Genomic DNA, 144,179 nt, shown 5'->3' on the forward strand with positions numbered 1-144,179 from the left:
TGACAGTGTGGGCAGAGTAGTGTAATGTTTTGCCAGATATTCAACTTGGTTTTAGAATGGGGCACGGGACAATTAAGCAGAACCTGAATTTATATTTATTGATTAATAAATATACTAAAGCCAAAAAAGGAACTATCCATTCGGCCTTCATGGACCTCAGTGCGGCCTTTGATATGGTGTACAGAACAAAGCTTTGGACTGTGCTGGAATCCATGGGGGTCGAAAATGCCCTTGTCACTTTTCTGCATGATTTGCACAAGGGGCTCATGGTTTCTATAAGAATTGGCCCTAACAGGGAGTGCTTGTCACACTTCAAGCTGCCAGGGGAGTTAGACAGGGCTGTATATTAGTGCCTTTCTTTTTCATTCTTTATATTAATTAGCTAGAGCCCTTTTTATTGGAACAGTGCATGGATGTCCGCAAGGCTGGAGACATACCTGTACCAGACTTGTTATACTCAGACGATACAGTTCTTATTGTGCACATGGGCAATGGTCTTCAGCACCTGTTAGATCAATTAATCACATTTATGGGTGGTTTGAGTATGAAAACTAATTTTCTAGAGTCAACAAATTTCACTACCTGAGCATTTTATTAGACACCCAGTTGAACTGGCACTCTTTGATTAACAATCATGTCCAGTCTTTTAATAGAGTTGCTCACAGTGCAGATAATTTTTCTAGGCAGCTTGGTTTAACTCATACCAAGTCGACTATTGAAGTCTATAAAGCTAAATGTATTCCAACTGTGATTTTTAGCCGCAAGATTTGGGGCTATAAGGCTTGCAGCTTAATTCAAGTAACAGAAAATACATTTCTGAGAAGGTTTTTAAAGTTACCTCACAGCGTCTCATCTGAGATTTTCCACAAGGAACTGGGTGTAGGTTATATTTTAGACCACATTCAAATGCGCCCTTTGTTACTGTTGCTCTCAGTGTGGCTGAAAGGTGAATTCACTTTTACTAGAAGGATCTTAAGAGAATGCCCAGGTATAGAATATTGGCATTGTATTGGCTGCCCAAATCTCTAAAGCGGATATTTTGTGAGTCAAACAAGTATTTTTTTCTAAATTTCATGAAAAACGGGCTGTGATTCATTAACCAAATGTTCACTTGCTCATTATTTTATGGTCATATCCTCGTTTAAGATTGAATTGTACTTGACGATTGACATGCCCTCTCACCATAGATGACTCTTTCGACTGAATGTATTCCCCCTGCTTATGTTTGTTTGGCATAAGCCCTGTAAGCTCTCAATTTGCACGTGATTAGCTGCTACATTGGACACTTTGCACATTGTTCTTATCTGCCATACATTTTCTAGGTTACATTATAATTTTATTCGTCCTCTTTCATTGCCAATGAATTTTACTCAAGCAAGACCAGGTTCATTGTATCTGCAATTTTGATCTACTCTTAATGTCTTTTTAGGTCGAGCCTAGAGTCAGAGCGCAAGGGCTGCTCTAGGGAAGATCTGGGGTAGTTCAGTATGTGAGGGAAGCCCCGCCCACTCCCGCCCATATTTTTCATTGGCTTGTGTCTTTGTCCTTCCTATATGTTGCCTTCCAATTGGTTCATAGGCTTGTTAGTCCCTCCTTATGACTGCCATGTCGTCATTCGTATCCTTCCATGGCTACTGGCCCCTTTACTTCAAGTGTTGCACGGTCGGTATGTGTTGTTTAGATTGTGAGCACTATTATTCGTAATGAGGTTATTTTAATATTTTGAACAGTACTCCACACAGCGCCACACTTCCTCTGTTCTTTGATGGTGCTGCTCTCTCTCCTCCCCCTGCTCTCGCCGGCTCCCTTGGTACTGCTCCTCACTGCTCCTCACACACTTACCTTGTGCTGTAGCTGCCTCCTTCTGCTTGTCAGGCTCTTTTCTCCCCTGCAGCCCGTACAGCACTGATGATTCACCATCCCCTCCTCTTGTTCTTATTCTTTCTGCCTCTCCCATCAATGTCTTTTAAGGTTCCCGTACTATCATTCTTTCACCCAGCCCTTCGCCGTCCTTGGCACCGTTCAGTTTCAGTTTTAGTTAATTGAATGTCACAAGATATTCGAGTTCTTTTTTATGCGCTGTGTAGTCACTACATTGGAAGCAAAATGCAATGTTTCAAAGGTAATTTATAAGTTCTCTGCTTAAAATTAAACGTTTCTGGTTGTAACCTTTACAGGTCTTTCTTCTGTTTCAATTAACTGCTTGTAACCTAGTTTGTCCACCTTGAGTATCTACGTTTCATTTAGTAAAGTACTGTATGTGTTGACGTCATATTTTCGCGGTGGCTTGCGGAATTATTTACCAGCATGACTTCCTAATTCTTGGATTTTAATTTGTGTGGGCTTGTGTCAAGTCCTAACGGTGGCCCCGATCTGATCCTTGGGGTGGAACCTGGTATGGAGGAAGCTGATCGGCTCCTGGTGACTATCCATGGCTGTACAGTGACCCTATGCAAGTTTAGTGGTTCATTAAATTTCTGATGCTTAGTGATGTTAATTATATGCAGTACCAAAGAGATAATGCATACTTGGGTTGATTGCGTATAGCATGTTGTGGGTGCAGCACGACTTTTGTTTCTGTTGAGTTAGCGCTTAAAACCTTGCACTTGTAGCATTGCACCTGCACCATCAGAGTAGTGTCTCTATGTGTAAATAAGATGAACAGACGTCCCTGATTCCCGGGAGAGGCGACTCAGTGCATCAGTAGAGTTAATATATAATTTTTGTGATTCAGTAAGTCTCGGTGGAAATGTGAGCATGCATGTTTTAACTAATGTGCCTGCTTACATTTCCACTGACAATATCTTGCACAATCACAGTGTAGATTGAAGTGAACCCTGCGGATGCACAAACTCCCCTGATTATGGAAAGCAACAATATTTAGGAGGAGTGAAAGAATGTAGATGGACTTTCAGACAAAACCCAGGCTCAGGAGCCTTTCTCTGTGCTTCATCACAGCATGAGAGGTGCTATTTAAACGTAAAACAATATATTTTTTGTGTTTTAATCTTAAGCATGCTTTGCACAATCTCAATAGCACAGCGGATACCAAAAAAGGTGCGTTTTCTTTTGATATGGGTTAGGGAATTAAAATAATTAAAATTTCTGATTTACATGCATCTCAACACCACTGACGCCCCACAGAAATATATAGGTTTGCTTATCCAGTTCACAGGTTTGTCACTGTCATACCACATATTTCCACTACACAACTTCACACAACAATTCCGATCCACCACATCCCTCCCTTGCACTTCCACAAACCGTCAACTCTCCCCCACAATCCCACTTCCCCTCATCTCTCAATCCCACTTCCCACTCTCATTCCTCCCTCACACTACCTATTTCCTCTCTATGCTGCCTGCTCACATATACTAAGCACAATTTCTTTCCCGTGCATTTTCATGGTTTCCATCCCTCAAAAGCACGTTCTCCCTCCTCTTCTTAGTGTGTCTTCTGCATACACAGGTCCACCCTCTCTATGCATCTGTGGCCTGCTCTCCCTTTCTTTCTCACACACTCTTTCTCCTTCTCTATCTTGAGTTCATTCACCACTTTCTGCACAAACTACCTATCCCTCTCTATCTTCCTTTATATCTATTCTGTGCAGCTCGAACCCCTCTCTATTCACTATGCCACATAATTCCACTACACAAAAACACTCCAGACAAAAGAATTCCACCCCACACTATTACACAACTAACAATTCCAATACAACTGACATAATTCAACTCCACACCACATACATCCACTACACTTTAAACCAAAACATAGATAAAAGACATTGTCATTTACAACACCAATAGCTAAGTCTCACAAATGCGAGACCTGTTGTATTGCAAATGCTTGTTTTATATAATGGTTCTTAGCTGGTGTGTTACACTCTAAAATCTGAGACGTTTGGATTATGATGGACTATTTTTATTGTTTATCTGTCAGTTGTAATGAATTGTTTGTTTTTATGTACTTTTATGATTTGTATTGTTCAAATCGAATAAAGTTATTACTGACTGATTGAAAGTACTCTATGCCCTGCAGGCACATAAAACCGGTGCTCGACTCTGTGGTGCTCCAGCAAAGCCCATCATGATACAGCCCCATTTGTTTAAAGTGAATTTGGGGCCATGTTATCAAGCAACGGCGATAACATTATCGCCGCTTTAGCAGCAGGAAACTGCCACTAAAGCGGCGATAATGGGCTTGATAATATGCCCTTGTGAATTCCAATAGAAGCCCAGGTTCACACCAGAACCTGGGCTTCTATGGGAATACACAAGGGCATATTATCAAGCCCATTATCGCCGCTTTAGTGGCAGTTTCCTGCCGCTAAAGCAGCGATAATGTTAGCACCGTTCCTTGATAATATGGCCCTAAGTTTTTCAGAGAACCACTCATTGATCACTCACTTAGCAGAGTTTATTTTCTTTTTTATTAGTGCTATTATTGAAAGGATGGATCACACCTTTGTTTATAAGGGATACAGTGTCTGAACAGAAACCGTCTTGATGTTAGTTGTGACTGAGCACTTACATTGAATGATACACAAAAGAAAATAGGCTTCACTATGGATAGTCTTGTCTCTCCTTTAGTAGCTTGGTGTGAGCAGAAAGAAAATATTCCATGGAAAATGTGTGTAACAAACTAACCAAACAAAAATGTAGTTTAAGTTTGAATGTTTATGTCAACTTGAGCTAAAAATATAAAATGTAATTAGAAAATTGTTGCCAGGGTGATTAAAAATAAATCATAGTGAATGATTCAACTTGTTTTAATGAAATTCAAAAAACCCCATAGGACATAATTAAATCAAAACTTCCAGTGGTGATTAATAAGACAGTAAGACAGAAATAAAATATAATGGCAAAGTAACTGAATGGAAGTCTAAAGACCACATTAGGCAGAAGGCAGGTTGATTCGCATGCTTGGGGGCACGTTAAAAGCAGGGTTAGAGTAAGAGGAGGTTTTAACTCACTTAGAAGAAGTTTGAAGTAAAATCGATCCTAGCTAGCAGCAGTAGAAGTAGTACCCATTAAGCCAATGTTGTTCCTGTATTCGGGTGACTCAAAACTTCAGTGACCAATAAGCGCAGACAGGTCGGAGAGCCTGATGGCTGAAGCTCTGTGCAAGATCTACTTAAATGAGCCTGGTGTCCTATTGGTAAATTCTTAATCTTAGAATTTTTCAGAACTGTTTAACTTCCATGAATAATGCCCCAATACAATGTTCAACAAGACAGCTTCAAACTCAGATGTGCCCATTTTAAAGAGACAGAGAACTACATGAGGCTGCAAACAGGAATATTTTTGCTCGAAGTGGGTTCAATCAGTGCTTTGCAAATCTTCCTCAAATTTGATTCTAGAGATGCATTAATTTGAAGATTATGGATGAGCAATGTAGCATGTTTTATCCCTTTTGTAGAATACATAATTTTAGGGTTATCTATGGGTTTCACCTGTGCTACTCGTGGGTGGCCATTTGTGTTAAAATAACACATGCGATAAGCACTCACATACAAGGGGCTCACTTGATACCAGCTCTAATGTGTGTCCGACCAGTCGTTAATACGTTCTGCACTGAATGTGGCAAATATTTCACTGTTACCATGAGACATTTTTACTCAAACCATGTTTTCGGCAAGATAAATCTTTGAAGACAGTTTAAGCCTAAAGAAATAGGTGAGCTGTAGAGAACCCACAAATTGAATCTATACAAGATTAATCCGAAATAACTAAGCACAGGCCTTTCAAATATATGATCAGGAAAAGACAGTTTTACAAAAACTCAGGGTTTCAGTAGAAAGTTGCTATTGTGTACTACTGGCTTAGTACAGTTAGAAAAATATTTAAATGCTCAGTATCTCCGAATGGTTGACGGACATTCTTTGCTTGTATTCATACTTTACAAGGCAAGTCTCCGATCAGTCAAGCAGGCTGACAAACTCTAGCTCCTCGGTGCCCATGGCTTAATCAGGAACGTTCTAGAAGAAGGACTTGTAGCAGGTATTCAGGTATGAGGTGGAACAAGTCTGTCATTTTCAAGAAGACAGGCAATTCTTTTTTGTAGCAATTGGCATGGAAGTCTCCCTCAATACCTTTTCCAGGTTTATTCTCTTGGCTCAATGGACTATGATTCATTTGCTATAGGGCAAAACGTGGGTACCATTGGCATATACTCTGTTTCTAACAGATTGTATTGAGTGATTAAAAAGATTCACCATTATTCGTGACAGCAAACAGAAATGTACAGGATAATGGCACACCGTGACATAAAAAAAGGTCTAGGGTACATGTAGCAAAATATGAACATCCCGGTGGAGACAATACAATGTTATAAGCGCCTAGATAGAGACATTGCCACCAGAATAGTAACGTAAGATGTAGTTGCTATTAGATTTGTCTGTGATTATTGCGTCAGCAGATAAGAGTGGAGTGGTCCCCAGTAGTCTTTGGGTATTAATTTGGGATAAAGTCTCTCTGCATAGGTGTCTAATTGGCTTCTTTATTGAGTCATGTCTTATATCTGATTGGTTTTTTTTTGTGATCGATCCACTCATCTAGAACATCGCTACCCACCTTTTGGCAATGCTAACAAATCATCTCAACGAAGCAGCTATCTTGTCTGTGTCTCTGGGTATTGCCAACTGCTGGTCCAGTGCAAAAGGAATGCTAATTATTGATTGTAACATTGCAAATAGTTGTACCCCCTAAGAGGATAATTTAGCGCAGGACCATGCCATATGCATGAAGCCAAAGACACACATATGATAGATGGAATGTGGAACAAATCAAACATACACCCTCAGTCAAGAGATCTAGGTTAAATCCATTGTTCTTTTGCTCACCATGCCACCCCAGTTTAGACCCATCCATCTGCAAATCAGTCTTGACCCTGCTCCTCATGGGAACATTCCAGCCTGAACTGCTAAGCCAGGTCCTCCCTGGACCAGAAAGAAGCATCCTGCAACCGGTTTCCGGGTATCTCCCCTCATCAGCCAGGCTAGCTTGAATCCAGTGGCACAGTGAGCCTGGGACCCACGTCCGGGCATACCCGGGGCACTTAGGGCGAGAAAGCAAAAGACACACAAATAATGGACTGAATGCGGAACAAATCAAACATTCACACCCAGTCAGAGATCTGGGTTAAATTCAGACTACATTTATCTGAGCACATTTTGATAAGCAATGTGTGGGAGTTACTGTCTGAATTTAAACAGTGCTTGTTAAACATGTGTTCAACAGTATTTAATCCATACTTTGTCCGAGAGCGAGGATCCACGCTCCTATTCCCACTCCTGCCGGACAGCCAACGGTGCAGGGAGTCTACCCATCATGATTTCTGAATATAGAAAGGAAATGGATTTGCCAGTGTCTGCCCTCTGTATATGTTTAGTGAGGACCGTAAATTCTTTCAGAGACCGATGGCACTTCGAGAATGCCACCTTTGTCACTGAGCGCAGCCGGCAGTTGCGCAGGACAGCTAGAGGGGAGCCTCTCTCTCACTATATTCCTAAAGGGACAAAAACACTCTTGGGGAACAGGTTACCTAGCACTCTTACCCCTACAGTAGTCAAAAACATCTCAGCCCTAGGTTTCATCATCAGAGGGATAATGGGTTATGGATAGTGGGTTGCAATGGAGAATATGGGAGTTCACAGTGGAAGTGAAACTCTATATCCCACCAAGCTCTGCATGTCATGACTACTCCACTGATGTTGTCTCCAAGAGATGTAGGCCTGCAACATATAATGGATAGCATGGAGGCTGGGTGCACCAAGGCGCATTCTGTACACATGTTCATAATTGGTGGTTCTGGCTATAACCAATAATTTGCGTAGTGGGATTGTGCCACCAGATAGTAACTGAAGGGGTTAGGGATCAGCAGGACCCCATCTTTTAATGGACCAGTAAGTACGGAGCATTGTATATGTGGTTGACCTGCCCCAGATCAGACGCATTAGCATTTATTGCAGTTGATGAAAAAAGTCCATTGAAGTTGAATAGGAATATTTGCAAAGAGATATAAATCTTTGGTATAATTACCATTTTGATCAGGGAAATATGTCCACACATGTAAATGGGCAAATACAACCAGTGTTCCACAGGCGTTTTGAAATGTTCTAACACAACCCCAAGATTATACTCGTATCAATTCAGGGATATCCATTGTTATTTAAATACCTAGATATTTAACTACTCTGTCATTTCATTTGAAAGGGTATTCTATTGAGACTGTTGTGGTGGCATCTGTTAAGGAAAACAGTTTGGAATTGTTTCAGTTGATCCATTCCCTGGAGAACCCACTGAATTTATCATTTCCATTGCTTAGAGGTTACATAGATCTCCTGAATGTATAGGATTATGTTGTCTGCATATAGAGACAGTTTCTGCGATCAGTCATCGACCCATAGACCCCACTGTGAGTTAAACTCCGGTAGGAAGTAGGCCACAAGCTCCACCACAAGTGAAAAGATCAGTGCTGACAAGGGGCACTCGTGCCTTGTGTATCTCCCAATAGATATCAATCCAGAGTATTGCCTATTAACTTTGACTCTGAGCATAAGGACAGTGTACAATAGGGCCACCATTTTCAGAAACTGGGCCCCCAGTTCCAGACGAAGAAGGACCTTGTGCATAAAAGGGCACCCCAAGGCATCAAATGCCCTTTCAGCATCTAGGAGCAAGATCATGGCTAACAGATGCCAGTTCACTCTTCCGAGAACAGCCATCAGAGTACATAAATTGAAATTTGTGGATCTGGCACAGTCCCTGCCTACCCAATCCAGGCCAGTACACACCAAACAGCTGTACTTCAGGTTCATGATCAATGCCATTGTATATTGTGGCATCTGTGGGTGGAGAAATTGAAGCGTTCACAGCTCAATACAAGATACACACACTACTTTAGCTGTTCGGGATGGCAGAGCACACAGAAGCTTGGCTCTCTGGTGCTTACCCTTTGGAAAATACTCTTAATCAAATCCTACACTAGTTCATACATTGGCCACTGTCTATGTCCTAATGTTGTGATGTAGAAGAGCTCTTGTGAGAATTGACTTCTGACATTTGATTTACTCTGATAGAGCTTCTATGAGCATTACCAATGATTCTCTCTTGTCAGGTAAGAGCAACTCAAATGGCTTGAACCGTCTCTGGCAATTATGTGAGACCTGCAGAAGACAAGCACCTTTTATTTCACTTCTGATTGGTAGGAGATCTGCACAGTCCGTTCCTCACTCTGGACATCTAGGGGGTTGGTATCTTTTTATGACAACCCATGTCTCCACTCAGGTCCTTTGGTACCCATCTTTATTAAACAAGGCTTGGAAGACTAGAGAATAATATTTATTGCTCCGTCCTTACTTAGGATAGAGTCTAAGGAGCTTAATCCACTCAACTTGAGATCTCATGGTCAAGCATTCAGGTCAGTCACCATAGATGTACACCTAGACTACATGAGAGACATTTGACTTTAAGAATAAATCATGCTACATCACATCCACAATCACATAGCACAACACACACACAGTGAGTCAGACTGATCTGTAGTGCTGTATCTAGCATATCATTTGATAATTATTAGTTATGTTATGTTATGTTAGTGGCATTTGTAAAGCGCAACTGTCACCCAAGGGTATCCTGGCGCTATCTACAGTCCTCAAGATGAAGCGTACATAGGAGACCAGGGTTATACATCAAAAAGCCAGGTTTTTAAGACTCTCCTGAATGCCAGTAGATCAGTACTGTTTCTAAGGTGGAAAGGGAGGTCGTTCCAGGCCCTAGTTGCCCCAGCCACAAAACTCCTGCCTCCCCAGCTGGCTTTTTTTGAAGTAGGAACTACTACCAACTTTGCTCCAAGGGAGCAAAGTAGTCTATTGGAGACATACCACTGAAACTACCGCTTCATGTGGTCTGGACCTATACCCTGAAGGACCCTGTGATTTAAACTGCACCAGTTTCTTTTTTTTTTTTTGTGGCATTTTTTCTTTCCTTTTTTTTTTTATTGGCATTTTGTAAATAACAAAACATGGTATTATAGATCTGGTTGACATGTGTGCATATTTCCTGTTTCTGTACAGTACATTTCAGCCCAGTGCAGTCAATACAATAAATACAGTATACAGTGAATATTCCTGGATGACAGCAGGAGGTCTCACCCCCTGTATATACATTTTGAGACTACTTCAGTCACATGTCTCCGAGTGTGTGTCTGATCGTGGGGGTTCACAGATATAGCCATGGTAAGCATTCCACTTGCCCCATATTGATGTCCATTTTTGGGGCACCCTCTGTGGATGTACACAGATTTTTCAACAATTATTATACTGTCCATGTCACAACACCACTGTAAAAGGGTAGGGGTCTGTTGGGATCCCCAGTGTTGCGCTATGTTTCGCTTCGCCACCATAATACCAAGCGTCACCCATTCCTGAGTAGCGCGGCTGAGGTCTGTGGGTTCCCAAATGTTGAGAATGCATCTCTTTGGTTACGGAAGAGTTGTGACATCTGTAACTTGTGAGATCATATGCATAACCGCCTCCCAATACCTTGCTATCCTCGGGCAGTACCAGATCGTATGTAAAAATGTGCCTGTTTCGCCACATTGATGGAGGCAGAGTGGCGTATCGCAGCTACCAATCTTATGTAGAAGTGTGCGCGTGTAGTATGTACGATGTAACATTTTCAATTGTACTAATTTAAATTTGGAGGATACCGCCACCTCTTTGGGGGATGCAAGCGCCTTCTGCCAGTCCAAATCATCTAAGTCGCCTAGCTCCGATTCCCACTTTGTCCTTAGGGCTGTGACGGTGTCTGGTTTATTATTAATTATTTTACGGTAGGTGAGGGAGATGGCCTTCTTTGCCAAATGGTCCGTTAGGAGTCTATCCTTCAATGGTGATGCCTCTGCTAGCTGTGTGCCTAGTGTGACTTTCTCAGTGAGTGCATGTCTAATCTGCATATGATGGAACATTTCCGTATGCACTAGATTGTAAGTGCGCTGCAATTGGTCACATGGAATCACTGCGTCCTTTTTCCATAGGTCTCCCACTTTAGAGATGCCTATCAGATCCCACTGTGTAAAACCTTTAGTGTTTCGTAGCATGCCTAGCTTCTTTACATCCCATAGTGGTGTGGCTTGTGTGATGACCCCCTCCCATCCCAGTGCCCTCCAAGCCTCGAACCACACCTGTACCATGTGCGCCATTGGGCCCATGAGAGTGGATCGCTTAGTCTTATTATAGAGTGTTCCCATGATCCCAGCGGACTCCAACATGTGTCTATCCATGCAGTAAGCGGGATCGTCTTGGGGTGCATGAAGCCATTGATTAATGACTGTCAGTTGGGAGGCCCAATAGTAGATTTTTATATTGGGGAGGGCGATACCTCCACCATACCAACTCTGCACTAGTTTGTTCGTCGCAATCCGGGTCGCCTTTCCGTCCCATAGTAGAGCAGTCACTTCCGCGTTTATTGCCGTGAAGTAGGGCAAGGGGACCGGGAATGGTGTATTCTGGAGAGCGTAGAGGAATCTGGGGAGCGCCATCATTTTGAAGAGGGCCGCTCTTCTCAGCAATGTAAGTGGGAGGGAGCGCCAGTATTTGACATCACTTTTTAATCGCAATAGTGGCTGTGTGAGATTCTCAGCTGTGAATTGTGTAGTGTCATGTGTTATGTAAATTCCCAAGTATTTAAAGCCTGTGCTTGTAATTTGAATGTCGCAGCCCCGTGGTAGCCGTGGTGAGGGACCGTGTAATATATAGAGGATGGACTTCCCCCAGTTTATAGTGTATCCAGATACTCGCCCATATGAGGTAAAAATATCTAGTCAGCAATTAATGGAGCGCGCTGGAGATATGATATATAACAATATATCATCTGCATAGAGGGAGATGCGGTCCTCCCAACCATGCGTTCATTTCATGACACGAATAACTAGATCCTGGCGTACCCACACCGTAAATGGTTCCAGCACTAGCGCAAAAAGGAGCGGGGACAAGTGGCAACCCTGTCTAGTTCCTCTGCCCAGCGGAAAATCAGTTGAGATATGGCCGTTTACAGCAACATGTGCCAAGGGTTGTGTGTATAGTAGCTGTACCCAAGCACAAACTTGGGACCAAAATCCATGCATTGGAGGACTACAAATAGGAATGGCCATTCGACAAGGTCGAACGCCATGCGCGCGTCTAGTGATAGGATGACTGTGTCTTCCTCAATCATGGGCTTGCGCGCGATTACACTATGCAGTCTCCTTAAATTAAGTGCGGTGTTACGGTTAGGCATAAAGCAAGACTGGTCTGGATGAACCAATGTAGTGAGATAAGGTTGCAGTCTCATGGCCAAAAGCTTCCCAAGTATTTTAGGTTCTTCATTTAAGAGAGAGATTGGCCTGTAGGACATACAGTCCTGCGGTGGCTTGCCTGCCTTGTGAATCGTCACTATAGACGCTAGGCGTTGGTCCCTCGGTAGGATCCCTTTCTCCAGGCTCTTAGTGTACATGTTGAGCAAATGGGGCACCAACTGGGATGAGACCTTCTTAAACAATTCCACCGGGATCCCATTTGGTCCTAAAGCCCTGCCTGTGCGAAGTCCGACGATCGCTAGAGCTATCTCGTCGGGAGACAGGTCACTGTCAAGAGTTTCAGATTGAGCCGGGGTCAATGCAGGCATCTTTATATCTCTAAGGAAGTCAAGATTCTCTATTACAGTGTTGGTGTCCGTAGGCGTGTACACTCTTTTGTAGTGGGCTGCAAATGCCTCTGCTATTTGATGGGTGCTCCCACGTAGTGGTACCATCTTCTAATTGGATCTGCGCCACCCATTTACTAGCCCGCTCCCGTTTATCGAGCCATGCTAGGAGCTTGCCCGCCTTGTCACCTAATTCATAAACCATGTGTTGTGTTTTGGTTAGTTTCGTTTTAGCCTCCTGCCATGTGTAAAACTTGTATTCTTGTTGTGCTACGTATGCTTTGTGTTGTGATTCCTCATTTGCATCTGCAGCGTGAGCAGCTTCTGCCGAGGCCACCCCCTGTTCTAAGCTGTCAACCTCTTGTCGCTGAGTATGCTTATGTCCCGTAATTAGGGAAATTGCCTGTCCACGCAGCACAGTTTTATACGCTTCTCATAGCGTCGAGGGAGAAGAAACTGAGTGGTGATTATCAGCAAAATAGTGCTCTGTCTCCCGCAGAAGGCCTCCTCCGACCATTCGGTGCTTAATGTAGCCAGGATAAATCGGGAAGAGAAGGCATCTAGCCGGGAGGGTGGATGTGTATGTAAGGAGCACCGGAGAGTGATCTGAGATGCCCCTGGGCAGATGGGAAATTACTGAGATTCGTGTCAAACCGTCCGTCAGTGTGAACATGTAGTCGAATCTCGAGAGACTATTATGGACACCTGAGTGAAATGTGAATTGTCAGTCTGTTGGGTTCCTAGTCCGCCATATGTCTACGAGGCACAGGACTTCGGTGAATTCCACTAATCTAAGATGTGCACTATTGGGGTCTCTGGGTGGATTTCTATCTATGGATGGGTCCATTGTGGCATTGAAATCTCCCCCTATGATTAGGTTACCTTGCGGAAGTGTTTCCCAGAGCTGGAAGGCTCGTTTGATGTAGTGCTGGACGGATGTAGACTGTCACTAGAATGTAAGGTCGCCCTTCCCACTGACACGCAACAGCAGCAAATCGTCCGAGGTCATCTGTCCAGGATCCGGTTATTATCAGTGGGAATCGCTTATTGACTAAAATCCCCACCCTACGGGACCCGGATGTGTAGGCAGAGTGCATAGCCATTTTGAAGCCCCATCTATTTAGGGCCTTACATGTCGAACCCATCAGGTGTGTTTGCTGCAGCAATACTACGGCGGGACCTTTTCTCTTGAGGTATTGTAGAACCAAACCTCGCTTTATTTTGTCACCAAGACAATTCACGTTCCAGGACAAAACCCCAAAGGTAAGATTGGACGAGAGGGCCGTCATCGTCTGTGTCTCTAAGATGTCAGGTGGCAAGTCAATGCTAAGCGGTGTGTTTTCCATCTACATTAGGGTGAAAAATTGTCTGTAACGCACCCAGGAAATCAGTGTCGTGTTTGTACTGAGACAGTGTATAATAGATCAATACCAAACCGAATAACAACCCGTAAAACTGTTCCCATCCTCCCACCCCCCATCCTGCCTCCCTGCACTGCAGATTTAAAATTACCCGCCACCCCAACTTAGCAGAGTACTTTTTCCCCATTAACTTGTACTTGCGTAAGGAGGGGAGTTGCTCAGCATCCTTCATAGGAACCCCCACTAGGCATAGTCCACTGCGATCTTATTGCCTCACTCAGTGTCCGGTAGAGTATAGTTGAAAGCTGTACCAGCACACGGCAGGTGCTTCCACGTGGATTGCTGCAAGTCTCATAAATCATGGCTGCTCGCTTCAATCCGTGCTTTCCTGGCGTTCTGTAACTGGCAGTTGTTATCGTTGCACAGATCCCTGTCTCTTTTGGCCTCCGGCGGGTCGCCAGCCCTCCAGCCAGTCAGCCGCTTCCGTTGGTGTCGCAAAAAACCAAGTCTTACCCTCCGCTTCCACTCGCAACTTTGCAGGGTATAGCATTGCATATTTAAGTTCTCTATTTCTTAGCTCCTTTTTGATGTCCAGGAAACTGTGGCATTGTTTGGTCACTGTTGCTGTGTAATCTGGAAATATGGACACCGTACTGTTGTCCACCTGTAGAGGGGGTGCTATACGTGCTGCTTGTAAGATAGTGTCCCGGTCTCGGAAATTAAACATGTGTGCCAATATTGGTCTGGGGGGGCCCCCGGCCGGGGTTTACCTCCCAGCACTCGGTGAGCTCGCTCTATGGAAAAGGTGCTGGAGAGTCCACGCGGCTGGAGTTGAGTTTTAACAAGTTCTTCTACAAAGAGGTCCAGGGCCGGTCCTCTGATGCTTTCCGGAACTCCAACCAGGCGTATGTTATTCCACCGTGAGCGTCCTTCCTGATCATCTAGTTTCTCTGCCATCTGCTTCTGTGCCAGTTCCAGCTTCTGGATTTGTTTCTGCATAACCGCCGTATCTGTGGAGAGCGCATTCGTTGTAGTTTCAACTACGCGTGCTTATTATGGAGACGTCTGCTCTTAGTAGCGTGATTGCACCAGTTTCTTAACGGGTAGCCAGTGAAGTCTTCTAATATCCCCCGAGACTAAAGCAAATTTGGCAGTCTCGCTAAGCAGTCTGGCGGCCGCGTTCTGTAAGAGTTGCAGCCTAAGCAGAAACCGCTCCTGTATGTTAAGGTATAGACTATTACAATAGTCCAGCCTTGACATTATTAATGCAGTGATTACTATACGTTTACTATCCTTAGGTAGAAAAGGCAGTATGTTTTTTACATGTTCTAAGAACAAATGACGTGGCTGAGGCTACTGCATTAACTTGGTCACCAAAATTGAGTTTATCGTCGATCAAAACTCCCAGGTTTGTTACTTTCCTAGTGGGGGTCGGGAGAGAACCCAAGGAATCTGACCACCAGGTGGGGGCCCAAATCTTGGGGTCATTTCCAAACAGGATAACCTCCGTTTTGCTGGAGTTAAGTTTTAGACAATTTTGGGACATCCATTTGCCCACCACTTCCATACAATCATAGTCTTAGTGGTTTAACTTTCCTCTGTGCTAAGGCCAAGCGCATCTCTCATCAAAAGAAATTATATTTACCTGGCACACATAGTGTTTGAGGTCTGTTGAGTACGTCTAAAGCCACAATAGAAGTATAAAAAACTTCAGAGTGGAAAAAGCAAAGAAAATCTGGAAACTCCATGTACGGCTAGCTTGAATACAAATATCATGCAATATCTACAGTCTCTGAATAGGTTGAGGATCCATCCCATTCCTTAAGTAGCTTAGAACCCAAATGGAAAAACAAAAGGAAGAGGTTATACTCTCAGACTTCTCTAAACATTGTTTTAGCTGACTTAAGTTTATTTGCAAACAAGACTTACATTTCTTGGACTAATTCTTTGAGTTCAGCTTCACCTTGCTTTAAAACCTTCAAATAAACAATGCATTTCCAGGGCTTTAAAAAAAGATTTCTGGTACCAGGAGCCTAACTCTAGCAATGACTAGCAAGAGTGTTCTTTACCACGTAAAATTTGAACTCAGTATCTTCAAGATGGCCTCCTCTGTTTTATAAATGCGTGCGAGTTCTACTCTCATTTGCTTGACGAGTACAGAGAGATAAACTTGCATCCTAGACACAGATCACGAAAGCCTGGTATTGACTCAGCTGGATGTAGCAGATAAGGGTAATGTGGATGCATAAGGAAGGCTGTGGCTCAAATATAGGAACATTTGACATCAGGGAACAAAAGTGTTCTAAACTGTAGCCAGGTTTGTGAATGAGACAGTACCAGCTGTCTGAATCTTAGCTTGCCAAGCCACTCATCATTTCTCACACATAGACGTTTGACAAGTCATTCCATCACATATTTTAAGGGCTTGTACAATAACTCATGTAACTCCACACATGTGATAGGGATCAGGAAAGCAAACAAACAGTAATGAGTTGAATGCTTGAATTAATATCAGCCTCTGGCAAGTGCTCCTAGTACCACTCCAGACACTTATGCAAACCAGTCTCGGTCCTGCTCTGATAGGAACTGTCCTGTCAAAAGTGACAGGCCATATTCTCTCTGGATGATAACGAAAGCAACCTGAGTCCAGTTTTAATATTTTGGGACTCATCAGTGAGTTGCAGTTTGAGTGTATTTTACATAAACTGCCTTCAAAGGAGACCATATGGGTCTCAAAGAGGTGAGATGCTTGTGGGGTCGACAAAGAAGTAAATAGGTTCCTACAAGACATCCCCATCTAGTTCTTCTGCTACATCATGAAGTTAGATCAAGCATTCCATTTTGGGTGGAGTTCCAGATAGAAGGAGTGGATGTTTGAGACTGACACATAGTGCTGTTCAGGTGGAATTGAAATGTAAGGGAATCGATGACAGAAAACTTCTTCAGCGTTGTCTTTTTAGTGAAATACATAGGGCTGGGAAAGTAATGGAGAAAGAGTTTCGCCAGGACTGGGTATTGTAATGATGCTGGCTCAGAAGGGTAAACTTAGGCTTTCATATTGGTGTGTGATTGGTTAGATTACTAGATGAGCTGTATTTAGGCGATGAATAGTGTGTGGTAGATAGAAGAAGGTGACTGTTGCCTAGGCGGTAGCATTCCCAAGGGGGAGTCACAATGAATCTAATCCTGTCACATATCACTATGGTCTTTGGTAGCCAAGTTCAAAATGTAGTAGTCCCTTTTCACTGTTCATGATTACTCTTTTCCAGATCCGAGGATGGCAGGGATCTTGGCCTTAGGTAAATTGGCTTCTCCCAGGGCCTCCACTCTAGAGTCAAGCTTTATCCTCAGGATCTGGCATAATTTTATGCAGCAGCAAGCTAAACGATTAGACTGTTCTGAGGAGTATAAATGGAGTGACAGAGCATAGTATACATAGTATACATTAGGATATCACTTGCTGTCCCTGGTCACTGACAGAGAAGGACAGTGTGAGGGTTGCACTATTAAGCATACGGGGAGAATGCAGACCTGCCCCACAGGATGATTAGGTGTGTTTAGTGACTGGCAGAGTGCACATCTTTTCTAGGAATGAGAGAATACTGCAAATTGGGTCGATGAAGGGGCACAGGAGTGTCAATCCAGGCAAGGAGGGGCTGTAATTTTGCATTTTCACCTGAAGGCCCCATTACATTTATCAATAACTACTCACATGCTGTGGATTAACAGCTGTGCGAACTAGACATAAATGCACTCAGTATTATCACATGGGGTTGTGGGCAAAGGCAGAGCCCAGCACCTGCAAACACAAAAGGAGGAGCAGAGTCTCTGTCTTCTGACACCTTCCTGACCTCCTGACACACATAACCCACATTAGCACCCCAAGCCGAAAAGTCGTCAGAATGGGGCATTACTGAGCAGATAACTGCCCTGTAATCTCAGATTTGCATGTCTAGTCCCCATTTTGGAGACTCAATTTATAATTGCACTGTGGAGGAGTACCATTCCCGTCCACAATCAGTGATTGCCGTCCTAGTAATTTAATCACACTGGACCGTCAATTGATAATTGGCCTAGAATACATTTTTCCAAAAGCATTTTAAGCCAATAAAATCCCTTCAGAAGTCAGACAATGGAGAGACTTTGCTAGTTTTTCTTTTGTTTAAAGATCTTGTAGCAAGTACACAAAGGTTTCTTCACACATGTGGTCTGAATATCAAGCACTATATTAACAAATTGTTAAGAAATCCAGAGCACTACACAAGTATTGTATTTTTGATCTGCCAGTAAAACAGATCCGACTTTACATTTTCAAAGAATCCAAAATCTGTTGACATGTATGTCAGCATCAGATGAAAGACACACAGCTGACACGTGTTTTGTCGAAAAGATTACTTTTTAAAGGCTGTTAATTTAAAAAGGAATCATTACATGTTTGTGTAAACACCTCAGGAAACTACTTTTTTACATTATCATAAAAAGCATACAGCGCTTATAGCCCAAAGAGTGCATGATGAGACATATTCCAACATGCTTGTAAAAGTTTTTTCCTCGTGCCGATACATGAGCATCATGTCTTAGTTATGCTACAGAGAAACTTGCTAAAGAGTAAACAGGAAAAAAGAAAAAATCACAAGAAGAAAAAGATAAATAGTAACTGAAGAGAAGGAGACCCAAAACCAAACAAGAAAAGAATGATCGTTTCTGATCGTGATAGGAGAGCATCTAATATCCTACCATCATTAAGCGTCTAAAGGAAGAAAACAACCAAATAGATATACCGGAGCCATAAACACCTTTCTGTGATATAGATCGTGCTGCCAAAAAATAAGTATTACCTCTTAAGTCTTCTGAGATGAGGTAAATTGATTTAACTACGCCTCATGTAAGAGTGCCTCAAAAAGTCCTTGGAGCCCCAAGGAGTAGATACGTTTAGACGAATAGGTCGTAGTATCTAACAACCTCTGGATAATGTTATATTGTAAACAGTAAGAGCATTGGATCAGAGGAAAAATGTCATGTTTTAAAAAAGACAGAAACTAAATTATGAAGAAATTAAACCTATAAATAACTTTGTGGGGATCAGAACCAATATATTAAAATGTTGATAATTTAGTATCCTAATGTTAATAGTTTTTCAGAGCGTACCATATAGGAACAACAAGTCCTATAACTCAATTTCAAGAGTCATTAGCAAAATGAGTAAAAGAGACAACATTTTATTTGTAGAAAAAACGGCACGTACTAAACACAATGTCTTGGGTAACTAATGCAACACAAAGTTTAATGTTAAGTGGTATAACTACAAAGGCACGCTCTGAAGTCATGTCGGCATAGAGCGAAGATGATACTCGTTACGTACCTTGAATAGTAGGTAGCGTTTCCTCAATAGGTAAAATGAAGACTAAGTACAAGCGGGGGCTAAAGTCGGCCCATTGTGGAGATGTGTGCCTGCAATATACATCGCAGACCACAGTTGAAAATTTATCAGTGAGGAGTATCGAACTTACAATAAAGAAAACACAACCTTGAACGTGGCTCAAACAGAACCACACAATACAGAACTCACCCGTAGCAGCTTTTGTGGTCTCCCAACATGTATGAGTCTTCTATATCGCGGGAATTCATCTATTATAAAATTGAAGCATAAAACGTGGGTAGGTGAACATAGAGAACAATCTGCATCAAGCAGCCGGATCCCCCACCAGGTGTTTACACAAATATGTAATGATTGCTTTTTAAATTAGCAGACTTGAAAAATTGTCTTTTCGAACAAACACGTGTCGGCTGTTTGTCTTTCATCTGATACTTACCTGTGTGTCAACAGATTTTGGATTATTTGAAAATTAAAAGCCGAATCTGTTTTACTGGCAGACCAAAAATAAACTTGTGAGATGCTCTGGATTTCTTAACAATTTGCCAATATATGGATTTTCTGTTTTTTCATATATTTATGTACACTATTGAGGTGGAATAGTGTTGGTGCATTATAGCACACATTACAACTGTGTTATTTCGACTTGCCATTGATTGATAGTGGATGTGCAAGCAGTCTGTTATTACCACCATCTCTTTTCCTAGAAGAATTTCAAGCGCCACTGAAATTTAAATGAAGAAAATCCGTGATATCTCTTTAGAAGGTTACTCAGGAAAGGTTTACCTCAATGTTAAAAGTAAGAGTACAAGCATACAACTTGCACGGCAAATGAGATTGCTAGTAATAACATCGTTTTCCCTGCATTCCAAACTGGGAATCTCTGTGGTAAGACTCTTTCCACGAGCAGCGTGAATTGGTCACACTTAGCTAACAATAAGAGAGGCAAAGGATTGACGAAATTTGATCACACTTCAGGACAGCAGAATATATGAAGCTACGCTTCATTGCAGATATTTATGCTAAATAAATCATATCAATATTAAACTGTTTGAAGGGCCAAGTAGTGCAAAATTAATTTGCCGTAAAAGTGACATAGATGAGTTTGTGTCAACCGCAGTAGTTCTCATAGCTACTACATTGGTTTATGTATGAAACATATGGAATGTGTCTTAATGCATAACGCAAATAAGTTACATTTTACTGTGCACATTAATGGTTCATGTGCAAATGCATACATAAACTATGGTGCATATAAAGGGCGCTTTATTTTGTATGAAAACCTTATGTTGCGTTTACAATCCACACCCCTTAACACTCAGTTAATGGTCCCAATATAAATGTTTATATTGATAGAATAGCACAGAATGGAAGGTAGACGTTTGCAGGTATACTCCTTGGTTTGTCCTCGTAATGCACTGTTTCTTATGTATACCACTCTGGTTTTCATGCAAAGTTTAGTGCTCCACATGCATAACACACTGAAGTAGATGTGCACCATGCTGGCTTGTGTTAAGCAGCAGTTTTTAGTTTTCCTACATTAGTGCGTTAAATGTGCAGAGAAGTGCACTGTTGATTTATTAACGTGAGGAACATATAGCCTGTGAAAAATAATCATACACTTTAAACTGTATGGTTTTTAATGTAAACTAATGTGAGGAATATGTGTATCAATAGTATACATACACATTGACAAAGATATTGCTGCCACAAGTGTTATGAGGTACAAACCAGTAAAGTGCATGGAAACCACAATTACTTGTGTGACCCGAGCAGTATGCACAAAAGCACGTGCACTATGTTTGATGCAGAATGTAGTTCCATTGTGAACCCCTCTGTATGTGATGTAGGAGGTGGATGGATTTTGGCATGTTTGGCCCCTCATAAAAGGTGTCTTTCGCCAAAATCTGATGCATTTAAACTTCCCTTCCCTGCAACTGAACATAATATTGCGGGAGTTGTTTGTGAATTTATCAGTGCCCATAAAGTGGGGGTGCTCTCATTTGCAGGAGAGTCATTTCCAAATGCACAACTTTGTTCTGAAATATTCAGGAACAGCATATGAGGAGGCGCACAGCGGCTAATGGGCGCTCTCCTATGCAAGCCTTGGGCATTATGTCTGTGATCCGGTGTGAACGCCCCAGGCAGAGGAGAAGCTCCGCACCTGCCTTCACTTGATCCGAAATGGGCCAATCTACTGGACAGATGGCGCCCAGCGCCCCTCCATCTCCGGAAACACATGAAGGCTCGCGCCGCGATGAGCTTTGGAGCGCTTTGTGGATTTTTGGTAAGCATTTGAAGCTACTGCTGAATATGCACTTTTGATTCTTTAGCTCACTGACCGTCGGTACTGTAGCAAACTGTTTGAGATTAAACGACTTCGAGTGAAAATAAAAAGTGTTAAGGGAGGGTAAACATTTTCTAAGAGTGATGGCGAGGAGCTAAACCACATTAGTTAACATATTTTGATCTCAGAACAGTCGCTGTCATGAATGTTGAAGTGATAGCAATCAAGAGGGGAATCGCTTGTTTCAGTACATTTCTAAGTGCAATTGTGCTTCTTTAGTTTGGTTTCTCGAGCACTGAAATTAGAAAGGCTGTATAAAAACTACTTTGAAACTAAACACTGAATAAACGCCCTACTAACTTTTCACATCCAAAACCACCAAATAACGGACATAGTTGTTGTATGGCACATCTAGATCCAGATGTAATGGAGCCCGGATAATTTAACAAGCAATGGCAAAGCAATTAGGTGTCGGCTGTAAACAGCCGAGCTATTGACTTTGCCACTGCTTTTATGATTGCCATAAGCTCGCACATGAATGCATGCCTCCTGACGCATGTGCACTTGTGCATTATGATGCCTGCGCTCCTGTGCATCATGAAGCATTTGTCCACATGTTTTGAGATGCAAGATAGCCATTTTTTATGTTATGGCAGATGGTAAAAATAAATGGCCTTATTTATGAAGCCCTGCGTCACATTTAAGCCTTCGTTGTGTCACTTTTTGTGACGCTGCGGTGGTGTAAATAAAGCGCCACGTAGCACCATATTTACAAAGTGACACATCTTGACAGATGCATCACTTCATAGGCCCCTGTTCTACATTAAACCTGTGTCAGGTGTACTGTATGCAGGGTGGGCGTTCCCCCGCATTAAAGCCTTGTAGAAGTGGCGCATTGAAATGTATAAGATTTCAGTGCACCACTTCTAGGATGCCATTGCGCCAAAACTTTATGCCTGGCTCATGGCAGGTGTAAGGGTGACGCAGGCCCTTTTTGCTGCATGTAAAAGAACATATTGCTGGAGTTGCATCTGTTTTTAGACACCCCAGCAATGCGTCACTTTTGCGCCTATAGATACATCAGTAATACTAACATATCTGTGCCTTCTTGCGACATGATGCACCATACTGTAAATACTATGCATGCATGGTGTCGCAAGGAGGGCGCACCGAGAAGTGTTGCATTGCTTCTTTGTCGCAGCGATGTGACACTTCTCATAAATAAGGCCCAAAGTGTGCAACATCAACCAGCTCAGTAGCACTTTGCAGCTGCCTAGCCCTCATAAAATAATCCCCCAAAATATATGAATTGCTGTGTGAGATGAAGAGTGGAACAGGGGATGGAATGGTATTGGGCAGGGAGTAATAAAAGAACATTTAGGGGAGAGTAGAAGAACAAGTGGGGAAAACTGCAGGGAAACGCATGCAGCAGGAAATGCAGTAATAACATCTTTTTAAATAGAAGGATACATTCTTATAGAATTATCCGATTTTCAGAGGCACCTACAACAAAATCAAGTTTAACCTAAAAAATCAATGCTCCACAAGAGAAAGTGAATATGAAAATTCCACAAAATAAGAATAGAAAAAAGGAATGGCACCATAAAGAAGTGGCTAGAACAACACAATTCATTTATCTGGTTGCAGTTTACCTGGTTGTTGAATTAGAATGTGTGCGCTTATGGCATAGTTGTCCAACTCTTGTGCAGAATGTTTAGAGGAGAGGAGGTTATGAACTCCCAGAGGAGCAAGAGCTTACTTCCCACAGCGAGTAACTGGGTATAGCTTTGGTGCTGGGTAGCTGAGCCCCCTAGTGACACGGTAGGGATTGGGTAAAGAGTTAGAAGATGATGTAAGTGTAGTAACCAGTGTGAACGAAGTGGCAAAGGTTAAAATCTCCATAAAAGTGTGGCTAGTGGCAAGTGAGGAGTATTACACTTGAAAATAGTGCCAATGTTTATGAGTAAAAGACGTTAAAAAAGCACAAGTGGTGGAGGAATTTTGTCCATATCTGAGCATTTTCAACGAGTTGCCATGGGATGACTTCATTTTTTTGGGACGTTGATCTTGGTGGCACACGTTTGGTTTGTGAGAGTATATTAACATTGGTTCATGAAGGGCAACCTGAAATGAATGTGTCCTAACTGCAAATTGGGGCTGACGTTTTGGTGGCTGGTTCAATATCTTAAGATATCGGAAGATTGATAGGTGCCAGGATTCTCTTCCTTTTTTTTTTTAAAATAAATTCTTTATTTGACATTTTCTTGCATACATTTCGCAAAACAAAGCGATGAGGCCTCTCACCCTGCCTGAATTAACCTATCCCCCTCTCCACCCTTGATCCAAATTAAAATTGAAGTTGAAGCCGTTTTTTTTACAACATACAACTTTGGCAAAAACATACATACACATACAATGTGATTTATTAATAGTAAAAACAGAGAAACAAAAAGATGACAGGAAACCCCCATCCTCCTTATCCCGAAATGTGTTCAATAGCTTCCTCAATCTCGTTAATCCACAGTCTAATGGGGGCCCAGATTTCTGAGCCTCTTTTCCAGGCTGTATGTCCCCTTTGTTCATAAACCGCCATCTTCCATCGGTATACCGCTAAAAGTCTGCCCAACCATTGGTGCCCAGATGGTGGCTCAGGGTCTAGCGAGAATGTAGCCAAACAGAGTCTTAGTATAGTCATAGCCATGAATAAGAATATCTGGGTCGGCCAGGGCATTTCCAAATCGCTCACACCTAATACTATCAACTGGTAGGTCAGATGAATCGCAAATCCCAACTGTTCACCCAGACATTTAGCAACCTCCACTTTTAGAATATTAGGCTTGGGGGGGGCGTGGCTTGGCGCCCGGAGAACATGGAGGCGTCCGGGTGATGCTCAGCGGTGCGACTTGGTGGTCCCGCACTTCACGGCTGCCGTTTTTTCAATGATGGGAAGCAGCGGATGTTGGAGCATTTGGTGAGCGCCCTGTGCCCTTCCTTGGTGTAGACGCGGCATGGAAGCACACCGAAAATTGGTAGGCACCTTCTCTTCAGTGAGAAGCGACATCGCGGTAACGGCCGCCACTTTGGAATCTGCATATTTACCGGCGAGTGCACCGTTTGAGGCGACTTTCATCTACAATTAATCTGCACCCCTTCTGCCCGCCTGTTTCACATTGTCCCAAAGTCTATAAGTACCGCTATGAGCCCACATTTTCAGGTACTCTCCTTCTTGGATAAGTAATCTCCTCAGCGGCCATTTTGTGATCCCAGGAGATCTTTATTTTATTGAATTTAATTGATGGCATTTTTCTTTTCTCAACATTCTCGTTTCTCCTACTAATATTTGGGCAGAATGCTTGTTTTTTTTTCCTTTTTTGGGTTGTGTTGCCTCATAGTGGAGCTTTACCACCTCAAAGTAACTGCTGACTGCATAACTGGGACAGGCATATTTTGGATTTCTGCTTTTTCATATAGACTTTTCCCTCTTATTTCACGGCAATTGGTCTTAATTGACTGTGATTTGGCGCGTGAGGTAGTTTTTTGACTTACGGGCAGATTGAATGGTGCATTTTCCAAGCCACAAAATCCAAAACACGTCTTTATCAAAAATTCAAAACTTTTCACTGCATTTTCCAGATTCGAACACTCTCTGTTATCTTCGTCCCAGACTGCTTTGACAAACAGGGATCTTCCTGCGGCATCCTCTGGCAAATCTGTTACTAAGCGTCTGAAACAACATCCGGCCTCTCCTCCTAAATCGTCTTCACCTGTTTCTTTGGAGTTGTTGTTGGAAGAAATTAGAGCCCTTCGACCCTTTATGTAGGAAACTAATACCAAGTTACAAATTCTCGCAGACAATTGGTCACAACTTGACACAAGAGTCACCGCAGTTGAGCAAAGTATCTCCTCCTTTAGCGATATGAGTACGAATGTCTCTCAGCTCCAATCTCAGGTCTCTGTGCTCCAACGACAGCTCGAGGATCTTGAAAATCGCAATAGGAGGAATAATCTACGTATTTACGGCCTGGCGGAAGGAAGTGAAGGGTCTGATCCTCTCACCTTTTTAAAATCTTTCCTTCCCAAATTGTTGCATATGGCTGATGGCATGGCTCTCAACATACAGAGAGCTCATAGACTGGGTAGGCCTTTTTCAAGTACCTCACCCATGCAATGACCAAGAGGAGTAATTTTATACTTTCTGGAATATACTGATCTGCTAAAGGTTTTGTCGGCCGTCAGATCATCTCAACTTATCACTTGGTCTGGTACAACCTTATTTTTCGCACAAGACTACGCTAAAGCCACTGCTAATAGACGCAAGGCGTTTCTTGATATGAGACCAGTTTTGAGATCGATGGGTGCCCGCTATGGTCTTTTCCATCCCTGTCTCTTTAAAGTTACCTACAACAACAGAACAAAATCCTATGATGATCCTGCACGGCTACAGAGCTTCATTAAATCCTGCGGACCGAGTGCTATGGACTCTGCTGGATCCTCATCTTCGAATATCACGCGACTTTTCACATCTGCTGTATCTGCAATTTCCTCTATTTTTTTTTTGGTCCTATGATTGCTTAACCTTTCTTGTTCTTATTATGCATTGCTCACCTGTTTTTTAAATGCACCATTTGCTAGTTTTATAGTTTTTGTTCTTTTTACTCTTCCACGTTTTATAATGCTTAATAACCTAGATACTCCTGTTGCTTCTCTCGTATTTATTATTATACGTTTGCTCGTTGGTCATGTTACTCATGGTTTTATGTTTTCATGGCATGTTCTTTCGTTGGCTAACTTCTTGTTACCCTCCGTTTTCACAGATACTTCACTTTTTTGGCGTGGCTACCCCTGGTCCTCCGTTGACTGATCCCGGATGTCCCGTATGTTCCATGTGGTTCCATCACCCGTGTTACTTCCCTGATTCTCCTTTGTGTAGGTATGTTACTCCTAGACATCTCCTTTTTCTTCTTATCTTTTCTATTTTTTCTCTTTTCTTCCTATCTCGGTATTTTTATCCATCCATTCTTGGATGTTGTCTTCATTTTTCCTCTGCCTTACTCATGTCGTATTTCTTTCCGTGTCTTCACGTCCCTCTTTCATCTATTTAATTGGTTCCTTTGTTATAACATAGCTGTCTCTGACCTTTGTTTTTGGTCTTTGTTTTTCGACTTTTTCATCTTTCTCTATTCTATTTCTGAGCCAATTCTCTTCCTCATTCTTATTTCTTCTCATGTACTTTATTGCTACCATAATTATTTGGACTCTTGTTTTTCATTTTTTGCTTACGTTGCATCTCATACTTTATGTCATTGAAATTAATTACATGGAATGTTAGGGGATTAAATTCTTCCATCAAACGACAAAGAGTTTTATCTCACCTAGCCAAATTAGATGCCGATATTGCTTTTTTGCAAGAAACGCATCTCTCGGATGTTGATTCCTTAAAATTAAAAAGAGGGTGGATGGGTGAGGTTTTTTATTCCCCGGGTGATGGTAGATGCAATGATGTAATGAAACTTTGTCGCAAGTCCCTTTCGTTTACATTATTATCCCAAGAGTCAGACGATAATGGTAGGTGGCTGAATGTTAAACTTTCACTGAAGGGTGTTCCAGTCTCTCTTCTTGATGTTTATGCCCCCACCTGTGGAGATTCCTCCTTTTGGCCTAAGTTTGCTCGGCAAATTTCTCACTGCATAGAAGATAACTTCATTTTGGCTGGTGACTGTAATCAGGTTTTTGATCCATTTATGGTTAGAAATTCTACTGCCTCCTTTGTTCCTAATAAACCCCAAAAGTCCTTTGTTCACTCTGCTGTTTCTCAACATAAACTCCTTGATGCTTGGCGTCTTTGCCACCCGACTACTAGAGAGTACACTTTTTATTCCCCCTCTCATCATACCCAATCAAGAATTGATTACATATTTGTCTCTCATGCCATTTCACAAACTCTCACTCACGCAGAGATTGGTCCCATTTTATTATCAGACCATGCCCTGTCTCGATTGGCTTGGACATTGTACCTAAATTTATGGGTTCTAGAAGGTGGCGCTTTAATAGTGCCCTCCTCTTGGATCCCAAATTTACTGCCTCCTTCCTTACATTTTTTGACAAATTTTTCGAGATAAATCAGACTCCTTCCATGCCTTTCTCAACTATATGTGATGCTTTTAAAGCTTCTGCAAGAGATTTTATAATTGGGTTTGTGGCCAAAAAACTGAAAAATGCTCGTAAATTTACTAAGGACCTCCTTCAGGACATTAAGAGACTAGAGCACTCTTATTATACTTCTCATTCAAAAGATTGTTTGACAGCTCTCATCAATGCCAAATTGCAATTTATTAAGAATTCTACTGAAGATGCCTCATTGTACTAGCAAAAATCTAGAGCAAATTTTTATGGGGGTAAGAATAAAGCGGGGAACATTTTGGCTAATTACTTAAAAGTTAGGCATAACAATTTAAACATTGAATCAATTTATGATGCACAATCGAATTTAAAATTCAAAGATGTAGAAATTTTTGACGAATTCTCCTCCTTTTATGCGTCATTATACAGCTCTGAAACGCAAACCACTGATCATTCCTTGTCACAATTTTTCTCCAACATCCAAAAAGCTCAACAGACCCTTCCAGACCTGTCCTCCTTCGAGTCAGACTTATCACAGCAAGAATTATTAGATGCCCTTCAACACCTTAAAAAAGACAAAGCACCGGGACCGGATGGATTTACAGTTGAGTTTTATCTCCATTTCTCTAAATATCTGATGCCCAAACTATACTCCCTTATACGTTCTTTTAACTTATTAAGTAGTTCCTCGGGCTCCTTTTCTGATGTACACATTTGTTTCATCCCTAAGGAAGGGAAGGACTCTAAATATTGTAAGAATTATAGGCCTATATCCCTGGTTAACATTGATTATAACATTTTCTCTAAAGCTTTGGCTATACGGCTAGACTCCTATTTACCGGACTTGTTGGGAAAAGAACAATCTGGATTTGTTAAAGGTCGATTTATAACTGACAACACACGGCTTCTCTTCAATGTTCTGTCTAAATCCTCTCACTCAAAGCAATCACTTGCGGCGATAGCATTGGATGCCGAAAAGGCATTTGATAGGGTTGAGTGGACCTACTTATTTTACACCCTCAAGTGGTTTGGTTTCGGCCCCAAATTTACTTCCCTGATTTCCCTGCTTTACTCAAACCCTTGCGCAGCCGTATGTGCCAATGGTTTAATTTCCCCATTCTTTGATTTGGGTAGAGGTGTTCGCCAGGGTTGCCCCCTCTCTCCTTTCCTTTTCAATTTGGCTTTGGAGCCCTTCCTCTCTAAGTTACGTCAAAATCCCAATTTATATGGTTTTCAGTCATCACACTCCCATATTAAACTTGCAGCTTATGCGGATGATATTCTGCTTTTTACGTCGCAACCAAATGACTCAATCCCTGCCTTTTTAGCAGAAGTGCGAGCTTATTCTTCGATCTCTGGCTATAAATTGAATAATGACAAATGCAAGATTTTGCTCCTAACTAAGTTTACTTTTAAGGCCGACTTTAGCGCTTCTAATTTTACATGGAAACCTGACCACATTAAATATCTAGGATTATATATTACCCCCTTGATTTCGGACACGGTTACCCTCTGTATGAATAAATGTTCTCAAAGAATTTCAGATCTATCCACTAAATGGCATCCCTTATATTTATCCTGGTGGGGTCGTTTGGATACTATAAAGATGATGTTGTCTCCCATAATTCTTTACACCATTTTTAATATCCCAGTTTCTATTCCTGCTAAGTTTTTCAAGAAAATCAATTAGGTCCTCTCCTCTTTCCTTTGGAATAATAAGAAACCCCGAATGTCTCTATCCAAGTTAATTCGTCCTAAGACGGAAGGGGGAGTTAATTTTCCCGATTTTCATATATATCAGAAAGCTTTCCTCTTACATCAGGCTTCTCTTTGGTTGTTGGATTCTATCGAGGATCGTCCCCTTTGGACTACAATCGAACATCTTTTCCTGTCCCCCTTTTCCTTCACTGAATATCTTTCCTTTTCACTCAAACCGCAGACCTTGTCTCCTCCCATACTTAAATTAACCTCAAAACTTCTGGAATCCATTTCTCCCTCTACTTACGATGCTATGGCTTCCTTCCTTAACTCGACAATCTGGCATATTAAAAATTTTCTCATTCGTAACAAGTCATTTTATTGGCGGTCTTGGAGACAAAAAGGGTTAGTTTGGATCCATCAACTATTCTCCCAATCAAACTTTTTGTCCTTTGCTTCACTTCGTCAATTATTTCATATGCCTGCCTCATTTATCCATAAATATGATTTACTTAAACAAGCGGTGATGGATGTATATAACCAACTTCCTACTAGGCCTGTTCCCGCCACTCCCAATTCTGCTTCACCACTCTACACATTGTTAAAAACTACACCCAAAGCTTCTTTAATATGTAGTTACCTACAAGATAAAAACTCTATTAGGCAGAAATCCAAAACGGAAGAGGCATGGGAAAAGGATTTGACGGTAACCTGGCCAGTGTCCCTTTGGAACAAAATTTGGACCAAGATCCGCAAGTCATCCAAAGCAGCCAATATAACACAGACATTATTTTTTGTGTATAATAGGCTTTTCTTGACACCCAATGTCTTATGTAAATGGTTTACAACTGCTCCTGATGTTTGCTGGACATGTACCTCCCCAAATGCTGATTTGTTTCACATGATTTTTTCTTGCCCATTTGTGCATACTTTTTGGAAAGAAGTGTGGTCTCAAATTAACTTGTTTTACGGAACTAAATGTCCTTTCTCTTTCACCAATGTTTTGTGAGGCAGTCTCTCTCCTTGTTGGGGGAATGTTTTGCTTAATATTAAAATTATTGACTTGTTGTTAGCGGTTGCATTTCAACTGCAAATTGGAAAGATTTTACAAACATTTTTTATAAAGCATGGTGGTATAATGTTTGCCATAATCATAGATTGGATACCGCTTTTGTTCATCTCTTACATATGGCAACAAAGCGCTTAGATTTGTGGGCACCTGTTACAATAAACCTTGACACAAATGCCAAGCGGTGTCCCCAGATGCAACCATTTCAGCAAGACGTTTTAAAACCCCCTTGAATCCCCTTAATGTTTCTAAAAATTGTGATATTTCAATGGTTCTGATGATCTTTTCAACTGTTTTACCTTTTGTTTTATATTTATGAGTCCGATTCTTATTAATGTATTATTGCAACTTTCATTGTACTGACATGAGTTTTATTTTGTGTATAATGTATCAACACCTTTTTGGATATTAATAAAGCCTTTCTGAACTTAAAAAGAATATTAGGCTTGGGACAGGTCCCGAACATATGGACACTATCAGCTGCAAAGTACCCACATCGCGGACAGAGAAGTCTAGAGGTCCCCCCCAACTTGGCTATCCGAGCCAGCATGATATATAGATTAAACCAGGTTTAAAAATACTGTACCTGCAGATTGGCCGCAATGAATGCTGTTTGAGCCAAGTGGAGTGAGTCTTCACACTCTCCAGTCCCAGCTTGTAAAAGGTCCTGCCAGCAGTCCATATGTTTCGTGAGATCATCAATTATTTCCTTATTTACCAATTTATATATAGTAGCCAGTGTAAGTGGAGACCTCAGCAATATGTCTATCAGAGGGACCCTAGAGAAACCAGCCATTCCCCCTGCCCTTTTACCAAGAAGTCTCCTATTTGTAGGTACTTAAAAAATGTACCATTGCCTATTCCTTATTTATCCTTGATTGCATCAAAAGGAAGAATCCCCCCTCTAATACTAAGTCCACAATTTTCCTCAATCCACTCTTATCCCAATATTTCATTTACTCATCATGAAAGATGGGTAAATGTTATACATGGGAGTGTATCTGCGTACCCCTCCCAGTTTAGCTTTTTCCATATTGCTGTCCGTGCCGTAAATGCGCCAATCAAAATCTTGAATCTAGCCCTCTTAATATAAGCAAAGTCAATATGGCGCATGAGACATCCTCTAGCCTTTGATTCTAATATTAGTTCATATATGGAGACAGAAGGCTCTTGCTCCAAATCTTCTCTTTCCCCTGTTAATAGGCCTGCCATCTGCTGCAACATCGCTGCCCAATAATATAATTGAAATTTAGGAACAGCCCACCCTCCCCGATCTCTTGGGAGGGTCAAACATTTTAGGGCTCTCCTGGGGCTCTGGCCATTCATTAAAACCTGGAAATCAACTTGTTTAAGGCTTTGAACCACGAGTTGTCAATCTATAAGGGAATGGCTCTGAAGAAGAATACAATTTTTGGTAAGAAGATTATTTTAATAGCATTGCTTCTCCCCATCAATGTAAGTTTCAAATTATTCAATCTGGCAAAGTCAGTTTTGAATTTCTGGAGTGCTGGGTCCAGATTTAGCTCAACAATTTTCTCCATGTTTGCCATGATCTCCACGCCAAGATACCTGGCATTCGGCACTATTCGACCATCATTTAATTGTACCGTGCCATTCATCACTATTTGCGTCTCACATTATTAAGCTGATAACCTGAGATATATCCAAAGTCGATATCTTCCCTTTCAATTTCAGTAAGGTCATTTCCCGGGTTAGGGGTAGCAATTGCCAAGTCGTTTGCATAAGCTAAAATCTTCATGTTCCCCCTTATTAAGCATTGGCCAGAATTCCATTGTTTCCCTTAATCTTCCTAATTAGACGATCGATATAGAGGGCAAACAACAATGGGGAGCAGGTTCACCCTTGTGTACCTTTGAGTTATCTTAATTAAATCAGACTTACCACCCATCGCCACAACTCGAGCAACTGGATTCCGATACATGGTCTGTACGGCACTAATAAAAACCCCTACCCAAACCTTTCCTCTCTAAGATCGACCCAAAAAAAGGCCAGGAGACCCTATTGAAGGCTTTCTCCGTGTCCAACAAGATCTATGCCATAGGGTCTCAGCCAATCTTTGAGGAGTCAAATAAAGCGAGGGTTCTACGGATATGATCAACTGTGCTACGAACAGGGACAAATCCATGTTGGAAAGGGTTCATTCATTGTCTATTGTTTGATTAATTAAAATCTCACAATGAGACAATATACATATAATAATCCAATATAAAACAATTAAAACAGTAATAAAAGTGCAATGAATTATTTTTTTTTAGCCAAGTTACATTTGATAAAATCCATTTTATAGTATATTTTAAAATGTACAGATAGGTTTTTAATTGTGCTCTTCTAATTTAGCTCCTATTCTTACTAAAAACTTTACAAAAGCGGAATTCATAATTATATCGTCGGCTTGCAGACATATTATCAAAGCTTGCCTACATGTCCTTAGTCCTCGAGCATTGAGTAGATTCTTGAGTATGGTTTTTCTTTCAATTTGCAGTTCAGGGCAGAGAGACAGTAGGTGAATAATGTTCTTCTCTCCTGATTTACATAACCTACATAGTGTGTCCGCCTCTGACTTTATCCACGGTGGAAGATGACACAGTCCCGGTAATACACCAAAACGTGCTTTTGTAAAGATTTGTTTATTTTTCAACAACCATGGTGTTTCTAAGTATGCTTGTATCTTTTTTTTGAAAACCCACGCATTATTGGCTATGCATGTTTTCTTTTTGCTAGTATGTCTTTATCTCTTACCAACGATAAATGAATTGTTGTTTTATTGATTGCTTTTTTGAATGATTCCCGGGTTATTGTGGTTCTCCAGATTGGCATCACATCAAATTCTTTTAGCGCTGTATTTAAGTATTTCCAGGCCTGTCATTTTCTGTTTTCATTTATTTCCTGCCATAATAGCTGGGACTTTTGATTTTCATGGTCATTTTTTATTCTATTCCATAATTTAATAAATTGACCTTTTCTCGCGTACAACAGGTTATTTAGACCAAACTCCAGCCTTATTTATGCTGGGGACGCATTATTAGGCAAATGAAAGAGGGTTTTAAAAGTTTTTGAGACCGCATTGTTTATGATCACAGCATCTTTCCCACTTAGAGCCTCACTACCATATGTTAAGGTAGACAGTAGTTTTGCTGATATAACCTTTAAGAAGGGGCGACAAGTCAGATCACCTAATGATTTCTGCAGGATCCTAAATGCTGCTGTCAAGGCATTTGCTTTCCTTTGAATGTCCAATTTTTGCAGGAGAAAATTTCCGTTATCATTGAATAGTACTCCCAAGTATCTGTATTATTCTTCTTGTTCTAATTGGACTTTCTCCAGAAACCATTTGGATTTATGTTTTAATCTTGAATTTCTAGTAATCACCATAACTTTGGTCTTTGTTTCATTTATCACCATCCCATTTTCTTTTGAATACAAAGATATTCTATCTATTAGCTGTTGTAACCCCACTTTTGTTTGGCTTAGGAAGAAGACATCATCTGCGTAGAGCAAATTAGATATTTGTTTGTTGGCTAATTTAGGCGGGTGTGCATTTGTTTTATTCAGAGCAACCGTGAGATCTGCTAAAACAGATTAAAAAGTAAAGGGGCCAATACACACCCTTTCTTTAGCCCTGCTGTCGTTAGTATTTCCTTTGTTAATGTCAGGCCATCCCCCATCCGCACTCTAACCCAGGTATCGGTATACAAAAGTTAAATTAATGTTTACAGTGGCACTGGAATATCTTTCTCCTGCAGTTTTCTTCACATAAGTTGCCTGTGCACACAATCAAAAGCCGATCTAAAATCGACATAGCACAAATACAAGGGTTGTTTCATTAAGATAGTTTTGTCCATTAATACCGATAAGGCCAATATATTTGTAGTAGTTCCAAGTCCTTTAATAAATTCTGTTTGATTAGCCGGCAGTATCTGTTTATCCTTTGCCCATACAGATAAATTTGAAAGTAAAATCCCCGCAAACAACTTGACATCTGTATCTTGAACAGTTATTAGTCTGTAATTTTCAGGATGGGCCAAATGTCCTTTCTTATAAATAGGGGATATTAACGATCCTCTCCAGGATTCGGGTATTGTCCATGTCCATGCTACGTCTTTAAAAACGTCTGTGAGATGTTTTGACCATAGATCCGATTCTTCCTTATAAAGGGCAAATGGAATACCGTTGGGACCTGGTGCCCCATCATTTTGCTTTGTTATTAGTTTAAACACTTGATATTTTGTTATATCAGTTTCACAGTCAATTTTGTACATTAGTGTATCCATCCTGCTCCGATTGCCATCCTGATTCATTATTTTCCGATCAGAGTTTAAATGATTTACCAGAAAATTAACTCATTAGTTTTCCATTAGTACCAATGCTACCACAGATTTATTTGGTCTTACTGGACCATTTATCATTTTTTAAAATTCCCTTGAATTTGTTTGGTTGCTAGCATTCAAAATTAGTTTCCTCAAATTTCGTTTTTTTTAATCTGATGGGTGTATCCTCATTGTATGGGAACTTGGTAATCTGTCTCCTTAGATTGTTATGAGTCCTTCTCAGTTTCCTTATTGTATAGGATAAATTGATACAGTTTTTCCTTTTCTCTGTTTGTATCACTTGTTTTTTCTTAACTTTAGGTACAGAGTCAAACGGCTTGACTAATTTACGTGTAAAGTTTACCCATTGTTCAATTTGGGACTACAAGATTTTATCTTCAAACAGTCTTTAAACTGTTATTGCGCCAGTTCACTGGTGTCATCTTTATTATGTGGTGTCCAAATAAGTCTCCTATAGTTGATAGTTCCCGTCTGGCCTTGCGTTGTCAAATACAATTGATGTTTTTTACTAAGCAAATTTGTGGTGATTTTTCCTGACTATGATCACTATCAGGCACCTTCCCCAAATAATAGGAGGTAATATTGTTAAAGATGTTCAGTGATATAATCGTATAGTCAATGCGTGACTTCGAATTGTGTGAGTGAAAAGTCCATGCAGGTGGTGAGTCCAACGGGAATCTCCCATTTAATATTCGTAGCCCCATTGCTTCTATATCCTTCACAAAATTGGATCCTATTTTACTATGCCTAGACTTTATTTCTGTATCTGGTGTCTGGTAGGGAATTGCCCATTGATGATCTTGTGACTGTGTAATATCATCGCTTATAAAAGGTACTAACATATTTAAGTTAAAATCCCCTGCGAGTATAAAATCTGCAAATGGGTCATCCATCGTTTGTTCCAACAAAAAACTGGTAAGGGTAGCACACATATTAGGCATTGAACTATGTGTCAGGTGTATATATTCATTGACCAATATTAGAGTTTTTGATTTAATTTGATTGTTTACTGTATGTCATAGCTTTACCGCTAGAAAGTTACTATTATTTGTATCCAGTTGCTCATGTTCCACTCTCAGGTCGATGGATATGAATGTTGTTAGACCCCCACTAGGGCGACCATATTTATGTTGCTAGATTGCGGGCTCAAAATAACTTTTATATCCCTGTAACATAATAGGGTTGATAGCCCATGTTTCCTGTAGTAGAATAATCTGATATGAGTTAGACATAGAGTATAGGTGGGCGTTATTAACCTTGTTACATATCCCATTTATGTTCCGTAAGCACTTCCTAAATATTTCAATATCCTTATTTGCTTCTTTTCTTGTGCATTTTGATGTGTTCTGTTATGGATGGATCATTATTACCATGTAGAGCCAAAGATATTATTTTTCATTTATTCCTATTGCTTTTTCTACATTGCTTTGAGTCAGTGCCGTTTCAACATCTCGCTCCGATCTTCCAAGGGAATTTTTTAGGTTAGAGAAAACCAGCTCGTTGTTCTTTCTTTTTTTCTGTATCAGACTCTCTTCTGAGAGGTTACCTCTGGAGTCATATACCAGTTTAAAAATCAATTGTACCATCCCTTAATTGGTAAATCGTTTTTCCTTTCCTCTTGAATATCTTGTGGGTTTTTATATGTGACTTGTTTGTCCTCACCATGGGGCATATCAGCAAGGCGAGGTGATAGAATTATCGCCGCTTTAGCTGCCGTTTTTGCCCAAAAAGCGGCAATACTTTTATCGCCTAATTAGCAAGCTCACGCTAACGCGTGAAAACTTGCATTAGCGTGGGAATTCCTAACGCCCAGCTTTGCATCTCTAATGAGATGCAAAGTGGGCGTTCCTGACCTGACATGACAGGAGAAATGTCGCTAAGCGACATTTCTCCTATCATCAAGCCCCACGCTATGAAGCATAGTGGCAAGAAAAGTAGCGATAATCCCTGTTATCGCTACTTTCCTTACGCCTGCTTCAGGACTGACTTAGCCATGATATCCTATGGAAAGTGGATATCATGGCTAAGTTTGTGGGGCCCTATCAACAAGCTAACGCCACATTGCGTGAGATCATCACTGGGTTTCCAGCAGTAATCTCACATTAGGCAGTTAGCGTGAGGATTTTTATCGCTTTTAAGATAAGCGTTGCTAATAGCACACTATCTCAGTGATAAAAATCCACGCTAGCCGGCGATAATTATCCTAGCGCTAAGTGCGCTTAGTGCTAATTATCACCGGTTGTTGCTGATATGCCCCTATGTCTTACAATAACCAAGTGATCCCAATTCATTACGTACCAGGTGTCCTAAGTTTGTTCTATCACATTGTTTTGTTTCACAATTATATGGTTTGGTTTCTTTATCTGGTGGTCTGAGTTTTGAAAATATTGCTGGTTCTGACTTTGAGCTATTTTCAAACTTGAACTTTGGACTATATTATGATCCCCTCCGAGTGACCTCTGTACTACCGGGCCGATATATATTTGATCCTCCTCTTCATCTTTTACCAGATGTTTAGATTCATGAGGAATTGATGTTCTCTTTACTTGATCCATCTTTTCAGGTGATATACATTTTATATCTTCAGGTGTCTGTTCTATAATACACCCGTTTCCCTGAAGCCTTTGATTCATTTCCCTTGATGTAGTTCTCCCCCCCCCCCTTCTCAGGTTCATTCGAGGGATGTCTCATTTTGTCCAATTTAATAGGAATATCTGTTTGAATACATGTTTGGTCAATCGATTGTTTTCCAATTTTAGTAAATATAGTGAAATACTTATTGTTCTTGTTCTTTACTATGGAAGACTGCTCTCCATCTAATACGCTATCTTGTTTACCCGTTGTTTCCTTGCATTGTTCTTTTCCTTTATTACCCTTTTTAGTTGGTACTTCCTCCTGGGGCTGTGTTGCTACTATAGTTTTGTGCTTAGCTTTAGTTCTTGCTTTGTGTAGTTTTTTCCTATGTCTTTTTGCCATGCTAAACAATGGGAAAGTACTTCTTTGACCTCTCGGTCTTCCGTTGTCTTTTCTGTAGGGACTGATGATATTTGATTTTGTGCCCGTTGACTTGTTTTCATCCTGCAACGTGATCAGGGATTTTTACAGAGTTAATTGGTCCAGGCCATCTAGGTCTATTGTGGCACTAAGTTGTTCCGTATCTCTAACTTCCGTCATGTTATTACTGTTTTTTTGTATTTCGCAGCTGTCCTCTTTGTAGTTATATTTTTCCTTTTGAAGGCTCTTTTTGACATCTTCTAGTATGGTATTCATAACGTCTGGTATTGTTGCTAATTTGTTTATTATTGGGGTACATGCACAATCAAGATATGTTGTAGGGGCTTCAGTTTGAGCTCTAATTATCAAACTATTTAGCTGAGCGAGTTTATGATTGTTTCCAGCTACTGCATTTGCCATTACTCTGAGTAGTTCAATTTGAATGTCCATTTTATTCAACTGGTATGTCAGTGCTTCTAGAGTTAGTGATGATGTTTGGTAGAAAGTATCCCAAATAGAACCCAAGTCCCGGTTGCCTATGGTTTGGACTTTTTGGACATACTGGGGTTCATACTCATTGTTGGTAGAACTTTTAAAATCAACACAGGGGATTCCTTGCACTTCGATTAATTTTTTGAGGTTGGCCATATCAATATGTTTACTACTATCATTTCCACTGTATTGTATTTTGCTGCTATTAATGCTATTATAGAATGCCATTTCCGTTTTTGTCCCTAAATTTTCAGTTGTTCCTTGTACAATATCTTGTTTCATTCCTACTTTTTGGTCATTAATGTTCAATAGATTTTGTTGATTTTGTAGATTGAGAGATTGACCCTCCTTCTCTTCCTTTTTTATTTTTGTATTTGTGCCTACATTAGTTCCTATTGCCGTGGTTAACCCCGAGATGATTCTAGTATTACTGTTAATTCTAAATTGATTGTCCTGGATGACAACTACTATGTTTTCTTTGGGGTCTTGATCGACCACCTGCCTAAGTGCTATTAAGTCACCGGCTGTTTTTTTCCTTATTTCTACCTTCACCTCTATAGGTAGCATGGTCGTTGTTTCTGGCACATCCATATCGTTTTGTTCTATTTGGGTAGGTGATATTATATTTAGCCTTTCAAAGTGGGTAATTTGGCCCTCTTCGTCCGCAATATGGAGGCTCTTAACTAGTGAAGGCAGGTCCTGCTCTTGAATGGCAGTTTGCGTACTTCATCCAAGGTTGTTAATTGGCTTAATCGGAGTTTGTAGTTTACTTGTTTCTGACTCTGTTTGCATTGTCATAAGAGCTCCCGATGGGTCTTTCATAAAATCGAATTTGTGTGGAACTTTTGTGGATTTTTCAAACATCCGTGCTATTGGTGAGATGAAGGATTGGTTCACTCCCGTTGTATATGCTTTTGATTTTTTTATTACTTTTGGTACTTGTGTTTTACGTGCTCGTCTTGTAGGGGGGTCTGATGCCCTCTCTTTTCCTGAACGCATGCCGGATATTTTTTTTTCCCCCGCGATATTATCGATTCGAATATTTAATATCCTGTTACCACCACTATTTAGCTGCGGCGCTAGAAGGTTTTTCCTTTTGGCTCTCCTGCTGCCCCTCCTGTACCTCCTGGAAATGCGGGTAAAGGATGGAGGACATAAGTAAATATGGTATGGGGCCTGGGGTATGAAGCAAGCGGGGCACTCCTGATGGAATCGCAAGCCGCACCTGATCTAATCAGGGCGTTTCCCCGAGTCCACCGGAGGACGCTCTTATTGCAGCCGTCATCTATAGGGCGGCCGCGCTTGCCAGTGCCACTGCCACAAGGACCTTGATTGCTGGGAGAGAGGCAGTCAATGAGCCATGAATATCTTCCAGATGGGGCACACAGAATCCTTTACAGTTGTGTTGTAGTCTTTTGAAAAGTCTTTAAAGAGCTTACCCAAATGGGGCTAAACTCCCCAACGCTTGCTCTCCCTGCTCTACAGGCCTGCACTTCAGGTCTCTCTCTCAACGCTTCTCCTCCTCGTTCAAACTTGCTTGCTCCCCCTCAGCTGGTGGCTGGTGGGTGGCATTTCGTGCACATTCACTCATCAGCACTCGCACCCCGTACTTTGCCCAGTCCAATCCAATCTTAATAGACCGGACCAGGGCTCGGACCCGATGTGCCTTGGGCTAGATCTGGCAAGAGCGGCAATAGCGGGAGACGTCACGGGAACCGCTCACCGCCGGCTAACTCTCGGGGTCAGCGTTTCAGCATTTTTCGGCATTTGGGTGGAGCCGCTCGAGTCCGGGCTGTGTGGCAGGGCTGTTTGATGATTTTGTGGGCACCCGATCAGGCACCGGGTCAGCTCCCGGGTCTCCTTCTTTCTCCTTCTTTCACTGCCTTTTTCCCACTTGGCACCGCTGCTGCTGAGCCGCTCCTCATGTTGGAAAGGGGAAACCAGCCTCTTAATTACTTTAGCCAATCGGCTAGCTAGAATTTTAGCATATATCTTAATATCGCGGTTAACCAGTGTGATTGGGCGATATGACCCAAGTTTGTTAATGGGTTGCTCTTCTTTGGGAATACTACTGTGTTGGCCGACTTCCATGATTCAGGGGCCACACCCCGATTGTGCACTTAAAAATATCTCTCTCATAAATTCATGTAGGCAGGGTGCAAATTCTGTGTAAAATTCGCCCGGGATTGAGTCTGTTCCAACCGCTTTCCCTGCTGGAAGTGAATCAATTGCCTTCCTTACATCATCCTCTGTTATAGGTGCCTCTAAAAGCTCTTTCTCCTCGATGGACAGTCATCTCCCTGGCAGGCTCGTTAAATAGTCCTCAATTACTTTGTCCTCACAATAAGTGTCCTCAGTGTATAGCAGCTGGTAAAACCTTTGAAATAAGGAGCGTACTGCAGCAGGCTCAGAGATTAAGCCATCAATCGGGTCCATAATTTCAGTGGTGCCCCCCAGAACTGTTTTTTCCCTAGTGCGTGCATCCAGTAGGTGACCCACCCTTTTGTTATTTTCATATATTTTACTATGCCAAGCCATATATCTCCCAGCAGCTTTTTAGCTGAAATATCAATGACTCTAGATTGCGCATTATCCATGTCTCCCCCTCCTGAAATTAACTCTATCAGTTGTGTTTCTGCTGCCACCAATTCCGTGTATAAATCCTTCAGAAGCTTCTTCTCCTTTCTCTGGGCCACCCAACCATACCTAGATGTCTCCCCTCTTAACCCAGCTTTGAGGGCATCCCAGACTACATCGATACTAGCAATCCCTTTCTTCTCCTCTATGAACCTAGTGCTCCAAACCTTTATATGCTGAATAAATCCCTCATCACATAGCATAGCCCTATCAAACGTCCATCGTGCCACCGGGGAATGATTAGCTTGGATGTTCACTTCCAGTGCTAGGGGGTTATGATCATACATGACTCTTGGATATTTATATATCTTGCAGGACTGTACTAGTTCTTGGGAGATGTAAAAATAGTCCAACCTAGCATGTACTTGGTGTGGGGCAGTAAATTAGGTAACTTGCCCATTCACCCCAGTGCTCGTTTTCCATTACGCCCATACATTCTATTTGTTGCAGTTTTTACCAATAAGAACTATTTTGGATCAACCCCCCCATTTCCCCCTCCGCCCCTTCACTAGGCAAAAAGGTCCGAAGACCCTTGTGATGCCTCCTGTATCCTCCTGTGCCCCCAGGCGCTCTCCCTCTAAACGTAATCAGAAAAAGAAAAACCCCAAAAACCCTCAAAAAGAAAATCTTAAACACAAGAAAAGGCCATCATGAGAGTAGAAGGGGTAAAAAGAGAGGACTCGCTGATCAAAGACGATGAGATAGAGAAGGAACCCAATTGAAACAGATTCATTACCACGTACAACCCCAAAGCACCTGGTATCAGACAAATCTTTAAAAAGCATTGGCACAATCTCCAAACAGATTACATCATAATAAAACATTTGGAGAATCAGCCAAAACTGACCTCCAGGCAATGCGAGTCACTGAGAGATAATATGTGCAAAAACATAATCACAACAAAAGAAGCCCAGAAAAGCACTTTACCTAGTGGGTTCTTTAGATGCACTATGCCTGTAGGTTTAGCAGCACTGTCAAACAGATACTTTTTTCCAAAACAGCCAAACATTTGTTATACAGAAACACCTCGCATGCAACACTGATTACTGTGTCTACAGCTTGCGATGCAGCAGCAATAAATACTATATAAGCAGTACCATACACAGAACAAATAAGAAAGTGCTAGAAAACGTTGAAGTCATTATAAAAAATAACCAACAATATCCGGCTGCAAGACATTTTAAATTGTAAGGAAGTTCACTCCAGTGACAGTACACAACTTCAGATGATGGTCATGGATAGGATAGTGCCTGATGCCTGAAGTTAGAGGAGGCAATAGGATACTCACTCTAAGGTGCTTAGAAGTGCATTACAATATCAACACAACACTAAGAGCCCGGTAGGCCATAATATCGATGGCGAGTTAGTCAGGGTTAGTTTTCTATAGTTCTCCATATTTCCATTTTTTCTCATGAAGCATTGAAAAAATAAGTCTTTAAAAAGCACATATAGAATTTATAGATTAGTTCATGCTCAAGTGAAGTGGATACTCTTCGGTTTTAATTATATATTTTTTATGTTTTTTTTAAACAGGTGTATGAATAAAGTCTGATACAACTCTTCCATAGGAAGTTCAGTCCAGAACAATCTAGTCTAGATATATATGTTGGGTTGTCCATAGATTTGAACTTTAGTGAAATTGAAAACAAAATGTAAAACTTTGAACTGTTATAACACCAGGGCAATATCATGGTTTTCTTTGGAACACTAAGGTCCATGAATTGGTTGAACCATTATCAAATAGTACCTTTGGTATAGTTATTACTGAACATTAGCCCACTGGAGCAAGATCTCAGAATTGACAGAAAAATGCCATTACTGAGGAAATATATAGTATGAAACCTGAGCCCACTAGTGCAATATTGCAATAATTATCTTTTTTCCCATGAATCAGGATTTTGCACAACAATCCGATCTGTTGACATGCAAATTTCACTTTTTGCATTTTACCATGCATTATTGTTTTGTACAGCACCATTTTTAATATGCAAATTTTCACACTTTGGTATTACATCCGGTACTGGGTTTCAAAACAGTTTTGTTTAAAATAAGTAAAAAACTTGGCTATTGTGATTCGACTCACATTATATGTTGGAAAACATCAGTTATGTTCATGTAAACATTAAATGTAAACATTGTGGGCCTCACTTGTAACAACTGTTGCATCACTGCGATGCAACAGTTTTCACTGTGCTCACTTTGAGAAACAATGGATGCACAGTATTTAATGTACTTCGCTCCAAGTCGCAGATATGTCAGGAATCCTGAAGTATCTGTCGGTGCAAAAGTCACACATAGTTGGAGTTGTGTCGCAAGCATGAGGCAACTCCAGCAATGCATGGGGTAGCCCTGTGTGTATGGCACTGAGCCATATGGCAGGCGTAAGGTTTTGACGCAGTGGCGTTCTTGAAGTGCAGCACTTCTACGACCCTTTTTACGTTGGAATGCCCACCCTGCATACATTATAGCTGAAGCAGGTATAATGTGGCACAGGGCTTTACAAGGTGATGCAAATGCCTAGATGCATCACCTTGTAAATATGGCGCAACATGGCGCATTGTTCAAGCTGCCGCTGCATCACAGAAAGTGACGCAATGGTGTAGCAAAAGTGTCACCAGGGCTTCATAAACACTATGAACATATGTCGAGACACCATCTCAATATGGCGACTATGGAAACCAGACTCTCAATGTATTAAGTACGGCACAGTATGTTGATGTCTACTGCACCGTCACTTTAAAATCACTTGTAATGATATCTAATGTGAACTTAACCTGTGAGCAAGGAGAGCCTTCCCTGAAACATGTTGGCTTACTTGCTGCTAGCAAACAAAAGCGCCAAGCATTTTTGTGCATAGCGCTCGTGCAAGTGTCTCATTTCATTTGAAACTCTGGTTTTTGGGTGGAAGCCATTACTGATTCATATATATATATATATATATATATATATATATATATATATATATATATATTCACTGAAAAAACCATAGGTTTCACACATGTTATAGTTAGCGGAAATTTTACTGATAAAAAACCAATGAAATTCCCCCGTTATAGTTAGTGCAGGCAACTATAACTCACGCGACCGCAATCTTCTGCTGATGCTAATACTGTATTTAGACACTTATTTGCCCATGTCTTCTTCCATAAATTTTTAGCTATACATATATTACAAATATTTTTTTTTCATAAAGACACATATGTCATCAGCAGAAGATTGCGGTCGCGTGAGTTATAGTTGCCTGCACTAACTATAACGGGGGAATTTCATTGGTTTTTTATCAGTAAAATTTCCGCTAACTATAACATGTGTGAAACCTATGGTTTTTTCAGTGAATTTGCAAGGTTTTTTAAATGCTAATTCCTAACTATAACGTGTGTGAAACCTATGGTTTTTTCAGTGAATTTGTACGTTTTTTTAAATGCTAAGTTACTTTACGCCATTCGTGGCGTGCGCGCCCACTTAACGCAGTTCGTTCCGTGCGCGCACGGTGCGCTTCGCGCACCGTGCGCGCACAGTGAGCACGCGGTGCGCTCCGCGCACCGCGCGCCCACTTTACACAGTTAGTGCCGTGCACGCACGGTGGGCACGCGGTGCGCTACGCGCACCGCGTGCCCACGTTACGCTAGATGGGCCATGTACGCACGATGCGCTTCGCACACCGTGCGCACATGGAGGACATATGATGCACTTCGTTTTGAAAGGTAATATTTTAATTTTTCGCAAAAGTTATAAGCCATGCACAAAAGTTGCCCTTCGGGCACCATTTGCACACGGGGTGGGGAGAGTGTGGAGAATTTTTTTTTTTTAATATTTTTTTACGGTACGCGTACGGTAAGCGTAATCGGCGAAATTAGTGAAAAAATAAAAATTCCGTTTTTGGCCTTGGGGGATCTTTGGGGACTCCCTCAACATGGCTAGGTGTTTTGGAGCTGTCCAAACAGCCCCTTTACATGTTTTTGTGCTTTGTATTTTAATCAACACTCTCAGCGTGAGAGAGAAAATGGCGGCCGCCGCTTCCCGGTTTCGGCCGATTCGAATGTTTACTAAGATCTAAGAGCCAATCAGAATCGCGCTCGCGCACGCCACCGTACGCGTACGGTAAGCGTACCGTAAGCGCACCGTAAGCTGGCTCAGATATATATATTGATTTAAAGGCTATTTTCTCAGAATCTACTGAACAGATTTACACCAAACCTACAAAAGGCACTTCCTTGACCTGAGGACTACCTCTCTGCCAAATTTCTAGTAATTCTGTTCAGCCGTTCGGGCTGTAGCTGTGTCTAAAGGTCCTATGGAAAAATGCATGGGAAAAACGCGTTTTGGGACCCCCCTTTTATCTCAGCCCCCGCTTGACGAATCCCCCCGAGACTTTCAGGGTAGGAGCGGAGCGTAGCGCCCCACCTATTTTGAAAAATTCGCAAGGATTCGTCGACCGGCGCCAAAGTTATTCAAAATAGAATGTTGCGGATTTCCTATGGAAACGTGGTCCTAACTATAACTACCTACTGGCGACCGCCAGTAGGTAACATATATATATATATATATATATATATATATATATATATATTTTCCTTCCGAGTGGGTCATTCCGGGATCGAGCCCGAGGTCAGGTGGTGCGTTTGCCGGTATGCCCTCACCGGTAAATAATCTTTATCCTTCTTCAAAAAGTAACACGCACTCTCGAAGTTTAATGTTTAGCAGGAAGCCAATTTATTATTTGCTACGCGTTTCGACAACTGAATGTCTTGTTCACACAAAATAAAAGCAGAATAAAGACGTGTTTAAATACATATGCAAAACTAAGGAAGGACTTCAATTCATTCATGCTATGTCCTATCATTGACAAGTGTCGGCCATCTTATAGTAGTAAACATAAACATATGTGGCATTTGTAATCCGATAAATATCGTGCTAAATGCAGTTTTTACAGAGGAACAAATTTGATTTTATATTTCTATCTCGCTCTAGTGGCACAAAAGAAAGTAAAATTGAAAAAATATACAAAAGATATTTTTATATTTTCATTATGTGGAGTATATTCAGTTTGGAAATTCATTGTACTAGTAAGGAATACATCAAAGTCGCACTAGTGGCGTTTTGCTTCAACTTAATATTTCAACTGTAATTACTCCATAAAATACATTCAATGACAGAATAATTCCCTGTACTATATTTCATTAAACTTTCTATACATATATTGTTTTTCAAGAGAAGGCCTAATTTGTATCCATTAGACAATAGCAGGACTTAAGAAACAAGTGCACACCCTACTAAATATAAGTCCAAAAGTAAAAAAGGTTATCATGAATTAATAACCCAATCCCTAAAAAAGTGAAAAAAGTGCAAGTAAATGATCAGACTTTTTTACGCATATTCAAACTTAGAATAAGATTACAATTGCTCTCTTATCTTGTTTCACATGTAGTTCCGAGCCCGGTGGAAGAAAAGGGTAGGGTGCCCATGCAGTGACCATCTAATACGGTGGGTCCCTTCCTTTCTTCCTGTAAATGTGAAAACAAGAAAGAAAACAACAACTTAAAATACAATAAAGACCGAACTTTATCGTAACAATTTGTCCAACAACAGGCAAAACATCGAAAAATTATTACAGTTTATCCATCATTTTACGATATAATCAAATAGAGTTACACTGACTAGCATTTATTCTTCATACAAATGGGTTGCCAGTTCATCATCAATATTGTGGCCCCCAGGGAATTTAGTCTCTAATTCAAGTATCCATTTGGATTCTTTTTCACGGAGAGCCAATTCTCTATTGCCCCCCCTATTGCTAAGGACAATCTGTTCAATAGCATAGAAGCGCAATAGGTCACTGTTTGAATTATGAAATCTTTTGAAGTGTCTGGCAATCGGATAATGAGCGTCAGTGTTGGTAATTGCTCTTAGATGTTCCATAACTCTCTTTTTAATCATACATGTGGTGCTCCCTACGTACCTCAGCTTGCAGGGACATTCCAAAATGTATATTATGTAGGAGCTACTACATGTGAGGAACTGTTGTATTTTCCATTTGCGTGTTCTACCTGGAATACTGAATTCTTTAACGGAAGGACTATATTTGCAAGATCTGCAGTGACCACATGGGAAGAAACCTTTAAGATCATGGAACGTGCTTTTCTTCATGACAGTAATGTCACTTTTTACTAGAATATCTCTCAGGTTTCTACCTTTTCTGTAAGTTATTTTGGGTCTTTCACCTATTTCTGAACCAATAATATTATCGGTTTTAAGGATACTCCAATTGTCACACAGAATTTTTTGTACTTTTTTAGAATGACTATTGAAAGTAGTAATCACTCTTGTGACAGGTTCAGTGGTCTCCAATTCGGGTGTTTGGCCCAATGATACTTCTCTGCTTATTTTAGAGATCTTTTCTAGTGCTTTTTTCAACACCCATTCTGGGTATCCACGTTCTCTAAATCTTTTCAAAAGGACACCTTGTTCCTGTATGTATTTAGCATCATTGTTGCAATTTCTTCTTGCCCTCAGTAATTCGCCATATGGAATGCTCCATTTGAGGGCTTCTGGATGTTCCCTGAGGGCATGAAGAAGGCTATTACCAGCTGTCTCTTTACGATATAAACTGGTAGTGATTTCTTTTTGCTCCACTTTAATTTTGATATCAAGAAATTCCACATATATTTTACTGATATTATGGGTCAAGATGATATTATATTGGTTGTCATTAAGTTTCTTGATAAAGTTCAGGGCTTCTGCTTCACTACCCTTCCACACAATCAGCAAATCATCAATGTATCGCAGCCATTTTATTACTGATTTGAAATCTTCTGATAATCCATGTATTAAGTGAGACACTTTTAATTACTCACTTAAAAAGACAGTCAGACAGCTACTAAATCCTCCATCCAGACAGTTATATATCCACTGAATTTTCAATACAGATTGGTATATATATATATATAATACATATTTAAATTTCAAACTAAACCATATTCACTGGATGATGTCATCAGTGATGCAATACGTGATGTCATTTGAGATGTCATCAGTGATGTCATCAGTGATGTCACTGACCATGTCATGAATAATGTAATAAGTGACATCATCAGCAGTGCATTGCGGGCGTGCGAGTTATAGTTAGCAGAACTAACTATAACGGAGGAATTTCTATGGTTTTGTACGCGTGAAATGGCCAGCTAACTATAACTCCCCTGAAACCTCTGTGTTCTGGTGTGGCCTGTTACAAGAGCCGCAGCAGTCGATGTTGTAAAGTGGCATGCACCACCTCCAAACGGCACTGTGATGTTGTAGTTGGAATGTAGCAGGACATGCGCAAATAGGCATTACAATGTTGTGCCGTACGAGTGCACGAGATACAACAGCTCACCGTACAAAAGTGTGGGGGCTCGTGGGAGGGAGGAGCGGCCGTTTGGCAACATAACACACAGTGAACTCAACCATGTGCCACATGCTGGGCATCTCATCCATGATTACCACGGTCGCAGACATCCCACAACACCAACGACTGGCCTTTGTACACATGTGGAAATATGGATTTTTCTGATCAGTTATGTCCCCTATCTTGGACCCCAACGGTTCCATGTATGAATCACAAGTACATGTATGTTCCCTCCAGTTCCAGTTATGAAGACGCAAACACATGTGCGTCCACCGTCAACCTGTCCTCTTTCAGATCCGCCATGAATAGGCCGGATATTCCATTCCTAAGTATGAAAGGCCACCGGCTTTATATGGTTCACTTATGCCATTTTACAGTCCAGGCAAGTAGGCCCTGATTCTGTCATCAAACTCTTCTTGCCTTCTGCCTCTGAAAGCTCAAGTCTGAGCCTGCATCTGTGACCATGAACTTTGTCTCATTCCCTGCGCGGCTCACGAAGCCTGACATCAGCCTGCTGCCTGCCAAAAACTGTATTTCACCTTCGAAATTATCTGCTCCGTTCCCTGCCCGATGCATTCCTGTCTAGTAGTTTAAGTAAACATTCTTCCAGCTTCCGAGCAAAAGCCCGGCTTCTCTGTCTTTATACAAGTAATTCATAGCCCTATTACTATGGAAGATTTCCACCCATGCATCTAGTGTAGACACTTAGACGCTTGTACACGCACTAACAGTCAGTATAGTCAGTATAGAATAAGATTCTACTCTAAGAAGACCTCTCTTTTGGATAACTTAGTTCTTTAAACATAGGATGTTAAGATATGATTTGGGATTAGGTTGACTTGACCCTCCAGACTTCTGTCGCCACATGTAGAGCTAAATGTCAAGTCCCCTTCACCCCCTAGTTGCACGTCAATCACACGTCATGCTGCTGCGCGCGCATTTCTGTCAAGTATTTCTGCTGACATTGCGAAATTCTTTCATGTAACCACCCTCTTATGACATCACATCTGATGACGTTCTTTAAATCACACCTAGTTACGCCTATTTTTGCTACGTATGAATATATTATCCCCACTATCAATTGTTACGCCTCTTGTATTTGCTTCACTGTAATGCCTATTGTATAAAAGTGATTGATTGTCAATAACGTATGTACTTCACTTCCTGAACCTTCGTGGTGATGGAACTTGGAGCAACCGATTATAATCGACCATTGGAATAAAGCCCATTCTGAACCTCTAATACCACGGATTCTGCCTCTTATTTACTGAGCTATTTTATTATGTTTCTGTATCAAATTAAGTCCCGGTAATTAAATTATTTACCACATGAATGGCGCCCGAACAGGGACACTTTCTCATCTCACGCGCCGGCGGTGAGTTGCAGGCCCGGTCTCCTGCCACAGCTGGACGGACAACAACGCGTACCAGCAGGATTTCCTGTATCTCCCTCCGGTCAAGCGGGGGCGACTGAGGCTGCGATCAACACCCAGACGAGGCGGTGAGAAGTGCGAAGTATCCCGACCAGAGCCTAGCTGAGAGAGCAAGATCCGAGGTATACAGAGGCCCACCAGTTTCCGAAGTCCCGAGTCGAGTCCAGTTTCCGAAGTGTTCGAGTCGAGTCCAGTCCGGTTCAAGTTCAGTTCAGTTTCCGAGGCCTTCCGTTTCCGAGCTACCCGGTGAGTACCATTACTGGGGAGGCGTTCTGACGTGCACATAGGTTGTGCCGGTCAAGACGGGTTTGGGTACACAAATCCGGTCTGCACTGTTTCAGCAGTGTATCTGTACTGTTTAGCAGTATATCTAGTATATCAAGTATATAAATTCAGAATAATTCAGTTAAAGTCGAGTATTATGTTTAGTGATTAAGTTTTCCTTAGATCGTCATCATCATTGTTGCTCGGTTAAATGTTAAATGTTTAAATGTTTTAAATACGTTCTGCATATTGTGGTATGAATGACTGTTCATTATTGTGTTTACTGTATTAAGTTTGTCCAAAATCAAGTATCAGATCAGTTTTCAATATGCCGCTCTTTTCGAAATTAAGACAGATCACAACAAGAAAAGGGGTACTCGAAGAAGCCGTTCCTATTCCTCCTAGGGACACTCCAGGGTACTTCATGTATCATAAACATGGCTTAGACGCTATATTATTTCTTGATTTATGGGTAGACTACACCAAGGAATTACCAGAAAGTCAGAGGTGGCCCGCAGCTGGGACCTGGGATGCAGAGTGCATCATGAAAGTAGAGGAAGAGTTATGGAAAAGGAAAGTCAGACAGTCACAGAAAGACGCCATTGAGTTATGGCGTAAAGAATCTCATAGACGTACAGAAAAAGCACTCCGACAGGAAGAGAAAAATAGAGAGAATCCAAATAAAGTCCGAGAAAATCTATTAATTGAAGAAGGTACCCGAGTGAAATCAGAACAAGTAGACAGACAAAGAAATGCCCTTATGAATGGTATGTATCCCCTTCTGGCCGAAGGATTACCTAAGGCTACTCCGGAGATACCAAAAGACTTGCCACCCCCATTATTTCCAATAAAAGTACATCCTAAGGGGCATCCTAGAACCGCAGAAGATGTTTTTCTTTCCTCATATTTAGATGACGCAGCTCCCGAGTATGCTAATCCCGCCCCACATAGACCGCCTGCCAGGGATATTCAACGCCAAGATCCAGTATCCGTATCTCTACAGCAACAAGTCCTGACTCAAGTTCCGGCAAGCACATCTGTTTCTACATCTGTTCCTACAGCTACTTCTATAGCTGTGTCCACACCTATAGTTGCTGTATCACGTTCAACGAACCCTTTCACACCCGATACCCCAGATGGGGCTACGGGAGGTGCTACTAATATTTTTTCTACGCCACCCAGAATAAATAAACTTACCTTTCAAGAGTCAGCACATTCACGTACCCCCAAACTCATAAATGCCCGTACGCTTAAGGAACTTCTTGTAGATTGTAGATATGACCCTGTGCCCGGCAAAGAGGACGAAATGATCATGGCATCATTACGTATCAGACGAGCGGCAGTGTATTTAGGGAAGTTACCAGGAATGACTGCGCATCTAGATAATATATACCATTTTGTCCAAACAGGGCGAGATTCAGAATGTATTAACAGAGCTATGGAATACCAGAAAGTGGAGATACAGGGGGAACTGTTACGTTTCCTCATAAATTGTGTGATCAGAAATCAAGACCGACCGGGGGTAGACCCGGAAGCAATGCAAATTCTTACCAGATGGAGCCAGAATATATCAGAAGGGAGACATGATAAGCAAAATTGTATAATAGCCATGTGCCGAAAGATCCGTAAAGAAATAGAACGCCTACACGAAGAAAGATTAGCGGTAGACCAGTTCGAACAAAGCGAGGAGGAAGGATCAGGACTGCCCGCAGGACAGTCAGACACCATAGCCTATGTAGGTAGAGGAAGATCTTGTAATAGTACTAGATGTTTTATTGACCCGATACGTCCGATATGTCCAGATAATAACAGGAATTTCCAAACACCTATAATAAATATAAGGTCCCCCGAGCATTCGTTTCAGGCGGCTGACAAATTACTCCGAGAACGAAGGGGTTATCATTTTCTCGATTCTATGGATGAACAAGAATTAGCCAGGTCAGCCGTTCAATGGGTTGATAGTCCCGGAATGTATGGTGATGATACAGTAGCACACACATTTTTGAATCTCACCCCAGATGAACAGCGTTTAGCTGGGATTTATATGATTCAACAACTCCTTATACTATATCAGAGTCAGCATTCAGATCCTGGTCCTTTACCTGAAATACTGACTGAATTACTCAAGAATAGATGGAAAGGTTCAGGTACTAAGTTAATTAAAGAAATACTAGAATCAAGAAAACAGTACATTCTTTTTGTATGCCCAGAACATGTCTCACTGCCCATCAAGGAAAGAACCACGTATTACATGGACAGACAGAATCCCTTACGAGAAGTACACCCAATAAAAGGCGAGGACAATGAGTTTAAACGCGTTTTTGTATATACGCCCATATCGAAAATTGAATTGTTAGAAATGAAGAAAGTGGTACCCAGTCATGACAAAGACCCAGCGGGTTTCCACCGAGAAATTAAAGACATGTTACTCATGGGAGAGTATACCTATCCCGACATTATGACAATATTAAAGGTATTGATGCCTGCTGGCATTTATGAAAAACTCAAGGAAAAAGAGTGGGAGGTGGGAGACCAAAAGATAGAATGGTCAGCATTAGAAGCAGAAGAAAAGGCCCGAACTGCAGGAGCAGGGCTTGGGGATAAAACTAAAGCACTACCAGGTTTACTAGTACAGGTACTGCCACGTTTATTAACTACGAAAAAGGAAGATTGGGGTACAATTTCAGCCTGTAAACAAAAGCAAGATGAAGACACTAGTGATTTCTATGCCCGATTTGAAAAATGTTTTGGTATAAATAGTGGCATAAAAGCAAGTAGCGAATCATACCCACATCTGTTTGTGACAAAATTAGTAGAAAATTCCTTGCCTCAAGTGAAGAATAGAGTATTAAAATTCGAGAGTACCTGGCAAGGTAACACTCCATCACAAATGTTACAAATGTTACAGTACCATCACAATAGAATTAGAGAGGAACAAGAACATGAACAAAGACGCATGAAAGACACGAAAATGAAAATGCTAGTCTCCCAGACAGTTCCAGCTGAAGGACATAAAAAGGGTATGACACATTCCGGTGATTCAACAGGACCTGTAAAGGGGACATGCAATTATTGTAAAAAGCCAGGTCATTACGTACACGATTGTCCAGTTTTAAAACATAATATCGCCATAGGTAATACAAAAGAAAGACCACGGCCACCTAGACAGGATCAGAATGAACAAGGAGCCCCGCAGCATGCCCAGTCCATGCCAGTTCCACCACAGTCTATACAGTTTGTGCCAGCTGCACCAGCGCTGCCTGTTGCTGCCACACAAACCACGACACGACAACTGTACCAGACCGCACAGTATGACTATCCTGATTATCAGCGATACGCATGAACCAGCCTAGAGAGGGAAGTTGACTTACCCCTTATCGAGGTCCCTGTAGACCAAGAAGGACCTTATGTACATAGTGAATTATTAGGCCAAGACAGAAAATTTTTACTCGATACAGGGGCAAGTCGAACAACCATAAAACGTAGTGAAGTTCCAGGGGCACCCCTCTCAGGCTCACAGAATATTTCCCTTGGGTTTTCAGGAAAACCTATTGTTAATGAAGTATCACAGCCTCTTCCACTTACGATAGGACCTTTGACCCGAACTACAGATTTATTGCTGACTAAATCATGTCCAGAAAACTTGTTAGGTATAAAAACACTGAAAGCTCTAGGAGCTATAATATGTTGTTCTCCGGAAGGAGTAAGATTGTTTTTACGTGAGTTTAAGGGTCACTATGTGTCTAGAGACATGGACCCCCGACTGCAGACTTTACCTACACATCTATGGGCACAAGGCCCTACTGATGTTGGTTGCATGAATATTACACCATACCGAGTCACACTAAAGAAAGGAGTGGTATTACCACGAATGCGACAATACAAGTTACCACCAGATGCTGTAGTGGCATTACTGCAAATCATTGACGAACTCATTGCCCAAGGAGTGGTTGTGGAAACAGACTCCAATGTATGTAATTCACCGATAATTCCGATTCTTAAACGAACAGATCCGAAGGCCCCGCCAGTATATCGATTGGTTATTGATCTGCGCGAATTAAACAAATGCATAGTGCCACAATTTCCTGTGGTCCCAGATATCTCATCATTACTGACAGCTATTGATTCCGAAGCAATATTCTTTACTGTAATTGATCTCAAGAATGCCTTTTTCAGCGTCCCAATAGATCCGGAAAGCCAATATTTGTTCGGATTTAGTTTAAATGGACGTAGCTTTAAATTCTCACGCGCACCTCAAGGATTTACAGAAAGCCCCAGCATCTGTAGCCAAGCACTGAAACGAGAACTCGACAGTATCCACATGCCAGTTAACACTGCTTTGCTTCAATATGTCGATGATCTGCTGATCACCGCGAGAAGCGAACCCGAATGTGAGAAAGCATCACTGACAGTTTTACAATTTCTAGCCGAAAAGGGGCACAAGGTGTCCCCTTCTAAGCTGCAATTCTGTGTCCAGCGAGTTGTTTATCTTGGACACTCGCTGTCCAAGGAGGGAAGGCAGCTTACACCCGACCGCATTCAGTTAATAGCTAACATGCCAATACCCAAGACACAAAAGGAGGTGCGGGCTTTCATAGGCCTCACTTCATATTGTAGGCAGTGGATCCCTCAGTATGCATTTCTAGCAAAACCACTCATTCAATTGACAACACAGGAGGCAGCCACATCGACTGTTCTCCCTTGGACTCAGGAACATACACAAGCTTTTGAAAGCCTAAAGAAAGCTTTATGTCAAGCACCTGTCTTAGCAACACCATGTTACAGTAAACAGTTTACACTCTTCGTTACAGAGCGCGAAGGCACTGCCTTGTCAGTACTCACACAGGAACAAGCAGGAGCACACAAACCATGTGCTTATTTTTCTAGTACATTAGATCCCGTAGCTCAGGCTTTGCCCGCATGCCTAAAATCAGTGGCAGCAACAGCTTTGGCAATCAGACAAAGCGATGCCATAGTGTTAGGACATCCATTGACAGTTCAAGTACCACATGCAGTAGAGGTTCTTGTAAATAGAACGCAAACACAACACTTGACTATAGCGCGACTTACAGGGTACGAATTAACATTGTTTCAGCCACATATAGAAATCAGACGTTGTAACACATTGAATCCTGCCACACTTTTACCTGTAATCGGAACAGACCCACTAGCCCATGACTGTATTGAAGTTATTACAATCACGACGAAACCCAGACAAGACTTAACCGATGTCCCATTGTCAGACCCAGACCTGACGTTGTATGTAGATGGTTCATGTATGAGAAAAGGTACAGGAGAACTAGTGGCCGCTTACGCAGTCACAACAGACACTGAAATCATTGAAACAAATTGCATAAATACCTTGTCAGCTCAAGCCGCAGAGCTCATCGCTCTGACACAAGCCTGTATTCAAGCCACAAATAAAAAAGTCAACATATACACTGATTCACGTTATGCATTCGGAGTTGTACATGACTTCGGCGTGCTGTGGCGAGAGAGAGGTTATTTAACTTCTCACGGTGCCCACATTCAGCACGGACCCCTCATTCATGCCTTATTAGATGCAATACATCTACCCACTGCAATATCAATTATGAAATGTAAAGCTCATACGAAAGTTACTGATATCATTTCTCAAGGCAATGATCTAGCTGACAGAACAGCTAAACAGACTGCTCAAACTCAAACATCCGACATGACGAAGACAGTAGTCCTGACGCCAACACATTGTATGACGATTAAAGATCCTACTCTTGACGTAATTGACATACAGACACATGCTACACCAGACGAAATAAAGAAATGGACTGAATTAGGAGGGATCCAAACGGATCAAGGATGGATGATGAAGGAAAAGTCTGTGTGGTTCCTTCCTGATTCAATGGTCCAGGTTATAATTAACACTGTACATAGTCCCGCACATCTAGGAGAAAAAGCTATGCTAGATAGCATTCAACACATTTGGTTCAATAAACATTTACGAGCAGCAGCCAAACAAAAAGTTCGTACCTGTATGATCTGTTGCCAATTCAACCCAGGAAAAAGCGTTCCCGTAGAACAGGGTGGATTTCAGCCTCCTGATCACCCTTTTGAAGTCCTCCAGATGGATTATATCCAGATGGAACGATGTAGAGGATTCAAATATGTTCTCGTAGTTGTTTGTGCTCTTTCCCGTTGGACGGAGGCATACCCGGTTTCAGATTACACTGCCCCGACTACTGCCAAACAGTTGGTTCGAGAATTCTTCCCACGATACGGTTTACCACGTGTTGTTCACTCAGATAACGGCCAGCCGTTCTCATCCGAATTAATGAAACACGTTTCATTTTTGTTAGGCTATCAGTGGAAATTCCACTGTGTCCGACACCCCGAGGCAGCAGGTCTCGTAGAAAGACATAATCAGATCCTGAAAATCAGATTGTCCAAAATATGCAGAGAGAAAGGTGTCGACTGGGTAGTAGCATTACCAGTTACACTCTTTTACATGAGAATGGTAGCACACTCTCGAACAGGGCTATCCCCGTATGAGGTGATCTTTGGCAGACCACCAAATATGTGGGGGACGCCTATACCACGTAAAATAACTGATATTGACTGTAATATGCTGACAGATTACTTGGCTTCCTTGATGTCTGCACTACAATCTTGTCGTTCACAGGTAGCTGCAGCTTTTCCTGACAACACTGAGGTGAAACCCCATGACGTAGTCCCGGGGGACCTGGTCTTAGTGAGGAACTTCGATCGGAAGACTCAGCTGGATCCTAGGTGGAGGTCGCCGCAGCTGGTCTTGCTCACCACAAGGACAGCCGTAAAGATCGAGGGCAGGAAAGGCTGGATTCATTCAAGTCATATCAAGAAATTTCATGGACTACCAGCGGATGTGAATACCACACCTCGTGTGTCTTCACCCATTGACTCAAAACTTCCTTTTGTTGAAAAGAGTAATTCCGAACATTATAAACTAAAGCTCAGGTCCAATCAGTCAAGCAATTTGATTGTTTAAGTCCTCTCCGAGGTGAAGCGGTTGAATTGTCTCTGACATGTATCCCTTGGACCTGAATAGAGATAACACCCGAACAATGTTGAAACGACAGGCGTACTGTAAATCACTGCGTAGTCATTGCATAGTGACGTTATTAATTTTGTTTTTCTTAAGTCTTTTAATAATCACTGCAAGTATATTGTTGCACATATATTATCCTATTTCTAGACATGTTTACACTGTTACTGCTGAACATTCTTTTAGTGAATTACCTCCGCTTGAGTTGTCTTATAGATTTGCGCTGCGCAATAACACGTTTATCCGTATGTTACATCATTCCCATCAGGTTAGCAATGCTACAAATTGTTGGATATGTGGCCGACTCCCTCCCTATCAGAATTATAAAGGAATTCTACCTCTCTTTCCATACCCGTTCACACACAACGGCTCCTGTGGAGCATGGTTTAGTCTAATTAATTCCCTAGATTCGAATTCTGCAGTTTATCAAGATAACTGGGTATGGGGAAATTTGAACTTAGTTTTGCTTAAGGTCTGCTATCCTAACAAGGAGGGACTTCCCCAGAGAACAGGAACTGATCTAGAAAATGAAGTGTATGGATTAGGTAGTTTTACGCTTAATCTTATGATCCTAAATGTCGAATCTGAAGCTACTCCAATTTTGCCCGCTATGTCAATATTTCCAGTAAAAGGTGAATTATGTGTAAGAAAGAATGGTTCCATAAATATGGGCCATAGTAGATGCACCACTGTAGTAGAATTTAGTGATCAAGGCAAGTCTACATTTAGAGCTTCCCGCCATTCTTATTTCATATGTGGTCAGACGGCATATGTACGTTTGCCTCTAGATTGGGATGGTACTTGCTACATTGGATTCCTTTTGCCACCTGTTTTCCTAGCTCCTCCTGATTATCACAGAAATACTCATTTAGTATATAATAGAGTAAGGAGAGATCTCCCGATAGTCGATTACACTGAAACAGCATGGGAAAAATACACAGATTTCAATAAAGGTCTCTTTCCCTATATAGGTACCGTTACTAATAGTAAGCTGATACGTAGATTAACTAGAACCCTTGAAGCAGTAGTGAACGAAACTATTTCCGCCTTAGGTAATTTAACAGAAGAGCAGTCTGCTATGCGGATTGTTGTGCTTCAAAATCGTCTTGTCCTTGACGTCATCCTGGCCGATAGGGGCGGAGCCTGTAGGGTCATCGGATCAAGCTGTTGCATTTTCATACCAGAAAATTCGCCATCTGTATATAAAGCCATAACTCGCCTTCATAAGATTGTAAGCCAGATACACCAGAACCCAGGCACCTGGACTTGGTCCGGTTGGTTTTGGAGTGTATTATCTACCTTTGGATGGAAGGTCCTATCCTTCCTAGGTATTGGCTTTCTCATACTATTCAGTTGCTGCTTATGCCTACAATGTGGACCAGCGATTTGTGGTCTGTGTGCCACATCGTGTATTCCACCACCAGGATTTCATTCATCACGGAAAAAGAAAGAAGAACAAATGATGCTATATGAACAGATCAATGGATTGATGAAGATTGATATCTCTTGACGGGCAAGTAGGGGACAAGGAGGGAATGTGGAAATATGGATTTTTCTGATCAGTTATGTCCCCTATCTTGGACCCCAACGGTTCCATGTATGAATCACAAGTACATGTATGTTCCCTCCAGTTCCAGTTATGAAGACGCAAACACATGTGCGTCCACCGTCAACCTGTCCTCTTTCAGATCCGCCATGAATAGGCCGGATATTCCATTCCTAAGTATGAAAGGCCACCGGCTTTATATGGTTCACTTATGCCATTGTACAGTCCAGGCAAGTAGGCCCTGATTCTGTCATCAAACTCTTCTTGCCTTCTGCCTCTGAAAGCTCAAGTCTGAGCCTGCATCTGTGACCATGAACTTTGTCTCATTCCCTGCGCGGCTCACGAAGCCTGACATCAGCCTGCTGCCTGCCAAAAACTGTATTTCACCTTCGAAATTATCTGCTCCGTTCCCTGCCCGATGCATTCCTGTCTAGTAGTTTAAGTAAACATTCTTCCAGCTTCCGAGCAAAAGCCCGGCTTCTCTGTCTTTATACAAGTAATTCATAGCCCTATTACTATGGAAGATTTCCACCCATGCATCTAGTGTAGACACTTAGACGCTTGTACACGCACTAACAGTCAGTATAGTCAGTATAGAATAAGATTCTACTCTAAGAAGACCTCTCTTTTGGATAACTTAGTTCTTTAAACATAGGATGTTAAGATATGATTTGGGATTAGGTTGACTTGACCCTCCAGACTTCTGTCGCCACATGTAGAGCTAAATGTCAAGTCCCCTTCACCCCCTAGTTGCACGTCAATCACACGTCATGCTGCTGCGCGCGCATTTCTGTCAAGTATTTCTGCTGACATTGTGAAATTCTTTCATGTAACCACCCTCTTATGACATCACATCTGATGACGTTCTTTAAATCACACCTAGTTACGCCTATTTTTGCTACGTATGAATATATTATCCCCACTATCAATTGTTACGCCTCTTGTATTTGCTTCACTGTAATGCCTATTGTATAAAAGTGATTGATTGTCAATAACGTATGTACTTCACTTCCTGAACCTTCGTGGTGATGGAACTTGGAGCAACCGATTATAATCGACCATTGGAATAAAGCCCATTCTGAACCTCTAATACCACGGATTCTGCCTCTTATTTACTGAGCTATTTTATTATGTTTCTGTATCAAATTAAGTCCCGGTAATTAAATTATTTACCACACACATCCTGTATGAATGCAGCGTGGTTTTCACTTCTATGCTTGTTCAGTTGTGTGATGTTGGCGGGTTGTGTAACTTGTGCTCCTTGTTGGTGTGTTTCATTTTGGCCATTGTTAGTCTATATGTGTGTTGTACTTAATTGTGCATGTGTGCCATTCTGCCCATCTCCCCCCTTCCCCCACTCCCCACTCCCTGCTTCTTCCTCTTCCTAGTGCTGTTGTGTCTATAATTTTGTTGCTGCACACATTTGAGATGTCATCAGTGATGTCATCAGTGATGTCACTGACCATGTCATGAGTGATGTAATATGTGACGTCATCAGCAGTGCATTGCGGGGGCGCGAGTTATAGTTAGCTGAACTAACTATAACAGGGGAATTTCTAGGGTTTTGTACGAGGGAAATGTCAAGCTAACTATAACACCCCTGAAACCTATGGTTTTTTAGTGAATATATATATATATATATATATATGCTTGCAACCTCAAGTAAATTAATGGCAAAGTTACCTACTTGTGAGGCTCTTCATTTGGGGGCAACCTTTTTGTATGGATATATAGCAGTGAGCCCAGCCGCTGAAGATGCGCCGCCGCGTATCAGCGGTCCCATGGAGACAAGAATCAAAGTCACCAACTGAATGGGAGGTAGTCCGTACCTGAGGTGGGAAAAGGCAGCCTTGCCAAGCGGGACTTTACAACCTACCAACTTTGGTAATTTGACTAACTGTTATATGCAAACAACTGGTGTTATTGAATGGCTGTCCGGTTCCAGTTTTGACAGGCTTGCAACCTGAAGTAAATTAATGGCAAAGTAACCTACTTGTGAGGCTCTTCATTTGGGGGCAACCTTTTCGTATGGATATATAGCGGCAAGCCCAGCTGCTGAAGATGCCCCGCTGCATATCAGCAGTCCCATGGAGACAAGAATCAAGTCACCAACTGAATAGGAGGTAGTCCGTACCTGAGGTGGGAAAAGGCAGCCTTGTCAAGCGGGACTTTACAACCAACCAACTTTGGTAATTTGACTAACTGATATATGCAAACAACTGGCGTTATTGAATGGCTGTCCGGTTCCTGTTTTGACAGGCTTGCAACCTCAAGTAAATTAATGGCAAAGTAATCTATTTGTGAGGCTCTTCATTTGGGGGCAACCCTTTCGTATGGATATATAGCGGCGAGCCCAGCCGCTGAAGATGCCCCGCCGCATGTCAGCGGTACCATGGAGACAAGAATCAAAGTCACCAACTGAATGAGAGGTAGTCCGTACCTGAGGTGGGAAAAGGCAGCCTTGCCAAGCGGGACTTTACAACCAACCAACTTTCGTAATTTGACTAACTGTTATATGCAAACAACTGGCGTTATTGAATGGCTGTCCGGTTCCCGTTTTGACAGGCTTGCAACCTCAAGTAAATTAATGGCAAAGTAACCTACTTGTGAGGCTCTTCATTTGGGGGCAACCTTTTCGTATGAATATATATATATATATATATATATATATATATATATATATATATATATATATATCGTACAACTTGTCGAAAACAATACTGAGCACTAAAAAGGCTGTAGAATCAAGTTAATATTTTATTATCATGCAACCATCAGAAAGAAACTGACAAACGCGTTTTGGCCTCCTGGCCTTTGTCAATGTCAATAAACCCCAGTTAATTATCACCTTTTAACAAAAATCGATTTCATTGGGCAGATAGGTCAAGGTAAACATCGACAAGGGACTAGAATGTGTGTTCAATTCTATCATTGTTACTCATAATGGCCATTTTATAACGTGCAAAAATTACTGTTGTAATTCACATGTCAAAGATTTATCACCATTACATATCCAGCATATTGGGATCGTGAACTCATTAATTCAAATTAATTAATAAAAATCAATCAACATTAATTCAATGTGAAATCGAAACAATGCCAAATATAAGTAGATCAAATATATTAATTCATTTTGTAAATTATATCTGTTGTCCAATCCTACTAATGAAAATTGTGCCCTGAATGGGCCTACTATTTCTGAAAGGTGTCAAAACAATCAATAATTAAATTAATATGAATGCATGTAAACATTGTAGAAAATCTATGTATATACATAAATATACACACCCCGGTATAATCATTATGTTCTCATCGCCATCACAGTGATACCACAGCCGCATCTATTTCATTCAACATATTTACAAGAGGGTGATCAATCATAGCCAGCATTGAGAGTTTCTAAAAACCTTCTAGAGTATTGAATTAGCTGAAAAAACAACTGTTTACATCTACGACCCCCTCCCATTCAAATAGCTACACATGATAGCGTTGGCTAATGAATGTAATGCAGCCTACGACTGCATACTTATCACAGCTGACATATCTTAATCCTCTGTGGATCCTCAGTTCAATCTTGCTCTGTAGACCCTTCTTTACAAGTACCAGTACCTAAATGGTCTGTTCTGTGACAGGTATGTGATGTCTGTTGGACATAAACCCCAATCGGCCTGTTCTTATCCTACATGTGACCACAAATCTTTCTCATTGTTAAGGACCCATGGTGCCCGGGTTCTCAGCTCCACCATATATCTGGAGTCCAGCTGCTTTGGCTCCTATATTTTGTATTGTTTAAGTTTTTGTATGAAGTGGTGATGGGGTTCAATTCTCCCATTTGGAAGGGGAAATGAATAGGGTTCTTGTACACTAAAATATTTTTCTACTTTAAAGCATTGAATGATTAAAATAATTTTCTCCTTCTGTGAATTATGTAATATGAAATGTAAAATTATTAATCAATGTATTTAATGCAGAAGGGGCAATTTGTTGATAGCTTGCTATGACCATGCTTCTAATTAGTGCTTCAAAGATAATTTCTATAATAATTTATTTCATGTGTGTCTCTGAAAAGTGCCAGAATGTTCATCATGTGAATTTTGCAGATTAGAAATTGTGGTATATCAATATAGAGCTATAACCTGCTGTTGAGGTCAATAACGATTGTGAAAGACTTTTTACCTCATTACCGGCCAGATCCACAAGTGAGGGCATGTAATGAGGGAGAACGCCTTCTAGCATTCCAGTGTTCTAATATAGCCTGATAGCCCACTGTAGGGGGGTATACTGGACATTAAAGGCCCTCTCCAACGTTAAAGACCAGAGCCACAGGCAAGGGCCTTTAACAAGGGAGAGGGCCTTTAATGGCCAGTATAGCCCAGCTACGGCGGGCTAAAAGTCAATTCGAATATTCTGCCCCATCAGGACAGAATGTTTTAATTAGTAAAACAAAGGCCTCATGGAGCCTGCATGGGTTGAAATCCCTTCGGGCTCCGTGAGGCCTTTGCTCACAGCTGTCGCTGTGAAAGACAAAAATTAGAATGCTGGAGCTCCGGGCTTTCACAGCTATTAGAAGCCCAGAGCTACTCCTTTGTCGTCAATGGAGCGCTCAACATTCCAATGTTCTAATATATGAACTACTGATTGTGTTTTAAAATAAATTCCTTGCATTTTAAAGGCATTTAGGACTGCTTGAACAAATGAGAGAAAAAGGCAGATTTGTGTCAATATGCACAGATTTTTCTTGCCAAAATACCGTGGCAACAATCACAGTATTGCTAAATTTCATATTGCTGCTAAGACATTTCTTTTTGTCAAGTTGTTTAATAATTGAAAGGATAGAAAGCAGATGGCATTTAGATATTCAATTATGTCTTTGAAACTGTTTATGACAGATCGGGAGACATTTGACAAACAAAATTTGAAGCAATTTTGATTTGTTTTGCAAATCACCTCTGACTGTTAATCCTACTGTTTCTAGAATATAAATGAACCGTGAAAAAATAAAAGACAAGAGGTGTTTAGCAAAATAGGAAGAGTTGGTTTAATCAAACACTTCGGCTGGGAATCATCCACAGAAACAGGTCTGAGAACTGTCTCAACAAACATTCGTTCTGAGTGCAATTATATACAGTCTTTGGAGCATCATAAAGCAGTTTAGATTGTATTTTAGAGAAAGGAATGCAGGCCTAGTCATGGGGTGTAAATCAGGCCACCTGATTGTGAATGCAGGTGCGTCTCGACCTTGCATGGACACAATACGGGCCAGTGGGTTAAGTGTCCAGATACCCAGTATTAGGAATGCACGATCGCTGCATGTACTGTGTGTGCTGTTCTCTGATTGACTGAGTGTTCCTAACTTCATGTGGCATCTAACTTTATGGGGTTTTGGGAATGCAAGCACCACAGTAGCCTTATGTGCTTTATTAGGACCAATCTCCTTTGACCATTGTGGTGTTGCAGCCTATCTGTGGGACTGATCTGGGGTTTTCCCTGTTTGCATTTTTGTCCAGCTGGATACATGTCACCCCACCTATCTGTCAATCAGCAGCCTCAGGCCTAGGTCACAGGGCCTGACTATGTATTTCTTACTTGGGGTTGATGGAGAAGTCATCTCAGGAGATCTCGACAACGGTGACTTGATCTAGTTTTTGAGTATACATGTATCAATGTGTAGATTGACATCAATATTAACACTATCATTTACAAATTATAAAGGATTGCATTGCAAACCTGAGTACAAAAAGGGGCCATATCCAATGTTTCAAAATCAACATACAGGTGTTTCATTTTACACTGTTCACCATATCTCTCATGCAATGGGAATCAATCCATTCCCAGCCACATTGAGTCAGAACTCCACATGTAAAAATTGCCACAAACAGGTTTGAGTACTAAAAGAGACACTCCTACTTTTTCTAACTGAGCTCGAGTTGCTGTTTGCTCTCAAACTTACCACCAGTTCAAAGGAGGTGCTAAGTAGAAAGCCAATTTGTCATGACTTTTTGACCTTATGGCTTTGCCATTGATTTGTACCCATGCTGTGCAGCATTGGCAAAAAGAAATGATTTAAAAAAGACAATAATGTATATGCACTCTAGTGCTTGTATATGTCATGGCGCTATGGCCTTTAGTATGATTATATATGTTTGCGCATGCATCACCATGCAAGTTTGCATACGGCTTGATGCGATCATCATTGTGGGTATTTTTTAATTATCGTTTCAAGATAGCAGAGACTACTTGGAGGAGTCACTAAATAAATCTATTTAAACATGCACAAAAGAGTTTTCAAAAATTGAATGGTTGCCAGCAAATGGCAGCTGCAGGAAGAAAATTGAAGGGCCTTGACCGGACGGGCAGCAGGGGGGAGAAAGGAATTAAGTAGGCCTGGGCGAAAATTTCATTCCGTTCACGGAAATTGCGATAATTTGACATTTTCGCGTTCCGCGGAGAGCGCGAAAATATCAAAAATTCCGGTTTCCGCAGCTTGGCAATAATTTGTTTCTTGCTCGCGCTGTAAAATAATACATTCTCGTGCGCGCGCGATCGCCTTACCTGAATCCCTGCGTTCGCCGACAAGTTTTCTTGATCCGGTCGCGTTCTCCATGAGATGTTGTATTGTTTTTAGCCATTTGCGCTGTCTCGCGACAGTTCTCGCCCGCAGTGACGTCATGCGTCGCGCGATCACGTCTTTCTTCTCGCGATCATGCACCGCGAGAAAACTCAAAACAAGATGGCCGCGCCCGCAAGCAACCACATGGGTAAGTTGGCGACCCACAACCATGCAGAAAATCTCGCGAACATGCCGGAAAAAAACTTCTGCATCTTCGCGATATTTCTGCTTGTTTGCGATAATTTTAAACATTTTCGCGATAATTTGCGAAAGTTAATTTCGCAAATTCCGCCCACCCCTAGAATTAAGGAGCAACAGGAAGTGGACAAGAGAGAAATGGAAGATCTTGAGGGGTGAAAAATACAAAATAAATAGACAAAAAATGGAACAAGCTGTGGGTGGGGAGGAGGGAGTAACACAGAACGTGTTTGGAGGCTCTATTTGAGGAGGGTCTATTTGCGGAAGAAAGAACAAGAATACACATGAAGTCTCATAGAGTACTGAAAGAACAAGAAAAGGTTGTTCAATAATTGTGATCAGTGGACGGACTTAAGTCATCCAGTCAAAGAGATTGTAAAGAAGCCATGCTACAATGGAGGAATAAACACAAGTAGAGGAAGGAAAGTCATTAAATAAGATGCAAGCAAATAAGAGTGACAAAAATGCCAGCGAATGGTAAACGATGGGAAACAACCTTTACAACTCAGTCATTACATCCCACTACCTTTACATAGCAGTCATTACATCGCAACATCCTTTACATCGCATGTCATTACAACGCAGCCATTACATTGTATGTCACTACAACGCATGTCATTACAACGCATGTCACTACAACGCAGGCATTACATCGCAAGTCATTACAATGCATACCATTACAATGCATAGTACCATTACACTATCCAACAATTACCCTATTGTTGCACTCACTGGAGTTAGAATAGTAATTTTTACCCCTACACTATCCAACACTTACCCTACTGTTGCACTCACTGGAGATAGAATAGTAATTTTTACCCATACACTATCCAACACTGACCCTACTGTTGTACTCACTGGAGTTACAATAGTAATTATTACCCCTATACTATCCAATACTTAGCTTAAATGAGATGTAATGGTATACATTGTAATGGTATGCATTGTAAAGGTATAAATCGATGTAATGGAATGCGTTGTAAAGGTAGTTTCTGAAAATGCGATGTAATGGCATACGATGTAAAAGAATGCGCTGTAAAGGATGTTGCGATGTAAAAACTGCATTGTAAAAGCATGCTTTGTAAATGTATGCATTGCAACGTCATACATTCGTAAACGATGGACTGGCGGCACTATGTTACTACACGTTTTAATATGGTCCAAAGAGTTCTTTCAATAACAGACAGCTAAAAGTTGTTCATAGGTAAGATCTAAAAATGAAGAAAAAATTCACACAATATAAGTGCAAAAATATTTGTGTATATTATTTCTAATTTTGCACGGACGTGTGGTTCAGACAGAGGAGACAATGTGGAAATATAGTTTACAACACTGATTTTTGCAAGTGACTTTACACTAGACTCTAAACACCTGTGTAAGAAAATGCCCCTTTTATGTTGTCATTCCCATTTTTTGCTGAATTTTATTGCTGGTTGTTGAACCTAACATCCTTGTAGTGACTTACCCCAACATTTTGCCTATAATCCACCTGTTTTTGCCGAATTCTTTTTTGCTGGCTGTTAGAAATTGAGATTTAGAAGGAAATGACGCATCTGCATTGATGCGTCAGTTTCCTTGCATCAGCACCAAATGTCCTTGCGTCACTATGGATGCGCTGTATCTACAGTACAGTGCTCCATTTCTCAAAGATTAACAGATGCGTCAGAAATTCTGACGCATCTGGCGGCGCAAAAGGGACGCATTGCTGGAGTTGCTCATGAAAGTGACGCAACTCCAGCAATGTGCCACAGTAGATGGGTGAGGCCCATTCAAAAAGCCCTGTGTCATTCCTTATGCCTGGTCTGAGCAGGCGTCGGGATTTTGACGCAGTGAAGGTGTAGAGTGACGCAGTGAAATCTTGTAGATTTCAATGCGTCAGTTCTACATGGTTTTTGCGTGGGAACGCCCACCCTGCATACATTATACCTGATGACGCAGGTATAATTTGACGCAGGGCTTTACAACGTGATGCATCTTCCTAGATGGGTCACGCTGTAAATGGGCTGCAACATTTACGCTGCACCTGCGGCACAAAAGTCACGCAAGGGGCTTGTAAATCTGTCCCTGAGTCTCCAGTTGTCAGAGGTATGCACCCTGTCTATGTAGAGACCACAATCCTAGTCAGGGTAAGTCAGATACACAACCTAAATTAACTTGTGCTTATCCTCTGGTAGCAGGCACAGAGCAGTCAGGCTTAACTTAAGAGGCAATGTGTAAAGTTTTTTGCAACACCTAAATTACAGTAACACTGGGAAAACACCACAAAATTACTCCACTCTACTTTAGAACCATAGAGAATATTTATCTGAGGAAAACAAGACCAAATGACAAACATCCACTAATTAGAACAAGGGATATGAATTGTTAAAGATTAAATCCAAAGGCAGTGCTTAAAGGTCAATATAATTGAAAGGTAACCTAAGGTTGGGCTAGACTGGGGCAAATACAAAGTTCCAGGTCAACCATGATAGAGGGCAGGCTGGCTACAGCACCCACGCAGGACCCACTGAAAAACTACCTTAGGATGGAGCAAGCATTGTTGTGAATGCTTCAAAGTCGAGCCTCACAGTCGGTGTTGAAGGATCGGCGCTGCGTTGTTGTCAAACCTCGCAGTTGGGACCTGCTCCTTCTTCGATCAGAACTGTGTCAGAGAGCTCTATGTTGGTTCCGATCGGTGTCGATTTTTGCAGAAAACAGCAACAGATCACACTTCTGAGACCCAAGACTGGAGGGAGACAGTGGCGGCTCCTTACATAATGATCTCCGCCCCACTGCATTTTGTGAAGAGGAAAAAGGAAAAATGAAATAATAATAACACTATGTTATTATCACTTTATTTTTCCGTTCTTGGGAAGGTTTGCGGGGTGGGGCTTGGCTGTCATCACAGCCTGCAAGGGGAGGAGTGGTGGGCACTTAAGTGCGCATGAATGTTTGGCCGGCCGTCTTGGGCCTGCCAAACGATCATGCACCCTTTGCATGTTCCCCTTCAGGTTGTAATACACAGCCTGGTGAGGAACATGCACTGGCTCCCACTGCCTGTCTGAGTGCTGAACCACAGTGCTCAGACCAATCACAACACTGCACTGCAGTGTTGTGATTGTCTTAGGGGAGCCTGGGTATTCTTCCTTCGACAAGCAGGAAGAGAAGAGGACAACGCGAGGTGAGGAGGCAGTCTGGCAGCAAGGTAAGTATTTTTTTAAATTATTTTTCCATCCTCTGCCCTACCCGTGTTACTCTATGGCAGATGCCACTGGAGGGGGCACCTCAGGAAAGGGTAGGACTCACAGATGGCAGAGCCCAGTAGCACCAGCAGAATTGTAAGAACTCTTCCATGACCCTGAGACGTCAGAAAACAGGAGGCAAGCTAGCAAGCCCTTGGAGAAACATGGGTTCAAGGATGCTGAGAGCAGGTCCAGTCCCTCTCACTCCCAGGCAAGAACCATCAGGCCAATACAGCAGAGCAGGTAGCAAATTGGCAGCCCCTCCTACAGCATAGCAATCAGCAGCTAGCAAGCCAACACAGCAAAGCAATTAGCAAAGTGGCGGTCCCTCTTGCAGCACAGCATCTCTTTTTTCCAGGCAGAATCTCCCTGGTTCCAGCAAATTTCTGATTTGGAGGTGTCAGGGGTCCAGTACTTATACCAAGCTCTACCTTTGAAGTCGATGAGGTTTCAAAGAGGCCATCAGCCTGGGCCATCAGGATGCACATGTCAACTTCTTCTCCCTTTGGGCTATGTGTCACTAACTAGAGGGAATGCCCAAAGACCAGTTGTCACCCAACCCAGACGTGTATTCAGAGACAGGTAGTGGCACAGAGTGGTCAAAGTAAGAAAAGGACAATATTCTAAAAGTGGCTTTTTCAGACCTGCAATTTAAAGTCCAACCACACCATAAGTTGTGATTTTAAATTGTGCATCTAGAGACATCAAAATCCAAATCTCTATCTTTTACCAATTGGAAATTACACTTAAAATAAGTTTTAAGGAAATCCTAATGTTAACCTATGGGAAAGATACACCTTGCAGTAGTGAAAAAATGAATTCAGCATGTTTTCACTATCAGGACATGTAAAACTCAATAGTTCATGTACTATATTGTACATACACTGCACCCTGTCCATAGGACTGCCTAGGACCTACCTTAGGGGTAACTTATATGTAATTAAAGGGAATGTTTGGGCCTGGCAAGTAGGTTAACTTGGCAGGTCGAACACAGCTCGACAGTGGCAGGCCTGAGAAATGTTTAAAGCTGACTGGAGTAGGGGCACAATCAGTGTTGCAAGCACGCTAGCAGCATTTAATTGACAGGCTCAGGGCACACATAGTGCACTTTACTAGGAGCTTACAAGTAAATTACATATGCCAATTGTGGACAGGCCAATGCTTCTATGTTTTGAGTACAGAGCATATGCACTTTAGCACTGGTTAGCAAATGTAAAGTGCACTGAATCATAAAGCAAGCAAAAATGATGTCAGCAAAACAGGAGGTCAGAAGTAAAAAACTCAGGGGAACCACACTAAGAATGCTAGGACTAAAACTGGTCATAGGACTTTGTGCACTTTACAACTCCTAACCAGTCCTAAAGTGCTTGTGCTCTCTCCTTAAAACATGGTGATACTGGATTCTACCCATTTGGCACATTTAATGTACTTGTAAGTCCCTAGTAAAGAGTTACTACATGTAGCCATTTAAACGTATCTCAGGCCTGCCATTGCAGCCTATGAGTACAATTTAGACTGCCAATTTGATCTGGTAAAACAATCTTTTTGCCAGGCTTAAACCTGTCTTTTTATACATATACGTCACCCCTATGGTAGGCCCTGTAAAACCCATGGGGCAGGTGCAGCGTATTTCACAGTTAGACATGTACTTTTAAGTTTTACATGCCCTGGTAGTGAAAAACTAATTTTCATTACGGCAAGGCCTGCCTCTCTCATAGGATAACAGTGGGTTACCGTATTACATTAAATAAGTGGTAAAATTGGGAGCAGGTAGGGAACTCGAGTTTGGTCTCTAAAGTATTGCAATTTAAAACCCTCGTTCATAGTAAAGTTGGATTTTAAGTCCCAATTCTGAAAATGCCACTTTTAGATTAGTTGGCATTTTTCATGTCCTAACCATTTGGTGCCTGCAAGCTGTATCCTGGGTCACATAACTAGGTGTTACTGGCATTTGGTCTTTGTGTATAGCTCCTAGATGGTGAGACAAAGGGGGAGTGGGTGTTGTCAGGACTGGCCATCTCTAGCAGGATGAGGGGGAGGAGATGTCACTTCGAAATACTTGCACATCACAAAGACCCTGCCTTAGTAAACTCACAAAGACACTAGTCTTTTATGCTCCTGGACATGTTGGGTCCAAGTCAGAGAGGAGGAAAATTCCAGACACTTCTGTAGAGGGAAGACTCTAGAAGATTCTACCACTTCACAGTGCGCACAAGTAGAAGTAGGGGTCCCTCAGACCCAAATATTCAGATAACTTCTGGACCAGTGGACTCTGCAAGAAAGAAGGAATGGCCAGCTGTGAATTCTGCCCTGATGACTAAGGGCTGATTTGCTGGCCAAGGCCTGCTGTTGCTGCACTAGGATTCTTCTGCTGCTGTAAGCAGCCCAGCTGAACCCAGCCTGCCTGTGTGGAACCAGGACCCTAAAGAATCTTCAAGGGTCAGTTGGCCCCTTATTCAAACCACATGGACATAACAGGCTTCTTTGTACCTGACGCATTTCCAGTAATCTTTAAACAGCATGGTGGAGCCCACCATCAACTCAAGCCCATTATGATGCAGCTTGTCCTCGATGCCAATGCATCACAGTGTAACTCCTTGAATGATGTGACCGCTACTTCTACGCCAATGCAGACCAACAAGTTAACAGCCCAGCGCAATGCATCTCATCCCCTTTACCTATGCATCGCAGCGCAAGTCTCTACAACCCCCAAAGGCTTCCTCAACGACCACACAGGACCTTGCATCGCAGCTCTTCATCGATGTTCATCAACTCTGCCGCTGTGTGATGCATCAACACCACAGCACGCAACCTCCATTGATGGATCTCCTACAACGCCGTCCCTTTGGTACCCCTCAAGGAAAGACCAGGCACGCAACACTCCAAGAAAGGCAGCTGGTTCACTCCCACTCCCCATGAGTCCAGATGCCTCTACAACCTACTCAAAAAGAGATGCAGGAACAACAAAGCCCTGGAATGCCCCTCCGCCGTCAACCCACACCACCTGCTCAAAACCACTAAGAAAATTGCCCTCCAAGACAGAATCAGTGCTAATGCACACAACAGCAAAAAACTCTTTGCCCTCATTAACAAGTTTACCAGGCCCAACAGCGAGACCAAAGACATCCCCCCTCCCAAGACCTCTGCAACAAGCTGGGTGCCTTCGTCCACCACAAGATCAGACAGATCTACAACAACTTTGACACCCTAGGCACTGCCACTACGACCGCCACCACTGCTCGCAACCAAGCCGCACCCCAACAGACCGTGCTCATCTGGACCCCATTCACAATAGAGAATTCGCTCAAGACCATAAAGAGCATCCACTTAGGAGCCCGATCGGATCCTTACCCGTACCTCATCTACCACAGAGCAGCTCCCGCCATCGCCCCACAGCTTCTGCAAACCAGCAACTGCTCAATCGAAACTGCCACCTTCACCGACGACTGGAAACATGCCGAGATCAACCCCCTGCTGAAGAAGCATTCCTCAGACCTGACGGACCTCAAGAACTTCAGACCCATTTCCCTCCTCCCTTTCCCAGAAAAGGCTGTCAACACCCGACTCTCCATCTTCATAGAAGTGACCACATCCTGGTCGGGCTTCCTAAGCAACAACAGCATGGAGACTACGCTCATTGCTGCCACTGACGTAATCTATTGCCTCCTAGACCGGGGTAGACCCCAGCCCTCATCCTACTGGACCAATCAGCCACCTTCTGCACCGTCTCTCATTGCAGCCAAATCACAAGACTCCATGACACCGCTATCTGCGACATGACACTGGACTGGATCCACGCCTTCCTCACCGGCTGGACTCAGTGAGTCTGACTACACCTGTTTCTCTCAGAACCTACGGAGATCAGCTGTGGGGTGCCTCAGGGCTCCCCTCTGAGCCCCACCCTCGTCAACGTCTAGAAGGCCCCCACGCAGCCATCGTCAGATGCCACGGACTCAACATCGTCTCCTACGCCAACGACACCCAGTTGATCCTCTCCTTCACCAACGAACCCACAACTGCCAGAACCAACTTTCACAGCGGAAAAAAGGCTGTTGCTACCTGGATGAAAGACAGCTGCCTTGAGCTCAACCTGGGATCCGCTCCCACCCCAACAGACCACACTCGCCATCTCAGCATCATACTGGACTCATTGCTCACAATGAACCGCCAAATCAACACAGTAAGCTCAGCGTGCTTCCACACTCTCTGCCTGCTTCAAAAGACATTCAGATGGATCCCCTCAGAATCCAGAAAGATGGTCACCCACGCACTCATCACCAGCAGACTCGACTACGGCAGCGCACTCTACGCCGGCATCACCTAGAAACAGCTCAAGAAACTACAAAATATACAGAACGCCGCAGCTAGACTGGACCTCGACATCTCCCACTGCAGCCACATCACGCAATACCTCCGGCAACTCCACTGGCTCCTAGTCAACACGAGGATCACCTTCAAGCTCCTGACAAATTCCTACAAAGCTCTCCACAAAAAAGGACCAGCTTACCTAAAGCACCGCCTAACATTCCACGTACCCGCCAGACAACTCTGCTTTGCCCAACTCGCCCTAGCCTCCGTCCCCAGGATCCACATGACCAGAACTGGTGGAAGTTCATTCTCCTACCTCACCACCAAGTCTTGGAATACCCTGCCCCTCCAACTCAGGCATTTAATGTTGCTGAACCATTTAAAAAAGAACCTCAAGACCTGGCTCTTCTAATGATCCTACTCCCAGAGGGACCAGCAGCCCCCCCAACCCCACCCCCAGCGCCTTCAGACCCTCACGGGTGTGAAGCAGCACTTTACAAGCTACTGATTAATTGATTGATGCCGGACCTTGCATCGCAGTTCCTTGATGATGGCTCCTCGATGGCAGTACACACAACTCAATGCAATGACTTTGCATATTGATACGCAGGCCACAAGGTATTTTTGAGAGGATTGAATTCAGTCCTGTATCTGGCCCATGCTCCATTGTGGTCGGTTTGAAATGATGACTTGGACCCAGTCTACCGTGGCCAGATAATTGTGTTTGGAATTTTTTTTGCCCGAGTGCTTAATTTCTACAAAACCTTCAAAATGACATAACTACTAATTTAAATTTTGTCATTTTAGTGGCAAATAATTTATTATATTCTACTTTATTTTTCTAAATTGGTGTGGGATTTTTATTGTGTTGTGTTTTCACCATATTACTGTTTGTGTGTTGCATAAATACTGTACACATTACCTCAAAGTAAAGCCTGACTGCTTGTGTGCCAAGCTACTAAAGAGTTGAGCACAGATTAATTTGGGGTTTGCTTGTGTTTCACCCTGACTAAAAAACATGATTACTGCTTGTTCACCACCTCAACCAATACCCCCATTTTCTACACTGTTTTTGACATTGCACACATTGAGCCCGATTCACAGAACTCATCTGAGACAAAATCCTAAACGTACTACTTTTGGTATTCACAGAATGCACTTACTAAGTTTGGTTAAACGTACTACTTTTGATTAAACTTACTACTTTTCATATTCACAGAAGGCATTTAGTAGTAGTAAACTAACTTAACCACTATTAAATGCCTTTTGTGAATACCAAAAGAAGTAAGTTTAGGATTTTGTCTCAGATTAGTTCTGTGAATTGGGCCCTGGGATACTGCTGGCTAGTGCCCAGTGTGTGTGCTCTTACCCATAAAACATGTAAAAATTGGCTAATCCTGATTGACATATTTACCTTTCTTGCAAAGTTATATTATATGATGTAGAAACTACACCCATAGCATGGAAAATGAATGTCAGTTGTGGACTGTGGCACTTAATGTGTTATTCCCTGATTTGACAACGAAAACATTGCTTCAGAACTACTAGTGTAGCCAGTGGTGCTGTTTAAACCTGCAGACTGACCTGTCAAGATTACACTTTTGACGGGGGTGAAAACTTATTTTTAAATATGAATGAGTCACCCCTATTTATGCTTCATGGCCCACAAGGTAAGATGCATGGTATTCAAAAGTAGGACATGTAGAAATGTAATGTTACCATGTCCCTGCATTGACAAGCCCCCAAAACATGTTTTCACCATGGAAGGGACTGGCTGCCCTATGAGAAAACATAAGTACAAATTCAAAAATGAATCCTTCTATCTCAGGTTTGAGGCCAGGTAGATAAAGAGTTCAACTCCGATTCTTTAATAATTATTAAAAACCCAATTAAATAGCGAGGTTGGCTTTTTAATAAATATTTAGGGAAAGTAACTTTCAGAAAGTTACTCTATCCATGCCAGAGCTCCGGGAGGCTAATTTGTATTAGCTCTCCAGCAGCTGCAGATTTAGAGCTTAACCTTAATGAGGTGTGAAAAATGGCCAGGGTCTGTGTTAGACCTGGCACCATTGGCGTGGGTCTCCCTTCCATTTTCTTGCTGTTGCCTTATATGTTTTTGCTGGTTTTAGATGCTTTGGGCACTGTGCCACTGCTAATCAGTGCCACAGTGCAAGTGCTCCTTATTGTAAATTGATGTATGGATTTACTGGTCAGACCCTAGTACAGTGCACCATGGGTGCCCAGGGCTTGTAAATCAAATGCTGCTAGTGGGCTTGCAGCACTGGTTGTGCCACCCACAGAAGCAGCCTGTAAAGTGTGTCTCAAGGCCTGCCATTGCAGAGCCTATGTGCAGTCTGGTACTGCCATGTTGACTGGCCAAGTATACCCACTTGCCAGTCCCTAAACATTCCCTTTTCTTCATATCAGACACCCCTAAGGTAGGCCCAAGGCCAGGGTGCATTGAAAGTAAAATTTAGGACATGCCTTGATGTGTGTGGAATGTCCTAATAGTGAATTACAGCAATTTTCGTTTTTCACTATTGCAAGGCTACCTTTTCCCCATAGGCCAGAATGGGTAGTTTGATTATAACACCTTATAATCCTAACTGACCTAGGGAACCTGTTAGAAATTCGAGTTTAGTATGCCTGAACTCAGAATGATAAAATACATCTTTTAGTGAAGTTGGTTTTAACATTCTGTGTTTGAAAATACCACTTTTAGAAAGTAGGTATTTTTTTGCCTAACTATCCAAGCTTGCCTCTGATATGTTGTGTATTCCTTGTCTGAAGTTTGAGTGACAAGGGCTGGGGGATTCCAGGAGACAGGGTGAGTCAGCAAAAGGCTGAATAGAGAGATCTGCATGTAGAGTGTTGGGAGGAGTTGCACCTGGGACCTGAATAGGGCTGTGCCTGCCTTCCACAATGCTGGCTCCACCTCCTGTGGTGCGTCTGATGCCCCTGGCCCACACTGTCAAAGGAAACAAGGAGTCCTGTAAACAAAGTGCTCCAAGACTGACCAGAACTGGTTCGCATCACCGGAGAAGCGTGTTGCAGGGCCTGTCGCGGCTCGGAAGATTCCCCGAGTCGCCGCAGGTAGGGTTGTCTCTGGGAACTTTAATACCATTGGTTAATGGAGGAGCAATGAGTCACCCCCACCCAATACCTGCTGCCAATCATAAAATTGGCACCCCAAGTAACCCTCCCCGTAACACTGTCTGGTCCCACTTTTTCCAGAACAAAGAAGTGGACTCCAAGCGTCAGTTAGCTAACCTCCTGTGTGGTTACAGAAACCCAACAAACTGCCTTTTCCCTGAAGTGTCTAGTTAACCAGTAGTAACTAGACCTGGACCGGACTGTGCTGGTGGCCTCTGCTGGAGCTAGTCATGACTCCCAGTTTCAGTTCAAGAGGTCCTGGGACCCTTGGTTGTGTCACATGGACTTGCCTTAACAATGTTAAAGGTTGGGATTGCAAATGTTTTTGGACTTCCAGATCTCTGGAGGACCGGAACCAACAACCCAAGCCTTTACCCTTTTATTTCAAATGATAGACAGCACACCTGGTAAAAAAGCCAATCATTCAACAATATGAAAATGCTATGGTTGGTAATTACATTTGAATGCCAAATAAATTAAAAGAGGGTCATCAGTTTATTGTTCGGTACCGATTTGCAGTCTTTAGAAACGCAGCCCAATTGTACAGAGTTAAAACAAGTAGCATTTGTTTTACACAGCTTGCCATTTCAGTTTGAATGCTGTAAATATGAATACAGTAGAAAGGAATTGCTGTTTTCTACTCTTGTAAGTATATACATTCATAGGCAAACGTAAAACCACATGTACACACGTGTGTAAGCCGTCCTCATTACAAGGAGCGAGGATATTGTTGTATTAGCGAGAGCCCGCGCTATAGATCTGCTGGGCTGCAGGGGTTTTCAAGTGTTAAGCATCGTTTCCATCAAGGCGCTCTAGCGAGAACAGATTCCGAGTACAGACGCTTGGCAGCCTGTGCGTGTATGGCCATGCCTAGGGGTGAAGGAGACATTCTGAGAGAAGCATAAGATGCTTCACTCTGAGCACTTCTGAAAAAGAAGCCATAAAGATTATGGCGGGCAGTTGATAAGGGTGATAAAACGCTCCACTTTTGAGGCAATGTCTTCCCAATGTGTCGTACAATGTACTCTTTTAAGAGGCCATTGCTTTCAATTTTCCAATTACAACCTTGAGTCACATTCCTTGATTAGTAACAAGCAATCAATCATAATTAATTAGTTAAAAATGTTCAACCGTTAAAATCATTACCATTAATTAAAATAATTATCTCTATTTTGGCTGCACTTCATTAACATTTCAGAGAAATGTGCTGCTTTACAGTGCAGTTATGCCCTGCGCAGCTTTTTGGTGGATGGGTGCTATAAACGCCGTCACTTGTGCTCTCCATTTTTCTTTTGTAGGTATTTAAATATCCAACCCCTCCAATCCCGCATGAATATTAAAATCTCTGACAAACCGCAGAAACTGCGCACACAGTCACCCTTTTCTAACTGCAGTGCGTCTCCTGAGTAGCTTCCGCTTCCCTATCAATCACTGTGACTTCTTCAAAGTGCAGCACAAACCTGCAGCTCTAATGTGATGTCAAGGTCGTCAAGGTCACTCAAACGGCTCCACAGGCACTGCAAACTTTCTCAGGATATTCTTAGTGATACCTCTAGCTGACACTGCCCATAGGAAGTGATGTCATCGACAGTGTACACACATCATTAGATTGTGGTGTATGTGGCTCTTTTTTTTACTAGTCTTTGGAAAGTGTGGAAGTTCTTGTTTACTTTTGTCTAGTTCCTTACTACGCACTGGAAGATCTGGTGTGTCACTGTGATGTGGGGTCCTTCTCTGTTCTGGCTGAACTTTTATATTGCTGAACTGCTTGAGATATGGAATCGATGGCACTCAGTACATGAATGAATTGTGGATACTGATGTGCATGACTTTGCCCCTGCCGCGAATCTTCTTTGATAAACTCTGGGGAAGATTTACAAGCCCCTTGCGCCTCTTTGTGCCGCCATTGCGTCACTTTTTTTGACGCAACGGCAGCTCAAACAATGCGCCCTATTTACAAAGTGACGCATCTAGGGAGATGCGTCACGTTGTAAAGCCCTGCGTCACATTATACCTGCGTCAGGTATAATGTATGCAGGGGGGCGTTCCGACGCAGGAAAGCCTCGTAAAAGTGACGCAGTGAAATCTACAAGATTTCACTGCATCACTTTTAGGACGCCACTGCGTCAAAACCTTACGCAGGCGTAAGGAGTGATGCAGTGTAGTGGGAATAGGCCACAAAATGCATTGCTGGAGTTGCGCCGGCTTGCGACACGACTCCAGCAACGCGTGATTTTTGCCCCAATAGATGAGTCAGAATTTCTGACGTATCTCTCAATCCATCCGCCATGGTGTGCCGTATTGTAAATGCGGCACATCCATGGTGGCTCAAGCATTTTTTAAGGTGGCGCAAGGAAAGTGATGCATCTCTTTAGATGCGTCACTTTCTTGTAAATCTGCCCCTCTGTGTTTAAATACGGCACATCCATGGTGGCGCAAGCATTTTTTAAGGTGGCGCAAGGAAAGTGACGCATCTCTTTAGATGCATCACTTCCTTGTAAATCTGCCCCTCTGTGTTTATTCTGCTCTGGGCTCCATTTGGTTCAGTGCTCAGTGTGTCTCACCATCATTCGTTATTTTGTTCCCCGACAACTATTTAGACTTATCTATGTGTACCTCATGTACTTAGGGTAATATATGTTGTCTTTTTCAGGCTCTGCTTTTTCTTTCTTTTGCATTCGCCTTCCTATTTTATGGCCACTTGCTCCTTCCTGTTTTACCGGACCTTTCTTGCCCTTGTATGTGACTTTACCCACCTCGTTCTAATAATGTGCGCGCCCTCCCATGCTGTCCTACGTCCTCACTATTCGGGAGTGAACCCAGGCCCTTCTCATTCTGGTCTGGCACAGGGTGAAAGTTTGAATGACTTTAGACTACGAACAGATCAGTGTAGGCCCTGGGTGAAAAGCAAGAATGTGACATTCCTAGCCCCTAACTTTGCGTCGCTTCTGGTCAGGTCCCTAGGCAAAGATAGAATAGAGAAGAGAGTAAATAAGGACCCAATCAGTGCTTATTTTCCAAAGACTTGTCCAGCCGGACAGTGGTCATAAATTTTTACTAATACAATAGTTAGAACAACAATTTACAATGGGATTCTCAAAGTTGGACACAATCCTGTGTACCGTACAGTTGATAGAGGAGAAAATATTTACAAAAGACAAGGTTCAGGCAAGGAAATGTTTGTAGCAATTGACAAGAAATAGAGAATGGATTTAGCAAACATTACATAGAGCACCCTTATGTATATAACATAATGTCGTTAGGACCATATAGGGTGTGTACACATGTCGACGACGTTTCGATCCTCACACGTAATATTGGGATCATCATCAGGACAACATAAATAAGGCCTGTACAGTTTAAACCTGAATAACTAATTGAAGGAAGGGAGGAGAAAGGAGACAAAAGAGTAATTACAATTGAGAAGGCAATTAAACAAAAATAACCAAAACAGGACACTGTGACTCTGCTATTGTGAAGAAATAATTAACCTTTTGTGTGAGACAACAACTCCGTTTTTAATATTGTGCAGAGTAAAATTGACCTACATAATCCCATGGAAAATATCAAAGTCTCATAGACACCCCTTCGATTAAACTCCCCAAATGAAAATGTAGTTCTGCCATTACTTAGAGAAGAACAGGCCGGCTTTTATGTTTTTTTGAAGCAGCCACTCATAGAGCCCTATTCACAAAGGTAAATTTACACATGTAGATTTACTCAAGTGTACAATTATGTTTATACTTTGTAGTAACTTTGTTAATTTTGCCAATTCACCATTTCTGAGTTTAAAGTTGCACCCAAAGTGTAGATTTACCTGTCCCCATCACCTGAAACCCAGTGGTGGAGCCAAATTTACAAGTGTAAAGTTAGCACTTGGAACTTTTCATACATAGGTGGAGGTCTTGGAGGTCTTCGCCACCAGTGAGGAGCGCTCTCAGTGTTAAACTATAGCGAAAAGTAACCAATTCCATTAAAATTTAAAATATTTCCGGAAAATATTTGATTGTTAGCTATTAATGTAAATGAATGTTATATTTTTAAAACTTAGAACAAATTCAAATACTGTTCCGGAACTATTATCTTAAATGTGTATTAAAAATAATTTATATATATTTAATTTAATATATAAGTATTTATTTAAAGATTTATAAAAGAAAATATCCCACCTATAGTAAAATGCTTATTTTTATTTTATCTGTATTAAAAACTACTATGGTATGCATATAATTACTGTTAATCATTTTTTTTTTCAAAAACGTAAAAGTATTTTTAAATGTTAATAATTTTATCAAAATTGTACAAAAATATGAGGCTTTTAATTATAAATATTTTAAACAATAAATAAAATGTACATATGGTTTAAAAGTCAAAAATACGCTAATTTATTTTGACATTATATCCTATGAGATTTCATTTTAAGACTCTTCCTCCATTTTCTATGAAAGAGTGTTTCAGTTCCATTGGAAGGCCATGTGTGGTGTTGGACTTATTCTAAGTCTGAGCTGGTGTACAGATACAACAGATACAACTGTTTTGGGACCTTTCTAGCTTTAGAAACTACATCAGTGCAGTTTGTGAAAAGCAACAAGTTTACTCTTTTGAGGATGGGTGTTTGTCCCTCGCTGAACAGTGTATAAATAGGGGCACTGTGTAAACAAATCATGTTTTCAGGGAAATTACTAATGTGAGAACAGCAACCCTGAGCAACTAACAATGTATACACACTATATATGATTACTCTATATATAGGCCAACGGACTAAAACTTAAAATTTAAATATGTTTTATTATTTGTTCATTATCTCTTTAAGACTACTGACATACAGAATATAATGGATTATTCACAACAAGACAGTGGAATATAAAGACAACAAACGATTTTCCACACAGTCACACAATGATACTATAATACATTATCCAAGTACAATTATAGTAATTGTCCTAAATTGATTTAAGATCCATTGAAGATCATGAATAACAATGAATCACTAGAATTTACACAATGGCATTCCAACATGATCATTATAGAGCAGAGAAACATGGCTTAAACTATTGATGAGTCTTCATGAAATGTACACGCGTTTCGGTGCAAAGAGCCTTCATCAGGAAAGCCACAGGTAGGCCTGTAGGACATCTGAAAGTATATATGTTATTAGTCTGGACCTATAACAACAAAACATTCTGTTGTAATCTTCTCTATGTTAAGTTCTCTCCTAGCATGGAGTGTGGAGCATTGTGTCTAGTGCATTCCACGTTCCACCTGGGAGTAGAGGATTCTGAACTAGGCAGTTGATGACTGGCTGGCCTAGGATGAGCATCGCTTTCCACACAGGCTACTAACTTTAATAAAGAGCTACATTACTTCATTACCTGTGTTCCTCTGGTGATTGAAGTTACCATCATAATATTGGCAACGAGGATGGGATACAAACCCACGCGTGTTACTTGGATGATGTATTATCGTATGATTGTGTGACTGTGTGGATAATCATTTGCTTTCCCTGAACTCCTCCTTAACCCTCCCTTAACCCAGCGGTGTAACGAAACTTGAGGGCCACCCCCTGCAAAGTACTTAGAGGGGCCCCTGCATGCTCCTGACCCAGCAGGAGCTCTCAACTGCCCTCCGTGCACAGTGCCGGAGGGGACCCCCTGGAGGTCGAGACCCCCTGCCCGTGTTGGCTGCAGGGGCTATTGTTACACCACTGCCTTAACCTGCTCATACCTATGCCTAAACCCCTCCCATTTTGTAGTAAGTATTCCCCATTTTCCAGCCACTTCCGTCCCTCTGACATTAACTGCAAAAATATAGGTATACGTATGTGACGATCTCCACATAGAAAAGACAGGAGAGCCGGTGTCTCTGCAAGTACGTTTGTGAACAGCATTTTAGAAGGCTTGGTACTACTAGTAAATGTACTCCAAAGTGCATTTTGTGAAAAGACCTCATATTTACATTTTTACATTATACCTCCACCAGACCTCGAAATCTATACCTCCCTGTGTACCCCATCCTCTTGAAGATACATTATCTTTTTTTCAGATCCTCCTCATTATAGAACAAGTACATGATTGAGTAATCGAGTATAGTTCTGGAATTTCAGCTTTTACACTACTATTTGTTTTGAGTACATGGCATTTGGTAAAACATAATGGGTATGCGCTTTTTTGCCACAAATCTAATACAAAGAGTATTCACACTCGAAACAATCAAGTATTACTATTATAAAACAAGACCTGATTACAGTGTATGTATAGAGGACAGGATTGGTAAACAAGCACAACACTGAAACCACAGAGGAATCACTGTGCTTGGCTTTGGCATAATAAATCTCCGATTTATTGATAAAGACAGCGAGACACGAGACCAAGCGAAATACAACAAAAAACATGAAAATAAAAATGTAGAAACTACATCCCTCACTTTTATAAATAGGAAATGGTTGGGCTGCACAACGGATCAGTGCATGTAAGCCTTTGGACAGAAAGCTGACAGCAGAACTAGTGAACCCCAGGTTGCCAGGAACCCTGGTGGCACGTATGTTATTTTCTCACCATTAATCTAAGAATTAACATTACCTTGAAAATGTGATTCTAATTTCCAGGTTTTCTATATCTAGGTAGGCCAGTTCAAATAATTCAAAGGGTTTTCTCTGGCCTCACATTACATTGATAATGAAATGGTAGATAAATAGCCATCTATTAGCAAAATGCGCGAGTTTTACCCAGTGTGTTTTTTCTGTCTTCCCTCTCTGGCCACAAACAAAATTGTCAAACGACAATCACAATAGGCCACTTATTCGATTTGATTTTGGCATGGCATCCCGTTTTCGAGAGCTGCCAGTACTAATCAAAACAACATGTCCTTTTGAAGAGAGGCTGAGGCAGTGGAGAGGGGGTCCCCCCAGACCGTCCCCTCTTTCTGTTCAGCTGCCTTTGAACGACACATGTGCGGAAAACGGAGCCCAGCTCCTGGGAGGCGGTGTGTCTTCTGGCGGGTGCAGGGTACTTTCAACTAGTCCAGTAAAAGCCAAAAAGAAAACGAATACGCTACAGATTCAGGAGGTTTATAAAAACAAATGACTCACGGGTTAAGAATCAGTTTGAGCAGAGTCTCTAGGGCTGCTGCCCTCAGCACCCATGTGAGATGTCTCTGATCAGAGCTCCACCCGCTGCGTGCAAATGCTAACATAAAATGGAGGCACAAAGAATCAGTTCAAAAACACACAAGTCTGTGCAACCCTATGCCAAAACTTCCATCATAGTAAAAACCCACCAAGCCAGGCATCCTTCCTGTGTAGATAAGCTGCCTGAAAATTATTGGGCCCAGCTTTCGAGTTGCTCGTTAAATTCTGACCCATGGGTCAACACCATGCGTAAACCCGAGGTCGGAATTACTAGTTTGGTTCAATTTAGCTCATCCGATAAACAATCGTTGCATTTCGGAAGGTCAGACCTGCCAAAATTTAAAGGGGAAAAGTATACTGTTTTTACGTATCATGCAGATTTGGTGCGTTAAACACCAAAATCCACGTTATTTCCCAGAAACTCGTAACAAGTGCAATTATAGCACCCGATAAATAACGAACCCCTTGGTAATATTATTTAGCAGGTGTGATAAATAGCCCCTATGCTTCTAATCAGCCTCTTTGTCTCTAAAAAATGTCCACATTGCTTTACCAGTTAAGTACTTTTGGAGGCAGGGCCCGTTTTTACATGATGGCAGAAGTGATTACATGTCTTCAGGTTGCCTGTTCAATATTTTAGCTGTTTCCATTGCTATGGGTTTTCTTCCCTAATGCCAAGCTATTGCCCTTAGAAACCTGTTCAGTTGTAATGGTGTTATGTTATTTTAATTCTTAAAGTATAAGTATTCTGTAGTGTGGCCTATTGACATTAGGCTTAGTAGCAGATAGGTCGAGGGCAATGAATGTTAACATATGGCAGCTTATTCTTGTTTTGGTTAGCCTAGTGTACTTGATGGCCCTCTTCATGTTCATGTTGATTGATTAAAAATAATGCTCAGTAACATTATGTGGGAGAGGGCTACTTTACCCTTCGCAATAAATACTTGCGATAAATGCTTCATGAACCTTTGCATCATTGTTAGGGTACATGTAGCCGATTGCAAATATTTACTTTAGTCCAAGAATGGTCTTTGGAAGATTATGGAAGAGTTCTGTGCACTTGGGGACAACTCAATTGAGCACTTCCTCTTTCCTGTTCATCTTATTTTCTATCCTTTCTGGAAGGAATTCGCATAATTTCGTATCAGACCAGTCTCATGTGCATTCTGGGTAGAGGATTTCCCCAAACTTCAACCCCTAGAAAGTATGGGGCATATCAGCAACAACCGGCGATAATTATCGCTAAGCGCACTTAGCGGTAGGATAATTATCGCCGGCTAGCATGGATTTTTATCGCTGAGATAGCGTGCTATTAGCAATGCTTATCTCAAAAGCGATAAAAATCCTCACGCTAACTGCCTAACGTGAGATTATCGCTGGAAACCCAACGATAATCTCACGCAATGTGGCGTTAGCTTGATGATAGGGACTCACAAACTTAGCCATGATATCCACCTTCCATAGGATATCATGGCTAAGTCAGTCCTGAAGCAAGCGTAAGGAAAGTAGCGATAACAGGGGTTATCGCTACTTATCTTGCCGCTATGCTTCATAGCTTGAGGCTTGATGATAGGAGAAATGTTGCTTAGCGACATTTCTCTTGTCATGTCAGGTCAGGAACGCCCACTTTGCATCTCATTAGAAATGCAAAGCTGGGCGTTAGGAATTCCTATGATAACACAAGTTTTCACGCGTTAGCGTGAGCTTGCTAATTAGGCAATAAAATTATCTCTGCTTTTCGGCCAAAAACGGCCGCAAAAGCGGCAATAATTCTATCGCCTCGCCTTGCTGATATGCCCCTATATCTGTACAACTGGCAGTTGCCCAGGTTGGCTAGACATATGCATTTGTGAGATGCACTGGACACGGATTACAAGTGGTCATCTACTGAACTTTAGGACTATAAGCAGCTGCTACACTTCAGCTCACTCAACATCATTCAGACCTGGGCCTCGGTTGACCTTGTGGTGTTGATGTGTGCAGGCTGTTTGTGCAGGCTGTTCACTTCCTCCTATTTAGACCTGGCTAATCATGTAAAGTACGGTGGTCCGCAGATTAGAGGGCGTATTATACAGTGTGCCCTGGGGGCACAGAGAATGTGTGCAACCGCTTTGTGCGCCCCTGGAGTACAATGGTATTACACAAGGGGCTGCAGATGCTTTTGCGTCCCCTTCTGTAATACTAATAACGCTAGCGCACATGTAGTGCTAATGCTATCATGATAGGATGTTCTCATTTTCATAGGGCTGGAGCTCCATGCAACTTAGGGAATCACCATGCCTCTGCATCCGCGCTATATTATGGATACAGGCGCAGAGGCAAACATGTCCATAGGAGGTTAACTGAAAGTGCATGACAAAGGCAGCCCTCTGGAGGGGAGAAAGGCAGTCCAATGGACTGCCCCAGACATTCCTCTGCAGGCGGGTGCAGTCACTCATTGCACCTGTCTGCAAGGGGGTCTCTCTCCCCTCTTCAAAGTGCAAGCGGCTATAAAGCAGCAACTCCGTATTTCACTTGAATGCACTGCCTCGAGGGCATCTCGAGTAAGCCTGGGCAAAGCACTACGCTACGCTCGCGTAGTTTGCGAAGTTCACGCTACGTCGCACTACGCGTATTGCACGTAGCACAGTGTGAACACGCGTAGCGTAGTGTTGCGTAGTTCTGCGGTCATTTTTTGCTTGCTCGCGGTTCTCAACGTCAAGTTGGCGACCGCGAGCAAGCAAAATGACAACCCGGCGAGACTTTTTCCTTGTTCGTGATCAGCAACATCAAGTTGGCGATCGCGAGCATGGAAAATAAACCTCCCGGCGAGATTCCCAACACGAGGAGGTCAGGTTTCTCATTGCGAGTGGTCGCGTATGCTCGCGACCGCTCGCGATGAGAAACTACCAGTTCGCGTTGAGAAAGCTGCCGCTCGAGTAAACATCTACTCGAGCAGCAGAAAACTACAGCTCGCACTGTGCAAGATGCCATTTTCAATGATTGCACAGTGCCGGTTGCTTGTCCGCACTGTGCCATCATTGAAAACGACATCTGGCACAGTGCGAACAAGGTACTACGCAGTTCGCGAAGTGCTACGCGTAGCTCGCGTAGTGCGAAGTGCACTTTGCGTAGCTTCGCGAAGTGCTACTTCGCGAACTACGCCCAGGGTTGATCCTGAGTTTGTGGCTGCCCTGGGGGCAGTGCATTCTTTATAATACAGTGCACTGTCTCTGGTTGCACCTGGTACACCTTTTGAAAGGTGCGTCATGGCGCTAACAGGGAGAGTGCACCGTATACATAAAATGGCCCAAGGTCAGTAGAAGCCAATGTCTCAGCTTTTCTAGCCAAAAGCAGATCCCCCACATACATAAAGATCCCAGATAACACCGCAATCATTATTTTGTTGAAAGTGCACCCTCTGAAATGGTGGAAGCATTTCCTGCACAATTAAAATGCCGGTTGCACTGTAAGGCAATGAGAAAGAGCTTGTGCTCTTCCTACCCATGCTAGGAGGTGGTGCTTACTTGATTGGTTTAGGTGTTGTACCTGTGAGTGTCCTGTAAAAAGGCACACCACATACCCAGGGCAAGTACTGCACTGGCTAATGGTGGGATGCAGAACAGATTGTGCCACCCACCAGAATAGCCTTTCAAACATGTATCAAGTTTACCATTGCAGGCCGGTGAGTGCGCTTTTGCGCTTGTGCTCAGGTTGGCATGTTAACTACAGCTAGGACAATTTTAGGGTAAGACCTGAGGAGTGGAAGAAGTGGTATGCAAAAGGCAGGCAGGTACACATAATTGTTTCCTGCCCAGGTAGTGAAGAACCCCCATGTAGGTTTTCCCTACCTAGGAGGTCGGCTCTTCCCATTGGAAAACACTGGGCTTTTGCTGATTCTCTTACAGGGCCTTAGGGCTCTGGGCACTTTCCCACTGTAATTTTGGTGTGAAGGTGTGCGCACCCTTCCTACACATTTTAGGAAGTGGTGCTTACCTGATGTTTTTAAACATGCCGCAAACCTGCCATTGCAGACCTGTGGGTGCGCACCTATAAGGTTTTTAAATGTGTGAAGCCTGACATTGCCTGTGTGTGTACGCAATTGCACTTATGCTCAGGTTGGCCTGTCTAAACCACTGGCCAATCCTGATGGGACATTTCCCTACAACAAGGGCACCTCTGTGGTAAGTTTAGAGAGGGTGAAGCCAGTGGTAGGTGTAAGGCAGGGCAAGTACATAAATGTGTTCCCTGCCCAGGTAGTGAAGAATACCCATGTGTGTTTTCACTCACTACCTATGAGGTTTGCTCTTCTCATAGGCTAACATGGACGAATGGTTGAAATTACTTCAAGCTGCAACAGTGGCTTACAGTGGAGCAGCCTCATGATATTTCCTATCATTGGATTAATAATGACAAACCCTCTCCTTTGGTAAAGAGGGATTTGTCATTAATAGCTTAGAAATGCCACTTCTAGAAAGTGGACATCTCTCTGCTCTAAAACTCTTTGTGTGCTTTTTAGTTTGACTCCAGTCCACACTGGAGGCTGGGGGAGCACATCTGTGCATTTGACAGAGACAGCTATAAATATTGGGCATGAACACTGGAATGACAGACCTCTGCCATTTGAAGGCCTGTCTGGATACATTGGAGAAAGAGGTTTTGATACTTAACCACTAGGAGCCAGATCATGGCCCCACTAAACGTTAAGATCCGCATTCCACAGCCCCATGGCAGACAGGACTGAAATTTAGGGGAGACATATCTGGTTCAAAGGGAAACCCTCTGAACCTCTCCCAAATTCATAGGCACACTACAGTGTAACTACTGATACCATACTTTAGCAGGGTAGAGATACACTAGTGGGGAAGTGGGACTGGAGATTTGGTGCACAGTGCCAGAGGAATCTGTTGTGCACAAGGAGGATTACTGTAATTGGAAGGAACCATGCACCCTTCCTGAATAGTGACTGGCCTGAGTAATTGCTGCTGTCTGGCACCCTGAAATGTGCTGTGCTCTTCAAGGGCTTGTTGGCTTGCCCCCTGTTCTCTTGTGTAGGTCTCAGGGATATCAAAGACCTCCCGTGAGTCACCCACACCGTCTACTTGTGACACTTGGTGAGCGGTGCCCACTTAAGTGCCCACATCGTCTGCTGGATCCCCACTTAGTACTGTGCCTGGAGACCTGACTGCCTTGTACAGAGCCTTAAAAGTACTGCCCACATCTAAGAAGAGTGGTCCCTATACTGTGGGGCCTCAACACGCATAAAGAATCTTGGTGGTGAGTGGATTCACTGGTTGTGAGACCCCGCGTGGCCCACTTCATTGATTGTTCCACATCTCTCTAGTGCGTCCCTTCGGACACTCCATTACCTGCCTTGATTCGTTCACCATGGCGAGGGATATCCACCCATTCAGATGAACGAGTAGGAACATGATGTGAACATTTTCTCCAGTGAAGAGCACTTTTAAGGTACTAGACGTTCAATACTCATTTTCATTATTTCGGTCTTTGTAATAAATATTGGACGGCCCGTGGGTTGTGGGCCTGCAGTATTTTTTCTTCCATGTATTTTTACTTCTATTTATTTTTACCATTCTCCCATTCACACAGCTTTGCGTGTCAGGGTCAGCTAATTAACATGCAGCGGATGGCCTGAGCCTATCTTCCTCTTGGCTTCAGAATCACTTTGTGTACCGATTTTTATGTGCGCCCGTGTGATGGAGACTGGGTAAGTCCCTGCAGTCTTCCTCATGGTGGGACCTCCATTATATGATGGTGGAGGTAAGTATTTAAATTATCGTCGATGGAGCATTGTGATCTTTGGCACTCTTTTATCAATCCCATTTTTTACTTTATCTTGGGCACTTTTCATCCTGAGCACTTTTTTAATATCTTTATCTTGGCTGACTAAGGCTTCTTGCACAGTCTATTGCAAAGATTGAGGCACCTATTGTCACCTTATTAACGTGCTTGAGGATCTTTCGTACCACCATTTGTGTGCTTTCCTTCACTTTAGGGTGACTGGACCGACCAGTTTTAGAGTCAAAGAAAGAAGCGATTAATATGAGGTTCAGTTGCTGATGTAATTTCTATCTACTGAGTGAGTAAACATTCCACTGGGTGCATGGTATGTTCTTTATAAGTTTTAAAAAAACATTCTGGCACCCTGGGAGGATATTTAAAATGTGTATAGTATTTTTGCAGGTTCTTTTTCTTCTTCCGTTGTCCTGAAGAGGCCCAAATAGATGAGCCGAAACGTGTCGACTCTTTGGAATGGAGGAGTCAGATTAATCATTACAGTGTGCAAGTGATTTGGATACACAGCTCAGATGTTTGAGGGCTCTGCTGTTCACTCCTGTGGGTATCAGTATTTGACTACCTTCTGTATGGACTGCTATCGATTATTGAATATTGCAGCAACACATATTAAAAAAGTGATTTAGTGTGGAAGAGAAAATAAGTTTGTTTATTTGTCTTTTATATGTACATTACTTGTGTTGTGATGTTTTGTTAATGTATTTAATGTTTATTTGCTTGATAAGCAACATCTGTTGGAATTGGTATTTGCTCATGACATTAGAATTATACATATATATGTTGATTGGGATAGGGATACCTAGCAACAGAGATTAATTTATATTTTCTCTATTAGAGTGATCTTTTAAATTGTTCCCACATAGTATCGTGTTCATATATGTTTTATCTTTTTCCCAGATGTGGTTTGATTAGCAGGGCAAACCCCTAGACTTTGGAGCATCTCTCTAGTGCAACATGCTGACTGCATGCTTATTGCGTGCTGTGTCCGATTCACAGGTTGCGACCCTTGGAGGTAAGGGCGTACCTATAGTAGTGCCTCATTCTACCCCATGCGGGACTGCCTAACATTCACCTGTGTGTGTGACCGGAATTGTCTGATGCGACCTGTATCAACGCGCACCAAGTGTTGTACCTCATTTCCAGGGAGGTACATAATTTGCAACTCTTCGTTGTGTGTGAATGGAATTGTCTGGTGCGACCTGCATCAACACGCACCAGGAGTTGTGCCTATTTTCCAGGGAGGTACAGAATTTTCAACTCTTCTCTTCATTGTGTGTGAGCGGAATTGTCTGGTGCGACCTGTATCCATGTGCACCAGACATTGTGCCTCATTTCCAGGGAGGTATGGAATTTACAATTGTTCATTGAGTGAGACCGAAACTGTCTGGTGCGACTCGTATCAATGTGCACCAGATGTTGCTCCTCACTTCCTGAAAGGCGCGGAGGAGCGGGTTCATGTTCCGTGGTGCCCATATTGCCTGGGTGCTACTTTTATTGGTGTGTGTCTGGCGGGGTAGCTCCTTGTTCCGAGAGGCTCCCTTGTGTCATCCCCCATTCATCAATTGTTCCTTTTTTGCTCTAATTGTGGCAGACCAACTGCTCTCTTCTCACCCGGCCCGACGACTTCATGTTGCCAGATAGTATTGCCCGGACTGGGATGGGGTGGTGAGAGTAATTGACTGGGCTAAGGAACACTTCTGTGAGCGATCGAAAGCAAATCAAGAGACTGCGTGACCCCCCGTGCTTCTCAGAACTGAGCTGGTGCCAGAAGGCACAGTGTGGAATCCCTGGATTGAACAACTATCGCCCTCAGCCCGCTTCTGCTCCTCATACTATGGGTGAACTTCTTGAGTAGTGGCCAAAATTCAATTTGGGGACTGCAGCCTAATTAGCCCTGCTACCTACCCACCACCTTCTTCTCTGGGACCCTGACAAAGCGTGACTCCGGCTGTGATCGGCCTACTATCAGGGGGAAAGTTCTCTCTATCTGCAGCCTATGGGTGTAGGGTAGTCGAGGTTAGCTAAAGGGTCTTTGTATGTGAATTATCAACTGACCTGGAGGATATCAGTTGCACCACATTATGGTGCTATGTGCATGTGCAAGTTCGCTCCATATTACCTACCTGATATTGTGACATCGCATAGAGGTACTGAATGAGTCTGTGTGTGCGTGGGAGAGAGCCAGACACAGAATCACTTGCAGCCTACTACTTACCAGGAGTAGAGCCGTCATCCCATGAGAAACTGCCGAGGACCCAGAGAACATCCTGAACCTGGAAAAAGGAAGACAAGGAAAGGGTTCAATCACTCCCCCTGACCTCTCCCACACAGGAAGGAGGAAGAGCCCACCCCGGAGAAAACCAATCTGAGAGCGCACAAGGAGGAGAAAAGGGCCTCACCCCGGAGCAGGGAGTGTTGGAGTCCGAGATCGAGAGGAGGAGCCAGGAAGTGCGGAGAATTCTGACAAGGAAAGCCCTGGAGAGATGCCGACGAGCAGAGACAACAAACTGGAAGGAGATTCCAGGGACAAAGAGGGGTCGCCCAAAGAGTGGAGTGAAGACTGCTGGATTCCCCCCAGGAGGAGCGTGATGGCTGCTGCAACACAGGAGAGTTGTGGCTTGGGTGGTGACTGACTGGGGACATTTTATTTTGTTTAAAAAGGGGATTCACGCTGGGGAGGAGGGAAGAGCGTACTGTGGGAGTGGGGTCGGGATTGCGCTTTGGGTGTTTGGGGTAGGAAACCCGGAGAAGTTGACCATGATGCTACACAAACTTACTAACCTGCTTCAGGTGACCCAATAGAAAAGGGCAGATTTTGTTTGGTAGCGCGAGCGGGCACATTATTTTGTTACCAGGTACAATTTTCCTCGCTCGCTGGAGTTGGTCCTAATAGAAAACCCTGAGGCCAAAAGTCCAGGAAATGAGATGATAATTAAAAGAAGGCAGACAGAAGCGCCTTAGAGAATCAGCTCAACTGGATTAATTAAGAAACGTTTCTTTTTCGTTTCTTTTTTTGTGTGTTTTTACTGAGCCTGTGTGTGGAGACACCCACCTCCATCTACTCCAATTACCACAGTATGGGTGAGAGTGGGAAAAACGACCAGGACAAGACCAATATCCGTTTGGTCATACTCACTGCTCACCCATGCTTAGAGAGTGTGTGCAATCTAATTCGTGACACCTTTGGGTGTAGTGAAGGGCACTATTGTAGTCATAAACAAAATCTTATGATCCCCATGATGCTCACCCTTTATTTTCTTCCTTCGAACCTCCTGGGATTTCCGCCTGGCAAAGAAGGACCTGAAAAAGAGGAGAAAAAGGGAAAAGAGTGATTAAGCCAAGGTAACCAGGAATCCGGAGAAAAAAAAGACATTGAGCAGCTATTGTGTTAAATCCGTTCTGTGAATAAAGAAGCAAACTTGAGAGACATATCAAGCCTCCTACCTTCGATTTCCACCCATTCCTCCCACAGTGGGAGTGCCTGCCTCTTATCTCTTACACCACATGGTGGTGTTGCTTTGCACGTTGATTCCTTGCCAAAAGCATACTATTTTTTACCCATGCGGCCTTGGCCCATGGTGCTGCTTAAATGTTTTGTAATTATGTGTGGGTACACGTTCCTGATATCATTGTGATCTGGGGTGTACCCTATAACTGTGTGGTATTGAAATATAGTAATTGCCAGGGTGGGCCTTGCTCTGACTATGTTTCGCACTGCATAAGGACACTGGGGGGTAAAGTAGGATCTTTCCCAAGTGTGCATATTACTGATGTCATTTTAACACAGTTGGGCCGAGTAGTGCTAGTGATATTTCCATACATGATTTATGCCCAGAACAACATAATGTTCATGTTGTTCATTAATTTGTGTGTTGAATACAAACTTTATTTACATACGCCACGTGTAAAGTGTCTTGTGAGACGCTCAATGTATTTATTGTGCCAATGCTTTACACATTGCCTCTGTGATAATCCTGGCTGCTCAGTCCCAAGCTACCCAAGGTTGAGCGCAGGTTATAAAGTGAGTGTAATCAGCCACCCCGACGGGAGTGGTGGGCTCTGCCTGGCTATGGCCTCACCTCAGCCAACTAGAAAGTTCCAGTTTCAAGATGTTCTGAAACATTCAGTGAAGCACATCAAATCTATTAACACAGGTGGAATGCCTGGCTGACTCTGCCTTGCATCACCATCATTTTCTCTCAGTTGATGCTTCAGTTGCACAGATCTAAATCACAAAGGGCTAGGCCACTAGCCAGATTCAGGGAGAACTTTGTGATTTGTTTTGTCTGGCTTTGCATCTATTGTCCTAACTTATGGTAATTGCCACTATTGTTCATTGCTTCTCCTGATGCACTCACAAACTCTGTCACACAGTTCAGTTTCTTGGTTCTGCACTGAAATCTATGATTATGTGCCTTATCCAGGATCTGTGAACATTAGAGCTCAATGGACATTAGAACTTCACAAACCTTGTGTAGTGTACAGAGAAGGCCCTAATTTCAGTGCTTTATTGTTTCATAAATATATCTGTTGAGTATCACAAACTCTGTTTTGTGTTATGTGTAATTTCTACTTTTCTGACTTTCTACTTATACTATAAATATATTTGTTAATGTGTATGTATCCACTCTTCTGCACACCTCATCACTTGAGGTAGGCCTTCATTGCTCATCTATGTCCACCTAGAGAGTTAAGGGAACCTTTTGAGGCCAACTTTCCTCTGCAGACTTAGTAGCAGAAGCACAGATTACTAGGAACCTTTGGCATTCCCAATGTTGTAGTGCTTAGTAGCCCATGTATATCCATGCCCTTCAGTATTAAATCCATTTAATTAAAGGCGTATAAAGCAGAAAACAAAGTGGAGGTGCCTGCAACTCAAAGGCCAGCCAAGCAAATTCAGGATATGCAAATCAAGTTACGATGAGAACATGATTTCTGAATGTTATACACAGCAAGCCGCCTACAACACAACAGGGCCAGCCGCGTCTGAAGGAATGTAGCAATTGAAAAACCAGCATTAAAGGCTCTCCATCAAGCAGTTGATTAGCAAGGTGGCTCTGGGGCTGTGGGATGATCCCGTGTAGGCTGCAGGCACTTTAGAGTAGGCCGCATTTAAACAGTAATCAGAACAAAAACACCTGGAAACTGTATAAAAAAAAATATTTTAAAACCCATTTGAGCCCTCCCCCACCCCACCCCGTCTCCTTAGTGAGCTAACCAAAAAGAGAAAGGGAAATGGTCAGCGCTTGTTCTCGTATGTCGCTCTGGGACTATCATCGCAGGAAATGGAAAAGGGCGTGTGTCAAGCGTTCTCATGGGAGGGCAGAGATGTCTTCCGGGATCAGCTTGAGAATACGGAAGTATTGTGGGCAGGATAATTCTCGGAATTTCGTGGTGAGAATAGATAGGAAGGGGGCCCAAGTCTTGGCAAAGGCTTCACTCTTCCCTGCCGCTGTCATAGAAAGCTTCTCCACTGCCAGAAGATTCCAATTGTGGTGCACCCAGTGTATATGTTCCAGGACCCGGTCTGATTTCCACCTCACTAGTATAACCCTCAAAGCAGCGTTCAACGCAAGGGCCATTTGTCTTTCCCTAAGCGAGCGCAGAGGAAAGGTGAGCACGTTTGGGAGACCTAGAAGTGTGTACGCCGGGAGACGAGGGATGAAGGTATTAAAAGCAGCATCAATGTCATCTAGGATCTGTTCCCAGTATCGGGTCAATTTGGGGCAGTGCGAGAGCAAGTGAATCAGTGTCCCTGGGCTACCGCATCCCCACCAACAGAGGCCGTCGCACTGGGGTTGTCATTTAGCGAGTCTATTAGGGGTATAGTAAAAATACGTTGCGATCTTAAAAGCAGTTTCCGTGTGGCTCGGGGAAAACGAAGTGCGATGCGTTCGATAAAAAATATCCTCCCACTCCTTGTCTGATAGTTCGCGTCCAAGTTCAACCTCCCATCGCTTTTGACCCGCAGTGGGATGGCAAGGAAGGGCAGGGGAGGAAGGAGTGCATTTCAGAGATAAGGTACTTGTCGTCTTTCTTCGACAGTAGCCATTTCTCAAATGGTAAGACCGGGCGAAAGGCTAAGGGGTGCATCCCGGGGCCAGTGGTCCAGCGAGTTAACTGGGAGAGCAAATACAGATCTGACGCGGACAGGTTGTAGTCCGATTGAAGCTCCCAAAAGGGAATAAGGCCTCTAAGATCGAAAAGATGCCCCAATCATTTGCAGCCCCTCTCAATCCAGCGTGAAACAGCGCCGTTATTCACCCCCGGCTGAAAGGCAGGGTTCATGAAAAGCGGGAGATAGGAATGTGGTCAAGTTTGCCTTACGGGAGACTTTGCCCCAAGCAAGCAATGTGGGGCACGTAACGGGGGAGGAGTAGAGACCCCGGCACGATCCGGGCATGGTATCCATCCATCACGCCAAATGTGATGGCCCGCTACCGTCTGGTCCATAAAGACCCAATATTTCTCCGTCATAGGACGGTTCCACTCTACCAAGAAACGTTAACTGTGATGAATGGAAGTATTGCGTAAGATTAGGGAAGGCAAGCCAACCAAATTTCTTAGCTCGCTGTAGCTGAGTTTGCCGTAGAAGCGGTGCGGTCGGGCCCCAGACAAATCCCTCAATGGTCGATTGCAGCTGTCGAAGGGCGTGTGTGGAGGGCTCTAAAGGCAATGTCTGGAATAAATACAGAGCCCGTGGCAGTATGTTCATTTTAACCGCGGACAGTCTCCCAAACCAGATCAGAGGAAGGCGGCGCCATAGGTTCATTTCTGCGCGGATCCATTTTAAGAGGGTAGAGTAATTCCGCTCTGCTGTCTGCACCAGACTTCTATGAAGGATCAGCCCCAGATATGTGATACCTTCCATCACCTATTCAAAGGTAAAGCTATTGCGGAGTGCTCTCTCCGTCGGCGGAGCGACAGTGAGATTAAGTATTTGTGATTTCATCATATTGATTTTAAAGCCAGAGAACTGACTAAACGTCTGAAGGTCGTCCACTATTGCCGGCAGAGAGGTCAAAGGGTGTGCTACCGAGAAGATGAGGTCGTCTGTGTATAAGCTAATAAGGAGTTGGTCTAAACCAAAGGGAATGCCAAGTGCAAGGGGATTATCCTGAAGTCGCTGGGCTAGTGGCTCCATGTAGAGGGTGAAAAGTAGGGACGAGAGGGGGCACCCCTGTCTTGTACCGCGCCCTACGTCGAAGTGGTCAGAAAGGACACCATTGACCCGCACCGCTGCCTGGGGCACACTATAGATACTCGCAATCCAATTCTGGAACCATGGCCCAGGCCAAAATGCTCGAGTGTTGCGAAGATATACGGCCAATGCACACGGTCAAATGCCATCTCTACGTCGATTGCTAACAGAAGGGCTTCTTCTTTTGACCGGTGCACCTTATCTATGAGGTGACAGATGCGTTTGGTATTGTCCCCACATTGCCGTCCCATGATAATACCTGATTGGTCCGGGTCAACAAGACCCGGCATATAGGGGTTAAGTCTGTGTGCTAAAATGCTAGAATAGAGTTTGGCATCAATGTTTATTAATGAGATTGGACAATTGTCCAAGGCATGTTTATGTGTTATGGATAAAAAAAAGCTGCATTACCTTAGAAAGTGCCTGGGTGATGCACATCTGAAAAAGACAAAGGCTATAGGGCTAAGAACTAGTATATTATCCAATGATTAGTATCATTACGGGATGACAACCAGGTAAGTGGAAATTTGCCCAAGTATTTCTATCATGGGGCATAGGATAGACATGCCCAAGTTGAAATGATAGAAATACTTGCCCAAGTATTTCTATCATTTCAACTGGGGCATAGGATAGACATGAAAAGATGAACACTTGTTGACTTGTCCGAAGTCTATGCAAAAACGAATGGTGCCATCTGATTTCAGGACAAGTGCTGTTGGAGATGACCAGTCACTGGTTAATGGTTCATTGATATGAAAGGGGTAAGATTGTCTTCTTGCTTCTGGGATTCCATAAGCTCAAACTCAAACGCCCCCTGCTGAAGGATTCTATGTTTGATCAAGTGTGTTTTACCCAGAAGATATGAAAACACTTTTTCAACTCTTTTCAGCATATCTACTAGTGCTTTATTTTCTAGTACAGTTGAAGATGAAGCATGTACCAATTGTTCCTATCAGCCAAATAACCTAACTGGAAACATTTCACCATGAAGGGAATCTGGAAAGATGCTACACCCACAAGACATTGAGGTTTTGAATATTCACATTTCTTTATTATATTTAAGTGGCAAGGTTAATTTTCCATTTGGCTGGGACACTCAATAGCAATAGTTACCAAGGTTTTTTAAGTATCATCACATTTGGCAAGAATTTACTGCCAGTGGAAGCACTCAGGACCAACACCTGATCTCCCAGTGAGAAGGTTTGTATTCTAGTTCCTTGGTTCTAGAGTTTTTCTGTTGTTTTTGTGCGTTTTGAAGGTTGTTAACTGCCAGTCCTTGTATGATGTATATTAGTTTTTGCAGTGCCAAAACATAATCCTCTAAAGTACCACCACCTTCATCATATTGCCACTCTTTGAGTGCCAGTTCTAATATGTTCTTGGGATGACGTAAAAGTAATTCAAACAGGCTTAATCCTGTTGACGCCTATGGAGGTTCCTAAAAGAGCAAATAAGACCCCAGGTTGTACCCAATCCTAATCTTCACCATCCAGTAAGGTTGCCTTCAATGGCATTTTCTTACAGTTTGTTTGATTTTCAGAAGTTGAAGACGTTGGCTCATTAAGTGGGTCGCAATCTTGGTTCCCTGGTCTGTCAGGATTTTATCAGGTAGCCCTACTTGGGAGAAAAAATAAAGTAGCAGCAAGCCCTCACATTGGTAATGCTTTTAAATATCTGGTGGAATACACCACCATCACCAGAATATATCTGTGTCACCAAATCGATGATCTAATGGTCTACCATGTCCATATCCCTTCTCTGGAATGGTTTCTATATAATAGATAAGGATAGCAATGGAGCTTTAGTATATAGGACGGCTTTTTCAACTGACAGGTTGGGCATTAATGGCAATATGGTACCACTTCTACATAGATCATAGGAAACTAGAAATATCTTAAAATGTTTTTTGAGTCTTCCTAGCCCCTTTATAATTGCCCCCAGCCAATTACATGTGTGCTAGTTGCAATACAGCCTTTCTAAAAGATTGTGGCAGCAGTAGCTGTTTTCGCTGATAGTGGTGTACTATGTGATATGACAAGCCCCTTTCCATTTGTGAATATTGACCTGAAAGGGCACCTTCAACTCTTTCCTTTATAGCGTGTGAAAAATAATGTTGTAACAAGTGGTCCTTCACTTGAGCACCCAATATGAAGTACTATTTTCCCATCTCCAGTTTAAGGCAGACACAAGTTGGATGAAAGCTAATCGTTTCTACCTCTGTCACTTTTGAACTTTGATTTTCTTCTCTTTGCAACCCCTAGGAAAAATGGCCTCAGTCTATCAAGAGAAAAGTGGTCTTGTTACCCAATCTTACCCCATACTTTGTGCGAAGCACTAAGATTGGAAATGTAGAATATCGGTACCCAAGAATATAGGTACATATGACTACACCCTAACCTTCATGGGCAAAATGTGTCCTTTTATCTGTTGATAATTTTAATCCCAGTGTAGCAGTTACCTGTATTCATGGGGACACTAATATGTACCCCATTACACATCTATTGGATATGGAATCAGGTCAGGAACTGGGACAGTCTGTAAACACCTCCTGTTTACTAAGCCTTCACCTCCTACCATCGCTACATAGGTGGAGTGTCCTCTGGACTCAGTTCCTCTACAATGAACTCAAAACATCTACATTGTCCGTAGGCTCTTTGTTATGCCCTGCATAGTAATTTCATATCTTGCTGTTTCCCAGTTCTCCTGCGTTCAGCCACAGTGTGTGTTTGGAGTAGAATGTTGAGGATGCTGTGATGCATAGAACGTTGGGAGTCTGACTGGGTGACAGATGACAGTTACAGATGGGCTGAGCAGCAGGCAGGCTGCTCCTGGTGGGGTTAGATACTTCCAAGGGGATTTGATACATCAAAGGTGTTTGCTGTGACACTGTACCAAGGACTGACCATTGGGCTACCCTACATACCTTATCCAGTTACTTGTACTACCTGTTTGTTGTACTTGTGAACCTACTTGCTGTACAACTGGAATAAAGGTACTGAAGATCTTACATGGCTGACAGCGTCTACTTCATGTGAGAGTACAACATTATTTTTGGCGACGAGCGAGAGTTGGAAACGTACTCACTGCCCTGGGAGATGGTACAGTAACAAGAAGAAGAAAAAAGAAGAATTTTCTAACAGCGCAACTAAAAGAAGTAAATTGTTGCATTTCCATAGTACAAATGTCACTTTTGTTTTTCATTTTAAAAGAAGGGGGATATGTTATGCCCTGCATAGTAATTTCATATCTTGCTGTTTCCCAGTTCTCCTGCTGTTCAGCCACAGTGTGTGTTTGGAGTAGAATGTTGAGGATGCTGTGATGCATAGAACGTTGGGAGTCTGACTGGGTGACAGATGACAGTTACAGATGGGCTGAGCAGCAGGCAGGCTGCTCCTGGTGGGGTTAGATACTTCCAAGGGGATTTGATACATCAAAGGTGTTTGCTGTGACACTGTACCAAGGACTGACCATTGGGCTACCCTACATACCTTATCCAGTACTTGTACTACCTGTTTGATGTACTTGTGAACCTACTTGCTGTACAACTGGAATAAAGGTACTGAAGATCTTACATGGCTGACAGCGTCTACTTCATGTGAGAGTACAACACTCTTGTTTCATTTTCTTTGGACAGTTACAGGCTATATGGGCCAAACTGGCACATTTAAAGCACTATGGCCCAAGCAGAAGACTAACACATCTTTCTGTGGTTTGTTCAAGAGGAATCTCTTTCCCCTCCACTTTCCTCTTTTATTTCTCAGAGCCTCTAAACTTTGTATTTCCAATAGGAAAAAGGGAATTCCTTTTTGAACTTTAGTGCTTGTAAATGTGTTTCCATTAGGTGACTTATGAAGTAAGATTGCTATGCTGGCGTACACACTGTTGCATGAGAAGAGATAAAATCTCAATATATTGCTCCAATGCAATCTTTTTCTGATTTCATTCCTTGGTGCCAGTAGAGGGCTTTAGCTAATGATCTGCCAAATGTTTGGTATAATTGGTGTGGTGTTTTATTTGCCTTCAACCTGAAAGCTCAAAAGTACTGTCTATAAGTTTCATCTTCATACCACACTCTTTCAAGAATAGATTTCATTCTCTCCTGAGAGCTGATATTATTAGCCATGATTGCTGCTTGATGTACATTCTGCATTTACCCAATGAGTACAGGTTCCTCATAGTGACCCTGTCACCCTGTGGGTTATGCTGCATCCCAGGCAACTATCTCAGACATGAAGAAAAAGTAATCTGGATCATCTCCAGGTGAAAGCGTTTAGAGCACAGTAGCCGGCACACTGATGGCCTTGGAATAAAGTGCTTACATCTGTTAATTGCACCAGTGATTCTTGATTCTTTTCTTGTGCTGCCAATTAACTGGTTGCTTGTATCTGAACAGCTAGTTGAAATGTTTGGCTATCATTCTCCACCTGCTCTTGATATATTTAGAGGGCTTGACTTTGCAGTTGCTGGTTTTCAATTGACTTCAGTATGGATGCATGATGAGTTTTCAATCAATCTCACATCTGACACCATATGTGAATTGACATTCATCAAAAGAATGACCGAAGCTCCACATAGTAAGTAAAATAGGGTCTTTTTATTCCTTCATACAGCGTTTATTTGTGTGTTATGGTAATGTTGAAGAATCCTCAGGAGTGACACAATATTCGGTTTCACCCACCTCCAGTAGCAACGAGTCTGAAGTTATGGTTCTAGCACACTTAATTGTATATACCAGGTGAGGGGAAGGGTCTTTAGGGAATAGGATGGCTGAGAAGGAGACTTGAAATGACAAAGGCATGACCTTAAGATAGGTTGCCTACATAGTAGTCTTCTGATGTCTTTTATTATGATTTATAGTAAATTGAAAATAACTTTAGTAATGATCCCCTGGCCTTAGCCTAGGATATGACTTGGGAATTGTATTCTTTCAACTGCTCATGCCAGAACAGGCAGAGAATTAGCACATATGCTTGACTTAGATTAAATTCAACATGTTTCAACATCTTTTCCACAACTTTGTTTACATACCTCAAGAAAATCTTTCACATTTGTCCTCTTTCATTTACTTGTCGTTTAATATCTCATCAGTATTCTCCTAATTTACAGAAGCATCAATCATTAATATTCATGTTTGATGGATGGCTTCTTTGAATAGCCGGTCAGCATATGATTATAGACCTTCTCACGTCACCTATATTTGGAAATCTAGTTTCAGGAATTTCACAAACAGATCAACATTATAAATATTCAAGAGACTCAGGCCTGAGTTCTAAGGGGCTTTCTCCTTTGATTGGTAACAATTGTATTATATTTTTATACATGTCTTAGTTAATTAGAACCATACATTTAAAATAAAATAAATCATCACAATCATCATATAAAATTCCTCATAAAACTTCTAATTGTAATCGTATCTATATCTTATTAATGTCTTAGTTGATTGAAACCATATATCTAAAGTAAGACAGTTATCACAAAAATCATCCTAATACAAAATTCCTCTTAAAAGACTTCTCTTTGTAATCGTAACTGTATGTAGTAAAATTATTCACAAAGTTCATCAATAATTTATGGAGTAATAGAATAAACATAAAGTGCAATAATGTCTTCAACATAACAGTCGATGGCTCTATGCGTGGGGGGTGTAATCCTGAGAGCAAAATGTAATTTTGGTGTGCCACTGCACTCCTACCTATTGTGGCAGTTTTCCCACCTTTGACTACTACTGTAACAATTGGTCTGGAGCAATCTCCCAATGTGTTTCTCAAAGCTATTTGGAGCGGTATCACAGTATTTAGGATCATAGCCAGACTAGGCATCTTTCTCAACTCAGCTCCCCACTGCGGTTGCTGTCAATGGAGGAAAGTTTGCACTCCTCATCAGTAATGCTGATCAGCGGAGACAGCAGGGAGATCTCTGCACATGACCAGGAAACTTTAATACTGAGTGTACAAGCCCGGGTGTGGTACCATTTTATAGACGGAGCCACCCAAGATAGCTGCTGTGCAGGTGTTCTGGGAGTTAAAGTTTTCAATCCTTATTACAGATTACTTATATAGTAAATAACATGAAGCGGTCCAAGAGAATAAGAAACAAACAACTATAGACCTCTTTTGATGAAAAAAACCTCTCTTGCCGCATGAAACCGCCCCAGCAATGTTTTTTCCCGACAGTCTTTTTCTCTACACATTATGACATGGTAGACAGTATGATAAGTTACTCTTCTATATAGGATTTTCCAAATGTGTTTTCATCCAAGTATCTTTCCATTCTCGCTTTAAGGTTTCTGGGTCCTTACATCATACCCCTTTTACATCAACTCCTTTCTCCTCCTTTTTGGGAATTACTCCGGGTACCACTTGGCCTGTGGACAAGAGGAGGGAAGTTTCCTCTTGCTGGTCCCAGAACCTCTCCAGAGAACCACCTATTTCATCCTCCCACCCTCTACCTGACCTTCCCTCCTTTCAAACACCCCTCCTTGCCTGTGAAGATGAAGAAGAGGGAAAGGTCTTTCCTCTTGCCAGTCACGAAGTCATGAATCCGAACTAAAGAGGAGCCTATATATAGGAAATATCTCAGGGCAGCCCCCTCTCGAAAGTGCTTCCAGGCTTCCTGATTGGGTGGCACTACTCCCTGGTCCACTCTATCTTTTTCCTTTGGATGGTGATTGGATCTGTTGGGAGTGTTGCTGCTAAACGTTCTGACCCCCCATTATATGGAAACCATGCCCCATCCTTCACTTTCTCCCTTTGCACTTTAGGTCTAGGAAATAATGAACACTGTATGCTGGGTTTCCCCTGTCTCTCCTCCAATTTCAGGAATCCAGTCGCATGAGCCTGGTAAGTGTTTAATTATGTCAGTGCACTGGCTGGCTCACTTTTGCTTTCACATACAAACACTACCCCACAATGGATTCTAACTGCAGATAGCACAGGTGTTTTGGGGATGAGTTTGCATCCCTCATTGCTTCTGGCTTAAATCTGGCCAACACGTGTTGTTCCTGGGAATGGTGAGACCTAGTATGCCACTTTTGGCAATTGTGCTGGATGGGTATCAGTCCATGTTGAGGTAGGTCATTGCTAATTAAGAAGGTGAATAGGAGAGTGAAATGAGGATCCTTGGCAGAAAATTGAAGTCTCCAAGAAATTACTCACACACCCAAGAAAGCAATTATGCAAATGACAGACAAAATGTGGTGTAAAATTATCTGACTTATAGAATCACACATTGAACACATTACTGCAAATAATTATACACTGAAAAAGTATTTGGAACAATAAAAGAGCGAAACAGCACAGACAGATACATGAATCAATATTTCACTTTAGTTCAGAGAAAAACAAACAAAAACTAATCAGTTCACACAAATAAGCATTGCTAACAAAGAAGAGCACATATCAGAAATTATCTCACCGTGTTGCAGCACCTCAGGAGGAATAGAAGAAAACAAGGGAAAATAATATGAAGGTGAATGATAACACTCCACCACTACACTGCCCCAGAATGCATGCAGACCTCCACTATTTCAAAAAAATAATGATGCCATAACCTCAGTTTTAAATGAATCTGTGCTCTGTCAACAAAAACCTATTTCATTGACAAAGAAGAACAGGCTAATTCATGAGTAAAAGTGAACAAAGATGACTAGAACCTCATTGAAATAGAGATTATTCTTCAGCCTCAAGTCACAAATACTCTAGCAAAGCAAAAGAATCCTGGTCAGGATTTTGCTATCTTGCCACAAGATGTCACTCAGGAGAGTGCATTAGTCTAATTTTACTGTGTTGTGGCCCTGCTGCTATTATAGGCTTGTTCTTTGGTTCTGTTTCCCTTATTTCCGGAACCCATTATCCTGATTTGGCTATTTGTAGAATCTATTTCCGTATCTTGTTTTCCTGCATCTCTGTTCCAGTGTTAGCCATTGATCATAGTCTCCTTTCCGCATTTATCTTGATATGCCCTGTTGAATGCAAACTCCTTGCCTTGTGTTCTGTGTTCCTTTTGTCTGCATATTTCTGTCTAGCCTTGTTTGAGTGCAGATTTTTTCTGGTCTTGTTTTCAGTTTTTCAGTTCTGTTCTTTACCTTGATTCTAGTCCTACTTTTCCCTGAGCCCAATTTCTGTTTTGTGGTTCCTTGTTCTGTTCGCTGTTGTTCTGTCTTGTATTGTTATCCAGTGGTGCCAGGTAGCGCCCACAGCTTGTGCATTTGGCACAGGGAACCACCTAGTGCACCTTCTCCATGCAAAGCTGCTGGTTGTTTCCCAGAACTCTGTGAGATTACTCTACTCCTTGCTTTCGTATCATATCTTTTACCTCACAGAGAGATCATTTCTGAGGGGCTGACAAACTATCACTTTTTACGGCTTATCTATCATTTCCCTGCTTTACCTTTCTGTTGTTAGCACTTGTGTTTCCCTGCAGACTTCTAGTTCCCTATATACTGCCTAGTCCAACCAGCTTCAGTCCTCAGCTTCTGTCCTACCTCCCTTCCAGAATTTAGGTACTCTCTTGTTTATATCACACTCCAGCTATCCAGGCTTATCCCAGTTTCACCTAGCTAGTCCCCTGACTAATTACCCTTACAGAATGCAAGCTCAAACCCATATCCTTCTTGTCAAGATGTTGGTGTATTCAAAACCAAGAAGCCTACTTCTGTAGGCAGACACATTTTGCCTAAGCAGTGCAGTTCTTTCCAACCAGTTAGAAAGACCATTTGCTTGAAAGATCAACTCATGAATGAAAATTGACATTTACATGCTGAATATTGTTCCCAGTCGATGGCTGACTCTCCCATTCTAGATTTTCATGCTATCTGTGATCTTTTTCCTGAGCTGATTTCAGTTGGAGAACCTCAAGATGAAAATGCATTACTGGAAACTTTGTTAGCAGCAGAAAAGCAGATTTATTATTCACAATTTGGTGCTAAAGAGGGTAATTTTTCTCAAGTTGGTAACCCCAGAAATAAGGGTCAAGAGCTTAAAACCCTTGAAAACAATCACCAGCCATTGCGTATTGGGATATGTTAGCCACCCTGTAGTTTAACCCCGCCTGTTTGTTCCGCTGTTACAATATCTTTGTTACATATTAATGAGTCCACAGGGTTATCCATTAAACAACTCCTGTGAATCAAGTCATGAAACTAAAACAAAAATCTCACAGGCCCAAAGGGGTGATGCAGCTACGTCTGGTGTTCAAATAAAAGAGGATTCTTTCTCCAAAGAAGAGAGAGAGAGTGGATTTGTTTGATAACTATGTTAGACTACATTGCAAAAATGTTTACAAGGGATGCATTTCCTCTCAGACTAATCCCTGTTGTTCTGAACCAGTGATCCTTTCATTGGACATCAGTGCTATTAATACTCCAGTTGAGGGATTTAGGTTTAAACAAGAATTCATAAAACAGAAAGAGGAGCTTGGGAAACAACCGGTCGATCAGAGACAGATTAATTTGACATGCTCTCTTTTCCCTGCCCATAGATCGAGCAAACAATTTTTGAAACAGGCTCCTGTGAAAAGCTTCAAGACCATGAAACACTCAAGAGTCTGCCTTAATCTCTGCTGTAGGCCTAACAAAGTAGTCTAATGAAAAATCTTATGTGAGACGCCATCTAGTTTTTTTATGATTGAGGCTTCCTTGAAAGAATTCTGTCCTGTCATTAAACATAATGTTGAGTTATTCGCAACTGGCACCCTTCTGATTCCTCCTTAGATGCTATCCTGCCCAGTATATGAAGGCGCTGATGGCTATGCTTGTGAAAGAGACTGTCTTATTTCAATTTTTCTCGGGAAAAGGGCCTGGTACCTCAGATATGGAAGAACACTGTGGTAAAACCTCTCTTGAAAAAATCTCAGTGGATCAATCTGATCTGCAACTTCACGCCCATATATTTTCTGCCCAGTTTATCAGCAGATACTGAACTTTGTGGAGCTCAATGACATTTTGGACCTCAGAGCACTGAGCTGGTGGTAGTGTCAGTGTCAGATGATCTGCATAGAGCAATGGATGCCGAGGGCCCAGGAGCTTCAGAGACCTCAAATGTCTTTGGTACCATTGACCATAACGTTTTGATCAACAGACTGGAGGAGTGTAGTATTAAGGACATGGACCTTACATGATTGAGAGTCTTTTTGACTAAAAATCAGCACATTTTTATGATCCACCCTTTTTCATTTGACTCAAGGTCATTTGAATGTTGAGTGCCCCAAGGATCGATTTTGTTGTCCATGCTATTTAACATCTATTTACAACTGTTGGCTACCTTACCCAAGCAAATAAAAGTGAAATTTGAGATAGATGCTGACAATACCCAGCTCAGTTTTGGTCTTTGGCTGCACCCAAAGTCCGTCTCCAAAACAGATTCTCTATTAGTAGATAGTTTGTTAGTGAACTAGTGGTAAATTGCAACTAATGTTTTTAAACTAAATCGTAGCAAAACAGAAATTCTGGTAACCTTCTCAAAAATCCATGTGGGTGAGTTAATTTAGCCCAAAGCACTAGGTCCTCCACCAAAGACAGTCCACCGCATGTGTAACCATGGGATCTACATTGATTCTGAACTTGATCTTAAATCCCATGTTTTGAAAGTGGCTAAAAATTGCTTTTATTTTTAAACAATGATCCTACGTCAGATCCTTCCCTAGCTTATTTTGAACTGGGAACAGCAGTGGCAATGGCCATGAACCAACCGAGCCTGGATTATGGAAATGCATTTTTTTCGCTGCACAAAAAATAAATTTGCTCACCCTCAATATCTTCAAAATGCAGCGGTACACCTGCTCTGGAAAGTAAAGAAATGTGATCACATCTCTCTTTCTTGGGAAATTGCATCAAACAAGATGCCTTTAAAACTCTGACCATGAATAAACCAAAATTTATGCTAGAAAATACTCTTGATTTTCCAGCTACAAGCTGAGTAGGCAATTGCATTTCAAAAACAAGATTTTACATCAAATTCCAAGAGTGATACATTTCACCTTTGGAGAAAAAAAGCCTTTTCAGTTTCATCAGCTAAATTGTGGAATTTTATTCCCCATCAACTACTTCGCCATTAACTATTATTAACCTGCTACTTCTCCGTGTCACACCTAAGAAATATGGAGCCTACTCATAAAGGTAATTTACATGTGAGTAAAGCTATACATGTAAGTTTACTCATACGTTTTTGAGTACGTTTTGGCTATTTACCATTTACAAGTGTAAGTTACTCCAGTGTTTAGACTTACACATCCACACTCCCTCAACTTACCAAGTGGTGCCTAATTTACGGGTTACTAGAAACTTACCACATGCAGACAGAGATGTCTGTCACTGGAGTGGAGATTTTCATATGATAAGTATAAGGAAAAGTTTATTAATCTTAAAAATACATTTGTAAAAATATTATAATGTTAAATGTTATAGTAAATGAATTAAAAAATATATATTTTAAATGTAGAATAAAACAAAAAAGCTAAAGCAATATTAACTTATGTTATAAATAAATATTTTCTTTTTAATATATTGATTACTAAATATAATAAATTACCACCAAAGGTATTACATGTTATATATTATGTAGTAAACATTATCTAAAGGTATGTATAGAATTAATTTAAATGCCTAATCTTTTTAAATGTAAGCTTTAAAGCTACATCAATGTTTAAATTAAAAAGGTATTAACATATTGTGCAAGAAACTAATATTTAAGTTTGATTAAGTTTTATTCTTAAATAAATAAATAAATAAAAATATGTAATTTTTAACATTAAGTTCAATGTATTTATATCCTATTTAAATTTAATATAATCTAATTTCATTTAATATTAATTTCATTTCAAATTAGGTCATGTGGGATTTATTTTAGGTACCTACTGCCATAATTTTCTATGGGATGGTGTTGAAGTACCAGTGGATGGTCACGTGTGGTACTTACTGCAGGTCTGAGCTGGAGTACATATATGACTGTTTATGTCCTCTTTGGCTGTAGTACGATATTGTAATAGCAATATAAGTGCAGTTTCTGAATAGCAATGGTTAATCTTTTGCGTGGTGGTACATGTCCCTCCCTAAAACGTAACCCCCCTCACTCCTCCCTAACCCCCTAACATTTATTTGTAAATATTTCCAATTTTCCAGCCACCCCGTCCCATCCAGACTGAAAGAAAAATGTATAGCTCCATGAGAGGACATCTCTACAGTTGGGGTAGAGAATGCAACACAGAAAATATAGAAGAGTTTGAGGCATAGACCTCCACATGTAGGTTAATGAATGCCATTTTATACTACATTAGTAGTACTGCAAAATGCAGTTTGTAAATAGACTCCAACTTGACAACGTTTCTCTGGGCAGTAGTACACAATACCGCTGAGTAACTACTGAGAGTCAGTGGAAACACAACCATTTGTCTGCAAGGGTGTATGGCAAGCCATCTTTCCACTTAAACCCCATGTGATCCACCACATCATCTTCCCACACCAATAACCACACAAACGACATGTACAGAGAGGTTTCATTTAAAATTCTGTCTTCCCATTTACTAAGAGGCCATGCATTGCATACCCACATGCATCAGGAAGCTCCTCAACCCGCTCCATTTACTTGTATTTAACAGGATACATTATCCGTTTGGTATGTGATAATAAACTATAGTTCACAGCACACTCAAACTACTTCCTGAGTTCAGAACATGATGCCGCCATCCTGGATACTACTCGAGGGACAGCTTGGGGTGGACTAAATTTCATTTTTGTATGACATTTTGTGAAAATTATGTGAAAATATGCAAAATCTCATGAATAGAAGGTGCTGATATTTCACAAAATGGTTTAATGAGAGGCCTTTTCTCCTGTTAAAGTGCCATGCAAGGTACTAGCACTAGCCTGGTTCAAGGAAGATAATTCTCTACTCCGCGGTTTTAATGCTCCTGTAAGACATTTTCACTTTGAACAGTCTCTTGCTGCTAAAAATGACTCAACATTTTGTGTCTAAGAAACTTTGTGGAATTTCACATCTTTCATAAAACAGTTCATACAGACTTTGTCTCAGCAAGATACTGGAACTTTGCACTACTGTGTGGGTTGATCACATAGCCAATCCTGGCACGGTGCCCTACACCCTTACTCCCTCACTCATGACTATTACCGGTAATATCAGATCTGCTCCTAAGACATACCTCAGTATGACCCTCTGCTGCAGGACTGTCAGGTGCTCTACAAAACTGACTCAAACAAACAACTGCCTATGCTAGAATACCAGGGGCAACAACACCCAGGGCCAACACAATGAATAGCAAGGCATGGAACACACTGGAGCAGCCACCAGACATAGATGGGAGGACTTTGCTAGGGATAATATGACTTACATACACATGCATGCAGGAGCTTTCACAGAAGAACATAGACTAGTACAAACTATGAAGTATCTCCTGATTACAATCAGCAGACATATACTCATGAATGCACACCTTCTATTAAACTTTATTTATATTTTCAGGCAAACAAACAACTAACAATGTCATCACTCATAGACGTTGCATACTTTGATAATTAGAAGCCACCTATACAAGTATCATCGATACAAGAACACACAGGCAATTAAGGAAACGAGGGGTACAGCATCGAGGCTATACGGTACATAATAACAATGTTGGGTGACAACAATGTGTGGACAGGGAAGCCACTGGGTCTCAAAAGGACAGGCGTATGCTAGTGGCACTACAGTCTATACCTACGGAGCAGAAATAACACCAGTTGCAGGTGCTTCCTCGTCTAATGTTGACAGGTAGCCTCTCGACGGTTGCCAAATATCCTTAGGCCGCGACGTTTGGGGCTGTAGCCAGCCATCTACCTCGCTGGTGCGATCACAGTAAATCAAGTCCTTTAACCAGTCAGCTCTGGTGGGGGCTCTGCTACTGCCCCAGCATATCGCCATCCGGCACTCAGCCAACATTAGTGCCATAGCGGTGAAATGCCTGATAATGAATGCACACACTTATTAGGCCCTGGCCACCCCAGTTAGCTCACTAGGCCCAAACACTGCAGTCTGATTCGGGTTGGAAATGGGGTACTGACTGATGCAGTGTTTAAAGGAGTCTTTGACTAAGGTAAAGGCACTTTGGCAGAAGCTGAGGGAGGTGGCTTGTTTCTTCATCTAATATGACCTGCACACCTGTGTCTTGAGCAGTCCTAGGAGCTCACTCTTTAGAATCACAGAGGGCCTCAGGGGAGGGGAGCGGAACTTACCAACATGGGCATAGTGGTCGCTCAGCAGACTGCACATTACTTGTATCCTTCCTCTTCGGTGGGTGGAGAGAGCATAGACCAGGCAGGGGCTTCTGGGCTACAACCATGGTGGTTGGAGTCATGTCCTGAGGTCTGTTCTACAACAGCCCTTTCTGGACTTGATTCTCACATTAGTGAGGGCGAGCAGTCACAGGCTCCTCGGGAAGGTAGTGTTAAGGTGCAACAGCTCATAATTCAACAGACAACCACAAAATGCAAAAACGTAATGTCTAGTCCACTGCTTAATGTTTATGGAAATAGAAAGTACTTTAATCACACCTTAAATCTAAATACTACACTATATGATGAGAGTGTAACGGAGAGTTGGAATTAGGTGCAGCTAACATTGAAGTGCTATCCTTCCTTTTCCCTTGAGGCCCTCTCCTACCCCTCTGTGGTGACGTTTCTGTGCCGACAGTTCCAACACCATATGGAAAAGTCAAGGATTAGACACAGGTGTGGATAAATCAGTCTCATTCATTAGCAGAGCAATTCGGTTTCTTGTTTTTTTCAACACTTGGTTAAAACGTCAGAAGTGCTGCTGCAGACATGACCATGCACTTCAGAGTCTATCGCCATATACAGTCTGAGCCCTGAATGTACCTTCTCTTGGTTGCATTGCAGTTCAGGCGGTGTGGCAGGCATGGGGTTTGCTCACACCCTTACAGCACTGGTCCTTTCTGCATGAGGGTGCCACCTTGTTCGAGTCAGGGTTAACTGGGCAGGGCTGCGTAATCACTAATCGTGAGCAGCGGCAGCCCATGCAGCTGACTACAGACTTTGATTGGATGAAGTCGTTTCATGGCAATGATGTCTCTGTGGCAGCTTCCCACTTCAGTGGCAATGCAGCTTTCATTTCTTTTCGGTAGTTCCAATGTCCCAAGCCTGCAGCAGGCTGCCGGGTGAGACAGGAATCTTTGCTCGGGTGTAATCGTGATACAGTTCACTCTGGACCTGTGCAACTCCACATTCCAAGAACATACTTGGCCCCTCTCCTCCTACATCGTCCCTACTTCTCCAGACCCAGGCCGACTCTATCCCTCCCTCAGCAGGCACGCAGGCTTCTAGGCTCGTTAGGCAGGTCCTAAGCTCATCAAACAGAAATTGCAGTCAACCAATGACGTGATCTCACCTCTGGGGGTGTATGACCAAATAAATACCAGTTTCGCCTGCAGCCGGGAACTCGAGTCAGGAGCACGTGCCCATTTACCATGCAGGGGACGTTTTCACCACTTCCAATATTATATCTAACACCTATTTATGTGATTGAAAGCAGGTTTTCATAATTTCTCTCTATTTGCAACGTGCCCATTTGCTCTACAACTACTTAGTGACCATCCTGTTGGTCAAATAGATACTGTTGCTGGTTTTATACTGTGTAAACAACCTATTTCACCCAACCTCTGCCCCCGGTAGGTTTTTGACAGTTCCATCACTGAAAGTCCATACTATGCTATCCCCAACACTCGCACTTCAGTCCTTTTTTGCCTGAGAAGTTTCTGCCTGCAGAAGGGTTGGTGTTGTCTGTTTCCGCCACACTCGTTCCCAACTGTAAGTCTCTGTGCCCAGTGAAACATTCATATACTAATGGGTCTAATTGGCATTTGTATATCATGTTTTGACTTCTTCTAGCCATGCCCCAACACCATGGCCATTGCCTTCCCGTCAGCCTCATCCAAAGCTCCAGCATGACAACTGTTATCAGGCCTTGAAATCGATATCCTCCATTCATCTGGCGTGGGGACTGGAGGTGCACTGATTAATCACTGGGGTAATGGCAAGATTGATTCTTTGCCTATTGGGACAGAGCTATCAATGGTGCAGCAGATGCAGTGACACTGAGGCCTAGAATTCTGAGAGGCATATTGAACTCTAAGGCCCACATGCATCAAAGCAAAAACAGGTCGCAAATCTGCCCCTTTGCGACCAGTATTTTTGCATTTGGGATGCATCATCCCGAATGCAAAAATCGCAATTTAAGTAATCCCTAAATTGCGATTACTTAAATTGCGATAGCATTTAAGGAATCTCAAATTGAGATTCCTTAAATGCAATGCATTAAAGTAAAGAAATTACTGATTTCGCTAATAGGGGGAGCAAATTACCATGAAGTTGAACTTCATGGTAATTTGCAAAAACTTTGAAAAATGCACTAAAGAGCATTTTTCAAAGTTCCATTTTACACACACACATGCCCTTGGGGCATGTGTGTGTGCAAGATGTACTCATATGCAGATTTCAGGGGTGCAACAGGGTGTCCTTTTGACACCCTGGCACCCTTGAAATTGCATTCTCAGTTTGCGATTCTCTAATTGAGAATCACAAATTGAGAAAAGTCTCCCCATTCATTGAATGGGGAGTTATTCCTTAATTGCGACTCGCAATTTGCGAGTCGCAATTAAGGAATGTTTAGAATTCGCTACTTTTTAAGCAAATCCTACATGCATAGCCGTTTGCTATTTCTTATTAGCGAATCCTTATTTTTCACTAATAAGGAATCGCAAATGGCATTGTTGATGCATGTGCCAGTAAGTATTCTATTCTATTACGGCATATTTCTCTGCTAATATAAAAAATTGTTTATTAAATCTATTAATGGGAATAAATTCGATAAAAAAGTGTATGCAGCCCTGGATTGAGCAATGGGCGGATACTAACTGCAGGTTATGTGGATGGCCACAAGAATCATTAGTCTATATAGTATGTGTGTGTCCTAAATTGATTACAATTCAGCATTTTTATTTAAAACATCTATTTTTGAAGATTGGGGTTAGATCAATACGTCAGGCACTTGTTAGGTCCTGTTCTGGTGAGTCTATTCCGTTGTTATGTCAGTTAATTACATTTTTAAATGCAGCTGAAGAGTGTTTGGCATTGCCCGTTTAAGATGTTCTAAATTCAGTCAGACACCTAGTAGTACTGTTCCTATTTCGGGTTGGATATACTTGTTGCACTTTACTAGTGTCCTGGAATCATGAAATTTTAACCAATGACTCGTTTTCACTTTAATAAAATTTAGGTGCTATATCTTGTTATAGTATTTGTGGAATCTTTCTTTTAAAAATAACCCTGGGTCTGACATAATTGATGCACTTTATCATTGTTAATATGCTATGGATTAACCATTTATGCATGTTGGCACTTTAATATGTAATATGTGCAATATCTTGCTATAATAATCATTGAAATGTTTTAATTTGTTTCTCTTTGGAATCAGTTCTTATTGTATGATCTGGTTTATGTTTTGTTTTATGGAATATTTATGAATGCATTGGTCCAATTGTTAATAATATTTGATGTATTGAGTTCTGCTGTTTTAATATATTACGTGATTGTGAAGTGTTTTGATTGCAATGATTTTATTAATCAGGCAATATAGAATTTAACTATGTATTTGGAACTATTACTCAACCATCAGTTAGGTGGACCTTTTCTCCTGCTAGCATAGGAGCCCAATGAACTCTTGCTGACCAATGTGTGCCTGTTTGAGAATATTAATCTAAATGATGTAAAGGTAAAGCTGTGCAATTGGCAGAGGGCCATTGTGGATATGCACTTCAACAAGCAGAGGGGAGGTTTGGTAAATGCTCAGAAATATGGCCAGTTTTTACTTCCTATGTGGTCACAGATCTTTATTGCATGTTTGACCATGGGAGAGCCATGCATGTTTATACACACCTGAGTCATGGAGTCAAGCAACTGTCTTGCAACATTACATCCATGCTGTGGTGGACAATGGGATGGGCCAAGGGATATGCCTTGCATATAAGAAGCAAACTAAGAGTCCTTCAAAGTTGGTCCTCCATGCCAAGTGGCATCCTTGAGGGCTTGCTCATGGCTTACTATAACCTTCTCCTACAGCTTCATTGTAGGTAAGTTTGGCAGAGCCAGATTTGTAGTTGCTGTTGTTGAAAATGATGTATCTAGAAGGTGATGAAGTGTTACAAATTGTTCAGACAGTGACGGACAGTTCCATCTTGCTTCACAATACGCCATGCATCACAAATGATGTTGACGTAAAATATTCACCCCTTCGACACGGCAATTACATTTTCTGAAAACTATGAGTGGACATTTCTTTCTTTATTAAAAATTAAAAGTTGTATTGGAAAACCATCTATACCTCAGAGTTTGCAATCTCAAAGTTATCAGTAATTGGTCTGTGGTACCATTGTGTGTTCCTAAAAATATTTTGTATAACATTCTCAAAGAGGAAAGGGTCCCAAGGGGACCGCGCCCCATTTGTGAATAGTTACCACTACTTTTCAGTAGTTGGTAAAAAAATAATGTTTTGCAACCATAATTTGATTGACATGTTATTTTGCGTTCCGCTCCCCTTAGTGTTGACTGTAGTGTTGACACTACAGTCAAAACTGAGGGGAGCGCAAATTATGGACTGCATGTACCATGATGCAAAGGTGCAAACTTTTCTGGGATATGATGCAGTGTCTGGCCACACCCTTTTCCCTGCCCAAACTGATTTTCATGACCTCCTCTACCATTTATCACATGTTCCTTATGTTCCTTTTTGTAAAAATTGCGTTCCGGCCCATGGATTACACTTTATCCGGCCCGAGCCAGAGAGTACGGTCTAAGCTGGAGAGTACAGCTCCTGCCCCAGAGAGCAGCCCGGATGCGGAGAGTACAGCCAAAGCCAGAGATTTTGGCCAAACTGCGGATGTAAATATACGACTCGTAAATTACCTCTGTGAATACCAAAAGTCGTAAAATTAGACTTTTGTCAGATTGCTATGTGAATTAGGCTCACAGTTTTTTTTAAGTTGCTGGGGGGCTGCTGCTCTCCCAAAGGCCCTCCTCAGCATTGCAAAAAGTGTTTGAAAAAAATTGATGGTGGTGCCCCTGCCTCTTCTAGGGGCCCCACCAAGATTCCCAAAAATATGAATAAAAAGCCCCCACAGTACAATATGGGCGCTCCATGCTGAAGCAGTGAATAATAAATGAGCGACTCCTGCTGCTCATTTATTCTTCTTTTCATATTCTTTTATTTATTTGCTGCCCCAGTGCCCACCGAGGGCACCCATAACATGTCCATTTATTGTGGACTGCAAGGGGAGTGCCAGGGCCTCCACACCCCCGCCAGCTCCTCAGCCACCACCTGGTAAGAGACAACCCTTTTTAAAAAAGAAATATTTTTAAAAGTGGGTGTCCTGTGCCCACCCAAGGTACCCACAAGCTGGCAAATGGTTAGGGCCATGGGGCTAAGTCCCTGCTATCCTTGCTGGTTTCTCACCAGCACCCATATTGGGTGTCAGAGGGAACCAGCTCTATTTTTAAAATGTGGGCGCCCCAGTGCTCACCTTGCCCACCATGGTGGGACCTGGCCTTTTTTTTTACTTTTAAAAGTGGGTGGCCACTATATATATGTTAGTCATGACATTCTTGGTGTGGTACTCTCCCAGACATTTTGCCTTCAGTTCCCAGTTATTGTTGGCATTAGGACACTGTGAACTTATCCCCGCTAACCAGTGGTAATGTGTTTGTGCTCTCTTAAATATGATATTATATGTAGCTAGGATCTGTAAATTAAATGTTACTAGTGGAAATCATCACTAATTGTGCCACACGCTAATGTTGCACTGCAAAACCGGTCTCAGGCCTGCCACTGCAGACTGTCGTGGAATTACAAACTGTCATTTCGACCTGGCACCAAAACCCTCCTTTTTAAAACATACAGATCACCCCCAAGGTAGACCCTACCAGTCCATAGGGCAAGGGGCATGGTATTTACAAGTAGGACATGTGTACTTAAGTATTCATGTCTTAGTAGTAAAAAAAACCTCCTAAAGTAGGTTTTCACTGTTGAAAGGCTATCTCTCCCATAGACTAACACTAGGTTACCCTATTTTACTTAATAAGTGACAACTTCAGTTTGGAAACATAGAGAAATGCTTCTTCCACTCAATAGAATTGTAACTAAAATCCTCTCTAATGGTGAAGTCAGATGTTAAGTTACTATTCTGAAAATGCCACTTTAAGAAAGTTGGCATTTTTCTGCTTTCATAAAATTTGCCTTTCTGCCAGTGCCCAGGGTCACATGACTGAATGGCTCTCCTGTGGTGTGTGGTATATTTCTTCCAGACATGGGAAGAAAGGTCTTCACTGGGTCCAGCCTGGTACCTATATCTGACCCTCACTCCATTGAGTTCGACCGGACCTTGTGACTTTGACCCAGTGCAGCGCAGCCAGATATCTGCTAGTGACGTAATGTGCTTTTTGCCACTATTTCACCTAAAACTTTAAAAATTCATAGCTCTGGTTCTACTAATTGGATTTGTGTTGTTTGGTGTAAATGTATTTATTGAAATTAATTCTATTGTTCTAAGTTGGTTTGGAATTTTACTTCTGCTGCATTTTAGTGCTGCATACATACTTTACACTTTGCCCCTAAGTTCAGCCTTACTGCTTTTGTGCATACTACCAGAGCGTTAAGCATAGGTTTATTTAGTGATTTGTGCAGTTAACCCTGACAAGGATTGTGTTTTTACTTGAGTGGGGCTTTCACCCCTCTAATAACCCAATATCTTACAACATGTATGGTGGTCACAAATAGGTAGTCATAGTTAGGACCATGGTTTCCATAGGAAAGTGTTTTTTGTTTTGCCAATAACTTTGGTGCCGCTTGACGAATCCTCACAAACTTTTAAAAAACTTCCCCTGCTTCGTTCAGCTGCTGTGTTGAAAGTTTCAGGGTGATCCGTCAAGTGGAGGCTAAGAGAAAAAGGGGGTCCCAAAACTCATTTTTCACATGTTGTGTCTAAGGGGATTTTTCATTTATTTAATACAACTACAGCCCGAACCACTGAACGTAATATCAGCTAATTTGTAAGAAAGCGAGATGTTGGTCCAGAAAGTGTGCTTTTTGTGATTTGGAGCAAATTCGTTCAGTAGTTTCAAAAATGAACATTTAAAAAAATGTAGATATCTGGGAGCCTACTGAGACCCCACTTCAAGTGTTGGCAGCCATCTTGGGACTCAGTTGAACCGAGTTCCACAAAAAAATTGAAATAAAAGGAAAAGGGGGCTGGGTAGAAACACTCTGACCCCCTAAGCCTCTTGGGGGGTCCCACTACCCGGTCAAAAAAAAGCATATAAAAAATAATTTCAGCAGTATCCATGGATCCATCTGGAAAAGAAAACGAAGCGCGGGTTCCTGTGCTTCATTTATTACTAGCCCCTGGGTAGGCCAGGTCCCAGGGGCATGATTTGTAATTATAGGAAGGGGGCTCACAGGCCCCCCTCCTGGGGCTAATTATGCCATTTGAAATGTCATGAAAAAGTGATAAGAAATAAGTGCATGAAAGTGTGCAAGTGAAGGGTAAAGAATAAAGAAAAAGGAAAATAGTATTTAAAATAGGTGAAAAATGTTCATTCTTAGCTGTGATGACCGGAACATCAGGAGAATGATGCCTCGAAGCAAAGGTTAGGGACCAATGAAGAAGTTGAGGAAACGAGAATCTAGGTACTTTATTGAATCAGGTACACGTTTTCCGAGAGGGCACAACATTGACGAAGAGATCACAATACATCTATATGAAGAAAAGTTCTGCGGCAGGGTATTGGGATCACACTTCAGCTCATGAATCCAATAACCATGGTGTGCTATACTGTGAATCTTGTGTACAGTTATATCATTGTATACTGTGTCTCTCTGTTGATGATTTTAACTATCTACCTCTTTCCCCTTTTTACAGGAGGAAAGGAGGGGACTTACTGGATGGAACCAGTACTTCTTCATTGGTCCCTAACCTTTTCTTCGAGGCATCATTTCCATGATGTTCGGGTCATCACAGGTAAGAATGAAAATGTTTTTCACCTATTTTAAATACTATTTTCCTATTTCTTTATTCTTTACTCTTCACTTGCACACTTTCGTGCACTTATTTCTTATCACTTTTCCTTTTGCACATATTAACAACCCATTACCTGTGGACTTATCATGCTATATTCTCTCCACTTGGGGAAAGCAATTTTGTTTATCAGTACGCCAGCTTTGATTTAATTTGTTTGGCATGCCCGTCTAGTTACATACAGCAACTGCACGATATATTGGTTCCAGCTGTTGTAGACTCAAAGTGGCAAGCACCACATGACTACCGTTGCTAGTGTTTCTCTTGACTTTTGAGTTTCATATTTTTTACCTGTGTATACATGATCAGTACAATATGCCCCCACAGAGGTTGCGCCAGTTCACCAATTTGCATTCAAATATCTGGCGTTTTACACTGGCTATGTTACCATTATAAGATGGCGTCCATTTTACCATGTATCCAGTCTGTCTACAATTTTTACAAACTTGTATGTAATTAGGCTGTTTTACACTTTCTCCTTGTGTGAAGTGAGCTTGACTCTCATAATGCGTCAGTTCTCGCTTTATGGAGTAATAAATTGTTTGATTTTAACATCCTGGCTTGGTCTCTGAGAGCGCTTATTACTGAGCTTTGTTGTTGGATTACTTTACCAGCTGCTCCGTATGTATATAAAATTACATTTGAGAAGGAACCAAACTGATGCACAAAGAATGTGAAAGGGGCAGTTACATAATTTGCGAAATTTTGCACATTTGATTTATTTTGCACAAATGATTTGTTTACATATATATTAAGAATGTTTACAAGTGACTATGCCCTACACTGTAGTTTTAAGTGGTTTTATATTTTTTTAATACAAAAAAAATATATATATATTTTTATACAGAAAATGTTCTTAGCGATATTTCTATGTATTTATTGTATTTATATTATCCACTGTATAAATGTATTTTACAACACTGCATTTTATGCAGTCTAAAATAACAGCTCACAAGTGCAATTAAGTCTGTTTTACCTCATGAATGTTATAAACACCAACCTCGTAATAACACATGATGTGAGAAGCGAAGTATCTCTACTATGTTTATTTGGTGATGGTCACGTGATGTATGATGCAATTGGTTAAAAACAATGGCGGATGTAATACCCTGTGTGTGATCAAGGGCACTCAGTGCTCGAAACGCGTCGCAGAGGGAGTTAAATGAAATAAAATCTTCCTGCCTGAGCCGTGAGGGTCCGTTTCTCCTTTGCTTTCGCGTTGGGATAAGCTGTGAAAAGCTGTGAAAGCTGAAAGCAGAAACTTCGTGATAGTGTGGAGACTGTACTATTTATATATATATATATATATATATATATATATATATATATATATATATATATATATATATATATATATATATATTCACTGAAAAACACAAAGGTTTCAGTGGCGTTATAGTTAGGAATTGGCATTTAAAAAAACCTTACAAATTCACTGAAAAAACCATAGGTTTCAGGGGCGTTATAGTTAGCTGGACATTTCCCTCGAACAAAACCCTAGAAATTCCCCCGTTATAGTTAGTTCAGCTATAAATATATCGAAGGAAATACACGACAGGCACCAATACACATGAATAATTTGTATACTAAGTGAGAACCGGTTTACATCTGGACTTACAAAATGGCGCCCACAGCACAGAGACTGGTGTTATATTCTGAAGTCCTTTCACCATTTTCATTATCTTTGGAAATGTATGTAATGGCATTTTGTGTTTGTTAACGCTGTGTGAAACTCTGAGAGCGTGAGTGGAATTCTGTTTTGTGAGAATATATATATACATATATATATATATATATTCACTTAAAAAACCATAGGTTTTACACACGTTATAGTTAGGAATTAGCATTTAAAAAACCTTGCAAATTCACTGAAAAAAACATAGGTTTCACACATGTTATAGTTAGCTGGACATTTCACTCGTACAAAACCATTGAAATTCCCCCGTTATAGTTAGTTCAGCTAACTATAACTCGCGCCCCCGCAATGCACTGCTGATGACGTCACATATCACATCACTCATGACATGGACAGTGACATCACTGATGACATAACTGATGACATCACTGATGACATCACTGATGACATCATCCAGTGAGTGTGTGTTTCTGTAAATTTTAAATATGTTTAATATATATATAGGGAAAAACCTATGGAAGAATGAGTGGGTGTATAAGTGTGTGAATGGATGACTTAGTAGGTGCGTGACTGACTCTATAAGTGAATCATTAAACGTATCTTACTACAGACTAGTGACAAAACTGTGTGAATGTCTGTATCTGTCTGTCTGTTGGTGTATAAGCCGCTGCATGGTTTTTTGAATAGCTATATGAGTGTCTATGGGTTATTGATTGGTTGTCTGAGTATCTGTATGGGTGCCTTAGTGTTTGTGTGGGTGGGGTGTGTGTGACTCTGTGCATACATGTGTGAGTGGGTGATTCTATGGGTGCATGGTTTTAAGAGTGCATCTGTGATGGACTGTATGGTTGGGTGAGTATATGTATGGGTGTGTTAGTGATTGAATGTATATCTCAGTGGTACATGTGTGACTAACTACATATGTGAAAGGCAGCATATATGTGTGTAAGAGTATATAAGTGGGTATATGTGAGAGTGTGTGATTGTGAGAGTATCTGTATGGATGAGTGTGTGCTTGTATCAGTGATTGTATAAGAGCGTAAGAATGTGGTACTATTTTTATGAGTAAGTGAACTTGTGTGTGTATAACTGCATAGGTGAGTAAATGGGAGTGTGGTTAATTATTTGCATGACTGACTAGGTGTGAAAGTACATCTATGGATGATTGGTGGTGTGTGAGTGTCTATGTAGGTGTATAAATGCATATGATAGTCCTGTACTGAGTGACTATAAGTATGAGTGACTGTACAGGTGAGTGAGTGGATGTGTGTGTAGATCTAAGAGTCAATGAGTGGGTGTTAGAAGGGCTAGCCCCAGGGGAGGACAGAATATGTGCTTGACCACCCTGCGCCCACCCTTCCGGGAGAAATAGCCGAGCACCGGACGGAGACCCCTTCAGGGCTGGGTCTCACACCTAGGATCGTACACGCTGCTTCAGTACCAGGCAACACAGAGACACCACACCGTAGATTCTGGAATACGTTTGCTTTATCTAGCAATATCAGGATCTTTATGATCCGCAGGAGTAGGTACAAGTAGAGCAAGGGCTCACAAAGTCTCAGTTGGGGTAGGGGTAGCGGGACAGTCTTAGGATCTGGGTCAATGCGGAAGCGTATCCGGCGCACAGCTCTCAATCCTCGAGCCGGGGGACACGAGATGATCTTTGGGGTCCAGCCGGACCAGAATGTCTCTTGAGGGTGTCCGCTCTGCAGGACTCGAGTCCGGGTGTCGGAGGTCGGACAATCTTCCAGGAGCCGCGAGTCACTCAGCAGGGCTCAGAGTTCTCTAGGGTGCAAGGTGAGCCGCGACCACATCAGCAGGGCTCGGATGTCGTAAGGCAGAAGTCCGTCTCTGCCAGGTAGAGCCGCGACGCTGTCTGCAGGGCTCACCAAGGTTCCAAGAGTTCCGTAGGATGTTGTGGGGATGTTCTTCAGCCGCGACCACGTCAGCAGGGCTCGTTCGTTCCAGGATTCAACTGCCGAGGGTCCCAGGGCGCCCCTTGTTATAGGTCGACTCCTCTTTGATGTCCGGAGTCCTCACGGGCAGGGGTCTTAGCGCCTGGGGGTCGCTTGGTGGGGGTTTCTGCCACGCGGCCCTTTGATCCTTTCAAAGCGGGGTCGGGAGGGATCCCAGTCACGCAGCAGGCGTGGAGCCAGCCCTCAGGGGGGCCGGAGGGCGATCAAAACCATCTCTTGGGAGGAGGCCAGGTGTGAATAAAAACTACTCCTCCCTCTCCTGCTCACCAGGAGCTCTCTCTCCCCCCAGCCGGCATGGCGCGACTAAGCCGGGGTTGCGCTTGGTTCGAGGCGGCCATCGAGGGTGCTGGGCCGGGTACTGTGGCCGAGAGGCCGGGGGAATGGGAAGGGTGCCTGGTGTCGGGAATATGGAGGGGAGGACAGGGGTAACCCCGGGTTCTGGGTCGGGGAGGCTACGCTAGTCAGTGTAGTGTGGGGTGTAGGGGGAGCCTGGTGTCGCTACGGGTCTGAATGGGCCACGCCACGAGGCCGGGTCCAACAGTGGGTATGTAGTTATTGGTATTGGAGTATCTATGGTTTTGAGAATGGACGTCTGATATTTTGATTGAGTATATCAAAGGGTGTGAGAAGATGCACTAATTTATCACATGGATGACGTCATCAGTGATGTCATAAGTGATGTCATTTGAGATGTCATCAGTGATGTCATCAGTGATGTCACTGACCATGTCATGAGTGATGTAATATGTGACGTCATCTGCAGTGCATTGCGGGGGCGCGAGTTATAGTTAGCTGAACTAACTATAACAGGGGAATTTCTAGGGTTTTGTACGAAGGAAATGTCCAGCAAACTATAACACCCCTGAAACCTATGATTTTTTCAGTGAATTTCTAAGGTTTTTTAAATGCCAATTCCTAACTATAACGCCCGTGAAACCTTTGGTTATTTCAGTGAATTTCAAAGGTTTTTTAAACGCCAATTCCTAACTATAATGTGCATGAAACCTATGGTTTTTCGGTGAATTTCAAAGGTTTTTTAAATGCTAATTCCTATCTATAACTTATCTCTAAAGATATCATGTTTAATGATTTTCATTGGAGTCTATATTTTTCAATTTCAGTGTGTCAATTTCATTAATTATGTTTTTCTGAAATTCTTTTTTAACACTATTTTTTTAACCTATTTTTTCATTGAAATCTTTTCAAAATTAAAAAAAGTATTTGTTCTTATTGGGTTTTTCAAACATATTTTTTTATATTTGTAAAAATATTTTTTTAACTATATGTTCAAAACTTTAATTTATATATTTTTTCCCACGTTTTTTGGATCCGCGCACCCTATGCGCACCGTTCTCGATCCCTATGCGATAGCATTCACGCATGGTATGCGTTGGGTACGTGTTTAGTGCGCGATCGCAATGCGACCGTATGCGACTCCCAGCCTATACTCGACACGTTCGATGTACGTAATGCGACGTTTACCCGCTTACACGATGCGTCATGTGCGTGTATGACGCGGTAGGTGCGCGGATCCCGCAAAATATTTAACATTTAAAAAAACATATATATATGTATTTCGTGTGAATATTAATTGAAGACAAACTCTAAACTAGTCTTAAAAGTAATATATTTTTGCATCTAATCCTATATTTCTTTTTCATTCAATTTCACGGATGCGCGCTGGGTGCCTGCTGCGTAAGCGCAGGGTGCGCAGATCCCATGTGACCTGCAAAAAAAGAGATTTGATTGGTTCATTACACTTTCTGTTCTAACTATTGAAAGACCCCACCCATTTCAATCATTCTTCTTTCACCTTCTTTGGAGGAGCATCTCTTTGCAGAGAAGAAGATTTTTTAGACTAAGTTTACACTTAGCTCTAACTTTTTTCTCCTAAAAATGGCTTCAGGGCAGCAGGCATCAACTGCATCTCCTCATACATCTGAGGATGAATTTTTGGAGGAGCCAGCACGCACACCATGTTTTTCTTCAGTGGTGTGGAAATTTTTTACTTTTCCCGAGGGGCACAATAAGACCAATGCCACCTTGGTGACGTGCAAGATTTGACTGAACCTCTCGACTGGTTCAGCATATTTGTTTATGTTATGTTATAATATTTCTAAAGCGCAAACTGTTACCCGAAGGTGTCTTGGCGCTATCTACAAAGAACCTCCCGAAGAGCTCACCAAAAAAGCCACATATTACACATTAAACAACCATGTTTTTAAGGCTTTCCTAAAAGCCATGAGATCCATACTATTACGAAGCTGAAACGGGAGGGTATTCCAAGCTTTGGCTGCTCCCACGCGAAAACTCCTGCCTCCCCAGCCAGTTTTTTTGAAGGCTGGAACTGCTACCAATTTAGCTCCTAGGGATCGCAATGGTCTATTTGGAACATACCACTGAAACTGCTGCTTCAGATGTTCTGGGCCGGTCTCGTGGAGAGCTTTAAAAACGGTGCAGAGTGACTTAAACTGCGAACTTAGGTGTCCCTGTAAGCAGTCTGGCTGCCGAGTTCTGTAGAAGTTGTAGTCTATGCAACAGATGCTCCTGGATATTAAGGTAAAGGCTGTTGCAATAGTCCAGCCTTGTCATAGTCAATGCAGTCACAACTGTGTGTTGATTTTCCTTTGGAAGATACTGTAGAATTTTCTTACAGGTTCTCAGGGCAATGTGGTAGCCAAAACAACTGAGTTGACTTGATCTTCAAACTGAAGCCTATCATCAATAAAAACTCCTAGGTTCTTTACTTTCTTGGAGGGGGTTGGAAGTAAGCCCAGCGAAACTGGCCACCAACTTGGGGTCCAGAACTTGGGATCATTACCAAACAAAATGACCTCCGTCTTGCTTGAGTTCAGTTTTAAGCAGTTCTGGGACATCCATATACCCACTGCGCCCATACAATCATGAAATCGTATTTCTGTCCCCCTCTCTTGCCCTGGTCGCAGAGACATCACAATCTGAGTGTCATCTGCATAGGATGTAAGATCGAATCCAAATGACCTTATCAAAGGGGCAAGAGAGGACACATATACATTAAATAGTGTTGGACTGAGGGAGGAACCTTGTGGGACCCCACAGGGCAGGGAGAACGGTTTAGAACAAAAATTGCCAAGAGACACTGTCTGCTTTCTGTCTGAAAGGAAGGACTTCAGGAGTTCCCATGCTTTGCCTTGTACTCCACATTCCCACAACCGGTCCATCAACAAATCGTGATGGACCGTGTCGAAGGCCGCCGACAAGGCCAGCATGATCATTGCGGCCTTGCCTCCCTGATCTAGTGCGGCTCTAATTTCCTCTGTAGATTTCACCAGCGCGGACTCAGTGCTATGACCCGCTCTAAACCCGTACTGAGTTGGATCCAATACTTCAGCTTCCAGTAAGTATGTAGAAAGTTGTGCGTTCATACTTTTCTTGGCCAGTTTAGCTGGCAGGGGGATGCGCGAGATAGGTCGAAAGTTATTAGGATCCTTCGGGTTTAGGTTGGGTTTCTTAAGTAGAGGCAGGATCGATGCAGATTTCCAGGTTATCGGGAAATATCCTTTATTAAACATGGCATTTATGATCGTGGTCAACGATATCATAATCGGTTCTGGAGCTAGCTTTAAGACTGCCACTGGACATGGATCGTATGGAGAGCCTGACTTAGTGGACGTCAATAGCTTATGAGTCTCACTAATAAGTAGAGGTGCAAATTCATCAAAACTAAAGTATGAGACTGATCGTAATTTGTACCTCTCTTCGACATCTAATTTCCCATCTGTTGTGGGGCCATTAAATGTGGCGAAAATAGCCTCCACCTTACTATAAAAGAATCTAGCTATTTTGTCGCAAAGCTCCTGGCTCGAGGGGGTATTGGGAGTGCCCGGGTATACCAGGCTGATTACTATTTTAAAAAGTTCTTTAGCTGAATTTATAGCGGAGTTTATTCGATTGGCAAATAAAGTTTTCTTAGTTGCTTGGAGAAGGTGTTTATAGGCTACTAGATTTAGTCTATATGCCTCTTTCTCCAGGGCTTTATATCCCTTTCTCCACTTCCTCTCTAATAGCTTGCACTTCAATTTAAGATCTTTTAATTCCTGTCCATACCACGGAGCAGAGGGCCGTACTCTATTAGAGTGTGAAATTCTTTCAGGCGCTAACTTGTTACCGGCTGCCTCAAGCCATCTAGAGTATTGGGTGGTCGCCTCTTCTATATCTATTGATAAGTGAGGAAGAGTAGCATTCAATACATTTTCTAACTCTTTAGCCTCAATTTTGTTCCATGCTCTAAATGTCACTTGCTTCTTTGCTAATTTAATCTTCTTGTGTTGACTAGAAAATGCCAACTCGAAGCATACAGCCACATGGTCAGACCAGACCAGGGGAAGTAGGCTAGTAAACGAGAGTTGCGGATTATTAGAAAAAATCCCATCTAGGGTGTGCCCTGCAGTGTGGGTAGGGCCAACAACCCGTTGATCAAAATTAACAATTTCCATAAATTTCAATAGAGTCGCTGTATCAGGGTCAGCCGGGGCCTCTAGATAGAAATTAAAATCTCCCAGCAGAGTAAAGGAACTGGCACAGATACCTCTTTCTAGCACATTTCCTACTGAAGTTGAAAAAGGCGTCCTAAGGCCTGGTGGTCTATAAAGGAGAATCCCCTTAAAAGTAGCCTGGTGGGAGTAATATACACAAAATTCAAGTGCCTCACAATCTGAGATGGATGCATTTTCAAAAGTCGCATTAATGGTAGAATGATGAATAACAGCAAGCCCCCACCTCTCCTGGAAGGCCTATTTAAAGTATGACAAGCATAGCCAGGGGGCGTAGCCTTGACTAAATCCGGACCAGATGCCTCATCAGTCCACGATTCTGTAATGAAGGCGACCATTATGCCCTTTTCTTCAATTAATCTGGCGCATTCTATACTATGCTTTACCAGGGATCTGGCATTCAGCAAAATGCACTTCAGTATCTGTGGTTGTAGCATGCCTATATAATTCTGACTTAATTGATCTTGCAGCAGAATTGGCTGGTATAAAAATTCTGGAAGCATGACTTTACACCAGGGACATATTGTGGGGTAAATAGGCGATCCCTTAGCCAGGTTATGGTTAAGACATCCGGCCAGTCTGCCAGTCCTATTTAAACTTTTTAGATGATCACTTGACCCTTGTAGACTTACTGGCTTACCGCTTCCAAAACAAGCATGGGTACTGGCGCTGGGCACTTGACTGGCACGGACGGGTGCAGACGGGCTTGCCTTTGGCGCGCCTTCAGCGCGCCAGCGGCACGCCCGCTGCGCGGTCGCGTCGCCATTTGTAATTATACTGTCAAGGGCGCAACCACTAGCCCGCTGACCGTAGTTCCCCCAAGATGGCGGCCCCGTTTATGCCCGTTACGCCCCCCGGTTCAATCCCCAACCGGGAAGTGTGTCTCCCTTCTGATTGTAAATAAAAATTTAAATTGCCCCTGGTAACAAGAGATTATGTGCTAAAAAAGCTGTGAGTAATAAAATTACATCTGTTTCACGAACGAGTAAAAGCAGTATTTAAAATCAGCCAGACTCACTTCTCTCATCCAAATCCCTGTGCAAAATAGCAAAGTAAGTGTGCAAAAGTAGCAATAGCAGCTCTTCTGGCTCAAGCCTCAGGAGGGTGTATAACTTCTGCGCATGAAAACAGAACATGGAATGAGTCATGTACGCGGATCTGCAGAGTAATTGCAATTTTTAGGTCAGTGTAATTAACTGAGTACTTTTATTATTTATTTATTATTCATACTCATGTAGCATTCCTTCATCACTAAGTATTAGGGCCCCTTGCATGTAATTCCTATACATCGCACTAGTTTAAATATAGCAAAAAATGCAAGTAGATGAATGAGTCTAGAATAGAGCTTAGGTTGCTAGGCGCTTGAGAGGAGTCTCACGGTGTTGTAAGCAACATTTTGTACATCTGTTCAATGTTTCAGGGACGCACTTAGTTCAGTAAAAAGCAGGAGGGATGAGCTTTGGCTTCGACATCTAAGAGGGCTATGAGGCGATAGCTCTTGGGGTTCGCCACTGGACCTTTTTTATAAATGTGGAGCAAAATTGCCCCATGCCAGGATGGTGGAATGGTGTCAGTGGTGAGACAGGTTCTGAACAACCTTTCCATCAGTTGTGACCAGAACTCTATATCCTGTTTGTATACTGAAGAGGGAATTCTATTTGGGCCGGGGGCACCATCGGCTTTTAGCCGGGATGGTTGGTGCCAATTGGTGCGTCTATTCTTTGACGGCCTCGAGCTTTCTTAGAGTTTGACAGATTTTAGTATGAGTGTCTTGGATGTTAGTACAATTGGATTTGGTTTGATACAGGGTGTTGATGTGTAGGGACCAGTGATCCACCATGACGTTGTTTCCTTTATGTTTAGCAGGCTAGTTTAAGCTGTTTAGTGGGTTTATTATGATCCAGAATTCTTAGGAGTTAAACATGTGACTTCGCATTGCTATCCCTATATTTAGCTCAGATATATTCAACAATCACAGTGATATTTTGTCCTGTTAGGTGCCCATCAGTGTGATGCTCTGGACATAGTGTGAACATTTTCATAATCGAAGCATTATTTCTAATGCCGAATCATGGTGAGGCGATTGGTTTTTGATATACATGGTTTCTTGCTAGTCTTGTGACATTCTACTTGTTCAGCTCAAAATTTACTTAGATTTCGATTATGGTGCAAACAGAAAAAAAATCTTACTGACGTCTCCAGGTAACCATTTTCTGTGAAGAAACCAATCCTAGGAAAGTGCTGGATTCCCTCTGAAGTCAGTATTATGCAAAGCGAAAGAAAGGCACAGTCAGGGCCGGCTTTAAGGCAGTGCAACTGGTGCGGCCGCACTGGGCACTGACCTGTGGAGGGGAGTGCTGTGGGCTCAGGGGGGCGCTGTGTTTAGCAATATCTTATGATAGGAGAGATGAGTGGCACTTTTGCAGGTGGTAGGGAGAGAATCCGAGGAGGCGGTCATGGGGTGTGGGGGCGCCAAAAGTGATTGTCGCACTGGGCGCCATCAGTGCTAAAGCCGGCCCTGGGCACAGTAAATCACAGTCCTCAGTTCATTTTTACCTCTTAATCTTTTTTTTACAACGTGGTCTGGCATCTTTGAGTCTGAGTGCTGTCTTTCCCTTTACACCTACGAGGTCATTAAATTCCGAACTTGGAAGGGATAATTCTTGTCTCCACCGTTGTGCAAAATGCATAATGCCAATAAAGGCTCTGTGCGTGAAGAGGGAAGAGAGCAAGGGACAGAAATGGCCAATCACGGTATGGCTTCATAAGAAATCCATGCAATGATTGGCCAAGTTCAGGTCACTGGAGCCAGAGCTTAGCAGGGAGTCTTGAGCCAATCCAGACACTGCTCCCTTGCTGTTAAGTTGCCAAAACAGCATGGGAGCAGTGCCAGGATTGGTCAGGGCAGGCAAACCTAGCACTCATTAGGAGTCTGGAAAGCTGCAGCTGTAATGCCCCCAGGCTCACTAATTGAGCAAATGGGGAGACGCATTTAGCGAACATGTTGTGCTGGTTACTGAAGGCAGCTGTCCAACCTGGCATGCCTACTTTGAAGAGTGAGTGTCCACCCAGTGAGCCTCAATGTTTAGATGCTGGCAATCATTTTTAAGTCCTGCATGATCTGCCCTCTTCACTCATCATGCAGAAACCCGGCCAATGGCTGAAAAAAAGCACAGCCGCGACCCAAAACAAATCTATATTTATTTTAGGTTTAATACTGGGGCTCGGAAGGCAACATAAATGGGGGCAATGCCCTGGCGCCCTAATAGAGAAGCTGATCCTAAACTGTGCATACAGTATGCCTTGCAGCTGTATGCTGTTTGTAGCTTTATCTGGTTAGGGGACAGAGAGTAATGTCTAGAGGATAAGCCTTGTATAGCCTATCGTGGGTGGTCTTGTGCCTGAGCAAGGCCTGGATGACCTGCCTTAAATGCCATGTAAAAAGAACAATTGATGGACAGAATGCAGAACAATGTCATACATTCGCCCCATTACAGAGATCTGGGCCTAAATACATTGTTTTTCTGCTACTCATGCCATTCTAGTTTGACCCCAGCCATATGCAAATCAGTCTTGACCCTGCGCACAATGGGAACAGTCCAACCTGAACTGCCAGGCTAGGTCCTCCCTAGGCTGGAAATAAGCATCCTATGACGGTTTCGGATTTTCACCCCTCATCAGCCGGGATAGCTTGACTCCAGTGTCATGGGGAGCAAGGGACGCATGTCTGGGCATAACTGTCCCACTCGGGTTGACAAATGCAAAAATAACAATTGCTGGACAGAATGGCGAACAATGTCATACATTCACCTCAGTAGAGAGATCTGGGCCTAAATCCATCGTTTTTTTGCTCCCCATGACATTCCAGTTTGAACCCAGCCCCCATCAAACTAGTCTTTTCCTGCGCCCAATGGGAACAGTCCAGCCTGAACTGCCAGGTCAGGTCCTCCCTGGACTGGAAACAAGCATCCTAGGACCAGTTTTGGGGTTTTACCAGTCATCCTCCAGGATAGCTTGACTTCAGTGGCATGGAGAGCATGTAACCCACGTCTGGGCATAACCGTCCCACTCGGGGTGACAAATGCAAAAAGAACAATTGAATGACAGAATGCAGAACAATGTCATACATTCACCCCAGTACAGAGATCTGGGCCTAAATCCATCATTGTTTTGCTCCCCATGCGCCGGGTATGCCCAGATGTGGGTTCTGGCCTCACTGTGCCACTGGATTCAAGCTAACCTGGCTGATGAGGGGTGAAAACCTGAAACCGGTCATAGGATGCTTGTTTACGATCCAGGGAGGACCTGGCTTGGCAGGTTGGGCTGGACTGTTCCCATGAGGTATGGGGTCAAGACTGATTTGCATATGGCCAGGTCTAAACCGGGGTGGAGTGATGAGCAAAAGAATGATGGATTTAACCCAGATCTCTTGACTGGGGTGAATGTTTTGATTTGTCCTGCATTCTGTTAATCAATTGTGTGTCTTTTGCTTCCTCGCCCTAAGTGCACCAGGTATGCACAGACGTGGGTACCGGGCTCACTGTGCCACTGGATTTAAGCTATCCTGGCTGGGCTGATGAGGGGTGAAACCCTGAAACTGGTCTTAGGATGCTTGTTTCCGGTCCAAGTAGGACCTGGCTTGGCAGTTCCGGCTGGACTGTTCCCATGAGGCACAAGGTCAAGACTGATTTGCATATGGCCAGGTCTAAACTGGGGTGGCATGGTGAGCAAAAGAATGATGGTTTAACCCAGATCTCTTGACTGGGGCTGAAGGTTTTGATTTGTTCTGCATTTCATCCATCAATTATGTGTCTTTTACTTAAATGCCATGTAGTCAGACCATTTCTGCACTGGTTTGTTTTTAAGTGAATAAAGTCTTTATTACAAGAATGGGAAATCAGAGAACCAAAAAAGGAACAAAATCAAAAGAACACAGCATGAATGTGATGTAATTAGCAGGCGTTAGAGAAATCTGGAGCAGTGTATGACTGGGACAGGAAATACACCTTGCGAACAAAATAAAAGTGGTACGCGAAAGCAAACCATATAACTAAAAAAGTTTCTAACATTTGCAAATCCGGGCAGTTTTGAAATTTACAGACACAGTTTATACGTGCTTCTCAATGTATGGGAGACTGCATAGATTTATGCTTGCTGCAGGCAATGTATGTATAATATCAGGAAATCAAAAGGAAAAACCAGACCACCAGACTGTAAACGAGACCCACAAATAGCCACAAAACACACCGACCTGTCAGCCAGCCATATGGCACTATTAGATTGCTCTAAAGACCATTGAAGCCCTGAGCTGGAGTAGAGCCAGGTCGAGTAGCTATTATTTCGCAAATTATGGAGGTATGTAAAGTATAAATCAAACTAATCTGACAAGCACTTGACACACACGTTAAATGGCTGAAACAGGAAAAAATCAAAAGAAAAACTATTGCTAAATAACAAAATTTTATAATATACTCTACTTTGTGCAATCCCATTTCTTCATAAATGTGTTATAGTTCAATCATTTCAAGTTTTCTGAAACTCATAGTGTATAAATGGAATATTAAGAGTTGTTGATTGCTGACAGTTGGACTCATATCAATGAAACAACAGAAAAATACCATGCGGCTTCGCCTCCTCTTCTGTATTGTGTTTATCGGTATGCTGACAGATGGGCAGCATCTTCTGGAAACCATTTACACTCTGCCAACGTAATACCATGGATATGTCAGAACTTACTGCCAGCAAAACATGTCCATGTTCAAGAAAGTCATCTAGAGCTGCGGGTAAGCAGACAGCTTTTCGGTGGTGTGGTAGGTGGTCCATGTCACAGGTTGTCAAATAAATTGAGTGGCCAAAGTGGCCAACGAAAACAGCAATCATTATAGAGAGGGAAAGGGATGAATAGCAAGTATTTCAAGTTTATTCATCACTGCGCGGTTAATTGAAACCATTGCAAACGAGTAAAACATATAAAACAACATCACTTGGTGGGATGTTAGCTCAAATGTTTTACAGATCCTCAGGTGTGGTCCTCTTCGGTATCTGTTGTACCTACACTACGTCATGTGTCTGTATACCGTTTAATGGGGGTTCGCCCAACGGGTGTTATAAACTCAATAAAGGAGCATATCAACAATGAGGCGATAGAAAATTATTGCCGCTTTTGCGGCCGTTTTCGGCCGAAAAGCGGAAATAATTTTATCGCCTAATTAGCAAGTTCACGCTAACGCGTGAAACCTTGCTTTAGCGTACGGAATCTTAACGCCCAGCTTTGCATCTCTAATGAGATGCAAAGTGGGCATTCCTGACCTGACATGACAGGAGAAATGTCGCTAAGCAACATTTCTCCTATCATCAAGCCCCACGCTATGAAGCATAGCGTCAGGAAAAGTAGCGATAACCCCTGTTATCGCTATTTTCCTTACGCCTGCTTCAGGACTGACTTAGCCATGATATCCTATGAAAGGAGGATATCATGGCTAAGTTTGTGAGTCCCTATCAACAAGCTAGAGCCACATTTCGGGAGAATTATCGTTGGGTTTCCAGCGATAATCTCACGTTAGGCAGTTAGCGCTAGGATTTTTATCGCTTTTGAGATAACCGTTGCTAATAGCACGCTATCTCAGCGATAAAAATCCACGCTAGCCGGCGATAATTATCCTAGCGCTAAGTGCGCTTAGCGATAATTATCGCTGGTTGTTGTTGATATGCCCAAAAAAATGTTGTAAAAAAAAAAAACAACATCACTTAATATAGTGTCAAACACCATCCTCAGGGGCGTAACACAGGCCCCCTGCATCCCCGCAGTGCAGGGGGGGGGGCCCAAGATGCAGGAGGCCCTCTCAGCACTGTACTCACGACAGAGAGCTCCGGATTAATCCGGAGCAGGCCCCTCTGTGTACTTTGCAGGGGGGCCCCTTCAACTTTCATTACGCCACAGACCACCCTAGCGCAAAGTACAGTGTGATTTAAAATGCCAATGTATCATTGTTAAAAAAAGGTTCAATACACAAGTAACAAGATATCGCCCAAGTCTTCTTTTGAGGGTACGTGCGAGGACCAGGAGGCTAGTTCCTGGCATGCATTACTTTGACTCGTTTGGAAATAGTCTCTTTCAGAAATGCGTTTTAGCGGTGTTTTATTATTAAAAACGTAATGTTATGTTTACAATCAACCCATCCCCTAACTGAGGATACTGAGATCGGTGTTCCATGCCTCCGTGACTGGTACAAGGTGGTGATTATGCCCTGGGGGGGGTTCCATTTGGGGAGCGAGGCTGGGTCGTTGGTATTAGGGGGCATGCTGGGTCAGTGCAGGTTGAGACGCAGAAAAGTAAAGGTGCGTTGAGTGAGGTCTGAGCCCAGTCTGCAGACTGCGCCCAGTTTTACGTCCGGGGGAGTTAAAAAAGATGTGCCAAGAGCGCGGGGAGTGTTGGAAAGGGGATGCGCAATAGCCCAAAGTATGAGATCTGTCAGGGTAAAGTTAAGTTTGACAGTACTTGATTTTTGCAATTAAGGGGCGACATAGTAAAAAATCACTGTTTAAGACCTGTTAAATTTTTCAATCAACCCTTCTCCTTATCTGCGAATTTGAGAGAGAAGTTCAATGCATGCGTGGCTCATGCAATGTGGTGATTATGCCCTGGGGGTGGTTCCAGTTGAGGAGTAAGGCTCGGTTGTTGGTATTAGGGGGCATGCAGGGTCAGTGCTGGTAGAGACGCTGGAATGTCCTAAAAAGATCGTGAAGTGAGTTTGAGCCCAGTCTGCATACTGGGCCTCGTTTTTCACCAGGAGAGTTTAAAAAGTTGTTCAATGAGCTCGGGGAAGTTGGAAAGGGGATGTGCCCAAATAATGAGGTCTGTCAGGGTTAAGTTAGGTTTGACAGTACATGATTTTTGCAATTGAGGGCGGACACTGTTTAAGATTTGTTAAATTTATGATAAAAGTGGTTGTAGTCAAAAGAATACTCGCTGGGATGAGGAAAACAGATGCGTAAGCCGGGCGAGCTATAGATAGAAAGAGATAAAGTAATACCAACTTGCGGGTAACTAAGTCTGTTGTGGCCATATCCATGTTGAGAGTGTCATGTTATGTGTATGTTAAGTGTTATTTCAGTTGGGTGTGAAGGTTAATGCCATTCATGTATTAGTTTGCGCTTAAGTAAGAGCGTTTGTTTAGTTACAAATGGCTCAGTTCCGGGAAATCGATTAGGAGGGTGCTCCATGCATTTTCTCGTGGTCTGAGGTGCAGCAGAGGTGATGTTATTTGCACACACTAATTCCTAAAGCAGAGAAGCATGTTGTAAGAGGTGCAGTATATAGCAGCTTACGACCCAAGAGAGGCAACTAGTGGAATTGAAGCCCTTAGCATTTTATTGGCTTTGGTCAAGAATTTGACCAAGCCAGAGATTGCTTGAAATGCGACAGCTGTCTGAATTGTTCGGGTCCCTTGTTTGAACGATGAAGGAATTTTCGGCAATCGTCGGTTAGTGCTGGGCAGATATAGAGGAGGTGTGGTAAGCACTCCTGTAATTGACCACAGAGCCGACACTCGCTGGTGGAAGGGAGAGTCGACCAGAGTGGTAAAAGGTTTAGTGATGTGAAGTTTCCCATCCTGATGAGGCAGTACTTAATTTTGTAATGCACGGAGAAAGTGTCTATGAGTTATGTTTGGACCTCACTTTTGTTGTAGCTTCTGAATATGAGATATGTGTGCTTTCTGGCCATGAGGGCCCAGCGACCCTGCTCGAATGATTCTTTGTGAAGTGCTTTTTTAATGCTATTTTGAAGTTCTGATGTGGATAGTTTTGATTCCAGAGAGCTGTAGTGATTTTAAGTTTCAGAGCTTCATGAAAGGCAAGCTTCCAGGGATTGGATTGCTCGGTGAGGATACTTCCAGCCAGATTACGTTTTTCAATGTACCTGTATTTGCAGCACGTATAGCATGTAGGTATTTAAGACTGAAGGCCTTCTGAGCCAGAACTTGATTGCACAGCATACATTCCAAATGGATCTGGGCTGTAGCAGTATGGTTTGGGAGTTTGGGAGTTTTAACAGTGATCTGAAAACCCGGCTCTGGTATTTGTTCAAGAAAGTGCTCAATTTTCTGTGGAAATCTTCCAAGCTGTATGCCAGCATGGGGATGAGTTTGGTTTTTACTATCTTCTAAATTAGGCAGCTTTATTTGTTTTAAGATGGTTTGGAAAGCAAATTGTAGTGATGCAGCCTTAGGTTTAAGGAGTTCTCGTGGGTTAGGTGCACGGAGCCTCGGACGAGCTCACACTGCGCCGGGCTTTCAACGGAGACAGACGCTACGGTTCTCCGAGCACATTTGTTGTGAACCGCATGCCCTGATTGAATCTCTGCCTTGGGTATCCATGAACGGACATTGGATACATCGCTACTAGTCTCGACTGATCCTTTGAAGCGACACGAATTAAAAGACCCCTCATAACCAAGCCCTCTAACCCGGCAATTCTCCCAGTGGAACCAAACCACTAGGTGGTTCAGTTAAAATTACCCTCCAGTCAGGTTGCCCCTTATTGGTCCTGATGAAGACCCGCAAGGCCAAGGCTTAAAATCCCCAAAGGCCATCAAGACGGGTCGAAACGTCGACGCCCACCCTTTGCTACCTGGGACACAATTCCAGTCCTTCGTGCAAGACCACCAATGGGGTCTTTTTCTGAACTATACTAATTGTGTATTCAATAAATGTGACCAGGTTTTTTGGCTTGTGGACGGTGAATTACAACCGATTCACATTGCCTGTAATTGATTGATCACTCCTACTACTATGCATCTTTCATTCCTTGTCCTATCCACGCACTTTTCAATCACTTTCCTCTGATGCACGTTTCCTCTTGGAGCAACCTTGTTCTGTTCTATGAATATTGCAAAAATTGCTAAAAAATAAATGTATACATAACAGCTTTCAGTGTTTTGGTTGTTGTCCTGCGTTGTTTTGAATTATCTATTGAATATTACGAGCCTCTGTTTAAGAAAAATTTTGTTTAGGCTCATGATTAGTTAACTAACTGACTAAGTAAAACATATCTCAGATTTATTAATCATTGGATAAGGACCATTGTTTTTGGTATCACTAATCCACCCAGGTCCTTCTTCCTTGGGTTACCCCATTTTTGTAATGGCCCCCTTTTCATCCAGCCAGCATCCGAGGTACTGTGAAAATGTAAAATTTGAATTCTCTCGTTTTTTAATTAAGCTGTGCTTCATCCATTTTTTGACCCCTACCCTATTTTCAGCCTGGCTCTATCCTTGACACCACACCTGCATAAACATTAGGTAACAAATTTAAATTGAGACATTGTAGGCTGCATACACATGCAAAGTCAGCACAAAAGAACAGCTAGCAATCTGCTCGAGGGTTTTCAGGCAATGGTTAATCCACAAGTAAAGTCTACTCAGATAACATATCTTATTGTTCAGTCGTAGGACGTAGAAATTGCACAAAACACCGAGGCTGTCGATTCTTGCCTTACCTCATTTGTGTGTTCTTCCCAGAGCTCTATTTACCACTGGGCATTCCTTGTCTGTGATCTTAGCTATAAAACCCCATGTAACCATCATACAGTGTGTTCTCTCCTTGGGTATCTTAATGGTACTTGTCAGATGGAGACCCATTCATGAATGTTTAATAAAAAAAATATGGTTTGACTTCGCTCCAGTGTCGATTCCTCCTTACTTGTTAAGAACTCGTGGCAATTGTGGTGATCCCTGCACCAGCAGTTTATTAATTAATCTGCTCCACAAATTGGCCCCCAAACATGGGCCCCCATCAAGGGCTTGCAGTTGGACCAGGGGAGGAGATCAGGTCGGTAAGACGAACTTCGCTGAGGGACACCCCACCTGAAGAGACTAGTGTTGCTCATGGTCCAAGGTGATTTTTCAGCTCTCCGACTCTGATCTTCCTGGCGGCTGCTTGCTTTGACTGGGGCCTTCGGATGGTCATTTCTGGATCAGGGAGGATCGACAGGTGGGAGTCGAAGACTGCGCATGAGGTAAATCTGTATTGAACTGGTTAATTTTTTCATTTGGTTAGGAACTGTTTGATCTTTGCTTGACTTGGTATTTGTCTTGATTTGGTATTTGTTTGATAATCCGTTCGGAATCTGTTTGGAAGTTTGAAACCTAGGATCTGTTTGGCATTTTGAAACCTAAGCTTTGTTTTGAGACTTGCTATTTGTTTTGACTAACATTTTTTCTAACAGGTAAAAGCAGCCGCGGTCGGTAGTAGGAGTAACTGCATGGCGGTGACGTGGGGAGGGGGAGGGTCAGGGTGGGGTGTAGTAAACTATGGATTACGGAGGTTTACAGGTAAGTTAACATATAAATTAATAAAACAAATTTCGTTTTATTAATTTATATGTTAACTTACCTGTAAACCTCCGTAATCCATAGGTTACTACCCCTCACCCTGCCCCTGCCCCTCCCCACATCACCGCCCTGCAGTTACTCCTACTACCGACCGCGGCTGGGTAAATGTGAGAATATTTAGTATTTCTCTCTGTTTATACGTTTTTTATATCTTATATAACATGCCTGTACTTAGTACCCTTTGGAAGTTTTGTTGTTGCTGCTGCGATAAGCAGAGCATTTTAGAAGCAAGTCAGCGGGCGCCACCAGAAGGTACGCCAAATTTTGAGATGTACATTAAATATGGTAATTGTCCCATCATGTATAATGCATTGTGGAACTAATATACAAAAGGGGATCCCCAGTTGCAATGGCCGTTAGAGGGAACCATGGACCCTCACAAACTTGAGTATCTAGAGAAACAATTGTTTATTTTTTTAAAGAAATTTAGGCCAGCTATGTTTGACAGTTTGTGTATGTGGAGGAAAGATGTGAAGGAGTGGCAGCTCAAGGAATTGAAGGATAAGGAAGTTTAGGAGAAAAAGGAATGTTCAGATAGAGAGCATAGATTATTAACATCTAAGGAATATATAGTGCGGCCAACAGTAGCAATTCAGGTCCACCAAGAAGATGTGGACTCAGATATTGATGGGTTGTTGATAGAATGACCCCCGCCCCATATGTACCTTTAACACCTCTTTCCCCTGGACTACAAAATGTCAGTCCCCCTGTACCCCCGGCCCCACCTCTTTTGCCCACGGTTGCCCAGCTCCCTATTTTACAACCAGTACCGGTACATTCCTTACCCCCCCATCCCAGGCTACTGCACCCGAAATGACTGATAATACCGTACTTCCTGTATCTATCACCACCCCTTGAATTCTTCGTTCTACTGTACCTTAGTTTCATCAGGACGCAATAAGATTGACAGTATTGAAGTGGTTAAGTGATTTAGAAATGGAAGTAGAAGAAATGATAGATCAGATACAGGATTTTTCAGAGGGCGAACTTCTTTGTCTGATAAATAACCTTTCTCATCAACTTATGGTCAAATGGGAGATGACTGCAGGACAGAAGGGCCCAGATGAAGTTAGAGCTCTTAATCGATAGTGTCAGATAGGGGCCTTCCCTGTAAGTAGAGTTAATAATGCTATAGCAGTGATAATTGGATATTGTAACGAACTCTCTTCTTTTCCTCCTCGAATAAGACCTATGAGGAAAGCCGCGCCACAGTTAATTCCTGGAAGAGGGAATGCAGATGATGATGACCCTAATATTCCCAATGCTAAAGCCCATTTCTTTTTGTACAATTGGATATATACGCCCTGGAAAAGGACGGATGTCCTCCCATTAAAAGCCTCCTTACCAGATGTATGTAAAAATCCTAGAGGATTTTATGATGATGTACAGGCAGCCATTTATTCCTGTATCATGATTTTAGTAGATATTGAAATGTTTTTTTTTGGTATGATCCTGCCACCTGATATGTGGTGACTCACCCAGAAACAGGATTATGCTGTTGATTTGGGAGGAGATTGGGCTGCCATAATATTAGCTGATAGGGATAGGAAACCTGGTCAGAAACCTAGTTAGCTCATACTGGATCTGCCTGGTAACAGACTTACATAATAACGATGGTTCCGGCCAGGAAAATAGATTGGACACTTCTCACTGCTTGTAAAGAAAAGCAGGGAGAGGCCATCCCTGATTTCTTTACTCGCTTTAAGGAAGTTTCCTCTAATGTATGTTATAGCCCTATTCTTCCTGTCCTTAAAAGAGGGGATGGAATACAGAATAAAAGTTTATCAATTTGAGAGAAAGTAACAAGATAGTAGTCCCTCAATATCCTGTTGTTTCTCAGGTAACTTTAATACACCTGTGGGATTTTCTGACATCTCCGTTCAACGCCCTATTTCACAACAACTGAATGTTAGTACAAGGGCCTCCAACATTCACTAGTGATGAAAAAGTGACCACCCCATCCAAGAGTGTCAGTAGTGATCACATTGGTGCATTAGACAGGGTTTTCAGCAGTATTAAAAAAAAAGGCTTTGACAATTTGAACTGAAATATTACATGGGTACTAGATACAAACGATAGCTGCAATACTCCCTTGCACCAAGATATAATTATGAGTAATAAATATCCCCAACTGAAGTAATAGCTGTAAGTACATTTTCAAAATGTCAACTATTTTTCTGTAGACATCAGTTTATGAGTTGTGAAAATACAAAAGAAATATTGTTCTAAATGCGTGAGTTTTATTTTTAAAATGCAGGTTGGACTGCACACAGGAGAGCTACTCACAGGTACCTGGTAATCTACTGGTAGTTCACGAGCCACTCATTGGAGACATAGCAATGCAGCAGAAGGTTGCAAACAGACAACAGTGAAATTATTGCATCACTTAGCCTCCTTGGAACAAAGTATCTCTTTTCCAATTACAGTATTGTCAACAGAAGATTACCTATTTAGTTCTCCTCCTGTCGAAGAGGGGTAAGACGCTACACCAACATAGAACATAATTGGTGCAGAACTTACAGAAACCACTGACTCAATCTAATATCTTTGCGTTTATTACCACATTTTTCACTAATTACAAAACTCCTGCTTGCTTTAACATTAAGGCACGTATGCATGCCGCTTCCTTGGACTAATCAGTGTGAAGCTTTCTTTTTGTAATTGAAAAATGCTTTATGTAATGCTCCAGCTTTAGGTAAAACCTGATTATTACAAATTTGTGCATGCAAAAGATGGTTGTAGCTTGGCACGGTCCCATGCAGGAAGGAATAGGTATGCGCATATTTTTACTCCACATTGGACCCCACTGTGATAAAGCAATCTGAAATGTATATTTAAGGTCACAATTTGATAGTTATGGTACCATATTTAGTGGATATCTAAAACATATATAATTCAGACCCAGCACATGACCAGTGCGATATTAACAGGGTATGAGTTGACACTTTTTGCTCCAAGCATCACTCTGAAATGCTGTAACATTTTGAATCTAGCCACTGTACTGCCCCTTTCTGAGTCCCAACAAGATGTGAAGCATGATTGCATATTTATTACTGAGAAGGATACTAAGGGACGGGTAGACCTGATGGATACCCCTATATCTGACCCACTAGGAGAACTGTCCGTGGATGGTTCATGTTACAAACTACCTGATGGCTCTAGTACAGCGGCCTATACAGTTACTCCCTTGAAATCTGTGGTTGAGTTATGTAAAATACAACAAATGTCAATGCAATCTGTGGAGCTGACAGCTTTGACTAGAGCCTGTGAATTAAATAAAGATTTGACTGTAAATATCAATATATATGCCTTTGGAGTTGCCCACTCATTCGGACGACTCTAAAAAAAAAAGGGGGCTTTTTGACTTTGCATGGTGATAAGATACAGTATGGGAAAGGAATAGTTAAGTTACTGGATAACTTGATGTTACCCAAAAGAGTTGCTATTGATAAATGTTTTGTCCACAAGAAAATTATAGATGAGGTAATACAGGGAAATACTTTTGCCAATGAAACAGCTAAACGAACAGCCTATTTAGAGTATAGTTTAATGTATATTGTAGGGACAGTTAGATGGACACCAGAAGTGCCTATGTTTAATCAGACTCTAGATTGCATTAGGGATGTACAGGAAGAAGCTACGGAGGAAGAGAAGGAACAGTGTAAAAGATATGGGTGTCAGGATGTGACAGGATGTTGGATAGATCTGTCAGGAAAGCAAAGATGAATGCTTCCAAATTGTTATGGGAATGATATTGTTACCATGGCCCACAGTTCAGCCCACATCAGTGCTAAAGGAATAGTGGCCACGTCAGATCATGTATGGTTCAATAATCTGATTCCCAGGGTGGCTGAGTTCTATGTCAAGGTGCATGATGTGCCATACTTATAGCACAGGAAAAGGTATCCCGTTTCAACAGGATATTTTGCACCCCCAGATCTGCCATTTGAGGTCTTGCAACCAGTTGAGGTGGTTATGGGGAGGCCAGCAAATGTATAGGGTGTACCAAGATCAGGGACAATCTGACATTGAATTTACCTATCTTGTGGTTACTGTGTTGACTAAAATTTTGCATTTGATCCATTCACAGGTGAAGGCCAGTCTCTCTTCCAGTCTTAAAGGTCCAGGTCACAAGCTAAGACCTAGAGACTGCGTCTTTACCCAACAGTTTCAGAGGTCAGTGCAAGTTCTCTTCACCACCCAGACTGCTGTTAAGTGCGCAGGGCGCAGACACTGGATCCATGCCAGTGATGTGGAGAAAGCAAGCGCCACTCCCTTTGCCATATGATCAGTGGATAACAAGAGGAATACCTGATTTTGAATATGATCAGATCTCTCAGCAAGAGCCTTTTGGGGATGGTGATCTTTTTGAAACATGGTGAAGTAGTATCATTGGAACAATAACTTGCTGCCATCATGCCTGACCCAGATGAACAGATTCTGTTTGAACATTGTTCAGCCCTGATACAAAATGTGACCAAGGGCCAAAAGAACTATAGATTTTGATTGAAGAAACTATCTCTGGAGAGTTAGCCACCCATGCCAGTGGCCAAGACCGCCATCGTCCGGACCGGTACATAAGCTTGCCAGTGAGGCTTTCAAGCAAAAGACACTTGGGACTTAATACTCTCTGATAGTGTATTGAGGGAAATTTGGGAGAATTGAGATTACATTACTCTATTTCCGGCTGATCGTTACGCTACTCTTTGTTACCTTGGCAATCAAACAACAAATACTACAGTAAGAGGAAGGAAGGTTAAGAAACATACAGGTTGAATATAAAAGATTAGTATAGGGAATAGTCTTAGGTGTTCTTCTGAACTAGGTATTTGTATATAGATTAGATTGAAATGGGTAGAGTTGTCAATCTGCCATTAAGGCCCTTTGGGAAGTTTTTTTGGGTGTTTTTTTACCTATTAGGGGGAATAGAAGTACTTGCCCCGAATGCCCCCGCTAAAAGCTGACAATTTTGGATTAAAAGGAGAAAAATGGGGATATTTGTATGTTTTCTATTGTTAGTATTGGGATTTTTGTGTCTATTTTGGAGGCTTGAAACATATTACCCTGTTCATAGCCTAGTGCACCCTACTCCTACCACATCTGAACATTATCACTTCACCTTGTACTCTCATTAGAATACATTTGTTCAATATTTACATAAAACACCCTTAAATGTTAATTAATTGAGCCACACAAAAGCTTCACCAAATAGTTGCAGAAATACACCAGGAAAAGGGAACATAGACTTGGTCAGAATGGTTTTGGGGTATTGTTTCTGCTTAGGGTTGGAAATGATTAATGGGAATAGTAATTATAGGAGCCATATTTCTAACTTGCTGCTGCTGCATCCAATGTGCCCCTATGATATGTACCAGTTGTATAAATGTTTGCAGTAGTAATAAAGCTTTCCCAGTCAGTGTTCATGAACTGAATTGAGAAATGATGTTGCAACTTGAAATAGATAAACTAATTAATATTAGTATATGAAACTAACACATGTACCTTCTAAACTATATTCAGCACAGCTGAAAAGTAAAGACTGTGAAAATGTAAAATCTGAATACTCTCATTTTTTTATTAAGCTGTGCTTCATCCGTTTTCCTCCCTGCCCTATTTTCAGCCTGGCTCTATCCTTGACACCACACCTGCATAAACATTAGGTAACAAATCTAAATTGAGACATTGTAGGCTGTGTAAACATGCAAAGTCAGCACAAAAGAACAGCTAGCAATCTGCTCGAGGGTTTTCAGGCAATGATTAAACCACAAGTAAAGTCTACTCAGATAACATATCTTATTGTTCAGTCTTCGGACGTAGAAATTGCAGAAAACACCAAGGCTGTTGATTCTTGCCTTACCTCATTTGTGTGTTCTTCCCAGAGCTCTATTTACCTCTGGGCATGCCTTGTCTGTGATATTTGCTATAAAAACCCATGTAACTATCATACAGTGTGTTCTCTCCTTGGGTATCTTAATGGTACTTGTCGGATGGAGACCCATTCATGAATGCTTAATAAACAACCCATGGTTTGACTTCGCTCCAGTGTCAATTCCTCCTTACTTGTTAAGAACCCGTGGCGAAGTGGTGATCCCTGCACCAGCAGATTATTAATTAATCTGCTCCACAGTACTTCTATCTGGGAGCTCTGGACA

The sequence above is a fragment of the Triturus cristatus genome, chromosome 5_1 (genome assembly GCF_964204655.1).
Source record: "Triturus cristatus chromosome 5_1, aTriCri1.1, whole genome shotgun sequence".
In the NCBI taxonomy this organism is placed as follows: domain Eukaryota; kingdom Metazoa; phylum Chordata; class Amphibia; order Caudata; family Salamandridae; genus Triturus; species Triturus cristatus.